Source organism: Centropristis striata, chromosome 15 (assembly GCF_030273125.1).
Source record: "Centropristis striata isolate RG_2023a ecotype Rhode Island chromosome 15, C.striata_1.0, whole genome shotgun sequence".
Taxonomy (NCBI): Eukaryota; Metazoa; Chordata; class Actinopteri; order Perciformes; family Serranidae; genus Centropristis; species Centropristis striata.
In genome coordinates, this window is record NC_081531.1 from 21,974,378 (window position 1) to 22,118,556 (window position 144,179).

General features: G+C 40.1%; 1 protein-coding gene across 1 annotated transcript; it reads left to right on the top strand.

The window, feature by feature from the left end:
• The first annotated feature begins 1,380 nt into the window (after positions 1 to 1,380).
• Positions 1,381 to 114,625, top strand: LOC131986518 (reticulon-4 receptor-like 1). The gene is made up of 3 exons (XM_059351514.1): positions 1,381 to 1,521; positions 110,261 to 110,715; positions 111,440 to 114,625. Exons 1-3 carry the CDS (start codon positions 1,509 to 1,511, stop codon positions 112,337 to 112,339), a joined length of 1,368 nt encoding a protein of 455 aa, XP_059207497.1. The 5' UTR covers positions 1,381 to 1,508; the 3' UTR covers positions 112,340 to 114,625.
• Positions 114,626 to 144,179: the final 29,554 nt, after the last annotated feature.

The following is a 144,179-nucleotide window of genomic DNA, read 5'->3' on the forward strand; positions in this document are numbered from 1 at the left end:
TCAATGAGCTGTTAACAACTTACTGTACCTACTGGAAGGTAGAGCAGGCCCTACTCACCCAAATTTATGGGGTGATAATCACTGATAAATGCTCATTCAAAATAACAATGCAAACCCTTAATATACAAAGAGAAATGAAACCACAAGATTCAAGTTGTGGATTAAAAAATGTAAAACATGGTAAAGCATGATACTAATCTCCTTAAAAATCCTAAATTTGCATCATCATCTTTATATCTAATTGCTGAACTATGTTATATGTATAATCTTTCCTCGACTTTTATTCTCCTTAATTACAGGAAATGGTCTGTGTGGAAACCATTTCTTGTCTTCTTCATTCGTAATTGTCTAGTTATTACACTTGCATTGTGAACCTTACACAGCATGCTTTGGCAGGATAATTATGCCAATAAAAGCAATTTGAATTGGAGAGACAGCGAGAAAAACGAAATGAGAGAAAGTCAGAGAAAAAAATGGGATAAGAAGAGGGGAATAATTGAATTGTAGCTGAGGCTTTGGTAATGTTGTTTATGCAACATTCACGGCCATAAAGCGTGCTGAATTGTTAGAAATGAAATTGAATTGGAGGGCAGACACTTGGTCATAAGTGGATGAGTGAGAAGGTGCGAGAATTGATACAAGGAGGACTTTAAATATAACTGCTTCATCAACACATATGGAGACAGAGAGAGAGAGAGAGAGAGACACACAGAGAGAGAGACACACAGAGAGAGAGAGACAGAGAGACAGAGACAGAGAGAGAGAGAGAGAGAGAGAGAGAGAGAGAGAGACACACACACACAGACACACACACACACACACACACACACACACACACAAAGAGAGAGAGAGAGAGAGAAGAGAGAGAGAGAGAGAGAGAGAGAGAGAGAGAGAGAGAGAGAGAGAGAGAGAGAGCTTTCATCAGTCACATCTCGCAGTGGGAGGGGGATTGGAGCGGTTGCCTCGGAGCTCTCCGGTAACGGAGACAGTAGACGGACTGACTCACACGGACGATCCGCACATTTCAGACTCCACCTGACCTGCAACCTGACAGGAGGAACACCATGCAGACATAAAGGGAACTTTCCTCTGGGTGTGTGCTTTTTTTCACAGCAGCACACTATTATTGTTATTTTTGTTATACATCCGGGCATGAAATAAAGTCATAATGAACGTAATTGGCGATGAGTTGAGATATCAGTGAAACACATCTGAGTGCGTTGGGACGGGACGAGGTGTATTTCCTCATCTGTCACAACAACTGCGGAGGAGAAAACTTGGTTTCTGCCGCTGGCGGAGCTTCTATTTTCTCATCCTCCTCTTCTTTCTCCTCCTCCTCCTCCTCCTCCACCTCCTCCGACCGCGCGGAGACAAGACTCCAGCCTGCCTGCCAGCGTTCAAAGGGAATCAAAATAACAATTTAACAACCAGCAGCAGAGGACTGGACCCGCACAAGGATGCTACTCCCGCACAGACAGCAGTAGACGGTCCAAACAGCTGCTGCCAACATGTTCAGGCGAGGTAAGACCAACACATCACTTGGTTTTGGTGCTGGTGGTGCGGAGCGCATGTGGCTGGAGCTGGTTTTTAATGTGCGCGTGTGTGAGTCGGATTTTTTGGAGTGTTTTATTATTATTATCATTATTATGTTTAAACTGTGATAAATTAGGTCTCAGAGGAGTCTGTCTTTCTGTGTTACCTCAACAATTTACCCGCCGTGCTTCAGCCGCGCTGGCGGCCGGGAATGGAAAGGGAATTAAATATTTATCCACTTCATGTAAAAATTATTCTTAAAATAGCGAACCGCTGCCGCACTGCAGTTTGTACGACTTGTGCCTGCACGAGGAGGATGGCTGGTGCTGGTGCTGCGCGCACCCAGTGTGCGTGAGAGAGAGAGTGCGTGTCAAAATGAGATTGTTGGGAAAAAGTTCACATTTTCTTGTTGTAAAGAAGATATCAACTTTCACGCGTTTAGCCACTTTGTGCGCGCGCACCTTCTGCTTGAACGCGCACACGCCTGTGTGTTGTACATTAGCGTGACAGAATGAGGCGCACAGCCCGTCAACAGCAGGATATTTTGACTTGTGTGTGTGTGCACCGGAGAGCAGAGGCTCTCCCTGGTGGACGAGGAGACAAGAGGAAAAACAGCACGCGCCCACTACACCTTGTTGTTTACTACCACACTGACACGCGCCTTTTTTGTGGTGAGAAGAGGTATTAAGTTTTAACACGATGACCTTGCCTGTTTATGTGTTTACAGGGAGGCTCCAGCCTCCTGTCCTGTGCCTGCACGCAATCACTTTGGACAAATCCTATAAAGCCCTCTCACATATTACCATGTAAAAAATACCACTTGTGTTGTCATAATTGCAAATATAATGTTCATTCGGAGCCTGGCCAAAAAAGGCCTAAGACTGTTCATTCAATTCAAGATATCTGACTTCCTTGAGGCTTTTTGGTGTGTCTGCACATGTTACATTTGCCTACCAAATTTAATTTGTCTATGTGAAACCTGCTCCAGGGGCTAATTTCTTTGAACTTCTTAGGGGGCGCTATTGAGTTATTTTGCCACGCCCATTCACATGACCTCTAAAATGCCAAAATTTCACTGGATCTTGACACTTGTGCAGAGTTCCACAACTTTTGGAGTATTGTAACCCCCCCAAAAAGCCTATTCACTGGAGAGAAAAATAATAATTCCTTCAATGCCAATAGGTCCTTGCATGGCCAGTGTTCTGGCCCTAGTAATGTAAACTAGTTTGTAAAAGTATGGAGCCTGGAAATGGCCAAAAACACCCTGAAATCGCTAATTCAATTCAAGATATTTGACTTTCTGTTGATTTTAGGATATTGGTCATTGATGCTTTTTCGTGCGTCTCTACATGCTACATCTGCCTACCAAATTTAGTATGTCTAATTGAAAACCTGCTCTGGGGGTAATTTTTTCAAACTTTGTTGGGGCTCCACTGAGGCATTTTGCGACTCCCATTCACATGACCCTTAAAATATAAAAATTTCACTGGATCTTGACTCGTGCCAAGTTTTTCAGCTTTTGTGGGTCTATTAAAGACTAAAAGGCAATTCATTTGAGAGCATAGCAATAATAATAATTCCTTCAATTTCAATAGGTTCCTGACAGGGTCAGTGAACGAGTACAGAGCCGTAAGATGGTCAAAAACGCCTAAAATTTGCTATTTCAATTCAAGATATCTGACTTTGCTTTGGTTTTATGTGTCCAAGAAGCTCTTTGGTGCATCTTCACGTTACATCTACCTACCAAATTTTGATTGTCTACATGAAATCTGCTTTAGGGGCTTTTTTTTTTTTTTTTAGTAAACTAATCTTGACTCATGCAAAGTTTTGCAACTTTTCGAGCAAGCCCCCAAAAAGCCAATTAATTTGACAGAATAATAATTTCAATTTCAATAGGGACCACCTCGCACAGTCAGTGCTGAGGCCTGAAACATGACACACACACCACCCCACACACAGTATTTTTTGAGTGGTGACTCATCTGCAAATACCCCCAACCACCACCACCACCACCACCACAGAAAAAAAGAGAGAGAGTGGGGCTCTCGTGAAAGGCACATTGTCAGGCGTTGTGATGAGTGTAGCGCACGGCTGACTGAACCCTGAGAACATAATAGAAAAACATTCTTTAATAGAGACACTGGAAGTCTGTAGTTTGTCATATCAATGCAGCCAAAAACCGAGAAGGGAAACAACACACACACACACACACATCATTATCTATTAGCTCACTTGGTTGGCCCGAGCCGGGGCACAAGCTGGGCGACCTCCTCATTAAGGGTGGGACTTAATGGGTTTGACAGAGGGCTGATTAGTGCTGTCGTATGTGTGCGTATGTATGACAGAGCAAAAGGAAGAAAGACAGAGAGAGAGAGAGAGAGAGAGAGAGAGAGAGAGAGAGAGAGAGAGCTGGCTGCAGGCAGACAAGCTTTAATTTTAATCTTCCTGTAATTTCAGATGGATAGCACCCACACACAAACATACACACACACGACACACAGCAGTGATGGCTGATGCATTGTGCTTTGTATCTCCTCCTACAAATATGTGGCTGTCAGTAACAATAATAAAATTCAGAGTAATTGTGCAGTCTGCCTGAGATACAGTTATCTACGTCTGTCACCTTTACCCACAGTATCTCTCCACACTGAGAGAGAGAGAGGAGAAGGAGGGTAAGTGTTTTTGTGTAATGAAAACTCCCTCTCTCTTTCTCTCTTTGTTTGTCTCTCGTTCTTCCTCTATCTCTCTGCTTGGCCAGTTCCCGCTGCCAGCTCCAGTCAGAGAGGAGAGAGGCCTGGCAGGCTGATTGGCTGGCTGCTAGCTGGCTGCTTTGGGTGGCTGCCGGAGCTTTGTTTCCCGGCTTGTTTGAAGCTGGATTTGTTTCCCTTACTTGACTTTGCCTTTTGCAAGTTGTCTCTCTCTTTATCTACAGCTTTTCACATCCACGTACACACTGACACTGGGCGAACAAAAAACATGCCAAACCTAAAAAATTAGTTGTGAAAAGAAAAGGCTCTTTTATTAAGAAAGACACAGATGAAAGGCTTTATTATGCTCTGTCAGGGTCTGTGAGAGTGCACACACTCACAAGCAAATTGTGTTTTCAGCTAGGCCTAAAACTAACGAACCAACTTCACTTAGAGCCGCCATCATGGGGGTCAAAGGGCACAGATGACCCCGACCAACACGTCTACAGTGCTGGATTGAGTGTGGATGAAGGGTCTCGTTTGGAAAATTTAGTTCCCTTGTCTATAATTCCTAATGGCTAGCCTGATTTTTACTCAATTTTCTGCATATTTTATCATGTTACAGTTTAAACATTTAAGTTTAATTATATCTTTCAATTATTAAAGTTCTATTTGTTTTGCTACTAAGCTCGTTAAAAACATAGATGTGTTTAAAATTATACAATTTCCATTTATTGAACATTTGATAGTAAAGTATGATTATTATACATACCGGGGAAACCCACAGAGACCACTGCACTGTGTTTACAGGTGAATAAACATTAGAGAATAAAAAAATATTTCTTAAAGTAGTGCTCGACTGGTATGGGAATTTTGAGGTTGATTTTAATACTGATTTTAGAGGTAAAAATCACAAAGAATTCACTGATTACCAATATCTGCAGCCGATATATGGTGAATATTTGCGCTTGAAAGAAAATAGAACTTTTCCATGTGGATTGTGAACCGATTTTGCAACAACATGAAGGTTGCTTTCTGAAACAAATAACTTAATAAAAGTAAATTAATCATTATTATACATACAATGTCTTACACTGTCAACTACTTCACCATGTGGTTTTCAGCCATTTTAAGGTGATAAATTATTTCTAAATCACACCAAGTTTTGTTTTCTGCATGATATGTTCTGTAAATATAGTTTTCTATATTGTTGCATATCAGGCAACATATGCTGATACCAATAGTTACTGATACGTCTATATCAGGTGATATAGGCTGACAGAGTAATAATAATAGAATTTGAAGGCCTAAAACGTAATGAAGTAATTTACGAATAGTCATAATAATTTATAATGTTATTAACATTATTGCACATGTTCGGGGACTTTTCTGCACCAGCATTGTAGGCAGGTTGTTAATAAAAAAGACTTTATTTTTTTCTGCATTTTGCATCAAAAGAGGTATAAAGTATTGTTTTTTATACCTGTATTGCATCAAACTTAATATGAAATTAACATTTGCATATTCAGAAAACACCATCATGCAGAACAATATGCAAACACAGCAGTCAGACGGTGTGGATGTTAGGAGTAAATATGACAGACAAAACATTTTTTGAGGGTTTGAAAGCATTTCAATTGACAGGAACTTCCTTTAAAGAAATCATCCTCTCTATCACACTGCTCTCCTGTCTGACTCCTGAGAGTATCTGTTAATCCTCTGCCATCTTAAGTGTTCACATCTAAGAAACATCTAAGAAAAACCTGTGCAGATAAGCATATGCAAACAATTGGAAGATCGGCTGCGGAGATACATCCGGTGATAAATATAGTGATTCTGAAAACATTGCTTGAATGCAGTTTGAGTGAAAGTGATGACAGCATAATCTGCGGTTTGGTTCACACAGAGCTGTGCAGTGTCAAGAATTTTAGAAACGACTCTGAACTGAAAACAGGATGTGAGCCATCATCAGAAACTATTATCTGTCCTTTGTTTAACTTATATGATGGTCTGTGTGATTCTGAACTCCTACTGAGTTGTTCCAGCTAAACTGTCTGTTCACTGTTCTATATTAATGTGCTTGCTATTATTAACCATACAGGGAAGCAATCAAAGCCTCCATTTTCAATATAACACAATTATTTACAACATTGAGGGGAGAATTGTCAAAGAACGGATTGCAGCCGCTGATAGCAACATCAGTTGCAACTGCTATTTGCTCTTTTAGGTTGGATTCACAAAATATCTTAAAGCAATAGCATGCCTATAGAGTTTTGCAGCTGAATACACATTGCCCTCTTTTTGCGTCTGATTGCAATTATCTATGTGGCAAAATATAAATGTGCGCGCCCACGTCATTATACATACATGTACAGTTCGCAGTTGTAAAAACAGCTGCAGTTTCAGTGAATTTAGGCTAGAAAACCACTGACCTAGTAAAAAAATGATGTAAATGCTTGTAGTGAAGTAGTTACGAAGATGATGTGACAACTGGAAGTGACATAGTTCAGTAGAAACGTGATGCCGGAAGTTAGGTGATGTTTGAATCACATGGTTTACTTTTGTTTTCACACGGAACACCAACACCATTCTCCTGGGTGAAAGTCCTGGGTTTGTTCAACGGTGCCCGAATAGAAACATTTCCAATCAGTGCTGCCACACGCCTCTGACTGTGAATAATAAGTGAATAATATCTCTCCATCATAATAATAACAATATTTGGATATTATATAGGCTATTAGGCTTTATATATCACAATGTATAAATTAAATATTCCAACCTCGCCGGGAGTTGAATGGTCCACTGCTACTCTGCTGACAGCGGCACTGATTTCCTTCCTTTTCACTTTTTATGCTGCCAAACAAAACTAGTTTGTTGTGTTGCAGCTGTTGGACGTCAGCGTTTCACTTTCTGCCTCAGAGAAATTCCTCTTCTTTTGGAATTAAAACTTACTTTAAAGCATTGTTTACCTCCTTCAACCAAAAAGCTGTGAAAACTTTAAGTCTGTGCTCCAAATGTAAAATATTCACCGAACTTGTTTAAGTACTTTTAATTCATAAACCTCCACCTGCGAATTTCTGTAAAATGTCTAATTTCGCTCCTGTGTTGTTATTTGTAAGATGCACTTTGCTAGTAAAGCAGACTTAAAAAAAGAAAAGGAAAAAAAATCCTCTTTTTGGCCGTATTGCGTCCTTCGGTGTCGTAAACTCTTGGGGCGAGTCATCTGAATCGGGTATATATTAGGCCGTGGTATTTAAATTACGCTTGTTTCGAGCCGCCAAATTTACCAACAGCCGATCATTCTTACGCTGTGATTGGAGAGATACGATCTTTTGAAAAATCACACTTCAACCCTGTCCTAAGGAGAAATATACGCTCAGATCTGTGCTCGTTTCTACGCTCATTTGATAGATGGGGGCCAGTGAGAGGGAAAGCAGCGTAACTAAAATGTATTTAAATCTCCAGAGTCAGATACACCGACAGGATGGATCAGGATCTAATATAAATTAAAGTTCTGTGTTCGTAACACAAACACACACACTGTTACGAGCGGGATAATGCCCTTCGAGCTGTCCATAATCAGGAATAAAGGGCCTCCTCTGTGTCCATTGAATCCTGATAACGGACACCTTGTCGGGCATTATTCCCTATTTGATGACTAATATATATTTTTTTCACACTCAATTCAGATACCCACATTTTAACATAATGTGTTGTTATACCTGCACTACACTACACACTCTGTAGTCAGCATTTGTTTACATTTTAACCATTAAATGTATGCTGAATTAGCTGTTAGGAGTTCCTGTTTGTGGATTTACAGAAAATTATCACTGTCTTACGTTGATACTGAAGAAAACCTTTAAATGTGATGATTCTAAGGCAAGTTCTGACAACTTATATTGGCCATTTTCTGTGATATTTCAGTGTATCCAATGTTTATTTGTAGTGGACAACAGAGAAAATTATTTCATATCATACATAAATGTTTGATTGAGTTACGACAGAATCTTTGCCTCACGACTACTGCATGAAAGCAGGTGGATCTGATGATGTTTGAGTGTCACATTAAGACACACAAGTTCAATATGTAAGATAGAGAGCTAGGTTTCAGCAGTGTGAGTTTGAGTAGACAATTTAACATTTTGCAGTGAAATGTGCCTATGTAAAGTCCTACTTCTCCTTGAGTTGGGAACTTCTAAAAGGCCTGATAGCGTCTCTTCTTCTTCTTCTTTTTATCATTACTTCCTAATGTGATTTCATCCTCTCGCCTTCGCTCTCGCTACCCGCCAATGAATATATACTGTAATCCATGAAAAATGTGCAATATCTGAAGAATGTTCTGTGATATTACCTTCAGCCATGATAATATATAACTAACTTCAGCTCGGCACTGAAATCCACTGATCAATATCAATATGTGATGGTAAAATTGCAAGTCACTGTTCATTCAGACTATAGCCTGAACCTCGCTCCGGGGCCACTGCCGCTCTGTGTGAATAAAGTTTGTCCTGATTATGAGACTTTACAGCAGTATGATGGAGTTTCTGCTCAACTGGAGCTAAAATTAATGTCCAGATCATCTTCAACTACACACACAGACCTGTTTATAGGTCATTTATGGTCTTCATGTTGAACTAATTTGTCTTTCAGGTAAATTTTATTTTATCTGATGGCATTGTGACAAAGACTACAGTGTAAAAAAATAAAGTAATCAGTAAACAACTTTAATAAATAATTTCCTTAAAATACAACATATATTTGTATTTATGATATTATTTATTTTTTTATTTATTTATATTATTATGTATGTATATATCTATGTATACTAATCCTTTTTTTTTTTTTTTTTTTACGATTTCTTTAAAAAAAATTACATTACATTTACACTGTTTTACTGTAAAATCAACAACAGGAATTTGCCTAAATTTTACATCCAGCAATGTTAAATGTTTTGTGTTGTTGTATTTTTTTTAACATATAATTCACTGTAATTAAACATTAAGCAATTGAATATTACCGTAATAAAAGTAATTCACCTTTTTTTAATGTTAATGGAACTTAATGTAGGAAAAAACAAAAAAAAACATATAAAATAATCCAGTAAATTTCTGTAAAATATAAATACTTTTTTACAGTGTTATGTCACATTTGTCTCTGTGAGCTGTCAGTTATGTGGCATACGTACGTTCTGCCTGCAGGCCACTGTCAAGTCTACAGTCAGAACAATTAGAAGCTGCTGTTGCTGTTTTTGTGTTGCCATGTGTGTTTATGATGGCGTTGGTGGATGATAATAACATATGGATTTGTGACAGAATGTTTATTCGGGTCGTGAAGCACCAAATGGCGGGGTAATTGAGTGCTGAGATTGATCCAAATCTGCTCTTGCAGCGCTGACATCCTGAGGCAGATTTTACAGATTATTCAGAGGGACACGGTACAGGGAGTGTTGTGTGGATATATCATATTAGAGAGCTAAATCATCCTGGGGATTTGATGCCTGGAATGGAATTCATATGATAATCAATTACATCTCTAATGCAAGTCACAGCAGAGAACAGGATGAAACACATCAACACACACGGCGAGCGTCCGGCGGTGGCCGTGCATACCAATGACCTCTGCAGCCGCTCCTCCCGCCTGATCTCAAGGTCACTCACAGACTTCTTCTTTCTTCTTCTTCTGCTGCTGCTGCTGCATCCGGAACTCAGTGTGGTCCGCCTGCTGAATTCTATTTCATCATTAAGTCTCACAACAATTTTCTGGAGCGTGTGCGGCGTTCACAATCGATACGCCGTGTTGAAACGTGTTAAAATAATTACTGATGTTTACAGCTCCGAGCTTCTAAACTGATGAACTCTTCACAAACACAATGCAACAAAAAAAGAAAAGAAAGAAAGAGAAACACTTAATAAGCAGGAGTTGTTTTGATGCTCAATAAACAAACACCAAGTGCTGCAAATTATGCTGTACAGAGCATGAAATGGCATTTCACAAAGGCCCTGTGGTGTTTCAGTCCAACTTTGTTGCCAAACTAAAGCTCCATTCCTCATTTATCTCTACGCACAAACACACTGCACTTTAAATATTTTCACCAGGTCACAGTGTAACAAAGGAAACGTTACTCTGCACAATTCTGCATTGTGTACACGAAAATAAGTGACAAAAACCATAAAGATACACTGCAAAAAAAGGACGCTATTTTCCAGAAATTTCCTGTATTATTTTACATAATTTTTCTTGTTTTTTCTACATTAAAGTAACTTACTTTTATTTTGAATATTGACCATAAAATAAAAGGTGAAAATATCTCCAACTCAAGTTATTCTACAGAAATATTTTTTAATTAATTACCTGTAAAATAACTTACAGTTGTTTCCTGTAATGTATTATTTTTTACAGTGTAGCACTGTGAAATGATTCATACTGCTTCTAATTTCCGCTGAAATACACACACACACAAGGACAAGAATCCTATGTGAATAGATAGCCCAATCAAATGAGACATTACTGCCGATCAGGATCCCTGCAGAGGCCTCTGATTGCAGGTTCACTTAGCAACAACTACAGCTAAATGTTTGTGTGTGTGTATGTGTGCGTGTGCGTGTGAAATTGAGAGTGAGATGCATGGGTGTGTCCGCATAAATGAGTGTGAGAAAGTTTCCAGATGAAAGGGAAACAAACCAGTGGGATCACAGTGATAGTAAGGATTTTGTCAGTGTGAGCGAGTGTGTGTTTCTTTTTTCTGTGTGTGTGTGTGTGTGTGTGTGTGTGTGTGTGTGTGTGTGTGTGTGTGTGTGTGTGAGCCTCAGGACTGGTAAGCGTAAATGTCAGAGCTGCAGGACTGGAGGAGGTATACTGTATATGGAGCAGATGCTGATGATGCAGACATGCAGAGAGAGTGGAAGAGGCAGACAGGCGTGTGAGACAGAAAGATGGAAACAAGAAAAAAATGAGTGATTATTTGGAAACAATCTTCACTTGCAGGATGAAGGAGAGAACAGAGAGAGAGCCGATGGCAAGAGAAAACTGAGCTGATGTGTGTATGTGTGTGTGTGTGTGTGTGTGTTTCAGTTTCTCCCTGTTTGGACAAGGAACTTTGGTATTTTTCTGTCTGTCTCCAGAGGGAGAGACAGTAGGACAAACTAATCGCTTGTAGCAGCAGTATCCTTGTTTGCTGACTGAAGTGCAACTATTATTCATGTTAACGCAGTGCGTCTTATCTGATAGTATAAGATAAGATAAGATAAGCCTTCATTGATTCCCAGAGGGGGATTTTGGGTTTGTTGCAGCAGCACAAGGACAGAAATAAATATGCATAAATAAAGAAAACAAATAATAGGAGTTATTTAAAACTGAAATGAGCAATAAAAGATAAAATTACAAGCCAAAAGTTATCAAATCAAATCAAACTTTATTTATATAGCACTTTTCATACATATTAATGCAACACAAAGCGCTTTACAAAAAATAAGAATAAAAACAGACAATAAAAATGACAAAACCCTCCCCTCCCTTCCCCACATACACATCTGTACGTACACATACACAAACATGCACACACACGCACGTAGACACGCACACACGCACACACACAAACACACACTCAGACTCACACACAGCACATATTGATTGAGAGTGTAGATACATGGCAAGGCACCAAGGATCCAGATGAGGAAAAAGCAACCTGTGGGAGCATCCACACTGACAGGTGGCAGAGCCCAGAGCCATAGAGGACGCCGTCACAGAGACCACCACAACCGGGGAGACCGGGGCGGAGCCACCCACTCCCCCAGGCCAAGGGAATCTCCAAGATGGCATCCCCACGGGCAGATCGAACACCTCCCAATAATCAGTTAAAAGCTAGACCAAACCGGTTGGTCTTGAGCCTCCTTTTAAAAACATCAAAATCACTTTATTCTACTTCTCATTTCAAATGTTACCAAAAATAAAGCGTATTGGAATAACCAGATCCAGTTACAGTCATCTACTCGAGTTCCAGCAAGGAAAATAACTTGCCATAAACTGTGGCCATAAACTCAAAATCCTTTTTTATACTGTTTTGAAAGTAACCCTTAGAGCAACAACAGAGAGAAGTTTGCTGGACAGGCAAGTTTTTGTTCGTTGCGAATGGCAAAGCATTATATTTGAATCAGATTAATTGAAAAAATTAATGAGATCCATTATTACTAGTTATCCTTTTCACAGTGCAAATACCTTTTTCTGTGACATCAGCTTTTGTTTTCCAACAAATACATGCAACATGTAACCCACTCCCCCATTCTAAAGCCACAAGGTGTTGTTTTTACGTTTCCCATTATGCATTAGGTGTTGTCAGAGCCCTTTTCTTAAAAATGCAACTATTTAATGAGAGTCAAGCTTTAAGCTAGCTAACAGGGTTGAGTTTCTGCAGCAGCGCCATAAACACCTTGAGCTGCAAAACTTAATTCAGAGCACAAAAGCGCCCAACTCAATTTGCATTTTCTCCCATTGTCCAATAGGATGAGTTGCGTGCAGATTGTCTCTGAATCATCCTAAAATAATCCTTGAACCAGCCATCATGCAGGCGAAGCTCCTGCACCAGCTCGTGGTGATTTCTCCTCTTTCTGAAGGTCTTAGTGCCCACTCAGATCCCCATGTTTTCCTGTTTCCAGCTTGTTATTTGGGAACAGCCTCTCATCCAATCAGAGCCATAACAAGTCCCCTCCAACTGTCCATTTTTAATGCTATCTACAAATTAAAAAGCTGCAGATCTGTGAGTTTACGCCAAGCAACAGATTGTAAAAAGCGATCTGTCTGTTTGGGCCTTGTTCTACATAGATTGATCAACATTTTCTCCTCATCTCAGTCAAGTCAAGTCAAGTCAAATTTATTTATATAGCGCATTTACAGACGGCTGAGCCGCACCAAAGTGCTTCACATAAAAGTGCAAAAAGTGCAATAAAATACAGAATTGACAAAGGTAAAAAAGAGACTAAAACTAAACAAAACAAAACAAAACAAAACAGCAACCAAACAACTTTAATTGTAGGCAAGAGAAAAGAGGTGGGTTTTTAAGTGAGACTTAAAGACATTTAGGGACTGCGCTGCACGGATGTGGAGGGGGAGGCAGTTCCAGAGTCTGGGGGCTGCTACTGAGAAGGCCCTGTCGCCCCTTGTCTTTAGTCTGGACCTGGGCACCTCCAACAGCAGCTGGTCAGCTGACCGTAGAGCTCTGGAGGGGGTGTGGTGGTGCAGAAGGTCAGACAGGTATGTAGGGGCCAGACCATGGAGGGATTTGTAGACAGTTAGAAGTAGTTTATAGTTGATGCGGTGACGGATGGGGAGCCAGTGGAGTGATGCGAGGACCGGGGTGATGTGATCATGTTTTTTAGTGCAGGTGAGGAGTCTGGCGGCTGAGTTTTGGACCAACTGCAGGCGGCGAAGCTGCAGTTGATCCATGCCGGTGTAGAGGGCGTTACAGTAGTCCAGTTGTGATGTGATGAAGGCATGGATAGTTTTCTCCAGGTCACTCTGAGGCAGGTAGGCTTTTGTCTTGGCTAGAGTTCTCAGGTGGAAAAAGCTTCTCCTCACCACTGCACTAACCTGCTGTTCAAACTTAAAAGCACTGTCAAAAATCACACCAAGATTTTTGACAGAAGGCCGGATGTTGGAGGCTAGAGGGCCTAGGGCATCAGTGGAGAAGGCCGGAGAGGTTTTTCCAAAAATAATGACCTCCGTCTTGCTCTCATTCAGGTTGAGGAAGTTTTCACCCATCCATGATCTGATGTCAGCCAGACAATCAAGCAGTGGCTGGAGTGCAGCCTGCCCATCAACCTTAAGAGGCAGATATAGCTGGACGTCGTCGGCAAAGCAGTGGAAGGAGATGTTGTGTTTGACCAGGATGTCCCCTAGGGGTAAAATATATAACAGGAAGAGGACAAATGAACTGTATTTCCAAAAACTATTCCTTTAAACTAAAGCCAGTAATACCAAATAACTGCCACCTCGCCTAAAGTCCCATATTTGTTTGTTGTTCCTGTATTAGTGAGACAGTAACATACCTGAAGGCACGTTTCTGAACACACTTACCAAAAAAAGCAAATCCTTTGTGTGTAACTCCCATGCAGAATATATATCTCCTCTCTCCCCTCAAACCTCCTCTCCTCCCTCGTCTTCTCCTCTGTAGCTGCTTCGCTCTGTACCTGTTGAATAATTGATAGCTGTTTTGGTTTCCGATAAGGCGTTTGGGGTCCACAGCTCTCAGCAGTGTGGGCTCGATTCTCTCTCCTCACGGCAGATCACACGGCTTAGTCCATCACTTCACTTTGCCTCTCCTCCTGCCTTTATCTCGTCTTATACTTCTGATATGCACCACTCACATTCTCTCCAACATGTTTGCATGCATGTACTTTATTGTACCCAACTATTCCAGATTGTGTTCTAGACAAGCTCTTGATATCCGTCTTCTTCCTCTGATTCTGCAAACATAAATAAGTATTTGTTTTTTCCGGACATTATCATGGAACAAGAAGAGACAAAAAAATAAGTAAATAGGATAAGGTATTTATCTCATACTGCAGCTTCACCCGGGTGGACACATCAACAGGAAACTCTGACTTGGATGAGTCATGATCACAAACACTTGCCAGGTCAAACAGGTTGTAAGTTAATAAGCAGCATTAACAGACTCCTTCTGTTCCGTCCATCACGTCCCTGCTGGTTATTTTCGTTCCTCTGAGATGAGGCCGTATCTTGACAGCGTCCTCCAGAGAAAACCACTCTGGTAGTTGTTTGTTCATTAGCCTCAGCTGCACTCTGGCTTCTCTTAAGGCCTTTAAACTCATGGATGTGTTTGTCCAATCAGCCATCCTGGATCATATTTCATTGTCTCACAAGTACAGAAACAAGTCCTAGTAGTTTATTTTAAAGTTCCCTTCAACCTAGAAATGTGTTTTTTTAAATTATTTTTTTATGTTCACATCCCCTAAAACAACGATTTGGACTTTACTGACTTGTATTCGTGCAACGTATATAACTAGAGAGGTGTTTTTACATTCCTCTGCAGATGTGGAGATGCATGTGCACAAGCAACGATGCAAACATTGCAGGGAAAGCTAGATTAGCTATGTACAACCTTGAAAGCCAATAGCCGTCCAATGTGGCGAAGCCGGAATAAACCTGAAGCGCGGAGTGGACTTGTTAGAGGGGAAACACTTTGTAACATCCTAGCAGAAATTATTACATGTTTCACAACCACTAAAGCTGTGTCAGCCACTGCCAGCTACAATCAAACAAGCTGACAAACAACATAAGGATGCTAACAACACTTAGCATTCTGATACGTCTGCTAGTTGCCAATTTTGGTGCAGAACCTCATCTGAATCTGGAGCCTCTTTAACAGAGAAAATAGACCAGATGCTGAAACTATCGTTGCAGATCACGACCTGTTCAAGCCAACCTAACGGGCACTACTCTTTTATCATTCAACCTAGTGTGAGCAGCTGTGATGGATCCAGCATTTCTCAAAGAGGGAGACAACACATGAATGATACAACAAAGGTTTTTTTTTACACTTAAATCATGTTTGGAGGCTGTTCTCAATCTGATCGCCTACTTACGTTGTGTATGTTCCCCTGACAAGAACCTCCAGTGGCCTCATGAATGGTTACCTTTTTTTCAGGAAAAAGAACAGTTCTTCATTACCAGGAAGAAAGGTGGTAGTAGAATGACATTTGTAAATAAACAATGTTTGTAATTTTGATTTGATTTTGATTTGATTTGAAAAACCTTTTAGAGAGGTCTGGGTCAACAAAAACTGAGTTAGACAAAGGATATTTTGTCTTATATCACGTGTTACGTCACAGAGCAAAATGCAGTGTTACTTGGATCTGAACCGACAGTACACCACAGCAGATTATTTGAGCACAGTGACGGATCCACAGCTGAGACGAACCTTGACAAAGTACAGACTGAGTGAACACAGACTGGCTGTGGAAACAGGGAGGCACAGGAAGAGCTGGCTCCCTGCAGAGCAGAGGCTGTGCTGCCACTGCAGCCTCAGTCAGCCTGAGACAGAGCTACACTTCCTCACCAAATGTAAAAAATATGAACTAATTAGAGAAACATATTTCCAAAAATTTGAATCCGTCAAAAAAGGTTTTTTAAAATGGTCAGATGAGGAAAAACTGCCGCTCCTCCTCGGGGAAGAGTCACAGAGCTGTAGATTAGCAGCAGTCTATGTTTCTGCCTGTCACACACTGAGAGACAGCGAGTGACACACAGCTGTTGGTTGTTTTGTTTTTATTTTTTATTTTATTTTTTCTTCTTTTTTTGCTGGGACAATTAGATTGTATAAATTATATGTTGATTGTAATTCAATGATTGTAAATATTGCTTTCTTTTATTGTTATTAGTTTTTCTTTTCTTTTAAAATGAATAATAGAATTATAATAATTTATTGTAAATATTGCTTTCCTTATCTTGTTATCTTTTTTTCTGATGCTTGCTTTGGCAATATATACATTGTTACGTCATGCCAATAAAGCCAATTGAATTGAATTGAATTGAATCAAAGGAGAGTGCAAAGTGGTTCCTCTTTTAACCACAACTACAGCAGTTTCTAAACTTTAACCAAGTAGTTTTTGTTAATTATAATGGTGGTGGATGTTTGTAAAAGTGATTTGGAAAGCACTGAAGCATTCATTCAACCTCTCACATGACTCTTTGTGGAAGCTAATACATTTGCACAATGTTATTCCAAATTCTGACTGGTTAAAATTATAAACTTGATCATCTTGTGATGTTATTTTTGGCCAATGAGCTTGTGTTCATGACTGCAGATGAATTAGCCTCCATGCAATCTGTTGTTGTTCTGTTTTAAAAGCTCGTATCAAAATCCTGATCCCTGGACCTCTTTTTCATGTTAACAAATTCATTCAACCTCATGTGATGATCCATTCACATTAAAGCAGACTTCATAGTTAAAAGTAATTTATTCATTTATTATTTATGTTGTTTTGTCTACCCCCTTGCAACAAATCACAAATGGAGCACTTGAGTTTCCCAAAATGTATCGCTCTATTAATATGCATGTGCAGAAAACTGCCTTACAACCTGTTTCTTTATTTGTTCGCTTGGCCTCAAGGGCTCTGCTCGCTCTGCTCCGCTGTCTCTCTCTCTCTCTCCCTCTCTCTCTCTCTCTCTCTCTCTCTACTGTTCTGCTGCTGCTGTGCAGTAAAAGTGTTTTTAGAGCCCTGTGTTGGACGTTACCCAGCATGTGGGGAATTGAAGGAGATGGGTTAAAGAGGGAGAAGAGTTCATCAAACCCCCGACAACAAGTCAATTCCTCCTGATCTACCACATCAATCCCCATCTGTCCCCCACACACAACACGTGTGTATGCACATACAGAACCAAACACACACACACACACACACACACACACACACACACACACACACACACACACACACACACTCTCACACACACACACACACACACACACACACACACACACACACACTCTCACACACACACACACACACACACACACACACACACTGTCTCTGTGCTGCAGTACAGACAGACAGGAGCGGCAGCAGTAGCAGCTCTTACATAACTACATCACTGCATTAAAGAGCCCATCTGCCTGTGACTGGTGCTTACTCTCAGAGTTAGAGCTCTGTTAAAATCATACCTCCTTAATAAACACAAGATGCTCTGTAAGACTACCTGAACAAGCAGACTGACCAGGTGAAAACACACTATTGTTTCCTTCTGGTCTTTGTCTCTACAGACACATTTTCACCATTCAAAATTACACAGTTTATCTCCTATCTGTCGTGCAATTTATCAGTGTGGGTTGTTCTGGTGTGAGTTGCAGGTTGTTGGAGATACCGGCCGCCTTTTTGAAAACATGATGCCCTAAGCGCCAAAGAAATGCATTTGAAAACTCAACATTATATCCAGGTTACTCAAGATATTCCATTCCTACATGAAAAAGCTTAAAACATGATCTGTGGATTATCTTTGAGTGAAGTTGGGTACTGTATGATTTTAGAAACATTTTTGTCCTACTGTATGGGTAAATCTGTACGACCTCACACTGTACATGTAAAATAATAAATAAAAAAATAAAAAAATATAAATAAAGATAAAATAATCTAAAAAATGGGGATGTGGGTTCTCAGAGTTCAGTTCTCTGCAGGTGAGAACGCAGTCCGAACCATATAGGAAGGAAGCCGACCAAAACACAGAGCATTCTGGGTGGAATTTGGGCAGAAATGTGAGAATCAACAGCAGCAAGGTGGTAGCAGGATGAAAGATGTCTGATGGACAGATATGGTCTAATGATGAAAATAAAGGCCCTGTTCAAATATGGTCAGACAATCACAGACTACGTACAGAAACAACAAAATCTGCACAATGATATAGCCACAGAATGGTGGCTGATGGATTCAATGGCACAGCGGACCAAAAACTGCTCAACAATACATTAAAGTCTACAAAGTGACCTACGATTAGTATAAAAACTCAGAGAAATTTGCTTACTAGCAGAGGTTTCTGTAATACTGGGCCTTTTTGTGTATTTACTTGTCTCATTTGCAGGGCTCCCTCCCTCTCTTTCTCTCGCACACACACACACACACACATAAACACACACACACACACACACACACACACACACACACACAAAAGAGTTAGCAGGACCAACAAACTAACAATCTTGTTAACTCCATATTTTCTGCCACCATGGAGCTTTCAGACGCTTTGTTTGCCACTTTGAAGAGGCGCAGTGAGAGGAAAAGGACTTCTGAAGTTGAAGAATCGACTCGTGGCTCTTCTTCAGCTGTGCCAGAGTCTGAGGACAGCCGACCCAGATTCATGAATTGTCCTTAAATTCATCCATGTGTCCATCAGCCCAGCAGGACCAGTTCCCCCCTGTATATTTTATGGCAAACGACACCTGACGAACTGGAAATACGGTCTGATTTTTTGGTTCAATAATCTGGTCAGAAACAGGCTCAAATCATAGTGTACACCCAATTTATCTGAAACAGACTTGGGTTGGTTACTGACTTTTAAACAAAAGTAAACACTATATATTTCATGAAGACAGGATTTATTGCAGGACTTTTGTATTAAACTGCATTAGTTTTACTTCACTCTACAGGCGTACACGCGTGACACGCGTTAACACGTGTGTGTTATTGTCCTAAAGCCAACGCTTCAGACGCCTTAAAGTGTGCACGTGTAGACTTGAAATAGCCTAAACTGTCTCATCGGTCTCTCTTGGTGATACATGAACTGCTTTAATTGTGAAGCGAAGCAGCTGTTAAACTCAAAATTCGTCATCATAAAGTAAATAATTATTTGTACATTGAGACGAGCGTGTGTACAGGCGTCCGCTACGTTCGCACGTGGCATGCCACTTTTCACCCATCACCCCTTAATAATATGGTGTACTCGCAATACGCGTGTCTGTATGCACGCCTATTTATCAGTCTTTATGCTGGCACAGGCGACGCGGTTAAGGCGTTTTAGTATAGTTCGCTGGCATAAAATACCCCTCATACACACACACACACAGACAAAACCCACTCGTTGCCAGGACCCACTAGTGGGTTTAATGAGGCTCATCCTGTCCCCCCCCCCCCCCCAACCACACACACACACACACACACACACACACACACAGGTGCAACCGCGGCACACGCCACACAAAGACTCTGACGCATGAAAACGGCTGAAATTAGAAGAAGCTTCTATTTTGTTGCGGTTCGGTGTTTGATGCGTGCTTCACAGTGACGACAGGAAGTAGGAAAGATGGAGTGATGTGACAGAACAGGAGATGAGGGACGTGTGAGAAAGTGTTGTTTGTCTGCTGCCACAGCTTGTTTGTGTCTTCAGACGGAGTCTCATTATAACCCAGAGACACTTGTGTGTCTGTATGTGTATGTGTATGTGTATGTGTGTGTGTGTTACATAACAACGTGCTGCTCAGCTGGGGACACTATACGGATGAATCCCAGGACGCACTTTTTATTGGATCAAGTGTGCCACTTTTTCTGGAACACGACTAAAAAAAAGTAATCAACTTTTTAGCGAGTGGGAAAATGTCATAAAAGTGTTCTCACTTTAATATTCCAGTTAATCTGCATCATCATTACACATCACTGCACAAACATGCAGTCATTTTCATCACTTTACATTTATATTTTAGGCAGAACTCAGTGAGTCAGATGCTGAATTCAAGCCTGGAAATGCTATTTTTGTAGCTAAATTATAATGAGGTACTCTATACAGTGGATTGGGCAATCCAGCCTGTATATACCACTTAAAAAATGTTACCATGCCATGTTGGTATCAATTTCTTCAGCATAACCTCACCTATATGACCTGATAACTATTGTTTCACTTTGACTTACTGGATTAACCTTTGAAGTGAAAAAACACACAAAAAAACCCATAAAGTTTGTTTTTACTTTAAAAACAAAATCATGGTCAGTGAAGAATTTTGTTGCAAATGTGAACAAAGGCTACTGTATGTAAAATTTCTAAGGTTTTTAAGTATGTTTATGAATAGTGACTATTTAATTTATACATGCAGACTCGATAGAAAAGTCACTTTACATACTTGATTAAATATTTGCTTATTTAGTGAAGCTTTGTTTTATTCACCTCCCATTCAAAGCCTCCCTTATGGCTTCTTTACATTAAACCTGCAGGAATAGGGGTATGAAATATTACTCATGATAGAATATTTCCATTTAATGTATGTTTTATGGAGGGTTTTATGATTATGATATACAGTCTTTTGCCTTTATGGCCCTTTATGATCTTGTTGAGCTTCATTTGATGGTAATTAATGTTTTTCATTCATGACCTTCTATGGCACAAAGGCTCCCTGTTTAAGACGGCTTCTCATTTAAAAGAAACCTGATGTCTGATGAAGGTCTAGTACTCAAAATGTTGCACTAAATAAATGTTTTGCAAATAGGAGAACGTCTAGTTCTATATTTTCATACTTGGCCTAACATCATCAAACAAAAACTGGCATGGAGTTTGAAGCCAGAACTTGAAGCCGACAGAAACTCCATACCAGTTAGGTGACTCCAGATTGTTAAAGCTACTGATAAACTACTGGAAGATCTAAGAAATCTATTAATACCAACAATTTCATTACAAGATATCTTCTCTTTAAAAGGGGGTGAAAAACCGCTCCAAAAAATTGCACTTCCTGCAGAAGTCTCCAAAGTTTTTTATACCAAATCACAGCATGGATTTGTATCTGGTGTCTAAATGTGCTATTATGGAGGGTTTTTTTTGACAATTCTGAACCATTCTTAAGGGGGGGAATGGTAAAATGTTGCACCAAATCTCATAATTCTGTATAAAAGAAGGCAGGGGTAAAATAAAGTCTCCTATGTTGTGACATCTTGAAGAACTCATGTGTTTTGATCACACCTCCAGAGGTTTAAAATGTGAAATATGTTATATAAAGCATATCAAAGGAATACATTAAAAAAACACTAAACTAACAATGATTCAGCTCGTTAAAAATGATTTGTACATGATGAGCTCGAGGTATTGGCAGCAATAATCCGTTCTTTTATGTTGCAAGCTTTGATTTTATGTCAGGTGAGGAATGAAACATCTTATTCATGGCATGTTAACAATTGTTCAGTGCATTTGCTTTTGAATCATGTAGAAATGGTCACAGGTTGATATCATGAGAACAGAGCTACAGTCAGTGTGCTGAGGAAGGCAACATTAAATATAGTGAGCTCTAAATAAAAGTGTCAGGGTGGTATAGGCGTTGTTGATAGAGCTGCTTTATGGGCGTGCTGCTGTCCCGGGTAAGTGGTGTTTATGGGCACCGTGTCCCTGCAGCGGCTGTGTCGGAGGGCGTGGAGGGTTAGGGTCTGTTAGAGGATGATTACTACAACGCAGAGACAAATGCTCGCAGTCTCAGTGTTAGAGCGGCGAGAGGCAGGCGGGGTGAAGGCATCCACAGTGCAGCCTCTGAACTCCCTCTCCTCCCTTTAACCAATACTGCATTAATCTTCTTAAGCTGTCAGCGTGACCTAAAACTGATGATGCTCAAGTGCACAGAGAAGAAGAAGTAGAAGAAGAGGGAGAAAAAAAACTCCCGCCAAGCAGACAACAGCTTGTGACTAATAGTGAGTTTAGTGCGAGCTCACCAAGCTCATAACTGAGTTGTAGCACCATCACCTTGGCACAATTCAATTACTGCTTTGAGAAAGGTGCTTACCTCAGATGTTTCCCCTCACTCATAAGTCAGTCCAGCACTCTGCCTGCTGAGCGTGACCTCGCTGTGAACCAGCCCAGCCCCAAGAACACTTTCAGACCATTTTTTAACTTTTTTTTTTCCACCGATGTGGAGTTTAAACAGATGGCTCAGCTGGCTCATGAGTTCACGTCAGCTCACCTGCACATCATTTGTGCAGGTGTGAGTGAATGAGAGGTGCAGACGCAGTGTGAAACAAATGCTGTAACACTGCACGGATGTGTGAGATAGCACGGAAAAGGAAAACAGGATGAGAGAGGGCCGGGCCGGAATGAAACCGTGAATTTTACACCTTTCTTGCACCTGTTGGCTGGTGATATAATGACCTGAGAGATAATCACAACACAGCAGATGCCTTCTATAATAATACAGTCAATCCCAAAAAGCCTGCATGACCCGCGCTGTTGTTATGATTACTATAGTGCCACTGCCCCAATAAGGATCTGGCTCCACTGCAGCACAGCTGTCAGGAAGATGGGCTGCCTGCCCAACTACACCAGCTGTGCCAGCCCAACCATCACTTAATCACCCTGGGAGGGACGGAGGGAGGGAGAGAGGATGAGTAGCTAGGTTGAAAAAAAGAAAGAGAAGGTGGTGAGGGAAGTTCAGAAGTACAGAGTCAAAGCAAAATAGAGGAGGGAAACATGTAGGAGGTGGGGAGGCAGATGATTAAATGAACACTTCAGCCTTTAAAAAAACATTCCTATATAAATTACTCACGCCATGTTACCTTGAAATCTTGAAGGGGAGTTTGTTTTTCAGTTGTTGTTTTTTTCAGTAAAGTACTTATACTTAACAAACAGTACTGCTGTTTCTTTAGATATTTATTTTATGTAAAAAAAATGTATTTGTTATTCAAATAGAGAACAATTAACTGCTAGTACTTGTGTTTTTTAAGATAATTATTTCATTTTTTATTTATTCTTTGTTTAAATATTAATAAATTAAAATTGTCATCAATTGACTTATGCTGATCATATAGTGCCAATGTTTATTTATTTATTTAGCAAAATAGTCAGCACTTAACTGATACCCAAAATACAGTTCTGATCTTTATTTAGCTTTTTTTCGATTATTATTATTATTATTATTATTATTATTACTATATCTGCAATTGTTTCCCCTTCAAAGTCAGTATTAGTTTCTTAAAATGTCATATTAGTCAGGCACTACAAAAGAAAAGAAAATTCTTGATGGATTGAACTAATTTTGGACTGAATTTAACAACAACAAAATACCAAAAGATGAGTTTACAAATATATGCGGTATAATCCAGGTAAAATTTGTCCAGTCTTGTGCATTTTTGAAAAAATTTTATCCTCTAAAAGTCTTTAAGGATGCAAGAAAAACAAAGTTTTCTTCAAGAATTCAAGGCAGCATGGCGTGAGGAACTGACATACTGATGTTAATTTTCGGGGTGAAATTTTCATTTAAGCAGGAAGGAAAAGGTGATGGTGGAAAAAGAGAGAAACGGATGTTTGAGAAACAAACACAGAGGTGTGAGAAGCAGAGACAGATGAGGGTGGGGAGTGTTGGGGAAAGACTGATGGTGGTGAGAGTGACAGTGTGAGCAGAGGAAAGGTGACTTAAAACAGGTAAACGGAGGTATCGAGCCCAGGTGAAGAAAAACGATGTACACTGTGGGATGATGGAGAGGATGGAGGACGCAGCGTGAGAGAGACAGAGCGGGACGCAGGAGATGATGATGTCAAACATGTTTCAGGTCGATTTCTCAGCCGACTGGATCAATGCCTCTGCAATCAGTCAGTGATAGTGGAAGCAGCATGTGCTTGTGCCTGAGGTGGAGCGTTACCAACTAGAAATAGTTGGGCTCGCCTCCACACATAGCATGGGCTCTGGAACCCAACTCTGGAGAGAGGCTGGACTCTCTCCTTTTCCGGAGTTGCCCAGGGTGAGAGCCGCCGGGCGGGTGTGGGGATACTCACAAGCCCCCGGCTGACCGCCGCTGTGTTGGAGTTCTCCCTGAGGAACGAGAGGGTCGCCTCCTTGCGGCTGCAAGTCGCGTTATGCACCGAACAGCAATTCAGAGTACCCGGCCTTCTTGGAGTCTCTGGGTGGTGTCCTGGAAGGGGTACCGCCTGGAGACTCTATAGTTTTTCTGAGAGACTTCAGCGCTCACGTGGGTAACGATGATGGTACCTGGAGGGGGGTGATTGGGAGGAACGGCCTGCCCAATCTGAACCCGAGTGGTGTTCTGTTATTGGACTTCTGTGCTAGTCACGGACTGTCCATAACAAACACAATGTTCGAACATAGAGTTGCTCATACGTGTACCTGGTATCAGAGCACTCTAGGCCAGAGATCGATGATCGATTTTATTACCGTATCGTCAGATCTGCGGCCGCATGTTCTGGGTACTCGGGTGAAGAGAGGAGCAGAGCTGTCAACTGATCACCACCTGGTGGTGAGTTGGATCAGGTGGCAGGGGAGGCTGCTGGACAGACCTGTCAAACCCAAACGTGTAGTGAGGGCCTCAAGCGAAAGAGTTCAAGTGTCTCGGGGTCTTGTTCACGAGTGAGGGTAGAACGGAGCGTGAGATGGACAGGCGGTTTGGTGCAGCGTCAGCAGTGTTGCGGGCGTTGCAGCCAACCCTCACCTATGGTCATAAGCTTTGGGTAGTGACCGGAAGAACAAGATCGCGGATACAAACGACTGAAATGAGCTTCCTCCGTAGGGTGACTGGGCTCAGCCTTAGAGATAGGGTGAGGAGCTCAGACATCCGGAGGGAGCTCGGAGTAGAGCGGCTGCTCCTTCGCATCGAAAGGAGTCAGCTGAGGTGGTTTGGGCATCTGGTAAGGATGCCTCTGGGCGCCTCCCGTTAGAGGTGTTCTGGGCACGTCCAACTGGTAGGAGGCCCCGGGGAAGACCCAGAACACGGTGGAGGGAATATATCTCTCTCCTGGCCTGGGAACGCCTCGGGGTCCCCCAAGAGGAGCTGGACGTTGTGGCTGGGGAGAGGGACGTCTGGAATGCCCTGCTTATCCTGCTACCCCGTGACCCGGCCCTGGATAAGCGGAGGAAAATGGATGGATGGATGGATGGAATAAAACAAATTAATGTGCATCTTTTTTATCTCTTTGCTGCTGACCGACATGGTGGTCAGAGCTTTGTTTCACCTGTCACAAGCAAGTTAGTTCAACTTGTGTTTACATCATCAGAAACCATCTTTGGGAAACATTTATTTGACCTTTACTTTTGATTTTTAGTTTGGTTCATGATACTGCAGCCCTCCACCAGGGGGCGGTCCAGATGTTTTAGCTAGCGGCAGGCTGTCATGTCGTTCATCTTTATATTCAGTCTGTAGTTACAACAGAACCCCCAGAAACAGCACTGGGCTTTGAAGCCAATTTTCATAGTGGCCAAATGGTGGAAGTCACTCTCCGATTTCCTGGCAGACTACAAACCAACGTTAGCGATGCATATCGCAACCTACTGTGCTGAAGTGTGTTAGCATGCTTATTTGTGATCCTGCATAGTATGCAACTATAGACTCAGCACAAATTTTGTACTTAGGAATATGTATTTCAGGAACAGACTTCATGTCTGCACTGTCAGAAGAGTAAGATGTAGCTTCTGTGTTGACAGACTAGTCATGAAAGGACACAGTCTCATAAGTTTAGGAACCCTCAATGTATATATGTGTAATACATTAAAAGTGCATTGAACGCCACATTTCCGCTTCTTCTCCTCCTTCATCAAAAAACACATCATAAACATTTTATGTTTTTGTGTTTGTTTGAGGGGGTTTGGGGGCCCAACATCAGCTCCTGAAATATCCCCTCTGGATACTAAAGTCCAGCATTGCTTCCTGACCTTCCTATCTAACTATCTATGGTCGGTCTCTTGCTCTCTCTGTCTCTCTCCCTTTCTCTCTCTTTCTCTCTGTGAATTTGTGTGACTATGATGTCAGGTGACGACTCTCAGACCTAATCATCCGTACCCGGGGCAGATCTGTACAGCAGATTCAGGACAAGAGATGAGAACATTTGTCCATATAGTGAAGACAGGCTGTGCTTTATCTGCACAGGCTGAAGGGAGCATCACTCATACATGAACATTAAACCTAACATAAACAGATTTTACTGCAGAGATAAACGCATCCCGTAAATTAAAGCGAGTCTTTTGTTAAATGGAATCAGTCGGCGGCCATCGATCCTGTAGAGCTTCAGGTTTGTACTGAACTCACATTCATCGACTCACAACTTGGATAAACTAATTGATATGGACAAACTCCCAGGAAGTGCTGCAGTTTAATTTATTTACCTGGAAAGTTACCTGAGGGCTGCAAGAATAGATATTGATTCCTGTTCCTAATAATGGGCATCAAAATATGTCTACTTTTCAGTTTTTATTCACTGTTGTGGAAAAAGGAGGGTTATGCAAAGAGGAAAAAAGGTGATCAAATTTAATAATACATGTTGTATTCTACACTGTAAAAACCCCATAGAAAATAGTAATAAGTGGGACCCTCATGCTTGCTTGTATTTTTCTTTCTCCTTCTTGGCTTTTGTTTGTTTGATTGATTAGTTTAATAACCATTATATTTATCATTTTTATAATCATATATGTTATATATTTATTATTAATTTAATTGCAGTAATAGTAATAATAATAATAATAATAAAGTGTGTTGCCAAACATTTACCGTCAAATAACAGTAAACAATCATAAAAGATAACTTATTTAATAATATGATTATTTACAGTAAAATCTGTATAAAAAATGCTGCCAGACTTTTTACCATTTTTCTACAACTTCTTTTCACATAAAATCTAAAGTTTTACTGTGAAAAACCCCCTGAAATGCACCTTTATTTTACTATCAGCAATATGTGTATTTTAGTTATTTATCTTTTTTGTGTAATTTAACATTCAAGACCATTAAGAAATTGAAGAATACTGTGAAAAAACAAAAAAACAACAACTATAATGTCCTATTATATTAATATCCAGATTTCAAATTTTATTGTTTAATGGTTAATATTTGAAATAAAAGTAATTTGTGTTTTTTATGGTATTTTTACTCAATGTAGAAAAAACAAACAAACAAACAAGAAAAACCCAGTAAAATAATCCAGTACATTTCTGGAAAATAACAAATAAATAAATAACAAAATAATAATGACATAACGATTAATAAAAAAAAAAAAGTAAAATAGTCTGTACATATATATTTTTACAGTGTATCATAAATGTAAGAATGTAGTTAACAATTTTAGATATGAGAGTATCCAGCAGAGTGTCAGGGTTCCCGCCTCTCAGCTGCTACCTGTCCCGCCTCCTCACATCTGTCTCCTCTGCTCATCTCGGGGACCTTACACGCTCCGGTCGACAACAGATGAAGACGAGCTACATCTTCTCCAAATGTCATTTCACAAGCTTTTCCCCAGACATGCTGAATGGAAGAGCTTTTTTATGTAGTCACATATTCATGTGTGCTGCTAGTTGTACAGCATGTGGGAGGTGAAGCTGCTTCTGAAAACGCCAGGTGTTTGTCTGGATGAGCATTCAAGATAAATACGGTATTGATTTATTGAGGTCAATTCTCAAGTGAAAATAGGCAACATTTAGCACCAAATCTGCATGGAATACATATACAAAAAATGGTATCAACCCCAAAACTGCTGCAACAGTCAACACACTCATAAGACATAATTGAGGATGGGAACAGACTTAATATACTTGTATCATAATGTTCTAAACCGTTTTTGTAAAAACATTTTAAACACTGTGCGTCAAAATAACTACTCTTAACATGATATGACGTACCTGTAAAAGGTGGCAGTCGTCCTACAGTAGGTTTATTGACAATAAGGGGGTTTCCAGAACAGTGCTCAAACCAAATCCCAGCATGGATTTTTCTGTGGTGTCTTAATGCAGTATTTTGGAGGAATTTTGACAATTTCTCTAAATTCTAGAATAAAAAATGTTAAATTTAGCACCAAATCTGTGAAACAACTGGTATAAACCCAAAAAATGCTACAACAACTCATGAGACATTATAAAGCATGACAATGGTCTTCATATTCTCATATTATAATGATTATTACAGAATTATGACTAGACACACCGTGGATGGTAATGGTAAATGGACCTGCACTTATATATCGCTTTTCTAGTCACATTGCGACCACTCAAATCCGTTTACACTACAGACTCCGCTCATTCACTCATTCACACACACACATTCATACTGGTGGCAGAGGCTACCCTAAACGGTGCCACCATTGGGAATTCATTCTCACACCGATGAACGCAGCATCGGGAGCAATTTTGGGGTTCAGTAACTTGCCCAAAGATACTTCAACATGTAGGCTGCTATGGTCAGGGATCGAACCACCAACCCTCCAATCGGTGGGTGACTACTCTACCAACTGAGCCACAGCTGCCCCTTAGCTGGATCTGAAATTAATCTTCAGGTTCCAGCTTTCAGATGATGTACACCACTTTTATGTAACATCTACTGTTGACCTGCTACCCCCCCCTAAAAATGGAGGAATAGAGTGGAACAGGTCTGAATGAAATTAATATTGTTTATCGCAATTATTTCTGAAAAAACACATCATCCAACAAGAGTAGTTACTGTGACAGGATGAGTTGTGTCTCATGTGCTAGTGTGCTAAATAGATTTAATATGTTTTCATGGTGAGAGGAGCAGTAGGATGTGGAGTAAATAAAGTATTGTGTTGTTGAAACGGTGGAGTCAATGATGGAGGGACTTAATTCTTCCTAAGTCACTCAGAGATGTCACCAGAAAAAGAGGGTAAGAACATGTAATCCTGCAGCTGTCAGGTGTTTGGACGCTCGTTTGCTGCTTTAATAATGACGAGGATGCTGCAGCAAAGGTACAGAAATTGGATTAAATGTGTCGAGAAGATACTAAAACTGTAAGCATACACAAACTCTCTGTCGTGTCATTTTTCCCCCACCTTGTTTACACCCCCGCCACACCCCCCAACATCCCAGTTTCCTCACTGTGTTAACCCCACAAACCCCCTGTGGTCCGTAAGCGCAGGCTTACCTTAAAGAGTTAGCATGGTAATACCTCCTGGAATAGGAATCAGTCAGCCAGGCCAGAGCAGAGTTAAGCCCTCGCTCTGCTCACATCAAAGGGGACGGGACATCCACAGCCATCTCCCCGAGAGGGGGGGGGGGGCTGTCATATATTCCCTTTATCACGGGGAATTTTATGGTTCAGACCTGTGATTCTGAGGGGAGTTTTATGGGCTCACCAAAGATGGGAAGCTTCAATTCAAAAGTTGAGCTGTCTCATCACTTCCCAGGGTGTGTGTGTGTGTGTGTGGATGTGGAAGGTGTGTGTGTACATCTGGAGGGTGTGTGTGTGTGTAAATTTGTTGGTTGTGGGTGTACATATGGAAGGTGTGTGTGTGTGTGGATGTGTAAGGTGTGTGTACATTTGCAAGGTGTGTGTGTACATGTGGAAGGTTTGTGTGTACATGTGAAAGGTGTGTGTGTGTACATGTGGAAGGTTTGTGTGTACATGTGCAAGGTGTGTGTGTGTGGTTGTGGTTGTGCCCCATTTGTGCCAACCTTACCTTTCTTTACTTTAAAGGCATATTTTATCATCCTGACAGCTTATTGTTTATCAATCCCACTTTGTACGAGCTGATTCATGCACCCCTGCCTCCACCGCTACCTTCCACTCAGAGCTGCACTTTTAATTGAATGTTTCTCCACAAGCGCCGGAAATAAATCAATTAAGTTTGGGGGACAAAGTTATGTTGCAGCTTCTGTTTCCTTGGTCATTTCAACAACAGCATCCTCTGAAAACATTTCATTACTCTCATACACACTTGTGATGTTTTTACGGCCGGATTATCAGATTATCGGTTGTTTTTACAGAGATATCATCACAGGATGACGTAGGCACTGTTACATGTCATACATGGATGTTGGAGTAAATGCTCCATTAGTGAAACATGTTCCCTAGAGATTATTCATATTCTGTTTTAATTATGAGATGGTCTCACTACACAATAAGCCTCTTATCTGACGCTAAGCATCAGTATTATTTCTAAATGAGCCACTGATATCCAAAGCATGTGTGCCCACACACACCATACAAACAGCACACTGCACCTAATGCAACCATTCCTCTCATCATGTGGAAATACTTTGCATTAATTGAAAGCCATGCAAACATATTTTCTCAATGAGCTTACCATCAATAAGTTGTATTTTCTGTCACAGTTATCACAGGACAGATTTCTGCATGTGTGATTTTGTTCTGGCTTGTCTCACTCACAAGTTTAAAGTGGGTTGAGTTGTTTGCTTATGTTGCCAGCCAAACAAATCTGATCAAACCACTTCCTCAGCCTGGTGAGGAGAAGTTCGAGAGTCTTAAACTCTTCAATTGTTCTGAACAATTGAACTGAACTCTTAAGATATTTTGAAGCAACCAAAATGTTCCAGTTAACATTGAGGAACTAAAATTTCTAAGAACAGTGCACTGCGGAAGCAACCTGTTTACTGAGGTCATAAATCAAGTCAGAAGTAGGCTCATTTTCCTATCAATTTACATACAAACTGACTTCGTTCTGCAGCCAGTGGAGTGGCCTCCTGCTGGACAATAAAAATAATGCAGAATTAAGACACTTCTGCATTGGTTGTTGCTTGATAATAACTGAGGGTACTTTTATCTTAACTCCAAGTTTGATTGTTGCAGATTTAATCCTAAATATCTAATGATATAGTGATGAATATCCAAGGGGAAGAAACATGCTTTTATTTTGATGGGCATTTTGAAATACTAATTTAGAAAAGTTGCAGAATTTACACTTGCTTTAGGTCGTTTTCTGACTTTGTCAGGAAGAGCTGATCAACAAAACGCATTAGCCGAAGAAGTTCTGACATGGCGAACATTGACTCACACTGATCAGCCGTCATCGTCTCCCTGGATAAGAATTAAAACTCGAAACAATTGAACCCAATTAATATTAATTAACACCTTTTTTTGCATTGTAATTTGTTTTGTTGCCAAAGATTTTCTTGCAAATTGAACAGAAACACAGCTACAGATAGCTTTTATCATGTTAACAGTGCAAAATGTTTACTGCCAATACAAATATTTTTGCAGAAACATTCACTCAGACGTCTTCAAAGAAACAAGAAGATGAGTTCTATTTCTACTTGCACACACGTAATCACACAGACATGCAGCACAGTGATGTAATCTCTGTGGTCAAAGAGTACTTCTGTGTCTTTTCACTTCATCTGTCATTAATGAGTCAATTGCTCATGTTTGAATATTTCTGCACATAATCTGATTAACACAGTCTTTAACAATGCACATATCATCACCACCAACAACACATAAATGACCTTTCTTAGATGAATATCAGAATGCAGCATTTTTAAAACTCAAAAAAACTTTAATAAATTAAAGTTTCAGTCAAAGTGTAAGACCTTCACTCCAGAGCTGTCACCCAGACCAACATTTAACAATTACAAAGGACAAAAATGGGTTGTAAAAGAGGCTGAGATGCAAATTTTTCCATTAACAGAAGCATCAACAGACCGTGCTGTAACATAATGCAGCCACAGCTGTGTGGTTAGCCGTCAGTGCTGAGTGGATATTGGACACCAGCCGAGCTCCACACTACGTATTATAAACACTGCAAACCAGAAAATTATATCCTGTTTGACAGGATGCCAGGTAATGTAGTATATAAAAGGCTGCAATTAACAATTATTTTCATTGTTGATTGGTCTGTAATTATTTTCTCAATTATTGAATGGTTGTTTGAGATTTATTAATTTCCTCGCCCCTTGAGGTTGAATTTCCTCGCCCCTTGAGGTTGAATTTCCACACCCCTTGAGGTTGAATTTCCTCAACCCTTGAGGTTGAATTTCCTCGCCCCTTGAGGTTGAATTTCCTCACTCCTTGAGGTTGAATTTCCTCACTCCTTGAGGTTGAATTTCCTCACTCCTTGAGGTTGAATTTCCTCGCCCCTTGAAGTTGAATTTACTCACCCCTTGAGGTTGAATTTACTCACCCCTTGAGGTTGAATTTCCTCGCCCCTTGAGGTTGAATTTTCCTCGCCCCTTTAGGTTGAATTTCCTCACTCCTTGAGGTTGAATTTCCTCGGCCCTTCAGGTTGAATTTCCTCACTCCTTGAGGTTGAATTTCCTCACCCCTTGAGGTTGAATTTCCTCGCCCCTTGAGGTTGAATTTCCTCACTCCTTGAGGTTGAATTTCCTCGCCCCTTGAGGTTGAATTTCCTCACCCCTTGAGGTTGAATTTCCTCGCCCTTTGAGGTTGAATTTCCTCGCCCATTGAGGTTGAATTTCTTCGCCCCTTGAGGTCCAATTTCTTCGCACCTTGAGGTTCAATATGTCATCGTTTAAGGTTGAATTTCCTCACCCCCCACCCCCACTCATCCCTTAATAGTCCTCACCCCTTGAGTTTCAACGTCCACACCCCTTTAGGTTGAATTTCCCTGCTCCTGGAGGACTCTGCATTGACTCAAATTAAAACTAAGAGGTTCCAGACACACAGCCAATCTGGCCCAACCCTTCGTCTGCTGTACTGCTAATTGCAAAGTACTCAGTTTAAGAGCATCATCATAGTAAATATTTAATGTAGTGAAGAATTCTCAGGAAAGAGCAGTTCTCTGTGATGGTTTCTATTATAGAACAGGCTGGTCCCAAAAAAAGGTGCAGATTATTTTTAGTCTTTCACACTCTGCTGTACTCCGTCTGTTTCAATATCTCTCACACACACAAGGGTGGTGTATTGGCCAAATTGAATGAAGTTTGTTCTGCTGAGTATGTTCATCGAGTCACCCTGGCTCCTTCATCTACGAGGAAGCTAAAGAGGCACTAAGCCCGTCTACAGAGTGGCATTATGTATTATGGACAGACCAATTAAGAACGGGAGACAGAACTCTGGATGGAGATGAGATACTGAAGGAAAACACTGAAATATGGGAAGAAGACTATGTGCATAAAGTCAGATTGATAGTGTTGAACAAAGAAGAAGAATGATTCGACGGATCAAAAAGAAAGCGACTCATTAAGCCAACACAAAGAGATGGATGCAGATGAACAAGTCGGCAGTGTTTTGGAGCAGAAAGTGTGGTTTCTTGCAGTGATATAAGCTTGGTCCAATAACCATCAGTCATCCAGCAGGAGGGGAGATGGTACAGTGGAGGAGATGCGGCTGTTTTAGAATATATAAGCACAGCTGTCGCCTACAGCTAAAGCAGAACGATTACAGCTTAACTCCGTAACATCTGCTGCTCCCTGAGCCAAGAGAGAAGACCGCTGGAAAATACAGTGGAGAGGAGAATTAAGGGTGAGGGTTGAAGCAGAGCAGGGGTCCTTTATGCTTTATGCTATTTCACTGTGTACATCTTGTCTGTGTCACCTCCACTTGTGACCTGACCCGCCATCCAAAGGTGGAAGCAAAGGGAGCAAGAGACGGGGAGGGAGGGATTGAAATGTGCAAAATAGCAACAGATGGAGAGGAGATTTTGCACCAAACCACGAGGGTCTGGAGCACCAATTCTGAGAACTGGTCTGCTGTGAGCGTGTATGCATGTCTTGTGTAAAAACAGAGCTTTGGCCTCATTAGGAGCTTGTTTGGGTAGGACAGGGCAACACTACCGTGAGAAGGAGGATCAAGAGGGAGCAAAGAGGAAGCTTGAAGTACGGCGGGGATTGAAGTCAGATTGAAGGCTGGTCTGTGCAAAGACTGCAAGAGAAGGACATCAAAGAAATGCAAGAATACAAAGTTAATAAGCTCACTCGTATGTGCAGGGTATGTCATGTAGCCTTGGCTCAACAAAACCTTTTAAGTAAGTGGGAAAGCAATACGGAGAGGAAATTATTTCATGTATTAATCATGGTTATGTTTCCCATACAGAATACATTCTGCAGGACCATAAAAAATGATAGTCATTATGCAGAATGGCTCAACAATTGAAAGAGCAAGTCATTTCACTCTAAGACAGAACGATGTAAAAATGAGCGACATCTGGATCATTCACAGCCTTTAAGAGTGGTGACAGACCACAAAATAAAAGCTAAAAAGGGTTTATGAACATGATACCATGAATGTGCTAAGCAGTTTTTCCTGGTAATGTGTCAATCAGGCGAGGAGATTTTTTTGGCTGGGGCTGGGTTGATGGAAAAAATGGAATTGATTCTATGAGGAGCAAAAATATCCAGAGTTAATTTCTATAACTCTAAAGAGTGTGTTAATAGTTGACAATTTGACCTCAGAGTTGCACAAGAGGAAAGTTTGGAGGTCTCCAAAAACTCCAGTTGTCTACAAATCAACAGCAAATTATTTTACCACTGTATTTATTGGCTTTAGTTCTGGAAAAGTAATATATAAATTGCTATTTAAAAACAGGAAAAACAGGGGAAAATGACATTAATTAAAGGATTATTAAGATATAAAGGAATATATATAAAAAAAAAATAAAAAAATATCATAAGTCATAGTAATAATTACAGCCTGATCACTTTTTGAGGAATTGCATAAAAGTGTAATCCATATAGGTTAATTTCTCCAAAGCGAGACAGGATTCCCTTTCCTGAAATATTGCAAATATAGGGCAATCAACAGCACATGTAATGGAATTAATAAAAAGTTGAGTTAACAACTTGACTAAAGGGTGGCACTATGATAGAAATCTTGAGGAGTCCCGAATGGTCACACTGCAAATGATTTGTTTCTTACCAAGATAAAAAAACTTAGATTTAGAAGTGTTAGATAATCTATCTTGTTTTAAGAGTTAATTTCTTATTTTAAGTATTCAGCATGCGTATTTCTAGATTTAACAATTTTAATTCAAGACATCTTGTCTGTCCATGCAGCAAGATAATTTCCCTCAGATTTAGTGTTTTTATCTTGTTTTAAGAAACCCCTATTTTGCAGTGCAGATTTGATCCTTTGTGTATATTGAGTAGATTTCAAGGTATCGGGGTAAAAAAAATGCAGGACTTCGACCCTAGAGGCAGCCGTGCTTGTCCCGTTTAAAACTAAAACTTGTTAATAAAGTTCGGTACAGTATGTCTCCAACATGACTTATGCAACTTTGTTGAATATTTACTTAGAGAAGAAGTTTAACCCAGACCCTGTTCTTCTATTCCTAACCTCAACCAAGTAGTTTTGTTGCATAAACTTAACCAAGAAGTTTAATGACACAATGTTACTAAACGGTGCATGTTGAAAACAGCAACCATGAGACCGTGTCACTAATAATATCATACAAACATGTCTTTTTAGATTAGATTATACAATATTGATCCCACAATGGGGAAATTCACTTGTCACAGCAGCAAAAACAGAAGCAAAAGGTGTGAAAATAAATTACAGGAGAAAAAAAGTAATAGTTTGAATGAAAAATATGAATACAGACCAAGATTTATATAAAAGCTATGATGATGAGTAGTGGTGGTGATCTAGACAGAAACTACAACATGATCAGGTGGTGCAGGTGTTGTAGAGTCTGACAGTGCCAGGGATAAAAGATATTGTGTGAAATGCTCATGACACGACAGCCCGAGAGGAAAGAAATCGTGCTAAAATTAACATCAGGATTGATCCTCTGGGGAACATGAGTGCAGTATCAGGAACACATAGTCATGGATTTTATAGGTTTAAAAAAAAATTTAAAAAAACAATTTCTATATATAACCAGTGGTTGCAGTATGCAAACTTGTAGTGTAGTGAAGGTGTACATGAACTCACTGACTGACACCTCCAGGGTAAAGGGTTGAAAATAATAATAATAATAATAATTATAATAATTATAATAATAATGATGATGATGATGATGATGATGATGATACTACTACTACTACTACTACTACTACCACTACTACTACTAATAATAATAATAATCAGTAACATGGTATAAGTGAATTTTATGAAACTTTTGGATGTACTTTAAAGTAATTTAAATGCAAAATAATACAAAAACAACAATATGTTAATGTGAGAGTTTCATTCGTGCCAAGTTTTGTTTACAATGTAAGCTTTGGTATGCTGTTGGGTCGTTACGACTTTCACACCTACACTGAAAAAACTCTCACACACACGCACATATATCCCAGCGTGCACTGTGCAGAAGAAAGAGATACACACTGAATAGGTTGCAGCTATTTGTACCAAATGATTCAGCAAAAATGTGAAGATTTGTCATTTCTGATATTTCTTTCAGTGCGACCATTGCTGCAATTGTAAGCAAACTCAAAATACAATAATATTAAATATAGGGATTGTATTTTTTCCTCAACTTATCTATTCAACCATTGTGCACATCACAGTACTTGCACTGTGAGTGCAGTGAGACCAAATTCAAGCGTAGTTGCAGAGGCTAAGTAGACGGCGAATTAAAAACCACAGCGAGAGAAGAGAGAAAGGAGGAATTTGGAGCAGAATTGATGAGGTGTAAAAAGAAAATGGGGCTGCGGTGGCTTTGATGTTTTCACACTGCATCCCTGACAGCCATGCTGCACTGGGACTGAGAGTTTTTTTCCGCCCTATTATTTAAGCCATGAATGTGGAGAGTGCAGCTAGTTAACATGGAGGGAAACAGAAAATAAGCATGTAAAAGCAGGCGGACTGCAGCGTGGAGCTCCGGCTCGTCTGGAGAGAGTCTAAGTGGCTGCAGAGGTGACTCACACACACTGTATCCCAGCTCTGTAGTCACTTCTAAAGACTTTTCAGAGTAATGGAGTACTCTTATGGCATTCAGTGTTTGTTTGCATTGTTTTAACCTGCAGTTGGCTCCAGCATCTCGGCTACAGTATCCTTTCCCCCCAGAGTGGATGTTAGTCAAACATTTTATTTCTCTCTCCCTCCTCATCACAGCCAGCCTTTACACTTCCTCTTTAAAGTGCCACACACACAGGCACGCACGCACACACGCACACATAATCTCTCTCAGACACACACAGCCCAAATAGACTGCATGTGTTACACACCAACAGGTAGACAGATGGATGAAAACAAAACTCCACACTGAGGTCAAAGAGGACACACTGCTGATTACAGGGAGGTTTCATAACACCGTCCAGTGCCAGAGTATACAGAATTAGACACTGAGTCTGTGGGGCTTATGTTCTGTAATAAGGGCTGAGGAGCAAGATAAACAAGATAGAATCACCCTCTTTCTTCCTGTGTATAGAAAATAAGTATTTGACTGCATTGCACTGGGTATTTTTAAGGGATGAAGGTTAGGATGCATATTTTTCATGCTTGGATATATCACAAGCTGATGGAAATGTGTAAGGTATTTGTCTGCACTGTTGAGAATCAATGAACATGAACAGCTTTTTTTCAAATCAATACAAAACACTTCATTCGTCACCCAATCCGAGGCAGTGTTTCAATATTGGATTTCCAGGACATTTGCATCGATGTGACCTTAAAGGCCCCATGTGGAGTTTTTGACCACTATAGTCCCACTATGGAGCGAGGTCTTTACACGCCTGCTTTTGGTTTCTATTCCTTGTGCACACACACATTATTTAACTAATCTAGCAGAATCAAGAAGTAGCCAATGTGGAAGTTCCTTAAACCTGTATTCTTTCTGTCAAGCAGGGGACAACTCCACTGGCTGCAAAAAGAAGTCTGATTTTATAGACTAGTCTTCGGTGGTTTCTTTTTGACATTTTAACCAGGATACACGGCATATTACGGTGTGTTTGTGTTGTTTGCTTCATTGCACAAGCTCAAATAAGAAAGGACATATTCTTACACCTATTTTATCTTATTAAACAAAAGCATCTCTCCCTTAAACCCTAAACAGAAACAGTTTTTTTCCAAGTATTAAAAGTACTGTAGGTTACCATGTTTCTCAGTTAAGCTGCGTCTCTATTTTTTGTAGTATTACAAATCAAACCGTCTGGATTTCTGAATACCCGGGTATACCATAATACCGGCCAAGCCTAGAATACAAGTTTATGAGAAAATGAGCCTACTTCTCCTTTGAGTTGTTACCTCAGTAAACTTTTTTCTAATGAGTTCATGGTCTCTATTGCTAATACAGAAATATGTTAATTTAGTAAATTATGGTCCTATTTAGAGGAAAATAGACATTAAAGCGGGTTATGCTTTAAGGTGGGGCTATGAGTTGCTATCTCAGGGACCTGTGAGTTATTATACAGACATAGCAATGTGCATCCATGTCACTTTGTACATTTAACTGGCGTGATCTTGTTTTTGGTTTTTACTTTCAATTTTTGGATGCTTATTTTGTTTGCAGTGACTTTGGCAGTGGTGGAATGTAATTAAGTACATTTACTCAACTGTACTTCAGTACAATTTTGGGGGACATTTATGCAACTTTACTTACTTCTACTTCACTAGATTTTAGAGGTAAATATTGTACTTTTTACTCCACTACATTTAGCTTACAGCTTTAGTTCCTTTTTCAGGTCAAGATTTAACGTGAAAAACATGATCAATTTAAAAAACGATGACACATTCTTATAAATCAAAACATTTGAAATTAGTCCTATTGACAACAGTAAAATGCTGCTTACAAAAATGCATCAATAATAATAATAATCAAATAATATATTTGGAATATATAAAACAATCTGCGTAACAAGTACTTTTACTTTTGATAATTTAGGTACAATTTCTGATACTTTTACTTTTACTTCAGTAAGTTTTGAATGCAGGACTTTTAATTTCACAGTGAGGTATTAGTACTTTTACTGCAGTAAAGTATTCTGAATACTTCTTCCACCACTGGAGTTTGGACATCCACTTCTCATATACAGTCCATGTGGTGGTAATGTACCAGTCATTATGATTTTGCAGTGTTTCAAATCACTTTAAAAAAATCGTCTTGGCAAATGTCTTATGAAGAATTAAATGTGTTCCACATGTTTGTTGGGATACACACAGTATGTTTGATTGACTCCACTGTGTGTAATGTGTGTGTGTGTGTGTGTGTTTTCTTGTACACAGATGTTTAACTCAGCTCAACTTCCAACAACTGACTGAATCTTACCTTATGTAACTCTGTTTTATATTTCATATTCTTGTACTTCAGCCTGACATTAGAGGCTTCGTAGATTTAAGGGCGCAGAAATGTGACAGACAAGTTTTTTAAAAAAGGGGTTAGAGGGAGAGAGAGGCAGACACAGGAGTGGGCTAAAGCGACTAAATTAAAATACTGAGGCGTGGACACAGACCTGGGTCAAACAGCATTTTCAGAAACTTTTCATAGTTTGCCATGACTTTCTGAAATGCCAAATTTAGAGATTTTGCCACTTGGAGGAAAAGCATTTAAAAACCACTTCTCCGTGACTGACTGCTTACCTGATTCGACCCTGACAGTTTAAACCCACACACACATTTGGTTAAGGTTAAACCGAATGCTAATATTTACATGCAAAAAGTGATTTGTTTCACGTCTTTAGGCGTTTTTTTTTAAAGTGAAACAACTTGTCGTCTATGTGACATGATGTCATGCCTGTAATCCTGTACAGACACTAGCAGGAAGAGGCGAAACATTCAAACCCTCAGTGAATATTGTTCAGCTGTCATTTCCATCAGAGTCTGATCCCATTTGCGGGGATCAACGCCCCGGGAACATAATCTCACAATAATCTCTCTGTTTATAAACACAACTAGAGTCAAATGTGTTTTATGTAAAAGAACAGAATAGACTCACATTTTATATTCACATGTCCAAATCAGAAACAGCACTTCTCCAATACAGTAATATCGGCTATTTAACGCCTTTGTGTGAGATGCTTTCTCATAATTTTTTAGCCTCCATCGCCTGGAGGTTCACATTAAATCGTTTCCCCCATATGCCTCAGACAACAGCCAAAACACACACACATACACACACACACCACACTCTCTCTCTCACACACACAGAACACAATCTAATCCTCCTTTATTGTCCCAATCCACATCTCCTTTCACAGGGCCGCAGGAGGAAGGCGTTTATGCAAAACAGGCCCAGTGCACTAATATGAAGACACACAAATGCATTCACACATATGTTCATATCCACACACACACACACACACACACACACACACACGCACAAGCTTGTTCGCTCCACTTGTCCCAGATGAGAAGGTGCCAATAATTACAGCAGTTTTGCAGCAGATTTAATTGTCAGAACTGTATGCAAATTCAGAACTTGTTTGAAATAAATGCCTTCCCATCCTAAAAAATTATTCATTTTTACCTCTTTCTATTTTTGTCACATACATGCACCCCCACTCTCGCTCTGCCGCCACACACTCAAGCACACCTGTGCATCGACACTCACAAACTGTGAGGAAATCTGTCCAAACTGGAGCTGAATCACAGCGTTGCCGCGCGTTCATTTGAAAGTCGACTGCAGAGACGGCGAGTGGAAACGACTGCACGGACAAGAAATAGTATGCATGTGTACAAGTGTATGTCGTGTGACTTTAAATTACAATAGATCAAACAAATCAATTAAAAGTCGACATGACAGCAGGTACAATCAGAGTCAATTTTAGTGTCAGTTTTTCCCCCGCTGATGAAAAACTACAAAACATTTTACTGATTTCCAGCTGCAGTCACATTTTAATTATCTTTTTCCCATCAACTTGTGTTTATCAGCCTGTTTGCATGTTCTGTTTAACTTTATGATTGATATTTAATAAGGGGACTGCATAAGAGATAATGGCTTTTGCCTAGATTCACCTCATCAGTGTACTTAATGGAAAGAGCTACCGTCCCTAATGTTCTGCACAGCTCCACACCCACTGCGACTCGTGAAATTAAACCAGCATCCCGTCAGCTGTGGCGGCTCTGTCCATTTCTGTACATCAGCGAATCAGACTCTGGAAATCCTCTCTATTACAGCTGACAAATGTAACTCATGTCGAGTTACTCCTTTGCACACACACACACAGACACACACTTCCCACAGCCTCCTCTCCTTCGTCTCCATGTCAACTTTCACCTCTCCTGCTCTCAGATCTGTGAGATCTCAGCCGCTGACCACGCCACACTGGTTTTTCGGTGGACGTGAGAGGACGGCCAATACAGTCGTGACCTCAGCAGCCTGAGTCACAGCTCAAATTGCAAAGAGAAAAATTGCATGAACTTCAAATTCAGCCCTGATGTGACCGGCCGACTCGCCGCATCCAGAACTTTTAGCCATCATGTGAAGCCTTAAGCCATTTGCATCTGAACAACACAAACACACATCTCCAAAAACATGTTTGTTCCAGACAGAAAACTTACCTTGACAACAACTAACACGCTTCAGAGTTAAACATAGCTCACACACTGATCTCATTTAGTAACAAAAGCTTCTGTTCAATGTTCTGCTCCACTGTTCATCTGATTTCATTAGATCTTATTGGAAAATCTGTTAAACTTAATCTGATTAAGCCATCTCCAACATTCAGTTTAGGATTTGAAAATGTGTCGCTGTCTCTTTAAATAATTAATTAACTTCATTGAATGATGTTTGTAACATAAAAAGTCACTCCAGACATTAAGGCTTTGACTGAAAAAGACTTATCAAGCTCAACACAGTTATTGAGGTCACGTCCACATTTCACAATGTCGTCCATTGTGAAACATGCATGTTGATTGATCAGGGCGTGTTGGCCAACATGTTGCACAATAAATGGCACAATTTTGTTTGTAACATTAAATGAACCACACACACAAAAACACAGACACACATTAGTAGTTAATTGCTCTTTGAAGTGCTGCACTTATACTGTCAACATATAAGTGGCAATAGTCTTAAAATGAAAATAATACCATTTAGTTTAATTATTTCTTGGAAAATATATCATCCAACAAAATGGCAAATATCTAGAATAAATATGTGGAAATAATATCAGCTCTGGTAATAATACTATTTCAATGGTGACCAATTGGCATATGTTGACATACTCATATAGTTGCATTAGCATTATAAAAGTACATTTTTTAATTTTTAATTTTTCAAAATAACCATTAAGCAACTTCAACAGTAACATCTACATGACAGGTCATAGACATATAAAGAGACATATAAAAAATATATTTATTCACAAACAAAGACGTCTGTTGAAAAAAAAGAGGAGTATTCTTATAATTTCCCCAAGAAAATAAAAAAAAATTAAAGAAAAAAGCTTTCTCAGACTTTTAACACATTCACTGATGTGCTCTGAGTCAAAGGTTCTCAGAATTGGAAAGGATCGTTGTTGTAAACTCCCCATCTAGGAAAAACAAAAACAAAACAATAAATGCATGAACCTTCGTCTGCTTAAGAAGAAAATTAAGTTTCCAGCACAAACAATGCAGCGTTAACTGCTCAGCAGTGGCTGTTCTAAGTGTGGAAGGTGTTTAGTCTAAACTTCTGAACAGTTCGACAGTTTCCGCTGAAAAACACTAAAACATTTAAAGCTCATAAATATCTAAAGTCTCTCTCTTACTGCTTCTTTAAATCTTCAACTGAGGTGACTTTAACCAGTTTATATTAAATGTAAAATATGTTGATAAAAGGCAATTAAAATTATGTTATTGATGCTGTAATGTGCTCACAAACAAACTGCAGCTTTATTATTTCTGTTTTCAGTATGAGGCTCTGTGACCGTGTTCTGTATTCTGCAGCTCAGAATGAGGACTGAAGAGGGTTCTGGATACAAAAAGAGCATATTGCAAACATTGTGAAGGAAAGTCTTTGATGTTGATAATGATGATGATAGATATTTCAGCACTCAAGGGTTATGCTCAAGGCCAAACCCATCTGAGGGTCTCAGACAATTTCAGAATGACCTTTACATCACACAAAGGGAATTTCATCTGCTGGGAGAAATTGAATGCTGGTGAAGCACAAAGCCTCAAGTGGACAATGTAAAGTGGGTGACTGTGGATCAGGAGCTTAACGTCTAACTAAATAATCTAAACATTTTGCAGCCCGATCAGAAGAAGTATCCACTCTCAACTGTTGTAAAGTAGTTTAAATTTCAGGGTTTTACTCTTCTCATCAACATCATATTCTCTTCATGCACTCACGTCTAACATTCATGAGCAAATGTTTTCCAGACGCTGAACTTGCAAAGTTATATTCATGTTGTGCAACAAAAACAGCTTCCCTTTCATGTTGTGGTCTGTCATCTCCCTTCAGAGGACGGGCACTCAGCGCTGCGAGGATGTCACAGAGCGATGTCATGTCTTCTAAAGGAGTTTTAAACAAAGTGACACTGTCTGAAAATATAGTTTTACAGCGCTGGAGTGTAAAAGAAAGGGAGCTTGTCTGTGCTTCACCTGGGCTTGTAGGTTTGTGATAACACAATGGAAACTATTTCTAAAGATTTCTGAAATGTCCCTTTTTAAATTGATGAGTCTGGCAGCTGTGAGCCATGTATTATGGCAGTTTTTTTTAATTAAAAGTGGAAAGTGATCAAGTTTGGAAACTGGAAGACACAAAACCCAAATGTACTGAAGCTGATGCTCCCATGTTTTGCATCTGGAGTACAAAGACAACTCGCTGAAAAACGTGCACGATCACTACTTCATGCATTTCAAAAAGTTAACACAGAAATCTATCAGTGATCGTACCCATATCTGATATTCCAATCTCTCACTCCTCATGCAACCCAAATTAATGAAGGAAACAAGGGACAGCCAGTCAGAGGCAGAGTTGGACGGGTCGTAACCATAGACTGTATAAATAATGGACATAGTCACCGTGATGTCACCCATTGGTTTGTGGACTTCCTGTTTGAGGCATCAAGTTCAGCGTTACACCCGTCGCCATCTTATGTCGCCATCTTGTTTCCGATATGGGGAGCAGACCATAATTGGACTGCTGAGGAGCGAGAGGGATCTGACAACACTGACTACATGCCTCTCTACACCGGCAACCTGACTGAGAGAAGTCACTGCTAATTCATGTTAGCATTAACTGGAGCATTAACTTGGATGTTCACATTGGCTAGCAAAAAACATAAACAAAATGTATGTTACGTACCTTACCTTAAGAAAAATGAACTGCCAACCAAACGCTGAACAAGACATTTTTAATGAACAAAATGTTCAAATAAACTGTCATTAAGTGAAAATACAGTGAAAGGGTCAAAGTTATGAGACCAAACTGATAAACGTCCTTTTTTAAAATTATATAACATTATATATAACTTTTGTGACACGTTGCCGTGGATACGCAATGTTCTGCTTCTCTCCTGATGACGGCTCACCTTGTCAGTGACCTGTCAGTCAAAGGTAGCCACGCCCCAAATCATACGATTCTTTATCTTCTTTTTTCTTCTACATAGGGCTTTTATTTACACTATTAACATCATAACATTATGTATTGAAGAAGATTTTTTACTAGCGATTGAGACTGTATTGATGTCCTAAAAAAATTTCTGAGGTAATAAATCAAGTGAGAAATGTTCTCATTTTGTATTGAAATGAATGGATCCAAATGCTTCTGCAGCTGCCGTCAGCACCCTCTGCTGTAATTTTCAGGAGAATACAGAAATTGACTTTTTTCTGAACAAATTATTCATTGCATTGAAGAATGACCTCTTAATACAGTAGTATTCATTGTTAATGGCGCAGTCCGCCATTCCAGTGCATGAATAGATGTAAATCAGTATCACTGTTTATATCATTCTCTGTGAACCATATAGAAAATAATGAAGTTATTTATTGTGAATGCAAATAGAACACTGCATACCGCTGTCATTAATATGCATCATGATCGTTCATTAAAAATGAATTTTATACCATTACAACAGTTTTAAATATTGCATGTTCTTAACAAGGTCACCAACTTAGCATCAGTCTTTTCACTGAAATCATACTGCGGATGAAATTATTTTTGACGTACTACTTCATTGAAGCAATATTGAGTTTATTTGGCTGCAAATCAACCAGGACTAAAATCTTTATAGGACTTTTAACACAAAATATGTTGCAATGTTGTTTGGGTTATAATTAAAATGCAGCCTGTGCACAGTGAAGATTTATGTCAGTTCAGATGGATGAGAGCAGCACTTTCAAACCGGAGCCACAACTTCTCCCTCATACACCACTGGATGTTTTTGCACACCACTATTTCCTTTCAAATTTCCTTCAAAGTTTTGTGTCAACCCACGGCTGAAAAATTTAACAGTTGAGGAGCATGCAGGAAGAGATTCACAGCTGGAGAAAAATACAACTCGCAGAGCAGAAACATGTCAAAGTGTCCTCATCAGCATCCTGCAGCACTCGGGAGAAGACCACTGCTGCTCATGCACATGAGTGGCACGACAGCAGGCCCCCCCAAAGTGCACGTCCCTTTGAGGCAGAGACACAGTTTCTACCTTTGTTGCAGTGCAGCCAAAACATTTCTGAAACTTCCGATAGGAGACTGGTCTCAAAAATGACAATGTAGGGCATTTTTACGGGCAGCAAAATATGACTCATACATAGTAGTAATGATTGATGTTGATGCAGAGTTTGAATGGCGAGAGGGAGGGGAGGTGGATGGGTTGAACAAATGGCGGACTTTCACCCAGGGTTTCGTGTGTGAAAACAAAAGAAACATTAGAAACATTTAACGTAACTTCCATTGTTTAAGTCACCTTGGTGGCTCCTGTCACCCTTCTAACTACTTCACTTCCCGCATTTATGTACATTTATTTACTGTTTAAACTGACTTTTATAAAGCCTAACCAGGACGTGTTTTGCCCCAAACCTAGGTCATTGGTTTTATATCCTAAATTGACAGAAACTGCAGCCTTTTTAAAAACCTATTTTTTGTATGATTATTTTTAGAACGCTCTGCTCTGTACCGTGAGCCACAAAGCGATTATATGTGTCATTTTGACAAAGGCTCATATAGATTGTTATCGTGGTATTGACAAACAGTCTATTCTGTTGCTTAGATTGGAGATCTTCTTGTCCCAGTGGTGGCCGCTCGGTTAAAGGAAGTGGAACACTGTGAGCAAGCATCCTATTAACTCTCGTAGGAACTCTTTCTCTGTTCCAAATTGGAACACCTCCACAAAACAGGCCGTAAAATACATCTTTGCATAAAAATACGCTACAGATACAGAATCCTAAAATGAGCAGGAACTCCAGCAGAGCTTTAAGTACATGATGACTGAGTGCTTCTCACAAGATGATGATTGAGAGAGCTGCTCTGATGTGGAGTGGCTGTCAGACTCCTGAGCTCTCCTGATCCCGTGTTCATGATGCAGAATGCCAAACAGTAGCACTATAGATTCTGCTTAACCCCTAAAGGGTTGATCTGCTTCCCGGAGTGCCGAAATCCTCGCTGAATACAATCCCTTTGTGACGAAGATGATTACAAAGTACAAAGCAGCGTTCCATTTTGTTTACAGCAGCTTCCTGCTGAGTCGGATGGCTGAGTCGAGGAGAAGAAGCAGTGTGGAAAACACACAGGCCGAATAATGTTCAAACATACATTTGCATGCATTTACACCCATGCATCCTCATCTGTAATAACGGGTGATTCACCGACAATCAGTTCAGTGTGAATCAGAGTTTCCTGTGAATCTGGAGTGATAATGATTTCTGTGACAGTTATAAATCTACTGAGCAGACAGAGGCCAGCAGCACTTCAGTTCAGGTGTGTGTGCTCACTCAACACGGCGAAGAGATGCATGCACCAAAATAATCCAGAATTCCTTTTGCATATTATGAAAGCAGAAGCATAATTATTCATCAGCAGGCAGCAGAATGTCGCTTATGAATCATGTGTGTTTTGTAACCAGCTCTTTGTGTCAAGACAGTCATTTACATACATTGTGACATCTTTTTATTGTTGTTTTTTTAATCAAATATGATGCATCAAGCTTTTTTTTTATCATGTTCTGGTTTGTGTACATTCAGGTCAGCAGACGGTAACTGCAGCCTTCTGCTGTTGTTGTTCTCCTTAATGTTACTTGTGTCCTCTCTTTAAAGCATCTACATACTCAGCCAACATGTTCAAGCTCATGGATGGATTACTCAACAGGACGAACAGTCATTGGCCCATCATCTGCAAAATGCCACTCAAGAGGCTCAAAATGACCACAAGACACATAAAACGACTGCAAAGACACCATTAAAAAGGTGACCAGATCAGCTCCAAAGAAACTTAAAATGACACAAATTACTACAAACAGATACTAAATTACTACAAAGCGGGGGCATAAAAAGACAGACAAAAAGACAAAAAGACCAAATCCATTAAAATGTGACACAAAGAGACACAAAGGGACTAAACAGAGAGACACAAATGACCATAAAGTGGCACAAAACAATGACCAGGAGACATTAAGGGCAGCAAAACAAGCACAGACAAAAAATAAGTACAAAAATATAATTTAAAAGGTGACACAAATGTCTGGAAAGATTACCACAGAAATAGAGATACAGAAATAGATTACATAGACCAAATAAGCTACACAGACTGAAAATTACCACAAAGAAACATAAAGGATAAAAAAAGGTTAAAAAAAACCCCACAAAACTGTAACGCAAAACCACTATAAACAGACATAAAAAGGTTACAGAAATTAAATAAACTATAAAGTGATATAGAACAACTACAAAGAGACAACTAAATTACTAAAAAAAATGCCATGAATATGTTCAAAATGACCACAAAGAAAAATTTTAAAGGTTTTTTTTAAAGTGACCAAATCAGCTACAAAGAAACTTAAAAAAATGATCACAAAGTGACACAAAACTATCAAAAAGAGGCACATAAATGTCACAAAAGAATTACAAAGAGACTACAAATGTTTAAAATTATTAAAAAAAGACCAAATCAACTACAAAGAGACTCTCTTGTGACATCCCAGCAGTTAAACTTTTTAAATATTTATATAATCATAAATTCAGGAACTGATTTCTCTCCTGTATTAATTAATTAAGAAAAAGTTTTTGCCAGGATAATCTGAGTTTCTTTATTTCTTTATCTTGGAAAGTGCTGGGGAAAAAGTTTGCCAGGATTATTTATTTAGTTATTATTTTATTGTTAGGATTATATTGTTTATTGTTGTAATACTCATTTCGGCCACAAGGGGCTGAAGTGCCCCGCTGCCTCATGTTTTAAATGTGACTTCATTTTTCCTTCCAGGTGCGTTTTAATGTCTCTGTGCACTTTAAACACGAGGTACATTCATTGTGTGTTAGCGAGTTATATAACAGCGCGATCATGTCTTTATTTTGGAGAGAAGAGTGCACAGAGAAACAGCATTAATAATTAATAAAACTCACCTGGAGGAGCCTCTTACTTTTAGTGCTTTTATGAACACAGTGTGCATTTGAGCCTCTTGTAGCCAAAATGTGTTATAACAACAAACACAGACACAAAGAAACACAACCTTTTATTTCACCTGCTTCACATATTTTAAAAAGATTTGGAACTTTAAAAGATTTGTAATAATAATAATAATAATAATAATAATAATAATATGTTTTATTTGTAAAGCACTTTTCATTGTTAAAAGCAATCCAAAGGTGCTACAGAGTACAACAACATTAAAAACTATGACTGTTCTTAAGTCAAAAAAACAGGAGAGAAAACATTTTATATCTAAATTATATTCTAAATTTCTTGTCTGCCTCTCAGTTATCAAGTATTGTTATTGACATTAATCATAAATAAAAAAAAGATGCAATGCATGCTAAATTTTTCTGATCATTAAAAAAAAAATTGGAATAAAGTGGAATGTATATGTACAACACTTTTCCTATTGCCCACAAGTGTCATGAATATTTGAGGAACATTTGGGTCTCCCCATATTATCAACCTCTCCTGTCCTCTCCTCTCTGCTCTGTGTAAACCGATTTTAAGTGAATATTTGTTACATTGCCATTCGTCTCAGCAGAATCAATCATGGCTTCACAGTGTCGCTTTGGTTAATGCAATTGGTTTATTTATGGTGAAATTTTAAAAGACACATGTAGAATAAAGTGATTTTGGCAGAAATATAACAATTTTAAGCTTCATTTTGGTTACTTTCTAATGGAAAGTATTGTAATCTATGATCCGTTCAACAACTGTCAGGAAGTTCAAATTCTGACGATAATGACGGTTATGCCAGCTTCTTTCTGGGATAAACATGTTTTTTTGGCGGTTACTTAAAGAAAACATACGATTCGATCGTGGGGTAGGTGGGTTTAGAGGGTTAAAACATATCTAGTTTATCTTATCTAGTCATATCTCATATCTTCATATCTAGAATCTATCTTATATCTAGGTTCAGATTGTCTCAATTTCTCTGCTAATGTGACACTGGACGACACATGCACTGTTTTATTAAACAGATATTTTAAGCACAATATGTGTTTAAGCTACTATAGCTACATCACTACAAGATATATAAAGGTAACACATCAGCTGGAGACCAAATTTTGTACATGTTGAAATAAAATATGCAGCAGCTGCATGAGCGTTTTTTAAGTGAGTCGATGTTTGTGTTAGCTTCATGTTGAAATGCCCCTCATTGTAAAATCTGTCACACATGGAGTCCTGTGGGCGTCCTGGGGGCTCCGTTGGCTCAGCAGTCACCATGTTCCAGTGATGTCCTGGTTTTATGTCTGTGACATTTGTCTCATGTCAACAGCCAGCTCTCTCCTCTGTGTCTCACTCTGCTGTAGACTGTCACATCTACAACGTGTAAAACTGTCTGGTCACACAGTTAACACGCTTGTCCTGCTAAACTCCATCCACCACCAGCAGCACTGCAGTCTATTCTCCCCTCCTCTCTATTACTGTCATGCTCTACAAGAACACTGCATTTTGTTCTATCAATGCTGCTGGAAACGCTGACCTTTTTAAGTCTATTTCCATCCCGTGGATCTGTATCTTCAGTGGTTAGTGCGCACGCCTCATGGAGCACAAACTCTGTTCCCCAATAAAGCAGAAACGACACCATCTCCTCATGACTGTGGCTACTGTGCACAGACAGATGGGCAGTTTGGCTGATTTATGCTGATGTATTGGCTTATTTATAAAATTCTGGGAATTTTCAAAGTTGAAAACTTCCATGGGAATTAACAGGAATTAATGGGAATTAACGACTATAAACCGTGAATTTACAAAATTGCAGGTTGGCCCTTGAAAGGGAACTAAAATATACTTGGGGAAAATATACTTTAGCACAAACTTCTCTAAAACAACCAGATTTCATGCAAGTACACTCGCTATTCTCTAATAACATGCACACAGCACAATGCTTACTGCAGGGCTGGGGAGACCACGCCCCCTACTGAGGCCACGCCTCCTACATGCACTGTGCACTCCTCCATCATATGTTCTATTCAATGGAAGGAGAGGGGCTCTTTTCATTAACATGTTGAATTGGACTTTTCGGGGACCTTTCATTTGGGGGGGTGTAAAGGCCTTTGTGAACCTAAAGCAGAAGATGATCTGCACCAAACGTCACAACAGACACATGACGGGGCCTTTACTGCATGTTGGTTAATAAAAAGGGACCCCGGTGTGCTGCTGTGGGTCGGGGGCTTAAAGATATTTTTATGTACAAAAGTTTGGGAACGACTGAACTAAATGAATAATCTATGAATCAAAATAACCAAAAGAGAAATGTATCATTAGCTGAAGAAGCACGACTTGATACGTTTCCTGCTCTTGTCTCCGCTCTGTTTTATTTCACATTTTTCTCACAATTACAGCCTCTTTTACAGACGCTTTTGTTTATGTGACGGAGCCTCTGTTTACACAAGCGATGCACCTCATTGACCCTCGTTTGTGGCGTCCTTCCTTTTTATCTTTCCCTCCTATCGCTCCTTTCTTCTCCCCGCTCTCCTCCCGTCCTGCTATTATATCCGTCTCACTGTTGCCCCTCAGCTCTTAGCACTCAGGTACACTCATTATACTGCAAGGCCAGCTGGTAATTAGTGGTATTTTAACAAGCTTGTGAATTGCTCCCAGTCCCACCCCTCTTCACCTCTCTCTTTGTCTCTCCCTCTCTCTGCAGCTCACCCCTCCTGTCTTCTCTCTCTCTTGTGTCCCAATTTCACATTACAGCAGAAATCAGATCTCAGATAAACCCTGCAGATGGAGCAGCTGTAGTGGTGGCGCCTCAGCACGCCGCATCCTCTTCTGATTGTTCGATTAGCATGCTACCTTTGTGCATCTGCAATTAAAAAACCAGAGGAGGGAATTTTCATTACGTCCGCTGTATCACGTCATGTCACATTTCAGTTTTATTTGGCCACCTTTTCTCTTTCAATCTGATCTGATCTGATCTAATCTAATCGGCCCCGCACTGTTCTAGTATTTGGCTCCATTACGCCTCCCCCTGACTAATTCCTTCCCTCCACCTCCCTGTGGCTCCTCCATCTCTCTGCTTGCTATGCCGCTCACACACACCTGTCTAATTACAGCGGGAAAGAAGAGCGGAAAAAAGAGACAGAACAAGAAAGAACAAGACACATTCCCTCTCTCCACCCCTCTGAGCCTTCTCTCTCTTCTTTTCTTTCTGCTCTCTTTCATTCAATCGCTCTCAACCTCTCTTCTTCAAACACACAAATATACGCACACACACACACACACACAGACACTCGACTGCAAATACACTTTGAGTTGTACACTCTGCACATATTGTCCAGATGGGTGAGGAAGCTGAATACGTGAGCTGTTGTCATCAGCAGATCTGAGTAACTGCATATTTAAAAAAAAAGAAAAGAAAAGAAAGAAAAAGCAATGATGTGAGCATTGTTTGTCTATGAGTGTGTGTGTGTGTGTGTGTGTGTGTGTGTATGTATGTGTTCCTCTAACACAAATCACGTACACCCTTTGTAAACTTCAGGCACACTGACAGATTCAGCAAATCATCTTAAAGACATATACAAAATTCTTCTTCTCGCATAGAACCGCATGCAAACACACAAACACACACACACACACACACACATTCACGCACGCTCACACACACACACACACACACACACACACACACACACACCTATTGAAGTGTCCTTGAGCAACACCCTGTATCTGTATGAGCTCTAGGGATCCTGCTCAGTTCTCTGACCTTTCTGTGCAGAGAAAACATGAAAAAAGTGAAGAGAGTTCCCCTGCAGGACTGAATAAACTCTCACACTTATAATAACAAAAAAAAACGTGTGTTCGCTGATTTGTATGTGATCCAGATGTCTGTCCAACCTGCCTGTGCAGTTAAACAGGCTGAGTAGCTCGATTGGTTTGGCCTTTGTCTCACATGGGAGACCTCAATTAATTGAGGCTGTTTGTCCGACTGGATGATCAAATCACACCGCTGCTTTTATAACCTCTGTTCCCCTCATTGCTACGCTACATTTGGCCCTACGGTTATTGTGTTTCTCGGCCTCTTGTTTGCTGTGAACAGACAACATGTCCTCCTTGTAACGATGCACGTTTATTCCTCACCTGGGAGGACGAGTACTGTAAGTGAAACCAGCCGCCAGTGATGAAAAAGGGGGTATTTTTTCTCTCCTATAAACCGTACTTGCGAGCCATTGATGAGCTAATTGCGGGCTCATTATTTTTGCATTTTAGTTTTCAAAAACAAATTATCAGCAGGGAAATTGGATAGGAGTTTAAATGTTTAGTGTATTATATTTTTAATGAGGCAGCCTGGCACACAATCAGCAACCTATTTGCTGTTTCTCTCCATTTCTGTCTCTTTTTGATTGTGTCCAAGTGCGTTGTGAGCCGTTAAGACAGCACAATTTACTTTTAAACGCTATACAGTGAACTGTGTTTTTCTCGCAACATAAAACACAACAACATTTTATTCATGGGTGGCCATAAAATACAGATACAAACCATTTCAAAGGGACAGGTTTTAGATAACAATTTGTGATTTTACATGATGTATTGAACAGTTTAAGGATCTGGTTTTGTGTTTGGCTTCTTTACAGACACAATGATATAAAACTGAGAGTACTATGTTCTTACTCCAGCTCCAAACTTTGATTATGTCATCAGACATTCTCCCTCACAAACCCATCTATTTAAATCTGCTTTTAATCTGTGATCCATTGGTTCCCCGTTCTGCTTTTTGTTGTTATTGTTATTTCTGTTTTACTGTTATTGCTTTTACTGTCCTCAGTTTTAGCTGTTTTTTAACACCAATTTTGTGTACTGTTTCCTGCTATTGATTTATTCTATAAAGTGTCTTTGAGTACCTTTTAAAGCCCTATACAAATGAAATGCAATATTATTATTATTGTTACAAAAGAGAATAATGAGTTTCACATCTCACTTGCAGAAACAAAGCAAATAAGCATACAAAGTACAACTTTAACCTCTCGGTGTTCCCTTTCAGAGGCTGTAGCGGGTGGTGAGGACATTAAAATGTGTTATTTCACCTATTGTAGGTAATATTTATGCTTCCTGGGTACCTAAACAGTCTGTGATTTGCATAAATCGGGTATGACTGGAAAGCTGAGACTCTTGAGGATTCAATGAGCCCAATTTTCTTCATGTGGGATGATGTAAGTCAGTGAAACATGAGCTCATTGAATAAAATGAGCTGCTGTGACCTCTAGGATAATCACAGCCTCATGAAACTGAACAACCACAAAATAGAGACTTAGAGAATTCAGATGATCACCCATAAGTTCAGGACGAGGCCCTGTGAAGCTCACAATTAGCTCCGGCTATACCAAAAATAGGCAAAAAGGTCGAGCTGCCTGGTTGCTGAAACACGCCACCACCCACAGTGTCACTCAAAGGTGCCTCATCCTTAATTATCCATACCTTTAAGCCTTGATATAATTTACATTTGTGCATTATGTAAAAATGCACCTTCTGTACAGTTCTCATGAATGATATATTAGCTTTAGAGACCAAAACCTGTTGTTTGCACCAGGCTAAACATTGTTATTCCTACTTTAAAATTGTGTATTTTGACAGAGGGGTCTATGGGGATTTACCCGATTTTGGAGCCGGCCACAAGTTGCTGTTTGAGGAACTGCAGCTTTTGTCACTTCTGTGTTAGTTTCATCTTTTAAAGTCTTTTTAGATCTTCAGTTTTTGGTCCTTGCATGGTGGCTGACAGAAAATCTATTCACAAAATGTTGGAACTATTGTTGCAAACTGTAATGCAATTTTTTCTTTAAAATATGTTTATTTTGCAGGGCAAATCAAAAAATTGATGACCCTTGGGCACCATAAGCTGCACATGAACTACTAAATGTAAAAAGGAAGGAGGTGTGTCTTCATGTGTGCATGTTTTATCTTCATGGTATTATAAAATGTTTTATTTATGGTTTGTAGTGTGTGTGTGTGTGTGTGTGTGTGTGTTTGTGTGTGTGTGTGTGCGCGCGCGCGTACGTGTGTACATGTGTGCTTGTTTTTGGATTACGGTGGGCTGGCAGAAGTGCTGAAGATGAAGGTTAGGGTTGAGCTAATGGTCGTTAAAGGCCCCAGTGTTTATCTTGTCCTTGTCAACATGAAATATAACCTGTGTGTGTGTGTTTGTGTGTGTGAGAGTGTGCGCGCGTGTGTGTGTTATTGCTGTGGGCTTCGGTCGTCTGCTCACCTCTGAAAGCCGGATTCGTGTGTAGCCACCGCTGCGGATCATTGGGAAATTTAATTACCCGTCTGAAAGCTCTTTCAATCAGACAGATTACCCGCTCCGTGTGTGCGTCTCGCTGTTTATGTGACTGTGCAGCGGGGTGTGTTTGCAGGCGTACACGGTCAGGTGCGTATGCGTGCGTTAGCACAGGCTGCCCACTGAGCACCACTCCTGGGAGCCCGGAGAGGCAGCGAGCAGGGTGAGAAACTGCTTCTTTTTTTCTGCCTTTTTTCTCACACAAGTAAGAGTAAGATTAATGGAGGGTGTATTTGATCGATTTCCGTCACGCAGAGGCAGATTTCTCACAAAGAAAATCAAAAGAAAACTGAACCTTTGATATCCTCACCCCAGACTCCCGTTTTATTTAATAACAGTGCATGATACTAAGCAGCTCACAAAAGCAGCAGATTCCGTACCTTAGGCAAATAAAATAGCCTTAGCGCCTTTGAAATGTACAGCTGGATGGAAAATCAAACACAAATCAATTTGGTATTGAGGTCTTAGCGATAATATGGTATGGCAGTGTAACACTCCTCCCTGGCTTTCTTTACCCCTTCTGCTGAGGCATAATCCCTTAGTCATGTGGACTGACTATATGATGCATTGTTTTTTTCCTCATCTGGACCAAATAATTCCTGTGAATTATGCTAAAACACAATACAGCCAGAGCCTTCAGTTCCACTGCAACAAAGACAGTACGGAGGCTGGGGAGAGGGATTTAGTTTTTAGTGCGTTTGCCTTCAGCACCAGAGATCTGGGGCCAGATGTAGGAACAATGCAACTGCACAAAGAAAAATGAATATGCCATTTCCCTACACATACACTGATATTTATAAAAGCAGAATATTCAGTGAGGACGTGCCGCACACACACTGCAGACACATACAGTATGATATACTGGCAAACACTTTTTATACACAGCGATCTGTCCAGTATAATGCCATTCACAGGACATTTATAAATGTTTATAAATCGTTTTTTTAAATGTGGTTATATGTATCCACAGTCAGCGTATTACTTACAGTAGATGGCGGTCAGGCACGCCCCCAGTTTGGAGAAGCAGGCAGGAGCACATCTGTGGACGAGGTCTGCATAAAACATATTGTAGCCACCTGAAAAAGGTTGCTAGTCTAACGTTAACTTGATTAGTGAGTTAGTTAGTTTATGTAATTGTGTGACTTTTTAAAATGGTTAATTTGAATTAAGCAATAACACACTAACCAATCGATCAAGGCAGCGATAGACCAGCAACTCCTGTGTTCTGCAAGATAAAATGACTCTTTTTGTCAATGCAGTCTGGTGGCTGGAGTTTTTTGCATCTAATCCCAAGGGTCATAACCAGTTTGATAGGTGTCAGGTGTTCTGTAGCTGAAAAAACATTCACTGCTACCCAAACAGATGACTGACAAATGAAGGTAAAAAAACCCCCATAATAACGTGTCTTAGCAAGATTTTTGAGGTCCTCCCCAAGAAAATACTACATGAGGTGTTTCAGCAAGTGCCCCAAATGATATACACTCATGTGTCAAAGAACTTTAGTTGTTGTAGTAATTATGGCAGAAGAAAAATGGCTGCAGTCATTATTATAGAGCCACAAAGTCCAAATAGGGAAGTGTTTGTGTAAGATGGCACCTGATTTGGACATTATCACACTATTAAATGGGTGTTTATCAGCGCTTATCATCCCATAAAGGCAAGTAAAGGTAAACTCTAACTTCTAATGGGTCCAGTATGTTATTTTCAGCCCATTCAGTGGCCAGTTCCACCAGCAGGTCCAGTAGGTTATCAGCCATTTTAATGGTGAGCTCCACCTTCTAGCAGGTCAAGTAGGTTGTTACCAGCTTATTCAAAAGACTGCCCCATCTTCTAGAAGATGCAGTAGGTTGTTATCACTACAATAAATTACCTGCTCCACCTTCTATTAGGCCCAGTAGGTTGTTATCAGCCTATTCGATGTCCAGTTGCTCTATCGTTACATTTCACTTTCAGTTTTGTTTGGTTTAGGCACCCAAAAAGGCTGAAATTGAGCTCACAACAACCTACTGGACCAACTAGAAGGTGAACTAGGCCCCAACACACCCATACTTATGGAATGACAATCACTGATAAAAGAAAGCCATTTCAATATTGGATAACGGCCGAATTGGCTGTAGATTGATGGTTAACGATGTCTACCTTCAACCAAGTGTTCGTTAATGAAATTATTATGACAAAGGCATGCTGAAAATTTTTGCGTCTAAACCAAACCAAACGTTTTTATATCAATTCATTGAATGAGCCCTCCTGTATGATAGCATCTATATTTGTATTATTTCCCCACTCACCTATTCAGTTTTTCCAAACTTTCTCACCTGTCTGGACACTATGAGCATCTGCATTGCTCTGTTCTCCACACACTGGTTGTCAGTAAGTTTAAAAAACAGTGTTTCTGATTGTGCTGATACCATTTAGCTGCACGGTTTAACCCCCCGCTGCTTATCAGACCTTTTAATCCCTTATGAGCCAGTATTCAGCCTCAGCTCCACAGAGAGGATGACTTTCTAAAGTCAAAGACAAAAGGTGACCAGGTTTGAGCAGTCAGAGCCCTGGAGCTTTGGAAGACATGTCTGGAGAACTAAAGGAAAAGCTTTAAAATAAGTTTCACCTTACTGTCTTTTTTTAAAGGTGCTTTCATGACCAAATCTCTTGAGTTGTCAGTTTCAGAATCTCCTCTTTTTGGATTCTATTTCCTTTGAATGACTTTTAAAAATGTATTTTTGTGCCTTTTTTTCAGTCAGTTCATTCAGTTTTAACAAAAAAATGTTTTAAAAAGGGCCACTTTAATGGAAAATTACACGTTATTATCATTTTCAAAATTACTAAGGAAGAGCAGTAGATTGAATACTACCAGTAGTGACAGCAGTCTTTTATTTTATCATTCTAAACAAGTGGTTTTCTCCAAAACTTTTAATTAGGTTTCCATTAAACTTGGTTGACTGACAGACGTTGAAACAGCTGAATCAGTTTTGTCACCTAGAAATACTGTAATGTTTGTTTGTTTGTTTGTTCAATCCACTGTATTTATAGTCAGAGTTGTCAATCAAGCACGGGGTTGCTATGTTTTTATTTGAAGATGTTTACATCCTGTTAATTTGAAGCTTCAAAATTTTAGGTTGAGCTATGTTCCTATTTTTATGTTTTATGTTCAGGCAATTAAATCACTTCTGACAGGATTCCAGGATGAACTAGAGGAGAACATTTTTGCAAGTGGAAAAATGTAAAGTACAGCTTTTTACATAAAATGTAATGGACAGGAAAGATGCTCTTTGGCATGTCAGCCATTGGAGGATTGATCAATGTGGTGTGCTCTGAGTGCATTTAATGTGATTGATTGATTGATTGACACTGGATGATTTCCAGTTATCCTAAGAGACCTGCAGGTTCCCAGCAATCAAGGTGGCCTTTACTCTTTTTAAGTGGCTGAACTGGGCTCTGTTTTACATCTAGAATGGAGATATTGGTGTCATATTGGCATCCATTGGTACCCACGTCTCCCCTTTACTGACAAGTGTTTGTGATCGGACTGATAGCATTCAGCTGCATGGTTTAACCCCCTGCTGCAGCTCAAACCTTCTAATCATGACCACTTTAAGCTGAACTCATGCAGTTTGGGGCAAATCCCATGCAGTTTTTTTTTTGTTTTTTTTTGTTTTGCTATTTTTGTATTTGATAAAAAATGTCTGCATACTGGGATCCCTAAACAGTCTGTAAATTCTATAAACTGAGACTCAAATTGATCCAGTCAGCCCAATTGTATACACGTGTGATGATGTTAGTCCCCTGTACCAAACATCAGGATGGATTTTTTAATGGGGTTCCTCAAGGCCTTGGTGTCTTAATGTGGTTGTATTTCTGGAGTGATTTTTATTGTGATTTAATATATATTATTATTTATTTATTTTTATCAGCTCTCAAGAAGTCAAAAAAATTGCTGCATCATATACTTTCATTACAAAGTTCTAAGCCCTTATACACTCCAAACTTTCAACTTTTTAATTGGCACCTAACCAAAATACAACATTTTACACAGATTTATGTCTAGAAAAAAACTTGGACAACTCACACACATCTTCAGGTTCCCAGCTTTCAGATGATGTACACCACTTCTTTGTGGCATTTATTGTTGACCTTTTACATCCCCCTAAAGATCCCCTGTCCCCACTAAAAGGAGACAAAAATTGGTCTTTGTTGTCTCTAAGGGTTATGTGATATTTGATCAATATCTTTGCAGTTAAGCAAAAGGTTCTGCTTAGCTTTGGTTTCCAGATTAAAAGAGTTATCTTAAGTCACACTGATTAGAAGTGCTGAAGCATTAGCTGATGCTTTTATGAATAACCACACTTTCATGTACAGGCAGGTAGGGGTTCCATCTTACTCCGGAGCACTTTGGCAGGACACACTGCGTTTTGGAAACAGTTTGGCAGATGCAGTATTTGTTGCCTTGAAATCCTGAGTTACTCAGTCTGGCCTTGAAGCAGACAACGTACAGAATGTCCATGTGAGAGGAGATGGAACGGACAAGCTGCATGACGATAAGAAAATAACTCTGTCAGTAGCTGGACTACAAGCAGATGAAATTCAGGAATACCAAATCTCTTCGCTGTGCCTGACTGATCTACTGTTTGCCTGCTGCTTTGCATCCTTCTGTTGCTTTGGGCACACACAAAAACAGCGCAGATCAAAGAGTAAGCTAATGTGCAATGTTGCAACAAGTTTTAAACAAGATTGTTCATGACTTCTCATTTGGACTTCATGATAGAATACCATAGTGTTACAATAGAGGGAGAGCCAGAAATGCATTCAGGACAGGTTGATATACTGAAAGAGAGCTGCAGAGTATGATTGACACAGAAGGTGTCGGACAAAAATAGAGCAGACAAACAATAAAACATGTTGGAAATACAGATGTTAAGATTTGAGACCATCAGGGAGAGAAAACACACACTTGAACAACTTATTTCATTTTAATGGAACATTTTTTCTAGGATTCTAGTAACAAGTGCTCACATTTAATGGAGGCAGTGATAAGCAGAAGGCTCTCAAAGTTAATGAGGTTCATCGTTAATAATTTGATGCCGAATTTAGAATCTCCTCTTGTGTCTCTGGAGAGCTCCAAAAGTCCTGGAGGTACACTTACCCCAGTTTGGGAATAGTGGTACTAGATACAATATGCTCTTCTGTGTGGAAGGAAAACCCTAAAAAGATCCAGGGGCCTCATTTCAGATTCTCACACACATTTTGTGCTTCCAAAACAGCTTGAGTCAAAATGGTGATTCATGCTGCTTACTACTGAATTGGAAAATTTGCCAATTTTACGACTTTACTTTCCTCAAAATGTCAAAAGTTCTCCTTTTAGATGGTTGCCTGCTGAGCTGCTGCTGCACTTTTGCTCTATTTTCCAAAGGGAAAGGTTAAAAAACTCACACTCCAAAAGACAAACAATGGTCTGGTGGCTATAGGTTGATACTTAAAGGCTTATACGGTGCCACGGTATAGCAAAAACAGCTTTCTGCAGGGTGAATGCATAAAAAGGGAGGACAGAGCACCAGCAAAACTGAATTGAAAAAATTGCCAATTATTTGACTGTACTTTTCTCAAAATGTCAAAAGTTCCACTCAAACTGTCCTCAGGGGACTCAAACTAAAAGGCATTTCCAAAAATATTTTTGTAGCAATAATCCATCGCTCCTCTATGATAAAATCAAAAATATTTCATGAAGAATGAGCCCACAATTCGTCTGTGTGACAGTGAAGTGACATGAGCTGGAGTATGTGCATTTGAAGTGAGAGCTGTAATAGAGACAGAGCAGGGAATTGTTACGAGAGGGATATTATAGAATTATTATTGTTCAGAACATGGGCTGTTGCATAATGCAAGAGTCGATGCTTTGATTCTTCCAACTGCCTGTATGACTTAACTTCCAGCAGTACAGATGCTGTCTTTCAGCTTAAAACACTATGCAAATGTTCGTCTGGGAATCAAGTGCTTATTTCCTGCATAAAAACATGCTGATTCTAGTTCAAGCATGCCTCCATTTTGCATTTTTACTGGAATTAATTTTCCTTAAAACCTCTTGAGAACCTCTGGACTGCAGAAATTTCTTTAACTTTACTCTTATACAATGACATATTTGCATTGTTTCCCCTAGTTATTTCCATATTCATATTCCCACTCTTATTTCCATAACTGTGACTTGTACAATAGCACAATCCCTTGTCAATATTCATGCCACTGGCATCAGCCTGCAGCTCTGCAACATTAAATATTGTAAGACGTAACTGGCCAGTTATGTTGGCATACTGTAACAGTATGAACATGTATTTTTGTTTGCACTGTAGGTTCATGACACCTTTCAATGAAGAAATGCCATCCATTTTCCTTATTTAACTTGATTCATTTTTAGAAGCATGAAGATGTAATAAAATACCAAGGAGTTTTTCTTTGAGAGAAACATATATTTTTTTTACTATTTCCATGTTTGTTATATTACATCACATTGGGACACTGCATTCACAGTTGTTATATGCTGCTTCTTCACATGACCTTGTGCAAGATCCACCACTTTGTTCAAAACTACCATTTCATGAGCAAATGTTTGATTGTTTGCCATGGCATTTTGTACAGATATATGTATGATCCCCAGAGGATGAATTGTAATAACTTCCAAAATTCACTTTGTGTGATATTTTATTTTAGGAGCCAATCCCTGCAAGACTAATGATGTTACAATCGGTTACAATCAGCCTAAACTCAAGCGCTAATTAACGAATGCTAGCAGGCTGACACACTTAATTAAGACAGTGACTGTCTCATAACACGTGTTTGTGGACTATGCTTTTGAAGCCTCAGGTTTGGGATTTTGAGCAGTTGATATCTTGTTTTTTGGAGCCAGAAGTGACCAAACCTGGTGGAGTTGGGGAGAAGGACGCTAAGTTACTTAAGAAGCTTGTTTAGCAAGGTGCATCCGTAATTCAAAATGAACAGCTGATTCTTGTCTTTTAGTACAACCAAACCCTAAACAAGACATTTTTAGCAGAAATCTGAAGATGAAAACATACAGAGCACTGTGGTAGCAAACTGTCAATTACAAAGATACCAGCCCTAAATCCTCCTCTGCTTTATTGATCTATTTCACTCTCAATGGGACCAACATTTACTAACTGAACATCATGCTGTATTAAAGGAGACTTGAAACTAACAATTGAGATCATAAACTCATTATGAGAATGTTTACTGATGTCACAAATCAAGTCACAAGTAGAGTAATTCTCGTCTATACTTTTATACAACTGGACTTCTTTTTGCAGTCAACCCCTGCTGGCCATTAGAAACAATGCAGGTTCAGGGAACTTCAATGTTGGCTTGAATTGTATAGTAAATATTATACCTGCTACGCAACAAAAGCTAAGAAGGGATGTACCCAAACCTGAATATATTATTCAGGAATGCATAAATTATGAAACAGAAACGGATAGTTGTTCGTTAACACATCCATGCTTCAGCCATTATGTTTGTGGAAGTGGAAATATACTTTATAATGAATATGCCAGTATTAAATCTACTTAATACTTTGAAGGCTTAAAATTTGCATTGCCAATAATAAGGTCAGAAAATACAACATTTGTCTGATTTAACAAGATTTCTGGTATGAACAACGCCCATTTCCGTCCTTCTATATAAATACAGATACAGATAATTGAGTCTCTGTATACCTTCTATATTTTGTATGTAACAAATGTATTGGATATAGAAACAGCACCTAACACATAGTAGCAGCCTCATTTCCTCAAAAAAAAAAAAAAAAAAAAAAGTAGTAGACACTGCAATTAATTCCTGTACGCAGTTTGTTCTGCATTTGTTTGTTTTTTGCACCAACATCTGGTACATGGATACAGTTAATCTCGTGTGACCTGAACATCTTCACTGTGGAGCTGAGCTGAGAGCTGAGCAGCGGCGTTAAAGAACACATGTTTCCTAAACCCCCACAGCGATGCACAATTATCATATTGTCTTTCCACGTCACTGAATGTAGGTTGAAACCTTTAATTATGCTGGTACTGTATATGTGTTCTCACAGCTCAGTGCATCTTGGGGAATGACTTTAAGGCGTACTGCAGAATGTTTCGTCAGGGCAGAATGCCACCAACATGTATATATAATGACTCTCTCTGAAGTTGTGTTCATGTGACTCCTGCTCACTGAGTTTAACCTTCTTGACATTATGTTAAAAACATGTCCTGCTCTCCATCTGATGTTTTCTTTACATTTTTTTCTATCCCTTCTTTCTCTCTCTGTCTCTCTTCACCTCTCACCTCCTTGCTGCATGACCATCCAATAACCAAAGCCACGCTTCATTAAGTGACCATTTGAGCGTGTGGAGAAACATCTCCTGTTCTTCCAGGCATCGTTAGCTTTGACCTCTACTTTCCCCAACATTTACCACTGTTTTAATCTCACCGGCTCAGAACCAGAGAGAGAGAGAGAGACCTTCTATAATTCTCACATATGCACTGCTGTTTTATAACGTTTTTAAATACTTTCTGGAGCTCTCAAAGACCCTGTGGGGGCAAACTACTGACTCAATACTGTATGGGAAAATGCTGCTAGCTATATTGAGTTTAATTGAGAATTGTCCTGCATGCTTTCAAGGAACACAATCTGTGACATTCTCTCATAATCAGTAATGCACACAGTTAACAGGACACGATGTGCCGCAGCTGCACTGTTCTGCTTCGTCATAAAGGGGGCTTTCCATGTTGGCAGGTAGACAGGCTTATTTATGAAGTATTATCTAATATTTTATCGTAGCAGTTAATCTTACTCCAATAATACCCACATGTGTCGACATATCCTACTGTATTCAAGGCTTATGGCTTGAGCACAGTGGAGCTTGTCTTTAATTTTCCCAGGTGTTTATATGCCCCAGTGGGCAGCTGGTGCAGGTCAAAGCACGGCCAACATGCTCCACTCATGATGTGGCGAGCTTTTGGTGCCATTGTGAGCATGAATGAATAAAGAGAGCTGGATAAAGCGTTGGAGGTGGGGCTCTGCTTATTCCCTATGACAGCTGCTCAGTGGAGCATGAAGCAAAAAAAGTTTGACTTTCCTTCTGCATCTATTGCAAGGAGTATAGAAGGAGGAGAAGACACAGGGTCAAATGGTGCCATATGCTAACGGTACAACACATGTGCAGTTTAACTGGAGCTGTGATGTTGGAGGGTTCCTGCAGAGTGCTCATGGGGGGCTCTCAGCCTGACAGAACCAAGGTGTTCTATGAGTGGGCACCACCTGTTGAGCCCAGATTTTACTGGGTATGTGTTGTACCCCAACGATATGATGTCATTTGACCCTGTTTCTTCTCCTCCTTCTACTCTCTAATCTACTGCAAGGACTATCCATCTCCTCTCGAGGTAACAATTTGAGGACAAAAATGTTTAAGAGTAACATTCATCCAGCATCTTTTTATTTAGCAGCAGCATCTTCCTCCACCTTTAGGCTCTGCACCAATCAAAAACATCCTAAAAACTCTGTCCACTGAGTTTGTGTACTTGGCTTGAGTATTTCAATTTTATGTAGCTTTATACTTCTACTCCACTACTTCCATTTTAGAGGCAAATGTTGTACTTTTTACTCCACTACATTTAGCTGACAGCTAAATTTAACTTCAAAAACATGATCAATTTAAAGTGATTAGACATTATTTTAAAAAATTGAACCTCATAACAATATATGAAGTAGTTAAAAATGAATGCTTACATAAATGCACAAATAATAATAATAATGATAATAATAATAACACAATATATTTGGAATATTTAAAACCATCTGCAAAATGAGTACTTTTACTTTTGATGCTTTAAGTACATTTTCTGATACTTTTGTACTTTGAATTCAGCAAGTTTTGAATGCAGGACTTGTACTACTTGTAGTGGAGTTATTTCATTGTGTGGTATTAGTACTTTTACTAAAGTAAGGGTTCCTAATACTTTTTGAAAAACTGATGTTGAGTCTAAAAGTAGTTCCTAATTCGCTGATTTTGGAATAACAATGTAGAAAAGATCCCGATTTTATGACCATTTTTCGTCTAAGCGTATTTCACAAAGCCTTTTAGTGCTAAAATCAACTCCTAAATCTTGAAAGAAAAAAAGTTAGAGGTAGTCATTGTGATATTCGAGAAAAAAAAAAGATCTACTGATTTACAGATGTTATTTTAAGATGTTAAGTCTTTATCGGCCGTCATGTGACTGACCTGGAAATTGTAATTCCACCGTTTCACCACTATGTCAAATCTACATCAAAGCTCAGCGATTTCTTTGGTTTCAGATAAGATAAAAAAAAAAACTATTGCAGATTAGACTGAGAAAAGTGTATGAAGGCTTCTTTACATTTGTTTCTGTGTTATGATGTGAAGACTCTTATCCCCACATTCGAATCCTGCTCTAAAGTCTGTCTCCACCTTCGCTAAAGGTAGAAAAACATCCTATACTAAATCCTATTTTTCTCTATCCTCAATAACCTTTGACCTTGGCTAAGCCAGAGAAAAGCCCTCTGGGAAATGAAACATGAAGCCAGTTATTTGATGCTTTTTTTTTTTTTTACAGATCCCTGCACACTAGCATCCATAAGGGCCTACACACACACACACACACACACACATACACACAGACATAAGCTCTGACCTCTACACCTGAATGGCTCTAAGACTCTTTAACATGAAGAACATCCTGTGACCCTGAAGTAACGCGTCCACTCTTTGACATCTCCAGTCAATTGTCCGTATTGATGTCTGTCTTGAGCAGATGACTTTGATAACGGAGGGTCTGCGTGAAGAAGACTTTCAGGGGGTGGAGGAGTTGGTAGGGATGTGCCTTCTTCCCTGAGGGAGCAGTTATTCTGAGAGGGAATGGATGGTGTGTCACATTGTGCTGCGTTGGGCAGAAACACAACAGTTTTAGTAATGGCAACCCACTGACCTTTCCACTAATGTCTCACACACATACACACACACTGGCTTCCCTTCACAGAATCATAACATCCAACACCTCCAAACAGCAAGGTCAAGTAAAATTTAATGACATGCAGAAATTAAGCCTCCTAAATGCAGATTGTGGAAAGAAAAAAAGAGTACTGCGTTTCTAATGCTGCAATGTGTTACAGCTTTTTTTTTTTTTTTTTTTAAAGATATTTTTTTGGGCATTTTGTAGCTTTATTGACAGTGCAGATATTGAGAGTGAAAGGGGGAGACAGAGGGGAAGACATGCGGGAAAGGGCTCCGAGCCGGATTCGAACCCGGGCCGCCCGCTTACGAGGACTGGGCCTCTGTGGTACGCGCTCTACCAGGTGTGCCACCGGGAACGCCCGTGTGTTACAGCTTTTAAATACTGAAAGAAATAATGATTTTAAGAAATTATTTTCAATTTTGTGCACACTGTGTGTGGATGTAACACAGCATGATGATAAGTAGCGACCGCTCTGTGAACTCGTCCTCAGTCTGTGCAGCAGTGTTGGCTATAAATCTGCAAAAGTGTTATCAGACAAGATGAACATTTCCTTCCCACTGTCCACCCACTTCCTCCTCTTGCCAGAGCAGCCAATAAGTGGAAAACTCCCAGACCACATGCCTCTGTTCAGACAGAGAAACAGAAAAGTCCCTCCTGGAGCTGTCTGCGGTCCTCAACACTTTAGAGTCGAGGTTGAACATTTAGTTCACTTTTTTGTGTGAAACTCCTGGATGTAGATTGACAGTTCATTGCAAATATAATTTATGTTCTTATTTTTTTAACCTATATCCATTTGTATGTATGTGCATACAAAGTACTGTGCAAAAGTTTTAGGCAGGTTTGAAAAATTCTGTAAAATAAGATTGCTTTCAAAATTAAAATGTTAATAGTTTTTTTTTTTTAACAATAACAAAATGCAATGTAAATGAACAGAAGAAAAATCTAACCTTCAAACCAGCAGCAATTCTTCTAGCCTTTTTTCACACCTGCCTAAAACTTTTGCACAGTACTGTTCATATAATTTCATCTGTTCTAGCTAAGGTTTTTAGATAAGCCTGTAGTGGGTTTCTACCTCACCTGCACATGTTTTATATTTATTTTCCTTTTTTTGAAATGTGTGAAAAAATTACGGAAGCGCATTGCATTCACTGGATAAAAAAAAAATAGACACCTTTTCTCGTAATTACGAGATCCTGATCTCGTAATTACGAGATCTTTTCTCGTAATTATGAGATCCTGATCTCATAATTACGAGATCCTCGTAAGATAAAGAAAAAGGAAACGTCTGTAAATCCTCTCTAAGTGGCAATGATGGCACTATCGCAGTTAATCTGCTACTACTACCTTCTCGGTTTGAGACACTGGGAAATACTGATGTTTCTTAAAAATGAGGATGGTATTAATATTAATATGTCAACACTGCGCAGGCATCTCAAGTCGTTAGGACTGTTCAGGCGGAAAGCCCAGCCTGGCGTGCTGGATGTCGCTCTCTTTCTTTGTGTGGTTTGGTTAAAGTGGTGAAAGTAGCAGAAGCACTAAAGTTAACATGCCCCGTTTTCGTGTTTTTGTTACATGCCCATATGATTTCGTCGGGATTGAACTATGTTTCGTTTGGGTGGCAATGCTTGGTAACGGCTTTTAGCTGAGTTTCTCTCCGTCATTTTGATATGCTACCTGTTAGGATTGGTGCTTCTTAGCAGACACTGTTTGTCTGTATTGTGCATGCATCTCACGCTGTCCCCCGTAAGGGGCACTCTCGGTTTGATCTCGTAATTATGAGAAAAGATCTCGTAATTACGAGAAAAGATCTCGTAATTATGAGATAAGGTGTCTATTTTTTATTTTTATCCAGTGAAGGCAATGCGCTTCCGTAAAAAATAAATTAAAGCTGCAATCAAAAACTGAAAGTGCATTCCTTCAAAATAAAACAACCTGTGTCATTACTTTAGCTCTAGTTGTAGAATAATCCATCAGTAAACAGGAGAAGAAGAAGAGAAAACAACATCAAAAAGAGGTTGCTAATCAGAGAGAAGTCTTCTGGAATTAGATTCAACTGGGCAACTTATAATTGTTCTTTCATGTCAGAGGAAACAGCCGATCAGTTATGTGAGTAAAATGTTCCCTACGTCACAAAAACTCCCATTTAGGACATTAAATAGTTTTCAAAAAACCTTGAGAATTGATTAAATTAATTGACGAAACACAACTAGTGACTTTATTAACTTGCAAAATTATCTTAAAGTAACAAACATCATATGTGTAATTAATGACACAATTTAAACCAAACCAAGAAATATTTTCCCACTGACACCACTGACATATTATTTCCAAAATAAGATCCCATGGGGTCCACAGGAAGGGACAGAACTTCACCTCTCTGTAACAGTTGAGTGAGAAGTTGCAAATTACTGCATTTAAAGATGTTTCTATGTTTCAGAGCTGATGGCTATGATTCTGAACAAATTATTATGATGCATTTTTAATTATTTTAGTAAGATATTCAAACAATCAGAAATGCTCAAAATTAGTCCCTGATTATCTGAAATGAGCAGCATTAAATCAGCATAACATCACACACTAAAGTCTTGATTCTCTGGTTTCCAGCTGAGACACACACACACACACACACACACACACACAAAATCACACTCCATATTAGCCTTGAAATGACACTTCACATCTGTGTGATCATTATTGTTGTTCTGTAGCCTGTAGACTTATTATTCTTCGGTCACGCTGAGGTCGGCTTTGATCATTACCGTATTATAAACCAGCTTCACTTCCCGCAAACTGAATCCCGCCGCATTAATAATCATCTGTGGTCGAGGACAGTGGCCGTCTGTGTCCACTCAAGGTAATAATATTGACAGGACTTTGAGGACGAAATGTTTAAGAGTAACACTCTTGACTTGCAGCCTCAAACTTTCAGGTCACGTTATTAATAACAGGCCCATTTTTGATGGTATCAGAAGTAGAAGCTCAGGTGTAAATAACAAAATGAATGATTCCATTTAGCTGCTTCAGCATCAGGGTCCTGGTGTTGTGCGTGCTGTCACACTGTCACAGCTTACTGGGACACTTCAATAAAATGGATTAGTAACACCTGTGCTTTTCCTACTTCACAAGTCAAAACACCTGCTGTGGGAAAGTCCCATTTTAAGTTGTAATCCCTTACACTGCCTGTTACCAAATGAAGTCACGACAATAACGACAAGGTGACATATTACTCAGAAGTGTTGTCAAAAATATATAAAAAAAATAGAAAAAGTTTTACTGCTCACTTTTCACAGTTTACACAGGTAGCAGAGAGCTTTCTGCACAGTATTCTCTTTGACAGCAAGTTGACTCTAATCCCCCTCGAGTGCCTCAGAGTCAAAAATCATCAATAGTTGTATTGAATATCTGAATTTTTTTTTCATAAGAGTTGTATCGTAGTAAGAAATTCAAGTATATAACACTATAACTCAGTAATAATGTTAACCTTTTCGCCATTAATTGCAACAATTGTAAACTATCTAGTTGGTCTGACACAAGCAGCAACCTGATAATTAAAGCCAATGCAGAGGTGCCTTAAAGCTGTTTTCTTTCCAACCTTCCCTTCCTGTCAAAAATACTTGAACGAGTCGTCGCCACCAAACTCAAAGCCCACCTCAACACCCACGATCTGTTTGAACCATTTCAATCTGGTCTGGTCAAAACACAGCACAGAAACTGTCCTTCTAAAAATCACTAACGACCTCCTCCTTTCCTCTAACTCGGGCCATATTAACATCCTCGTCCTTCTCGACCTCACTGCAGCCTTTGATACCATCAACCACAACATCCTTCTCTCCCGCCTGGAATCCAGCCTCCACATCACTGGTTCCGCCCTCTACTGGCTAACATCATATCTCACAAACAGACAACAGTTCATCAATATCAACAACTGCTCTTCCTCCACCGCTCCCCTGTCCCAAGGCATCCCCCAGGGTTCAGTGCTTGGTTCTCTCCTCTTCACCCTCTACTTGCTCACCCTTGGTAATCTCATACGTCACCATGGTCTCCATTTTCACTGCTACGCTGATAACGTCCAGCTCTACATCTCCACCAAAACCATCACTACTGCCACTCACTCCAGCGTCACCAACTGCCTTACCGATATCAAAACCTGGATGCAAACAAACTTTTTGAAACTTAACTGTGACAAATCAGACGTCATAATCATTGGTCCAAAATCCCTCATGAAAACCACAGACAACTTCAGCCTCACCATCGACAACACAACTCTGTCCCTGTCCCCCCACATCCACAACCTTGAAGTCATCTTGGACAGAAACCTCTCTTTTGAGCACCACATCACCCAAATCACCAGAACTACCTTTTTCCACCTGAAGAACATTGCCCGTCTCCGTCCATCACTCTCCTTCCCCGCCGCAGAAACACTCATCCATGCCTTTATCACTTCCAGACTGGACTACTGTAATAGCATATTGTATGGCATTCCCTCCAAATCATTCAAAAAACTCCAGTACGTCCAGAACTCTGCCGCCTGCCTCCTCACCCGCACCCCCTCCCGTTACCACATAACCCCTGTCCTCCAGTAACTCCACTGGTTACCAGTTCAATAACGCATCCACTTAAAAATCCTTCTCCTCACCCACAAAGCCCTCACCACCAGGCCCCCTCCTACCTCACTGACCTCGTCCATCACCACACCCCTTCCCGCAGCCTCCGTTCCTCCAAGGCCAATCTCCTTGCCCCTCCCACTCGGACCAAGCACCAAACCTGGGGCGACAGAGCCTTTTCTATCACTGCCCCCTCCCTCTGGAACTCTATCCCTAAAAACATCAGAGACTGCTCAGATCCATCCACATTCAAAAAACTCCTCAAAACTCACCTGTTCAGAACTGCTTTTAATGTGTGAACTTTGTATTATTATTATTATTATTATTATTATTATTATTATTATTATTATTATTATTATTATTATTATATCCAGCAGGGGGCACACTGGCTGCAAAAAGAAGTCAGTTTGTATGTAAGTCAATAGAAATATGAGCGCTGTTCTCACTTGATTTGTGAGCTCAGTAAACATTATCATAATGAGTTAGTTTCAAGTCTTATTCAATACAACATCATGTTTAATTTGTAAATGATGGTCCGGCCGAGCTACCTTATGATTCACAAGTTGCTGCTATAGTGACTTTGACTCTTTCACAGTGTGTTTTCACTTCATAAAAGTTAACTGGAACATTTTGCTTGAAAACATAAAACTTCAAAACATTTTCAGTGTTTGGTAAATTTAATAAATAAATAGACTATAAAAGATAACCACATGGTAAAGCCTATGCTGGTATACTCTTGTGAATTAAATATTTAATAAAGACGAATAAAGAGAAGTAAGTATTTTCACAGGGGTCAGAACCTTAAGTTTCATACAAACCCAGTTCAGCCACTGTTTGTTCAACATGGGGATAAAATCAGAATAAAGACATAAAAAACATATATAATAGGCATTTTATATGGTTTGGCAATATATATTGTATTATTGCCAACCCTGAACTGATGACATAGCACCAATCTGGCTACCAATACATTCATGTATTCGATAAAATGCCAAACTCAAGGCTGCAAAACCGGAGTCCACAAACCAATAGGGGACGTCACAGTCACTACTTTCACTATTATCACAAGAAGAGGCTAATCTTATATTTTACACAACTCTTGCACTTTGAATATGGATCTTCACTTTGACATTGTTTACAGTGTACGAACATGACAGCCAGCCTGCTGCCTGTTTCTTCTTAACTGCTCATTATGCACCACAATCTTTAACATTACCTTTATATTATAACCATCAGGAACTGCTCAAATCCTGTCAAAATAAAAGTAAACCCTGTTTCCAACTAATCATTATACGAGATGGAAATTACAGTCTTCGTCCATTCCTCATGTCTCCCGTGTGTCTAATTTTTCTGAACACACACAAACAGTTGCTAATCTTCTCAAAGCCTGTGCCTGATGTGTTTTATTACTGTGTGTCTGTCTCCATCCATTCGTCAAACTGACTCTCCCTCCATCCCTGTCCTGTCCTGCCCTCCCGGCTCCAGCAGCATGTCAAATAGATAATCGATCGCCTCCCGTGGCTTTGTTCCCCTGCATGCTAGATAATGGTTAGAGTTGCCAGTGTGCTGAACACACCTCATTAACCGCCGGTTGCAGTGGTTTGGCTTTTCCAGTGCGGCCCAGCTCCCTAGTCAACAGTATGACGAATGCACCTGACAGTCATGGCAATGACACGCATACTTCAGCCCCGCTGCCACTTCACGCGTGATGATTCTCATTACACTCGGATTCACGCCAAGTCCAGTCATGGAAAACAGATGACTCCCTTTCTCTTATTTTGCATCTTTATTTATTTGTTTTTTATGCTCGAGTGTGCTTCAATAAAAGCACATATGTTATACAACTTCATGCATGTGTGGTGGTATGTGTTGCAGTGTCATGACTTCAAATCAGAATCAAAAATTGAGCGGAATAAGCTTATAATTTCCACTATTGCTGTTGAGTTTATTTGACAGAAATGCCCCTTTTATTCATAATTCTGAATCACATCTGGATCTTTAAATCGGAGGCATAATCATAGATGACTTGACTGAAGTCACGCAATAACAACCAGTAATCATCACTTCCTCTCTTCAGGAAGTTAATATGGATAACGCTTCATTCACTCAGCCTCTTGTTTTATCGTCACAGCTGTAAAACACACCTCAGTGTGTTCACGACTTGCTGCAAGTTTAATGTGAAGTTTATACGAAACTTAGTCCAGTTGGAGTTGGTTGATTTGAATGAGAATGTCCCTTCAATCCATCATTTTACTACAGAGCCCCAGACATGACATGGTAAGCAGCTGAGAGTCTGACACAGATGATGCTACTTTCAGAGGAGATGATCAGTGAAAGGCACTGTTTTAGCTGATTTCAAGCTGAAACTCTTAACAACATTTGGCCTGGACCAGGTTAGGTCTGCAGCATAAGTTATTATGGTGATCTAGCCAGGTTAAAAGAGAGACACCTTCGTGACACGGAAAACTCTGGCTTTATGCTCAACATACCTCGCTTAGTAGTACACCCCTCTGGTCTACTTGAAAAGTGTCATGATGTGTGTCCAGGGCTGCAGACACAAATTAGTTTACGGCTACACATTAGCACAACAAAACAAAGTGTAGTAACAGAATGAGGATAACACGTCTGTAAGTCGGGTGAGACGTCAGCAGATATTCTACCCGTTGTAACAAAATATCAAACATAGGCCTAAATAAATTGCCTAAATAAATTGCCTAAATGCGGGATAACAAGATATTGAACAGAATAAGAAAAGACACTCACCTTAAGGACGCTCGATTTGCGTACCCAGCTGTCCAGGAATGATATTAATATTATTAATTAGTATTTGCGCACATTATACCTACTTCGTGGCCGCAAATTAGTATTTCGTGCGCACGTTATACTTATTTCGTGCCCACAAATTAGTATTTTGTGGCCACAATTTAGTATTTTGTGGACACAAATTAGTATTTTGTGGCCACGAATTAATATTTCGTGCGCATGTTATAGCTATATTGTGGCCACAATTACATTTGTTTTTTACCATGTCATGTCTGGGGCTCCGTATTTTAAAACAATGGCAGAGAAAAAAAATGTTTAAATGTAAATCTGAATCGATTACAGATCTTAAAACCCAAAACTCAAACAGAAATGTGGATTTGTAGAATCTAAAGTATAGGGAGGGTGTTATCAATTTAAGGGTATGTTATTAATATTTTAAAAAAAGACTGGCTGAAAACAAGACACTACACCTTCTATCAGACACACACAAACACACACACACACACACATTGTTAAAAAAAACATAAATGTAGGAGGCCGAATGCAAAATAAGCAGAATAGACAAAGAAAATGTAGAAATGGGTGGAGAGAGACAGAGATGGTTGTGTGAATCGTAAAGAAGGATGGAGAAGCTCAGAGATAATCCAGAGACTGTTGTCAGCAGTTCTGCCTCACTGCACACGTGTGTGTGTGTGTGTGTGTGTGTGTGTATGTGTGTGTGTGTGTGTGTGTGTGTGTGTGTGTGTGTGTATGTGTGTGTGTCACACGTGCAGAGACAAACAGCACCTGAGCAGCGTGTGCTCGGCTGAAAAAGCCGACTTCCTACCAACAAATCAATACATTTATTTATCAGGGAGGAAACGTGAAATGTCCCATGTTCGCTGCCGTGAATGTGAATCAGATAAACTTCGCAATTCTCTGCAGCGCTAATGGTTTATTTACACATTATATTGCACATCCACACATCTGAAGCTCACGGACAGTCAGGAAATAACATTAGCAGACAGCTCCATGCAAACAACAGCCAATTATAAAACAGAGTTAGCAGAATGGGGAGTTAAAATTAAAATTAAATTGCCCAGTTATTGGGCATTTTTTTCTTTATTTTAATTATAATTATTCAATGAAAACTTAAAGCTTCATATCTTAAAAGCACAAACATTTCTCTCTGTTTCTTGGTCTCTCTCGTTCCCTCCACCTCATATTCTACCTCTTCCCTGATTGGATGAGCTCCCCTGCCGGAACATCTGATTGGCTCAGAGTGTGTGTGTGTGTGTGTGTGTGTGTGTGTGTGTCATGCAGTCTGTGTCATCTGTCGACGAGGCTGCTACGGTGTCTCTATTTCAGATCCACAAAGGTGTGCACACATGCTTGCATACACACACTGGCTAATTTTCCCCCTCTTATCACCCAAACACTCCACTGTTATGATATTGAATCTAAATAATTGAAATGGAGTCATATCTGCACACTATTCCCCAAAGTAATTAAGTGAAGCAGAGACGGGGGCCGTGTGCATCGGGTCCATCATGTCATCGTGTTAGTCATCTTTTTCATTCCATTTCATTTCCTACAGGCCGTAAAATTTTAAATTCGATGCTATCCCTCAGCACGGCAAACAGAGAAGTCAAGACATTATTCAGTCGCTCAGATCATTTCACAATAATGTTGTGGTTATTTCGCTGGAATTACAATCGCTGGAAAAAGGAAAAAGTAGAGCGAAAGCTCACAGGGGCTTGAAAACTTCTGATCTTCACTTCCTGCCTCCCAAAAAATTCAGTTTCTGCTCTTTTTCTAGTTTTATTGTTCATTATTAAAAGAGACGCAGTATTGAAGTTGTTTCTCCTGTCACAGCTTTGTACAGTGACACATTAACAACATTTTGTTCATTTCTTTTACTCTAAAAGAATTGATTGGAGTTTAAGGTACTCATAGTCAGATTTTACTTTTACCATGGACAGAGCCAGGCTAGCAGTTTCCCCCGCTTCAAGTCTTTATGCTAAGCTACACTAAATTGCTGCAACTTCTCACTTTTTATCTAACTCTCAGCAAGACATCAAACAGGCATATTTCCCAAACTTTCAATCCTTTAACTGATACAACAGTTGAACATTTTTAAAACACTTCAAAAGGATGATGCAGCCGCTGTGGAGGTTTTCAGTCTCTTTCTGGTTTAAAAACTGGCACTGGTTTATAATTCTGCTTAGCAGAAGTTACAGACACAGCACAAAATAAGTGGAAGCCGAGCAGAAACCAACACAAACAGAAGTGTGTCAGAGCAAAAGCTTGCAGCCTAAAACATAATCTAAATGTGACCTTGATATGTCACCTGCAGCGATGCTGGAGGCCTCAATTCAGCTGAATCGTGACTCCTTTCAGACATAAAGAGTTGTATACAGTCGATCAGCAACTTTCTGAGAGAAATATATGAAATATGAAATGATGAATTATGTCTCCCTGCAGATAAGTTGCTCTATTGAATTTCTTCTACTTATCATCTATCACTGAAGTCCCGTGAGGCTGAGTGGAGCACGTTTCACTCTGCTATGCATCAGATCTGCTACTATACATCACATTAACTTACATAATCCCTCGCTCTGCCCTCCTTTACATTCACAGCACAATCACAGCAGATTACAGATTACCTTTGCATCAATAGATTAAAAAAAACCTTCCATGAGGAAGACAGTGGGAAGACGTGACTGAAAGAAGGATGGAGAGCACAGAAGAGTTCAAGATGAGGAAAGAAAATATGAGTTGGGTTTTAATGCAAGATGAAGCAGAGGAGAGGAGGGAGGGAGAGAGAGCAAGGCTACACCATGAGAGGATGAATATTTCATCATCATACGAGAGAGATAGACACAGAGAGAGAGAGAGATAGACAGAGAGAGAGAGAGAGAGAGTGGTGAGGAGGGCAGCAAACAGAGAAAGAGCAAGAGAAGGACATTTACATCTGGAGCCAACTGTACCAGATGTTTATGGGTCAAGTTAAAATGTCTTTCCAGTGCGGACTTATGAATCATTATCATTATTCATATGACTGATAAACAATGTTGTTAATAATGACAGGAACTATTATCCCTTTGGCATCGCCAATCATGCCGGTGTGATCAGATCACGACTTCTTTATGACATCACACTGTAAAACCTTCAGCAGTGTGTTTCCTGCCATCAAAAGTACTGACTTCAAAGTCCATGCCATCGGCCATGTTTGATGATGATAGGCCAAGTAAAACTGGAGATATGGTTAAATTATTGTTGTATAAAAATATAGAAGTAATGGATCTGCACTTATATAGCACTTTTCTAGTTGCTTTGCAACCACTCAAAGCACTTTACACTACAGGATTGAACCATGACATTCCGATCAGTAGACGACCACTCTACCAACTGAGCCTCAGCTGCCCCTAGAACTTGATGTTCTCCTCATTTTACCTCTTATATGTGCATTTATATTACTTTTAAATCTATCTTTTATAACGCCTTACCAGGAACTTTTAGCCCTTACCTTAAAGAAGTGGTTGTATAGCCGAACCGAACAAAACTGCAGCCTTTTAACTTAAAGTTTTTCAGTGACCTGTCTTTAAATGAGCTGATAACAACCTACTGTACCTACTAGAAGGCAGAGCAGGCCCTTACTATATAAATATATTATATATAAATATGACTGTGAAAGTAAACAAAACAGTAAAAGTTATTAGACTAGATATCAATTGTTTGGACAATTGACAAACAATTAGATTACTGCGGATATCACAAAGTCTGACACAAAACAATTCTGATCACGACTGTTATTACTGAAATAGTAATAATTCGTAATTAGTTTCACTATTCATTAGTGGGGAAACTAAAATTATCCCTGTACCACCACACACTAAATCTGCTGCAGTTTAAAATCAGCTCGAAGCTTAGAAACTGATATCTGGAGAAACAAAGACCTGCTCTTCCTCTTTTCTATAAATCTTCTCCATATGTTGTTTTCCAGCACTGACTCCCCCTCTGCTTACACAACCACTTACTTTACCTCCTCTCTTCTTGTTTACCTCCTCTGTCTCTCTCTCTGTCCCCCCCCCCTCTCTCTCTCAGAAGAAGTTTCCTCTTCTCACCTCTGCTCGGTCTTGCAGGTTTATTTTGGTCCTGTGCCTGTTAGAGGCGCATGGTGCTTGTCACCGTTATCCACCATCACTTTGCCTCCCACCCCTCCCTTCCTCCCTCCCTCCCCTTTTTACACTGGCCTAAATAATTTTCTTCCTGGTAATCTTCATCTCCTCCTTTCTCGTTTGATCACTTTTCCCCGCCTGCCCACCTGCCTGGCTGCTCGGTTCAGTCTGAGCCAACATGTGCTCCTTCTCCCCCTTGTTTATCTTTTCTCTGCTCTTCTCTCTGTCCATCTCTCCTCTCCTGGCCATTTAGTGGGTATATTTTCAGCAGAGGAAGCGTGCGTTTTGGAATTAGCCTCCATGCTGGGGTTCATCAGAGTTTGGTGTGAGGACTCAGCCTGAGAGGTTGTGCGGAGGTTACTGCCACTGTGGAACTATAATTACCTCGGCTGTCAGTCAAACAGCACAGTGTCCACACACAAACTCTCTCTCCCTCTCTCTCTCTCTCTCTCTCTCTCTCTCTCTCTCTCTCTATATATATATATATATATATATGTATAGAGAGAGAGAGAGAGAGAGAGAGAGAGAGAGAGAGAGGCTCTTGTGAATCAGTAGGAATGTAATTGTAAGCCTAGATCTTTTACTTTATGTTAATATACACTGAGTATCGTGCTGCTTCTGCCCAACATCCTGCTGCGTGTCCCACTTCTGGTGCCAACAAAGGCTGACTTACAGTGTGAGTAACTAAAAGGAGAATTATCTGGTGTGTAAATGCGTGTTAATATTTGTGTTCCTGCTCATCGACGTGCATGTATCTGCTTGATTTTCAGCTAGTATAACGATGCTTTAGGCCTCTGTGGGGCAGTTTTGTCTCTGCTGAGTCATGTTCCGGGTCACCAAAGGTCGTCTTTTCAGGCTCCCGTCCTGCATGTGACTGCATTGCTTGAGGAAACCTTCAGACATCAGAAAAATACTAATTGCTAATTAGGAGGTTCTGGCTGATATATTTGTGCAGGGGTAGTGGTGGGTGTACAACAGTATGAAGCAAAATATCTGTAAGCCAGGGATTTGGTTTTAACCTAATGGGGTGCAGGGTTTTACAGAGTGGGATATCTTTGGGGTTTGGCAACCGTAAATGTAAAAACATACAATGAAAATTAAAAACCCTGCAAGAGCGTTTCTAAACAGATTGCAAAAACAGCCTGTCTGTCAGCAGAAACATCCATCATGCAAAGTTGTTAAGACATCATCTCTGTGTTGTTTGGCGTGATAAGTTCTGAATGCAAACCAATAACCAATTATTTTTCTCTTCCTGCAACAGTTTTCGAATGTGACAAGAGCATTAAATCTTCTGTTTCATGAAAGGCTGCATGTGCTTTCACTGGAATGTATCTGAATGTTTCGTGTATCAAATGGGTGTTATCTTATGTTTGTTCAGCCAGTCCGCGGTGCAGTAATTGGAAAACAAAGTCAGATTTATTTTAAATCAAGTTTTGACCTCGTATACCTCGAAGCATGCCAATTAGTGACGAGTAGTGAGCGCGGTGCAGCCGAGACAACATCAGCGCTGTTTGGAGTGCCGTTAAAGCTGCTAACATGGTTGTACTCATAGTGTGGATTCAAGCAGAGACATGTTAAATATTTCAGCTGATGTCCTCGCAGGCGTTTGCAGAGAGAGAGAGAGAGAGACGCTATTGATGTGGTTAACGGCTGAAAGATGGATGAGGACGGATCAAACTAGAGGAGCAATAACAATGAGGCAATAACAGTTTATTATCTTTGTTTTCCACTGTAAAGGAACATCACTTTAGTAGCAATGAAAGTGAAAGTGTGAGCTGGAAAAAGTCAATGTTGTTGGACGGAGACGGAGTGATAGAAAAAGTAAGAATGTCCCAGAGAGCAGTGTTGTGTTACACCATCAGGGAAGTGACAATGTGGAAGAAGAAATCACCTCAGCTGTTGTTTCTCTAAAACCCTCCTCACGCACCTTTTTCTTATCATCTCCTTTATCTGATCTGTGTTTACTCTGATTGTCTCTGTCACTGAACCTGAAGGTCAAACTGTTCATGAAAACAGTTTTAAAGTCAAGCCAGATGACATAGGATTTTTGAGGATTCACCAATAGCCTTGAAATGTAATTAATTATTTTTTTAAGCTTGAATGAAGAATGACCTTTTCTTTGAAGAATCTGCACCAATATGACTCTGAAAAAGTACTCAAAGGCTGCTTTCTTAAACAAATAACTTCTCAAAAAACATTTAAAATTGTATTATGCATTGACAACATTACACATTGCATCAACCAATTCTAAAAATTATATCTGAAAAAAAGAAGAATAAATACAAATAAATAGCTAAACAAAAATAGCACTAAATGTTCAGTGTCAGTCAGTTGCTATTTAAATAAAGAATAAATAAAAAGTCAAGTAATTAGTACTAAATGTTCAGCATCAGACAATTGCTAACTATTTAAATAAAGAATAAATCAAATAAAAATAAATAGATAAATAATGAATACTAAATGTTCAGTATCAGTCAATCAATTAATGTTAAGATTCCCTTATTAGTCCCACCTTGGTGAAATTCAAACCTGCATTTAACCCATCTTTTTGAGCACACCAGTGAACACACCATGCTTAGGAGCAGTGGGCAGCACATTACTGCATGCCCGGGGAAGTGTGTGGAGGGGTAATGTGCCTTGCTCAAGGGAACTTCAGTCCTTGGCCTGTCAGTCCTGGGATTCGAACTAAAAAAGATTACTAAACGAAGGAATCTTGTCGGATGTGGCTCACTTTGATGAAATTTAAAGAATAATTGACAATTTTCATAATGTTCCTGAACGTCCCGAAACAGTGGAATGGCATAAATTGGCTAGTTTTGGTCCCAGAGCTGCAGTGGATGGATCCTGGTGGTGCAGTGAGTGTGGATGAGCGGCCCAATTTGGAAAATTTCTCCCCTGTCAATAATTCCTGCCTGCTGGCCCTCAACAGAATAACCATCTTTGTTCAACTGTGGCATTAAAAACTACTAACAAGCAACAAATCAGATCTAAAGAAAGAAAAAGCATTTTCTACCTCCGCCTGCGTCTCTCCCGTTCCCATCCAAACAACAACAAGGTGCTTTCAGCCTCAAATACGAGACACAAAGCAGGGAGAGGCTGTGGATGTTTCCCTGCTATTATCTCTAGCTCTCTCCACGTCCTAATACGCTCAGCGCTCTGTTTTGATGCGTACAATAAACTTATCAGAGGAGCGCCACAGGAGGTCTATGCAACACTGGGAGTGGCGCGGTAGGGAAGGCAGCTTAGGAGCTTATGGACAACCAACACAGCTGTTTTAGACAAAACAACACGGTAGCTGCACCATTCTACATCCTGCTTTCTGCCAAGCATGGCAAATCATGCAGTGCTGCCTTCTCATAACAGGTGCACATGTTGACAATAAGTGAATAAAGGAATAAACAAACTGCAGAGAAATGTGGTGGAAAATGTGAGTTCAAACTCCGTTAACTCTCTGCAGTCATATTGGAGGCAATAATACATTTTTTTTCTCTTTACAATTCATTTAATGATTCGCTGAACGTTTTAAATGCATCAGTTTATGGTATTGCTCTGTGTTAAGTGCAGGAGAGCATAAACAGGTGCTAAGTGTTGCACCCCAGAGTCTCCTCTTTTACATTCTTGTGAGTGTTTACTACATATTTCCAGTCATTTTTCTCTTCCCCTCACCCACCACCGCCTCCCTCTCTCCCCGTTTTACATCCCTCGTCCTCTAATCGGACTTTTTTTTGAGAAGTAGAGAGTAGAGAGAGAGAGCGTTTCCAGGAGATTTGAAGCCCATAAAGTAAAGCAGCTCTCTTCCAAAGGCAGCTAAGAGGCTCAGGGGAGGATGGCAGTCGCCGTCTTCTTCCAGAACATGTGCCTCAAAGCAGTGACATGGTGTCACAGTGAAAGAGGAGCACAGAGGAAGAGAGGAGAAAAAGCAGTAAAAGAGGAACGGAAAAAGACAAGAGAAAAAGACAGAAGAGAGAGAAAGAACTTGGTCAACTTGTCATCCATTATAGATTGCCTATTATTCATTCAGGCCCAGCTCGCCTTCTGCTGTGCTGTTCTCCCGCTTTCATCTCTGCTTTCTTACTCAATCTTTCTGTGCGTCTCGATCTGTCTCTAGGCAAAAAACACACTGTGCAGTATTTTAGGCTCTTCATAAGGGCAGCTCCGCTGCGTATGCTGCACTTCTTACAACACACACATCCCAAATATATAGAGTAGGATCTCAAAGGGGAACAGCACACAATAAAAGAACAAACGACACGTCGACACAACACGAGAGTAAGAAGGGTGGAGTTACAGCTATGTCAAGTTTGGTTGAGAATTTAAGAGGAGCAGCTGGCATGACACGTGTTAATGTTTTGGCATCTGCAATTGTGTACATTAGGAGTTGCAGCAAGAGAAAATGACGACAGAAAATCCTACCTGGCCCTAATCCTATTCTGTACCTAAATGCTGGAAATGAAGTAGTTAACAGGACAATGTGACTAAAGTAAGTAATGTAAAATATGATTCACAAACCTGGAGCCACGGAAGTTATGTAAGAAATGTAAGTTACATAAAAAGTGTTACTTTTGTTTTCACACAGGACACAACGTCCTGGGTGAAAGTCTAGCGTTTGTATCTGCTTCTTCCAAAACTTCATTGCAGTTTGATTGCTGTCTGTTTTTGTTGTTAGGCTTTTAGCTGAACATGCAATTTTTTACTTCATGTATTAGAATAAAAAAAATAGTCTTTCAGTGTCTTATAATGCATTAGAAAGTCTTAAAAAAAAAAAAAAGCAAATGTAGAGCAGCGTATGTAGACATCCTTTACATTCTTGGCCAGTGTTATTTTACCTCGAGCATAATGTCTTGCATTAAACCCACACTGCATATGTCTTGACGCCTGTGTGAGGTTATAAATCTGCAAAATGTAAAATGCTGCCATAATGTGAGAGGTTTAATTTGGACCTTAAACTCTGCAGAACGTTGATGAATTTGCATTTTTGCCCTCTTAGACGACTGTTGCACTTAACTCTCCCTCAGCAGCTGTTTCGCTCTGTAAAGCTTCTCTTCTGACCTTCTGAAGTGGTTTTATGGAGGCAACACAGCAGCGATTGTTTACTGAGCAGCTCCTTGGTATGGTAACATGAAGCATCGCTGTGATTGACCAAGTGGTGAGAGTTTCAAGTGGTAATTTCAGAACAGGCAGTCACATATGATGGTTCATGGGGAGCACACATGCTGCACACAGCTTTATTTAAATGTCTTAAGTCCAGTTTGAACCAAACACTTGCAGTGAAACAAAAAGATATTTGCAAGTACTTAAAGCTTGCTTCTGAACTCCAGGGAAATATTTGCTTTTACAACAAAACCAAAAACAGCTCAAACTTCAGGAGTTAGCTTCATGATGTTGCAAGTTTTAAATATATGCAAGTATAAAATGTGGCACTTCACTCTTCCAGTCTTAGTAGATCAGCAGAGTTCAACCTATTTTGTTATTAAAAGTGTCAAAAAATAAATGAATAAAAAAGATATTGGCATAACTTTGATTTCTGTAACATCATGAAAACTGATTTCTTCAGCAGAAATGGATGCTTTGCCATTATTTATACACCATATCGTTCTAAGAGCCAATAGTCAGAAGAAGTGATCTTTCACTAAGCCTAACCATGGTATTTTTTCCTAAACTTGACCACTCCTGAACCACAGCACTGTCACACCAGAAAAGATCAATACAACAACACAAAACACCACACAAACATTTTCAATGAGAAATAAAACCTGACTGTTGTCAAGTTTCTCTGCACATTTTGAAGATTCTCATGAGAAAAGCTTGATGGAAACACCAGAAACTGATTAAAATGTACGCTCGCTTGAGGTGATGTTTGTCTTTCTTTAAAAATGTTAATGCACTGAACTGGAGATGCAAACGATTTTTCTGAAGTAGCAAACATTTAACTCACATGACTGATCAGCTGTTTCCACTCTGCTGGAAAACCCAAAAGATGAAGAAGCTGTTTGCATCTTCTCTTCATTTTCTCTCTTAGGGTGGCCAAAGTTGTCCGATTACCTCTTTTTGTTATTATTTTTTCTCTTCTTCTCCTGTTTACTAATGGATTAGCCAACAATACATTACACTGTCATCTTCTGACTAAAGTATGTTTATGTAACTTTGTTTATTTGCTCTTCACCAGTTGATGGACACTCACTAATTCACATTTTCTTTAATGCAACATTTCAGAATTTCTCTTCAAATTCACTTTGACTTCAACGGAAACATGCTACTGGATCGTCAACTTCCCAGGTTATAATTCTTCTCAGGGAGTCCAGAACTGTTCGAAAACACCTCATGTCTGGGCAGTATTATGCGTTGACAAGGGCCAGACCTGTATGGCCGGTTCTGCATTTACACTTGTGTTCATTGTGGTCACAGTGGCCCTCATTTATCTAACGAACGTACAACAGAAACTCTCGGGAAGAGGCCTCTGAACCGAGGACGCTTGTTTCCAGCCTTCAACATCTTATCATTCTTATGCTGTGATTGGTGAGATTATGAACATTATTATTTGCATGACAAAGGCTGAAGACAGGATAAGTTTCGGTTTGGTAGTGGTGCAGCAGGTTGAAAGGGAAGAAATGACCAGATTACTCCATGTAAACTTTGCAGTAATGAGACTACTTGAGAACATGTTAACACGCTGATTTCTCACAATAATCTGGTTTCTGGTGAGCATGTATATGTAGTCAGTGAGGAGAAGTAAGTCCTGTCAACAGGCGGCTGTGACTCAGTGCTCTGCAGTGTCAGTTTGAATATATCTGCTCCAGAGTTCCCCAAATCCGCTCATTTTGGATTTCTTTCTCCTCTGTCAGCTAGTTTTCAGTCTCACAGTCTCATTAGCATCTGATTTACATCTGACCCGACAGGTGACTGCTGTTAATTACATGGTAGCACAGGAACATGCCTACATACTCAGACATATGACACACGCGTGCAGACGAGCCCACGCTCCCTCCTCACCTTCTTGTCACTGTCAAAGTCGTTACATAACGGCTGCAGGACTTCACCGCCTCTAAAACCCAAGAAACAAATAGTTTAACCTCAAGAGGCTGCATGAGGAACAAGAGAAAACACTCTCCTCTGTCTCCTAAAGTGCTGTCACACTCTGTCTGATCACAGGAGACAGAAAAGTTGCTCTTGAATCTTGAGCTGCGTGGGTGTCGTCCAAGTTTCTCTTTACACAAGCAAAAGGTTTGTTTTGTGGCAGTTTAGTCAACATTTTCAGCTCTGTTCTTTGTCATCAGTCTTTAGTTATAAGGTTGATTCAAGTTCAACTTCTACTGAATTTCAAAGTTATGCCATAATTTCTAACTGCAGAGATATGAACTAAAGAGTCAAAGTGTGACAGGGTCAGTGCTGGAAGAAGTTTTCAGATTACTTTACTGCAGTAAAAGTACTAATACCACACTATGAAATTATACCACTACAAGTAAAAGCCCTGCATTCAAAACTTGCTGAAGTAAAAGTACAAAAGTATCAGAAAATGTAGTTAAAGTATCAAAAGCAAAAAATAACTTGTTATGCAGAATGGACCCACTCAGATTGTTTTAAATATATTCCAAATAAATCATATTATATATTTTTTTATTATTATTTATGTAAGCAGCATTTTACTGGTGTCTGTGTAGGGCTAATTTTAACTACTTTATATACCGTTTTATTGTTTAATTATAATAATGCATTGTCCTTTTAAATTTAGTGAGTAAAAAGTAAAAAGTTCGCCTCTAAAATGTAGTGGAGCAGAAGAGTAAAGTTACATAAAATAGAAATTGACAGAATGTAATTAAGTACATTTACTCAAGTACTATACTTAAGTATATTTTTTAGCTATGTGTACTTTACTTGAATATTTCCATTTATGTAACTTTATATTTCTACTCCATTACATTTTAGAGGTAAATATTGTACTTTTTACTCCACTACATTTAGCTGACAGTTTTAGATACTTTTCAGGAGATTTAACATAAAAAACATACATTTAAAAGAATTTAGACACATTTTTCATAAAATAAGCCTCATAACAGTATATTAAGTAGTTAGCCCTACCTTGACAACAATAAAATGCTGCTTACATAAATGAATCAATAATAATAATCCAATATATTTGAAATATATAAAAACACTTACTTCCGTAACATTTGAAGGCAGGACTTTTACTTGTAGTGGAGTAATTTCACAGTGTGCTATTAGTACTTTTACTGCAGTAAGACATGTGAATAATTCTTCCACCAGTGTTCATCACTATGTTAGAACATTGTTTTGTCTATCAGACTGTGGCAGTCTGAAAACTATGTAATTTTTGTTTAAGACTCTGTTGTGTCTTAAACCAGAATTATCCTTAAAAAAATAGATAACATCCTTTTTTTAATATTTCAGTGAATGCACCATTTTCTCTATATTTTTGTGCATTTTTTGAGTGTGTTCGTCTCTTCCTCCCAGCTGAGAAGCATCGCTGTTAATTACAGAGTTGTTAAATGTTCAAGGGCGACCCCAAGGCCTTATGGGATGGCGTGTATCCACCAGCTGAACACACAGCAGGATGTTCCTGTGCTTGTGTGAGTGTGTGTGTGTCCTACAGTGTGTATGAGTGTTAAAGTCAGAGTGTAATCGCTGTGTTTTGTAAAGACCAACCAGAGAGAGACAGATAATGCAGTGCACTACAGGTAACAAATCCCTGTGCAGCGAGCACACTGAGCAGAGAAATCTATGGAGTTAAAGAAGTGGACAAAATGGCTTCAAAATCCAATTTCCCCCAAACCTGCTCTGCATTCAGCAGGGGACGTTTGTTCCTGAAGTTATTCTACTAGAATATTCTTCTATTCCTACTGATCTCTGAGCACGTGTCATACTGTACACCTCAGAAACTGGCAGAGGTCAGAAGGAATCAAATATTGATGTGTGTTTATGTTTTGAGACGCACACTGATAAATGTATTTATGTCCTGTCCGAGTTCTGCCCGTTTCATATGCTTACATGTCTGTGATACTGTAAGTCTATGCATCCTAATAAGTGTATTTGTGGGGAAGTGTGTGTGTGTGTGTGTGTGTGTGTGTGTGTGTGTGTGTGTCTATTCTCCGCTCTGCAAATGCTCATTTATGGTTTTCCAAACGTTTGTTTTTTTAATCTACTGCACTTCAAAGGGACACATGCAGTGCTGGGGGGCTTCTAGCATATGGGCTCTAATTGAAGGAGAGACAGACAAACAGAGAGATAAAGAGAAAGAAAGAGAAAGAGAGGGGGGAAATTGAGGCTGTGCATATGTGTGCATATTTGTCTGTGTGTGTGTGTGTGTGTGTGTGTGTGTGTGGCATGTCTATAAGGAGTGAGGGACGTGCTGGCATACAGTTTACCTCTCAATGCAGTGAGACACTTTACCATCATGCAAAACCCTGCAGCACAGAACAACTGTAATAACCCTGTGTGTGTGTGTGTGTGTGTGTGTGTGTGTGTGTGTGTGTGTGTGTGTGTGTGTGTGTGTGTGTGTGTGAGTGTGTGAGTGTGTCTCCAGGGCTGCCATAACAGTAGAAAAAAGCAGTAGAAAGTGGCATTTGTAAGATGCATAAGCACACACATAAACACACAGACTCATGTTACTGGCACTGCCTACCAGCCCTCTGCTAGTTGGAGGGAAAATATCAGCCATCTCTCTCTCTCTCTCTCTCTCTCTCTCTCTCTCTCTCTCTCTCTCTCTCTCTCACACACACACACACACACACACACACACACACACACACAAACCTTTTTTGACCTATGTCATCGGCATCGAAATAATATCCTGCTCGAATATCTGTTGAAAGTGTAACTTTATACAGCTTGGTTTCAGCTTTTCAAAAGTGACCATGTGTTGCTTCTCTTATGTCAAAGATGTTTGCTTTAAAAACGTTGATTAATCAATTATAAAAATAGCTTTAGATTAATGAGTCTTATGATATAAAATCTCTCATATTAGTTTGGACCAGGCCGCAACCTCCAGGCCTGAGCAGTGAAACAAACCCAGGAGTGCCTTCAGCCCGCAATCTTTCAAAAGTCCAGCAGGGGCTGTCAACATCGGTTGCAAAAGCACTCCAGTCCTATTTATCTCAATACAAAATGAGACGACTTCTCACTTGATTTATTACCTCAAAAAAAAAAATTCTTGTTGCAACATTATGGTCTCAATCGCTAGTTTGAAGTATATATAACACAATATGATGTGTAAATAATGGTCCATTTTGAAGAAAATAGATGACAAGGCAGGGTATGATTTTGGGCGTGGCTATCTTTGATTGACAGGTGGCTAACACAGCGGGCCATCGTCAGGATAGAAGCAGAACAAAGCGTATCCATGGTGATGTGTACAGCTAAACATCCCTGAACCTGTTTGTCGAGTTTCCGTCTCAGAACGGAAGTTTATTTAAAAATGTCTTGCTTAGTGTTTGGTTGTACTCCAAGTAGTCGCTGTTCAGTTTCTCCAGTAATTAACGTACATATTGTTTTAGCATTAACAGTTTATTTTTAGATACACCATGCTCGCGCCTCCCAAGTCCAAATATGCTTCAAACGGGAAGTCCACAAACCAATGGATTACATCACAGTGAATACAAAGTCTTGCAAAAAAGATGTGATAAAAAGTATGAAGGTGTTTCTCAGATTGTAAACAATGATTGGCAACATCATCATTGGTTCAAATTTAGCTGGCTCAGTATGAATGTCTACTCTGATCCTCACAAAGACCAGAAACCTCTGTCATTGTATTTTCACTAGTTCTCTCCCTCACACACTACCCAGTTTTGGAAAAATCTTTGAATGAAGCACTTCACAAATGCACTCCACAAGAATCAGAATTCAGCGCCACACTGCCTGGATCAATCCTCACTCAGATACAAAGACAACTTTGGGAGTAGTAGAAGAAGAAGGAGGCGGAAGAGGAATAATATAGAGGAGTGGAGTGAGGGGTCAGAGGAAGGCGGGACAAAACGGGTGAGAAATTGAGAGGAATATGTAGCCAAGGTAAAGGTGGCGTGAGTGGACACACAGAGAGAGTCAGGAGGGAGGGAGGGAGGGAGGGAGGAGAGCTATGCATAATTCATTTCCAAGCTGCTGTGTGTGTTTTTGTACGAAGTTTCAGTGTGATGTACAATGTGTATGTGGTGGGACAGCATGTGTTTGTGAGTAGCAGAGAAATGTGTGCCTTCATGCGTGCTGCTCAGCATATAAATGTGGGAACAGAGATGTGTGTGTTTGCAGGTGTTCTACTCTGGCATATCAGTGTGTGTGTGTGTGTGTGTGTGTGTGTGTGTCCATGTGCTTGTGTATGCAATCTGTGTTTTTCAATGGGTGCTCACACGTTTGTGAGGTGTGTTTGTGAGCGAGGTGTGTGGCCTTGAGGAAGAAAAATCAAAACATTTATGGAGTTGTGATGAGCGCGCCTGCCCTAGTGTTGAAAAAGATCAGGGACACACTTCACTATGGGTACGCTTCTCTCTGCCTCGCCCGCCTCAGGTGAGGGAGAGAAGGTAAGAGAGAGAGAGAGAGAGAGAGAGAGAGAGTTGGTTAAATTCTAAATCACAAATCGCCAAGATGTTGTTTGCTGAAGAACCCTTGTCCTTGTGTGAGTGTGTGTGAATGTAAAAGAAGATGGAGTCACTTGTGGAATGAAAAGAAGCAAAATAGATTCAAGGAATTTTCTTTCCTAGATTTGGCCTCTTGGGAAGCACTCAATATGTGGACAAATTGGACTTTGTAGATTCAAAACCTAGTGCTCTCACAATATAACAAGATCTCCGGACCAAACTCAGGGTCACAAGATCACAAGAAGAAGAAAAAAAGGCTTCAAGTAATAAGTTTTTACCCAACTGGTTTGGACCAATAAATGTCCTGTGAGGAGCTACTGGCGGGTTACTGGATGAGATCATCCTGCAGGGCTTAAATAAATGAATCTTTACAGCAAAAAAATACCATGTTCACAGCCTGGTACAAAATACAGTCTCTATTGCTAATTTCATCCCTAAATACAACTGTGACTTTTTATATAACTTATCTACTTGAATTATAATAAAGCTTAAAGTAATGCATTAATTAAGGACATGGCTTCTTTGAGTGGCAGATTCGTGCCATCACTGGTGAATTATTGTTGTCTTCTTAGATCACCTCAGCTCTTTGCCTATTTCTGTATTAGCTGAGAGTCAGGCAGAGTCGGACATCGGATTCTGCCATAAAATCAGAACTGGAAAGTATTTCCTCATTGAAAGAAGAGCAAAGAATCCCTCCCAAGCCTAGAAGGAAGCAATGATTAGTTGTATTAGGTATTTATTATTTTATAAGTATTATTAGTTCTCAGGGAGGCTTCTCTTCGGGCGTGTTATGTCACATTCAATCATCAACCCGAACCCTTAACCTTAGATAAAATGTTTCACCCAATTCAAGCAAAAGTATTTTTTCATTTGGCCCTTGTGGATATCTCACCATGCACCATAGTTTCACTTGTATTTGCCTGGGCTTTGATATATCCGTCTCCGAAACCTCTGCCGCCACCCTAATACAACAGAGGTGAATCAAATTCCATTTCATGATGTTCAAAGCTCTGAAAAACTGACATCTGAAAACCTCAACAGTGACATGTCTTCCCAGAAACAGTGTCCCAGTTACAAACCTCTGTGTGAACTGTTCCCATTCAAACTGCTCTCTGCCGATGAAACAAATAGTGACAACGAACTGAGAGCGACCGCAATCAACGAGAGAAAATAAATAAAATGTAAAGAGAAGGAGAAAGGAGAAAAAAGGGAGAACACAAATGGTGACACAAGGCCAGAAAACGTAAAACAAAAAGGAAACAGGAAGTGGAACTGAATGTACAGGGGGAATAAGAGGAATGGAGTGATTGAATTATGGTGTCTGAGTGTTGGAATATTCACTGTCAAGACATCTCAATCAGAGCCTGAATCATTCATGCTGACACCATGCCACAACCAAGCAATTTGCCCCTCTTTATTTTTTTGAGGGATAAAGGGGTCTTAATTCATTATGATATGAGGATATGAAGTCCATAAGTTGATGCAGCAATTTATAGGTTGATACCATTTGTCACACAGACGTGGTGCTAAATTTAAGCATTTTTTTTTACAACTCGAGAATTGATTAAAAATGATCAAAATCCTTCCAAAATATCATATTGAGACACCACGACCTTGAGGAACACCAGAGAAAAATCCATCCTGTGATTTAGTTTCAAGAACTTTCTCAGGCGATTGTCTGTTGAGCACTTGTGTTGTGTTGCCTGCTGAGAAACCCCATTATTGTCAATATAGTGTGGAAAGGCATTGATCCTCTGAATGCTCCAGGTCTCTAGTTTGTGGTTGTAAAGTTTCATGAGGCTGTGATTATCCTGGAGGTCACAGCAGCTCATTTTATACACTGAACTCAAGTTTCACTGACTAACATCATCACACATGAGGAAAATTGGGCTCATTGAATCCACAAGAGTCTCAGCTTTCCAGTCATACCAATTTATGTAACTAACAGACTGTTTAGGGACCCAGTATGCACAAATATTCACATACGTTTTGGGAAAATACCACCTTTTTATGGCATGTTATCAGCATAATGATGGCATGTCTGAAAAAGAGGAGACTTGTGGGTATCCAAATAACCCATTTTCATTCAGATATATTTAGGTCACAGGTCAAGGGACCTTGCTGAACTTTGAAGCTTTATTTTTTCCTCTAATTGACAAGATATCACAACATGGTTGGTGTCAATCCTCTTCTAGTTTTTGATTCTGACACCAGAATCTTCACTGTAGCATTAAAAATGAGTCAAGTACATCTTTTGAAAGAAAAAAACTAAAAATCCTAATTTTTCATTTACCAGTTTGGGCTTCATCATCTTATTCCATCACCTGAAAAACCAACTAAATTAGGAAACCTCTCTCTGGATAGTGCTTCTTTAAACGTATATATTACAGAAAAAGGGTTTGATGTATGTAAAGCACTACTGTCATTTACCGTGTTTCTTCCTTTAATCCCTCTTTAATACTGCATGACAGAAAAGTTATTTATAGAGCGAATCTCAAGTTCATTTATTTTTAGAAATATCAGATTTCCAAACACATCAATGCCAGAGTGGCTTTGGTTATTTTTATCTGTCTTCAGATTGTGGAATAAAACACAGAGAGTGACTCGCAGACAGAGTGAGAACGGTGAGCATATAGCTCATGAAAGGTTCCTGCATGTGGATGTTTAGAGACATTATCATGGCGTGACTGAGTCATCACTGGGGTCCATTGTAACGGCTGTGAATGCAAACTGCACAGCTGCTGAGGAGGAGCAGCCACTTTCCAATCCTATAGGCACTGAATACATTTTCACTGGAGCATGTATTTAAATAGAAACAGGACCTCCGGAACGGGATGATCAAAAAAATCCAAAAAGCTAGTAAACAGAGCACAAAGCAGAAGAAGAAGAGCCAGCCGGACGAGACATTTCCAGATGATTCTAACCTTCACAGAAGCCAAACACGATGACGGATGGCGGAGTTTAACCAGCAACCTTCAGATTAGCCGGCATTGATGACAGATCGGGGGAGTTTTACAGACATGCTCTTCTTGCTTCATCCATCTCTCTTTAGCTGATGGAGCAAAGCTGTGACACCTTCTCCTGTTCGCCTGTCGCACATCCGTCCTCTCCCTTCCTCTGCCCTCCTCATATCTCCTGACTGATGTCTTCTCTACGCTATCCCTCTGTCACGACAAACCTGAATCTATTTTCCTCTACGGTGTGAAAAATGTCAGCAGCAAAAAGCAGAGCAAGCAGGGAGGGAAGTGTCACTAATATCATTTACCCAAGTACTGCACTCAAGTACACTTTCAATTGATGTAACTTTATACTTCTACTCCACTGCATTTAAGTGGATAATCGACCATCGTATGAAAAAAAAAAGCTTTAGTCACTTTTTAGGTCAAGTTGTAACATTAAAACACATGTTAATATTTTATTAATGAAATGACAGAACAATTTATTAACTTACAGAACTGAACATTTAAGTGTTGCTTACATAAATGCATCAATAATAATGAAATAATAGTATATAGAACAATCATATTGACTACTCAATTAGGCTACATTTTGATGCTGATATTTTTGTACTTTTACTTCAGTATGCTTTGAATTCAGGACTTTTACTCGTAGTGGAGTAATATCACAGTGAAGTATTAGTACTTTTACTGCAGTAAAGGACCTGAATACTTCTTCCAGAGCTGATAATGTTAATGTGAGATTGCTTAAAACTGCTGTCAGCTGTGTGCTATTAGAAACATTTCAGCGTGCCACTCTGGATTTAGATCGGGAGGATTGATCCTTACTGTATATGTAGCTGTGCTCTCATTAATCATGTTGTTGCTGTGCGTCTCACATTTGTCAGCTGCTAGATAACTCATTCTGGAATGAAACTGATCGCATCAAGCGCTGACAGTTCTATAGTGCTTAAAATCATTCTCCACAGGAAGCCTGTTTAATGAGCGGCCTGATGCCGATCTCCCCCCACCCCTCTCCCGCTTGTTTTGTCCAATCAGCCTGAAAAATGGTCAGCGTCTGTGTGTGATTGGCTCAGTCGAAGGCAAGTGAGCAGTAACAGTGTGCTATCCGATAAAACCGCCCGGTGACAGATGATCCCTCGGACATGTCACCACGCTGAAATGACTCACTTGTCACTCTGGATGTGTGGATTTGTAACCCGTCATCTTGTTCTGCCTCCTTCTTTTTTCTTTACTTGAATGTGTCTGATTTACAAGTGTAATCCCCGGAGCATGACGGGAAAATTTCTCGCCTCAAAAAAACAAACAAATACTATGTGGAAACAAGGTGCAAGAGCGCAGACAGTGGTTGCCATGAAAGATTTATGCAATAATAAGTCCTGATGTACTTTTAGCAGTCTTTGTAATAGAGACAGATGGGAAACTAAACGAACAACAGGGAGGAGAGCGGAGGAGGGTGACAAAGGGTGATTCATACCTGCAGTGTGGAAGAGGAGAGAGCGGGGAATGATGTAGCCACAAGAAGAGGAAGAGAGATTTTCCTCATGCTGGGGGAATTAGACAACAAGCTATTAAGAGAAGAAGCAGCTCGCCCCCATGGTGCACTCTCCTCTTCTCATGTTGGACAGCCTCATTTCTCCCCGCTCTCCACTGAGGATTTCTGCCAAAGAGCATTCCAGATCCAGTCATGGCAAGACACAGGAGGGCAACCAGCACCTCTCAAACACACACTCACACACACACACACTCCACAGATGTTAAAACTGCACGTTCATCTCAGCAGACACAGATGCCTTCTGCCAGATCAGGGTCAGTCAGCTGTGAAATTCCTGTGAATTAGCTCCACTGGGGGTGTACATCTGTGTGTTGGTGTGTCGGTGAGCATCACTTTGCATCAGCAAGCTTGTGTATTATTGTTTGCAATAGTGTCTTTCAGTATGCCTATCTTTTTTTATTTGTGTGTGTGTGTGTGTGTGTGTGTGTGTGCTAATACTTTTCACCCAGATTTTTATGTGCCCACGCACCCAAACATTGTGTTTTGTGCTCTGAGAGGACTCTGATCACATCAGTTTACTATAAACAAGGTTTCTCTTTCAATACGAGCAGCTCAGATACTAGATAGATAATACCCCCGGGGAAAGAAAGTGCGAAAAAAATGGTGCAAATGAGCATTTCATTGTAAACAGTGAGACTCTGAGGGATGAACAAATAAGCTGAGAAAATCTGGTTTTCTTAAAGTCCCTCGACACTGAAAAATTTGTTTTTTACCAATGTTTATGTACCCTGAAAAGACCTTGTCTGTATTAATCTGTATCTGTGCAAAGTTTGTCACTACATAAATGTTTTTTCTGCAATTCTACAATGTCATTTAGCAATGGCAAAAGACAACATGAATTTCATGGGTTCAGTTTCAGTCCAATAGGACGTGTGTGCTATTAGCTAGTGCATAAGACAAATAGTCATACAAATAGTCCTTTTCTTTTTTTCTTCGTGTAGATTATGTGTGAGGGTCATAAGTAAAGTGCTGGGTCTTTAGTCTCTTCTGAAAGACTCAGCAGATCAGAGTTTAGTTTGAGATGTCAGGAGGAGCCAGATGCCTTTCACTAGAAGTAGTAGTGAGCTGGAGGGTTTCAGGGACCTGAAAAAAGGAGCTCAGGTAGGCGGGAGCTGTGCCAGTCGCTGGTTTGTAAGCAAGCACGAACGTCCCAAAACCTCTCCAAAACCAATAAAAGGCATAAAAAGTCCCCATTTAGTCGTTGTTTTAGTTTTCTGTAAAAAAAAATGGTTTTGTGGTCATTTTGTGTCTTTTTTGGTCATTTTGTCTCATTTTTGTCATTTTTTCCTTTGTTTTTTTGTTGTTTTGTGTCTCTCTATAGGGTCTTATTTGGTCGTTTTTCTAGTTATTTTGTGATACCTACATATGGTGGAGACAGAGCTTTCAGAGAAGGACTTCCTCAGCAGTTTCAGAACACCTTCATGAATCTGATATAGGACACATATGAGAGAAAATATAGGTAGATATCGATGGTCCTGGTCATTATTGTTTCTTATTTGGTCATTTTTTCTCCCCTGTGTCTGTCTGTAGCTTCAATACATTTTTTTTTTGTTTTGAAAGAAGCTCAATCGTGTCTCGTGGGGGACCATAGATTCAATATTCTCCTCACTGATTTTTTAACAGCGTAGATTGTTTTTCTAATCAGTTGCTCCCCAGGTACGGGTGTGTTCCTGTGATGAGTAAGGAGGGTGTGGGTCTCAGCTTCCTGTGTCCTTGTGTGCCTAAATGTATTAGTGTTTGATGCCTGAGGAGAGGAGGAGGTGCCACGCCTCCTCATCGAAGTCTCAACATTTCCCCCGTTTCCCATTGACACATGTCACCCTGTCGGCCTGCATTATCTCTGAGGTTTCAGTGATGCGGGACGAGACGGCGAGCTGCAGCAGCTACTGTACTCCTGCTCACATCTTCCCTCACTAATAGGCAGGAGTTAAATAGAGGAAGCTGTGACCTGCATCATCTGATTATGCATGTACAGTGTGTGTGTGTATGTGTAAGGGAGGGAGGGTGGGCAAAGTTTTTCTGAGAATAATTAGAGCTTGATTAGTGTTGAGATAAGCTTAGCCTTTCAAATGACCCAATTACTGCATGCAAAGAGGGTAGAGGTTATTTTTGCATTTTCTCTCTCCCTCTCAATGTTTCGTCTTTGTCCCACACACACACACAAAAATACGCAAACACACATGTATAAGTGCTGATCAGAGCAGAGTGTGTGTATTTCAGATGTCACAGTGCAGGCCGTGTCAGGCAGACCACACAGGACCGGAGCTCATTATAAGATACCTACATATGGTGGAGACAGAGCTCTCAGAGAAGGATTCCTCTGGTCTGGTTCCACTTAAGCTGCCTTATGATATTAATTTTTCTTTCAACGTTAAGCACTTTTCTTCCCTGCTGCAGAGGGAGGTTAACAAATCTGCAATTTGTTATTATAGCTTAAAATTAAAAGCAGTACTTATAAGAGCTAGTTTTGTTTTTGGTGAGGTGTTTGTGTCACTTTAGGACCTTGTTTTGATCATTTTGGTTGTTTTTGTTGTTATTTTGTATTGTTTTCACACCATGTTGTCTTATTTGGTCGTATTGTTTTTGTTATCATTGGTAATTTTAATTTCTTTGTACAATATTTTCTTTCTTTTTTGTCGTTTTGTGTCTCTTTGTAGGCATTTCGTATCTTATTTTGTCATTCTGTGTCTCTTTTACAACATTTTGTGTCTTATTTGATTGTTTTGTGTCTCTTTGTAGTGATTTTAGGTCTTTTTTCGTAATTTTTTGCTTCTTTATATCTTTTGTGTGTCTTTTTGGGTTCTCTTTGTGGTCATTTTACCTATATTTTTAATTCTTTGTAGCCATAATTCATCTTTTCGTTGTGTGCAATTGTGTCGTGAGGGCACGGATGTTTGGCCTTTTTTTCCCCATTTACTTTGTTATTTTATTACTTCATGGTTTTATGACTGCCCCTTAGTGTTTTTGCTTCAGCTTTTCACGTGAGCAACTTATGGTATATAGGTCAAGACAAACTGTGTGTTTGGCAGAGAACACACTCTTCTTCTGCATGTAGTAAAGTTTTTTAATTCAGCACACCAGATCTGTGTCTCTTCAGAAAACTAGCAAATGTTAGAAGAAAATTCCTCTCATATTTTTACTGCTGGATTGGCATGTTTAAGTGCATTATCAATAGTTATCTTCCAAAGTACTGGAAGTTTTAGATCTCCTCCCCAGGCGTACATGTTATAGACATCAGCTTGCTTGAGATGGGTCGCCCATCACACTGAGCACTTCATTGCCATTTATCTGATACTGAATATTCACATGCAAGGACAATTTTGAAAGACGTCACTGCTGATGTGTTCAAGGGCTCCTGCACTTCCAAAAGTTAGAGGAATCTATTGAATATCCTTGATGTTTTCACAAGACAGAAGCTAGAGGACAGATGACGAGTCAGCTGAACATTTTGTTTTGTGTCCTGACTTGACTTGTCCAAGACAGAATGACTTGGGACTCACTTGGTCTTGAGACTTGGACATAATGTTTTGGGTCATATGTCTGACGTGCAAAAGGCCGCCCACAGTTGTTTTGCTTCTCTTTGTAGTAATAATTTATGTTTTCATGTTTGTATGTCTCTTTCGTGTGTGATTGTTTGGTTCTTACTCATTTTGTGTCACTTTTGGTCCCTGTCATTTTGTGTCTTTGTAGCCACTTTTTTGATAATTTAATTGTTCTTTGTACAACATTTTGTGTCTCATTTGGTTATTTTGTGTCTCTAGTAAATTTTGTTAATTTTCTGGTCATTTCTTTGGTCGTTTTGTGTCTTATTTAATTGTTTTGTGTCTCTGTAGTCATTTTTCTTTCTTTATTGGTTGTTTTGTGTCTCTTTTTTTGTGACTTATTTGGTCATTTTGTGTCATTTTTGTTTTTGATCATTTTGTTTCCCTTTGTAGTCAATTTGTATCTTATTTGGTCGGTTTTTGTCTCTTTATAGTCATTTTGTGTCGTTTACGGTTGATTTGTGAATCTTTATAGTCATTTTGTGTTTCTTTATATGTATTATGTGGGTATTTTTGGGCAGTTTTGTGTCTCTTTGTAATCATAATGTATCTTTTTGTCATTTTGTATCTATCTTTTTGTAATTATGTGGCTTCATTTAACATATTGTGTCACATTGTTGTCATTTCCCCTCTTTCTTGTTGTTTTGCACCTCTCTGTAGCTATAATTCATCTGTTTGTGTTTTTGTGCCTGTAGGCCTCGGGGCTTGTGCCCGCACGACCAGTTCAGTATGATTCTCACAGACTTGTGCATTAGTGTAAACTGTTGTGGGTCTGCAGTATTTTAGTTCTGTGGGCCATGTTCCACATGCTTTACTACCCCAACAAACAAACAATGTAAAGAAATCAATTGTTACTCCTACTCTCCATGGCCAGCCTGTGATTTGCCTGAAAGCTTCATTTTGTTTTGTGGTCACAGAAGTGCGATGTTAAATGAAAGAAAGTTTTAAGCAGTAATTCCTGGGCCACAGAGGATCAGCGGTGCAGAGCCGACAATATTGACCTGATTTGTCTCCAATATGAAGATGGATGTAATGGTTCTGTACTATATTACATGAGGGGAGGATTATATAGTGCAGAGATATATTTCAGCTGTGTCTTTGAGGCAATGACGCCATTTAAATCTCTCATTAACTCTGCCAGAGATTTATCACCATTTGAATGAGCAACGCTAAATGATCTTTGGGATTATGCTAAGCTAAATCAACCACCAACAAGAGAGGAGTAGCTTCTATATTGAGTGTCTGAGCTAGCCGTCCTGCACCCTTTCTCCCTCTTACATCTCTCTTCTTTTTCACTCTGTTTTTCTATTGCTTTAAAAAAAAAAAATCTGGTTCAATCCTGCCACTGCAGCTTAATTAGGGTTGATTATCTGTGTGGGTGTTTGTGCCTTCAGCCTGTGTGCACCTGGATCTAAAAGAAGAATAGATGTGTTTCAGTGCGGCTAAATTGAGATGTGCAAGGTCATAAAAATTAGTTGGCAGTTAGTTGGAAGTCACTGTGCTTGATAATTAAGTTTTTCTTTGTACGACATTTTGTGTCTTATTTGGTAATTTTGTCTCTCTGCATTCAATTTTGTTTCTTTTTGGTTGTTCTTATGTCCATTTGTAGTTATTGTGGGTCTTATTTGGTCTTTTTCTTTCTCTTTGTAGTCATTTTTGTGGCTTTGTAGTCATTTTTGTTTCTATTTTGATCATTTTTTTTGTATAACATTTTGTGTCTCTGTAGTCATTTTAGTTTCTTTTTGGGTCGTTTTATGTCTCTTTGTAGTTATTCCGTGTCTTGTTTCGTGATTTTCCTTCCCTTGTAGTCACTTTTGTTTCTTTTTTGATAATTTAATTTTTCTTTGTACAACATTTTGTGTCTTATTTGGTTGTTTTGTGTCATAGTTATTATTTTGTGGTCATTTTCTTTCTTTGTAGTCATTTTTTGTTTCTTTGTAGTCATTTGAGTTTCTTTTTTGATAATTACTTTTTTCTTTGTACAACATTTTCTGTCTCTGTAGTCATTTGAGTTTCTTTGTGGGACATTTTTTGTCTCTTTGTAGTTATTTCTTGACTTGTTTTGTAATTTTCCTTCCCTTTGTAGTCATTTTCGTTACTTTTTTGATAATTTAGTTTTTCTTTGGACAACTAGTGTGTCTTATTTGGTTGTTTTGTCCCATAGTAATTATTTTTTGGTTATTGTCTTTCTCTTTATAGTCATTTTTGGAATTTCCTATTCCTATTTTTTTGTTGCTTTTTAAAAAAAAAATTCTGGTTCAATCCTGTCACTGCAGCTTAATTAAGGTTAATTATGCGTGTCTGTTTGTGGGTGTATGTGCCTGCAGCCTGTGTGCACCTGGATGCAGAAAAAAGAGAAATGAATAGATGTGTTTCAGTACGGCTAAATTGAGTATGCATGTGCACTAATCAATTTGCAAGTGTTTATCTGACCCATCTCGCAGAAGGTCATAGAATTAGTTGGCAATTCATCGGAAGTCACTGTGCAGAGCAGACATTTACACACCTACCGATATAATGGTCTACGCTTCACAGTAGATTCCTGTCACCCCCATCATCCTTTTTTAGCTCCAGTCTCACTCGGGCTGCTCTCTTTCCCTCCCACACCGCCATGCTGCGCCTCTCTCCCCTTGCCTCGGCTTTCATGTTTTAAGAGCTCCTCATTCCCTTTGAGTGTGATATTGCCCATATCTCCCCTCTCCCCGGCTCCCCTCTTCTCCTTTCTCCCCTCCCTCTCTCTCTCACATCCCCCGCTCTGTTACTTTCCCTCCTTGTGTTTGCCAGAATGAGTGGCAGGTGTCTCCTCCAGATGTCAAGTTGTAGTTGGGAGGCAGTTGTGATGATGACGGCCTGACACGCAGCATGTGTATGTGCTGATGTGGGGTTGCTTTTTCTTTTTCTGTGTGTGCATGATGGCTAGTGCAGAGTGATGGTGGGGGGAGAGGAGGAGACGGAGGAGGGAGATGGCTCTTGTAATTGAACCCTGGCTGTGCCTGATGAAGCTTTCAGCAAATATCTAACCAGGGAGGCTAAGATGAGAATTTAGACAAACAACCAGCAGGAAACGGATGCAGAGACAGAGAGAGAGAGCAAGGGGAGAAAATGGTTAAGAGAGATGAGGGAGAGTTGTGATTAAAAAGGCATTACTTGCTGAAATGGACGATTACTGGAATAAAGTGAAAACCACAAGTATAAACCGACCCAGAGGACAAAAGGACAGCAGCAGCAGAGTGACTGGGATCCAATCAGTCCGGAGTTTCATCAGAAAAACATCTCTGACTGTGTGAACTCCATCACTATCGCAGCAGTAGAATAACACAATGTGGACAAAAGTATGTGGACGTCTTGCCATATACGGTTGTTTTCTTTTAGCTTTGCTACAGCATAGTGATGTTTTAAATTGAACTGAATTTTTTTTTTTTTGAAGATATTTGTTTTTGCCATTTTTCATGCTTTATTTGTAGATAGTGACAGAAACCGAAAGGGGAATGGGAGAGAGAGGGAAAGCAAAGGGCTGTGGGCTGGATTTGAACCCAGACCGCTGTGATAAGGACTCGCCTTAGTGGTACGGTAGTGCTCTACCAGTAAACCACCAGGGTACTGCTTCCTCACACTTGTCGTAAAACGGAATAGAAACTTTAGTGACAAGTTTTAATGCTCTGTCCTTGTAGTGTTTCTGTTCTTTTTGGCATGTTACATGCATAGTGACTTTTCAAAAATACATTTCTGTGTTCACAGGAAATGTTAAGGCAACAAATGGTTAAAGGGCTTCCCTACTTAACCACTGGAAGCAGTTACATTGATGGCATAGGGAATGTATAACATGACGTAATTACACACAGAGGTTAATTTACAGGAACACAGAAAACAGCATGGACTCTTGGGTTTACTCAGGACATTAACAGGTCTCGAGGGTCAAAGTCTAGGATTTGTTTGATGGAATTTAGCACTTTTTATATTGCTCTGACTGTCTAATAATGATAAGTTCATCGAAAGCCCTTTGCATTTCATACAGATGGTAAAGTGCTGCGTTTTTCATACAAAATGAATTTGGAGGAGCACTGACCAAATGTTAGTATCTAATGAGTTTGGAGCTGAAAATGATACTTGGGCATAAATTTTCACTTTTCAAAATAGGACAAAAAATGTTTTTGGTCACAACTGTGAAATGTCCAATGCATAATTGGATATGTTATGATATTCACCACATTAAGGAGGAACAATTGTGCTAATACGTTTTTAGTGGAAGCCAGTGAGCCTTATCGTAAAATCAAAGCTAGTTTAAAAAGCTTTCTAGCACTGATTTCTACTTGACTTTAGTTATTGTGATATCAACAACAGCTTACATTGCAGGTTAGGTTCCTGATAATACATGGTGATATTATTAACAATTATTAGTTCTCACACAAATATATGAGCATAATTTGTGGTGAACACTAATGAAGAGAGTGCAATCACAACATTCTTTTATTTCTTTGTTGGAGAATTACAATTTTGACCACTAAAAAACACTTGACGTCAAAATAAAATAGAGAATATTTATACTGAAAAGAATGCTTTACTGTATCAACATGATAGAACCCTTCATGCACAAACCCCGGACCAGTCTGCTGTGAGGTCCAGGCCTGACCTTTGACCTCAGCCTGACACTTCTGGGATTAACCGGAACGCCAACTACGAGCCTGGCCTTATCACTCATCAGCCGTGTCTGATCTCACTAATACAAATCCCTGCAGCCAGGTTCACAAACCCTGTGAAGATCTTTTTCCAGAACAGTGTAGGCTGTAATACTGTGATAGAAGATTCTTTTTTATGGATTTTTTCAGCATTTTAAGGATTTTATTACAGACGGTCAAGATGAGAATGAGTAGAAATTAATGTATGTGTGCTAGTATGCTTGTTCAGGGTTTTTATGCATATTAGATATGTTTTCTTTAATTGTTTCCTTTCCTGCTTTACCCATGATCAAGTAACCAAGTTTGCAAATGATTAAGCACAAGTGAACATAAGACAGTCCACATGCTGTGCTCACAGAGTGCCTGGTTGACAAAAAAAATCACTAAAAATATTTCATCCTTAAGAAGGTAGTATCAGATGAGCTTTAAAACATTACACCCCTTCACCAGAGATTTTCACCGGGCACAAATCACTTTTATGGAAACTTGCCCTGAATCATTTTCCTATTTAACAGCAGCACACGGGGAAATGCGTCATGAGGAATTAGCAGTGAAACAGATTTTTATGTACCTTGACGCTTCTTACTGGGAGTAGTTACAGGTCTGAGGCTGGGCTTAATGCCAGCATGATGTCTGCACTAATTGCTGATTTGCAATTAGTTTTGCTATTTATGTTTTTTGCAAACTGCTGCGGAAGCTGAAGGCAGCTGGAAATCCACAGCAGTGAATTCAAGGATGTGCTGACGTGATGTTAACATGATTTTTAACAAGTTGTTGTTGATGTTAAGAGGAATACATTAAATAAAAACACAGTTATTGTCTGGAGCTCCTGGACTTCTGCAGGAATGTACAAAAATACATTAACCCTTTGGAGTTTTGACCTATTTTGTCCGGGTTTTTTTTGTCCGTCTTTTCATTCTGCCTGTATATACCACTTTAAAAAATGTTTACCATACCATGTTGGTATCATTTATATCCAGTACCGGAACTGACCTACTTCCATTGGTAACATGAAAAAGTGACAAACAGAAGTTAAGTGACTTTACTTCATACAAAATTGCAGATTTTTGTTTTAACATGGGACATAAACACAGCTCTCCTGCCTGAAGGAAGTAAAGATTAGCGCTGATGTCGCCCATTCAACAATGGAATCAGCTGTAAAATCTGTAGTGGTCTCAAAAAATCTCATATCGGTGATCGGACTCCTGATTAACTTGTCGCAATAGTTGGACCTTGCTGCTAAAACCTTTATACTACATATACTGTTTTTGGATCAACATTTTGAATCCAGATAAAACTCAAGAAAACCTATATATATAACCTATATATATATATATATATATATATATATATATATATATATATATATATATATATATATATATATATATATATATATATATACATATATTTGTTACAAACATAATCTGGTAAACCAGTGTTGGGTATCAACTTTAACCTAGATCCAACACTTTTTATTTTGGGCATACTTCTTGAAAATAAGACAGATAAAGATTTATGGGGTTTTTTTTATGGAGAATTTAGCTTTTAATAGCAGGTTTGTCGGATGATTTCATTTAGATATTTAGTTTTATATGATTATTTTTGTTTATTATTATTATTATTATTATTATTATTATTATTATTGTATTTGATTCATATTACACCAGTCTGTTTTTTATTTTTTTTATTTATCTACCTATTTATTTTGTGTGTTGCTTGGTGCAGCAAATGCTGCACATTTAATTTAATTCACATTAAAGAGGGGATGCAGTTTTTATACGTTACTAATGTCTTTGTATGTAAACCTCCAAGCCTCCATGGACTGTGTAGAACCTTATCTGTTATGTCGAACAAACATGGAAGAAATATAATTTAAAACAAGTGTTATCATGTATGCATCCCCGAGGTGTATTGTATGTGTTGAAATAAATAAAAAGTTTTAAAAAAATACATAGCTTATGCTTTATCTAAATACTATTAAAACCTTGAACTGCAAACCTTTTTCCCCCTCTTTTGCCAGCTTGCTATCAGCAGCAGGCCAATACTACAGCAGAGCGGAGATAATTTCCCGTGTTACGAGGCAAATGATAAATAAAATGTTTGAATGACTGGATGCTGGTGGGAGATTTTTTTTTGCCCCCAGTGTCACAGCCATATGGCACTCAGCAGCTTCTCCATCAAATATCATTACTTCCATCTTTTAATCTAAAAAATTTAAAACACCCACAAGCAGCAAGTACATCTGCACACTTCCCCTCAGATCGGCTCAAATGTATGCATGCACAACCGGGGACGCTCTGTTATATTGCACAATGAACAGCGGAGAGATATAGGGGAAAATATACAAAAATGTGAGACTGCAGGGGTAAACAGACGGCGACGAAGACGCAAGAGCAATTGGAAATGCAAACTAACGCCAGAAGCACAATCACAAGTATGTGTTAGAGCAGACTCATACTAAAAACAATCTGAATTTAAAAAAATAATCAAAACAACAGGACGAGTGGGAAAATCCCCATTGATGAGTTAAATATTGTAACCTTATATTAACAACTGAAGGAATCACAATCAACATTTGCTTAAACCTCTGAACCCCAACAAGACAATTCAGGGTGTTTTTTGCTCCTTTTACATTTTGCTCACAGTGGTCTTGTATTTTCACTGCAATATATGTAAGTCCTACAGCTCTATGGAATCAGCACAATCATGGCTAGAAGTGGGAACTACTAAAACATGTCTTTTGTGCACAATAACACAATTATAATGACATAAATCATGTAAAAAGGTGAATTTCTCTGATAAATTATTTTTAAAAATTGGAATTAAATGCAATTCTATATAAACACTTTTCTGCCCACAAGTTTCAGAAATAGTGGAAAAAATAATTGTGTCTCCACATATTGTACATATTGAAGTATTGTTATATTTCAAGCCTCTCCTGTCCTCTCCTCTCAGCTCCGTGTAAACAAATTCTTTTCAGTGAATATTTGTCGTGTGACCATTCGTCTCAGCAGAATCAACCATGGCTTCACAGTGTCGCTGAGGAGCAAGATTTAATGTTTTTAACAGGATCTGGTTAGTGCAAACTCTTTATTTGTGATTTTTCAAGGTAGAATAAAATGATTTTGACAAAAATATCACAAGTTTAAGCTTCAGAAAGTTCAAACTCTGATGATAATGCCTGTTTTTACAGGTCCTTTCTACGATAAACAATGTATTTTTCGTAACCTTTTGAAGAAAACCTGTAAACTTGCATTAACAGCTGAGAAATCACAATCATCTGCTTAACTCTCATATGGAAAATATTTCCTGCACTTATACAAAATATTTTACCAAGAACCTCAAAAAGTATATGAAGTGCTAAATCTCAGCGTCATGTCAGTTTTACATTCAACAGTATAAACACAAAGGATCCAATATAACTGGAGGCGAAAGGTTAGAACGGAATTCTATTCAAACCAAGAAAATCTGTCTCAGTCAAGTGCTGTCAAGTGTTTCTCCCGCCGAAACAAGGACACCTATGGTGCAGTCACTTATATAATATATATATATATATATATATATATATATATATAATGTGCAAATTCATTCTTTGTTGTTTTTTTTTACAGTAGTATTTAACTGCTTAGAAGTATTGAATGTTAAATTACAGTTAAAAAAAATTTAACATCTTATTGCTGAATGTTTTGTTACAGTAAAACTTTGAATTTAATTTAATGTTTTAACAAAATTAGTAAAAAATAAATAAATAGACGTTAAAAAAGTATATCAATATCATATCATTAATATTATCATATCAAAGTAAATAATACACATTATATTGCTGAATGTAAATTTAAGGCAACTTTCAGTTTTATTTATTTTTTACAGTAAAACAATTTAATGCAAAAATAAATGAATAATTATACTGTGAAAAAAACGTTGAAAAAAACGTTAAAAAACACCACTTAGCCATTAAATAAATTTAAAAAGCAACCTTATTCTACGGATAAATATATTTTTAAAAACAGATATTAACTGTATATTATCCCTATTTGTAAATTAATTGATGATTTGTTGCCAGATGCTTTACGTTTTTTTTTTTCCATGCACAAACACCAGGTTTGTAGCTGATTAACAGCTGCAGCGGGCGGGGCAGAGCGGTAAAGATAACAGCGTGGAGGAAGAAAAAGTGTAAATGCTGTGGAGGAACGTGAAGCAAAGGGCAACACAGATGAACAGATAGAGCAGAGCAGGACAGAACAGAGAGATAAAATCATTGTGATTACCAGAGGGACTGAATACACGCTGTATGTTACAGCTTATAACAATGAGGCTGGACCAATCAAAGCTCCGGGCTGCACACTGAGAGGAAAAGCACCAGAGTGAAACAGATAACATTTAGAGGAGGAGAGAGAGAGAGGGAGGAGGAGAGATGGAGAGAGGGAGGACACGTGCAGTAAAGAACCCTTCAGCAAAAGCATCAATAATAAATGTGAATTGATTTTATTTATTATTTATTGAATATTTATTTTACAACCTTCTCTGTAGCAAGCAGCAAGTCCATCAGTATGAACACACATCACATGAACTAACTGTTTAAAGCAAAAGATCCTGTCAGGATGAAATGATGCTCTGTTTGATTTCCATGTGATACTAATATGCATAAATATTTCACCTCGTATGATATAGCTGCAAACACTTGATTGCAGAAGTTAGAGAAGATGGAGAATACATTCATAGTGTTGTTATGCATCTAAACAATGTTACTCCAACTGTTTATTGCCAACGAGTTGATGACTTAAAGCTCAAAGGACACAAACTTTAAAATCTACAACTGTCAGTCTCATGGTGGCTCAAGAGTGAAGGGAGCACCAGAGGCTGTAGGGTTCATACGATGTGGGCCGTAAATGTGTATATTAAAATTCATGCCAATATATACAGTAATTATCAAGATATTTTCGTCTCCATTACTGATGGCTGACAGTCATCGAGTCCAACATTGTGATTTAAAAACCCCTCTCTTTGCAAGAGAGTATTTATAAATGTTAAATATTAATTATTTCATATTAAACTGCACAGTATTGATTTGTTGTTGGACAGAAGATGAGCTGCTGTGATGACAGCTGTGCTTATTTTATTTATTTTGATGGAAAGGTCAGCCCTGTCAAGCACAGCGCAGACGCTGCTCGCACAATATGTTTGAGATAAAACGTCACATATACAGACAGACATACATACCTGTGTGTGCATCTCTGTACACTTGTGTAACAGTTAACACATGCACACACACACGCACACACACACACACACACACACACACACACACACACACACACACACACACACACGTGGACCACACAGGATAATACTGCTCTGTCCTCTACTGACATGTCAGAACATGTTGTTCTTTCCTGAGCAGCAGTGTCCTGGACAAACTGACATCTGCCCGTCACATCTGTCCATGCCACACACACACACACACACACACACACACACACACACGCACACCGGACACATGTCAGCACATGATGTATCTCTTTCCCAAAATTACCCTTTAGATCAGTATGTCTCCATCTTCATCTCTTTCTCCTTTACCCCATTTTTACTCTCCACAATACATCAAACACTGAGGCAAGAGGGGGAAAATCAGATAAATAAATAAATAAATAAATAAAGAGTGAGACAAGGAAAATATGAAAACAAAAAGTAATATCCACTTCACAGGCATGCTGCAGATGATTTCCGCTTCATCCTCCACCTCCTCTCTCTCTCTTCCTGTCTTCCCCTTATTGTGGGAATGTATTATAGGAGATGTGCGTGTTCGCTTGTAAGCAGGAGATACATCGATTTTCTGTCGCCTTTAGAGGATAACCAAAGGATATAACACTGTGCAGTGCATGATAGGATGCTGTGTGTGTGTGTGTGTGTGTGTGTGTGTGTGTGTGTGTGTGTGTGTGTGTGTGTGTCTGTGTGTCTGTGTGTGTGTGCTGTAATGTCAAGATTGGTTCAAGGAACACACAAAAAATGTTGCAATCATACCAGCACACAATGAAAAGAAACAAGACCGCACACGCTCTGATCCAGAAATAGTTGCAGTATATGTGTGTGCATGTGTATAAAATATGGACTCTGTGACGTCAGCGAGGCTTTCTGAAGCAGATGTGAAGGCCAGAGTGGGCGGCTCTGCTGGTCACTGTCTTGGCAGTGAGTGACGGACTCCACGTAACTGTCGGCTAATCCAAAAAGTGAGCAGCGAGGAGGAGCAGGGAGATCTGAGGCCAGTAGCATGTAGCTGTAACATGCCATCCACCTGCCATCCACCTGTCATTTATATCAGCTACTACGCTCATATTATACACAACTTAAAGCATTAATATCATTTAAACAGGGGCAATATTTGAAAACAAACCCCAGACCAAAACTGTTTTATGTACCAGGCTGTCAACTACGGATGATCCAATCTCAAAGCAAGGGCATCGGGCCGATCACGGCATTTTTAAGTGATCAGTATGAGCTATTTAGCCATATTGTAAAATAAAAATGAAAAGTCTTTCAACTGTCCTCCGCCTTCTGTAGCCATGTTTCCATTATAGTTGAAGCGAATTTTGCCATTTTGAAAATGTGAATAAGTGAGTTTCCATCAACTGGTTTGGAGCAAATAAACAAAGCTGCATTAACGTACTTTGGTCAGAAGATGGCAGTGTAATGTATTGCTGTAGGCTAATCCGTCAGTAAACAAAACAGAAAATAACAACAAAAAGAGGTTGCTGATTGGAGTGAAAATAAAGAGAAGTTCAGGAATTAGATTCAACTTGACAATTTATAATTGTTCTTTCATGTCAGAGGAAACAGCTGATCAGTCATGAGAGTTTAATGTCAGAACTTATCGTGAAAAGTGTCCCAATCTCCTCTTTAGTGCATTAACTATTTAAAAAAAAAAGACAAAAACCACCTCAAACAAATGTAAAAACTTTTATGTGCATTTAGCAAATTTTGGTGTTTTCATCAAGCTTTTCTCATGCGAATCTTCAAAGTGTGCATCGAAATTTGTTGATGGAAACACAACTTGTGTCTCCTCCCCTCTACTGAGCTCCACAAGGGCTGTAGCACTGGAACACCACATGTAATTAACAACAGCTAAATGTGATTTAATGTCCACATATGTGAAGTTTACTGCAATTTATTTGTATGGTTTTTTTATACAGCAGTAGATCTTTCTTTATTGCTGCCATTTTTGCTTTACCAATGGTCCAGTAATCAAGTTCACAAATGATTTAGCAGAAGAAAGAAATAACATATAAGCTGAGCTCGCATATTGCGCTCAAATTGTAATAATTTATGTTATTTACCTAATGTTTGTACACTCTTATTTTTTCTTTAGGCTCAGTGTCTCTTGCATTTGTTGTCATCTCTGCTGCATGGAGTTTAATGCTGGCAAGCAAAATGCCAATAAGAGTAACTTGTAATCCATGTAAAATATGATAAAAATGTAGTTTACTCTGGTAAATATGCCAAAGCAATAAACACTGGAGGGCAGGAGAGAAAACCAAGACAGTGACAACTTCAAAGAGAGAGTTTGTTATTTTGTAAAAAAAATATAAAAAATAGAATGAAATAGGAAAATGACAAACAGCTTGGATGCAAAGCTATTAAGTTGTCAAGCATATACACTAAATTCATTTTAAATAACCTTGTACTGGACGTGTGCACTATGCAGCTGTACTTTCTAGGAAAATAGTAATAAGTAGGTCTGTAGGGATTGATTGAATTTTTGAGCCAGCCTCAAGTGGCCAATCAAGGAAATGCACTTCCATAACGGCTTCAGTTTTCAGCCCCAAAGGTTGCCATTTATTTTTCATTTGTGTGTGTGTTTGTGTTTGTGAAGGGGCCTCTTGGTACAAACGATTTTCAAGGTTTAGTAAAAATTGAAAAAAAAAACAACAACTGTCCCCTGAGTTTGGATTTCAAGATAAGGTTAAGGTTGAGGGTAAACTGTTTGAGAAGGAAAGTCTGCGAAGAATGGACTCATGAAACATTACATGAAGAGAGGGAAAAGTGTGTGTGTGTGTGTGTGTGCGTGCGTGCGTGCGTGCGTGCGTGTGTGTGTGTTTGTGTGTGTATGTGTGTGTGTGTGTGTGTGTGTGTGTGTAGGAGATTTGTGTCAGTGTTGTAATTTGTCTGCACTGAACCATGCCTACTGTTGTCCTTGTAAACTGAGAGCAATGAGTGTTTCATTTAAGATGTGTCTGATAACAGGAGCTCTGCTGGATGAATTCAATTAATTCTGCTTGTCTTTCTCTCTCTTCCTGCTCTATCTCTCCGCTTCTCCTCTCCTCTCTCAGGTTATGGCGGGGTGGAGTTACTGTTGGTGCTGTGTGGCCTGGATCTCTCTCTGCCCTGCCCTCGCCACTGCATCTGCTACACTTCACCTAGCACCGTCTCCTGCCAGGCCCACAATTTCCATGCCGTGCCCGAGGGCATCCCAGCCCAGAGCGAGCGCGTCTTCTTGCAGAACAACAAGATCCAGCGCCTGCTCCGCGGCCACTTCTCGCCCACCACCACCATGTTGTGGCTTTACTCCAACAACATCTCCTACATACAGCCCTCCACATTCCACGGCTTCGATCGCCTGGAGGAGCTCGACCTCGGGGACAACCGCCACCTGCAGGCGGTTGCTGCGGACACCTTCCTGGGGCTGGGTCGGCTGCACGCCCTGCACCTCTATCACTGTGGGCTGATCACCCTGCCTCCGGGGATTTTTGCGGGCCTCAATAATCTCCAGTATCTCTACCTACAGGTACACGGATAACACCCTGCTTTTATCTCTACTGTACATTACATCTGCCACCACAATCGCATTAGGGTCTAATCTGGCCATCAGCCCAGCTCACCACTTGCTGCCTATTCTGATTTATTTAATTAGATGTTTATGAAATGCTAGCTGTTATCCTGAGTGCAGGGAAACACCACAAAGCAGACCTCACATTAGTGATCGGCCCAGGAAATGAATCCAAGATTGAAGATATGATTTCACTATTTGCATGGTGGCTTAATGAGGAGAAAAGCTTCTCCTGTCCGTATTATTGACAGGAAAATTATGGGGATTATTATGGGAATTATTAGGATGGATGGATGGATGGATGAATAGATGGATGGATGGATGGATGGATGGATGGATGGATGGATGGATAAACTTTAAGAAACTTTAATAATATAATTATAATAATACAAAATTGTATTATTTTATTCTATATTCTTAGATTTTAAAGTGCTTTCTTGCATTGCACAAAAATGTTTTGGACTTTGAAAAGGACATGTTTGTTATCTTGGTAATAGTGCTCTCATCCACTCAAAAAAGAACAAATTGTGTATATCGCTTACTGCATAAAACCCAATGTTGCGACAGGATGATATAAATATATCATTGTACAGTGAAAGAATTGAAAACTACTCATACAATATCACAGTGATTTGATTCCATTTTAAACTTGTGTTTGTCATCCCTCCCTACCCCCCGGCAGGACAACCAGTTGGAGTTCCTGGAGGACGATCTGTTCATCGACCTTCTGAACCTCAGTCATCTGTTCCTGCATGGCAACAAACTGTGGAGCCTTCGCCAGAACACGTTCCGAGGTCTGGGGGTCTTAGACCGCCTGCTTCTCCACCAGAACCGAATCCAGTGGGTAGACCGTCAGGCGTTCCACGACCTGCGGCGCCTCACCACCCTGTACCTGTTTAATAACTCTCTGACGGAGCTGTCCGGATCCAGCTTGACTCTGCTGCCGGCCCTGGAGTATCTGCGACTTAACGACAACCCGTGGGAGTGTGACTGCAAGGCACTGTCGCTTTGGGATTGGCTGCGGAGGTTCAGAGGCTCCACTTCCTCTCTGATGTGCGTTTTGCCACCGGAGCTGACAGGAAAGGACCTGAAAACGTTGAAGAAAGAGGAGCTGCCCAGCTGCTTGTCCGGCGAGGGTCAAGCACATGGCGGCCCGGGCCGGGAGATGGATCATGGAGAGTCTTTAAACCACCTGAACCGTCACAGAAACCACCACAACCACCATCAGCGGCCGTACTTGCCCCACGGGGATCAGTACAGCTTGCCTTCGCCCTCGCCCCTGCCACGGCCGCCTAAGGGAGGCCGGAGAAACTGCACCCGTCGAGGCCGCAAGGCAAAAGGTGGGCTCAATGATGTGCAGGTACTACGGGACGGGGGTGAGAAAGACTACACTGCAGATGGGGGTAAATATGACCTGTCTGGAACTGCGAGGAGGAAGAACAAGTGCATCCCCAGAACTTCTGTGGGCCCACCGAGTGGGGTCCAGAGAGCCAATAATAAAGCAGGGTCACACTTTGCAGATTTTACTTTTTGTTTATCGTCAGCTCTGCTGCTGTCACTCATCTCCATCATCCTTCGCTGAGACGGGAGAGGAGAGACTTTGATGCAACCTTATGATTCATCCTCCTGAACCACCCAGCCTTGGCTCTGTCAACGAGGCATAACTCTGTGTGTGTACATGACTGTGTATAAAGTATCAGATATCTACTGTCGAACTATCCCTGCAGGAATCTTTACGAGTCATAATCGAACACGGAAGTCAGGGAAAATTATTTAGCCCATTGCTTTGATGATGTCACCAAGGGAAACATCAGGAAAACTTTACATCGACTGCTTCACTGAATTCATAAAAACTGTACAGACACATACAATAACAAGCCAATGATTCATTTAAGTAATCGCGAGCACAATAAGGAGTTCAGTCTCTATGTTTAGCCCTCTTGACACAAAAGGGCTCTCTCAGTGCGCCCGCCATCTGTCATTCAAACTGAGACCCAGACAGCCATACACACTGCAGCACCTTAAGATCTAGAAACAAAACGCTGCAGACACAAGAGGCAGTGAAAGGAGTCATTGACAAGTCACAGCAGTAATAACTAGAATCACGACATATCTTCAAATAAAGTGGTTGTACGTGCATGTCTCACGGGAACCCACGTCTGTATCTTTGGCTGTTTAGTCTCAACTGATTCTTCAAAGTAGTCCTGTCAAAAAGGTGTGTTCCTTTTGTCCATCGCATTGTCCACACACACACATCAACTTAAAAGCCATTCAGATCGAACCTTTCATCATGAAGAGCCACAGTCAGTTTCAGCGAGTGAATGAATGTCTGAGTGAGTGTGTGTGTGTGTGTGTGTGTCCACTGAAAGAAAAAGCCATGCGGGTAGAACGACACTAGATAAGAGTGCCTAACGAGAGCCAGCGGGATGGTTTCATTCACTCAACACAAAGGCCTAGAAAAGGCAGAGACTCCTGGGAACTGTTACATACTTTCCTCTGGATGATGGAGAAATCCTTCCAGCAGAGATGGTTCAGTCCAAATAATCACAGGAGGGTTAAAAATGCTGGAAACAAGGCCCTAAAATTAGGGAGGACGACCACAATATATCTCTGGCAAAGGACTGCTGAAACTGAAATCACAAAGCAGTTCCAAGTCTTTTTTTCGTTGATCACCACGGGGCAAACAGGATAAACTTTTACTAAAATTTCTGTCCCTGTCCTCTCTGATGTGTTCACTGTCACCCCAAAAACGGACGGACTTGATTGGATATAAATGCTGCTACGTCCAAGAAGATTCTTCAGGACAGAGAGGACTGTGGGACACGGCGTCCTGTCTGAACCGGAGCGGTTCAAGCACACACACGCCCCTGACGAAGCCCGATCACCTTCACAGCCTTGCTGTCCCACTGGACCCTGCTAACCCCTGTCAGTCCCAGAGCAGAGCACCACAGGTTCTGACTTTAGACCTGAACTAAACCTGTACAGACACACATCCGGGTACCTTAAACTAGCCAGTTAATGCAGAGAGTCTTTATTTCTTTTAGCATTATAAATTCTATTTTAAAAAGGGGCTGCACCTGTATGCAATGGATGACCCGAGGTAAAAAAAAAAAAGGGGGGCATGAAAAATCATGACATGCAACAAAAAGCACAAGAAATTATTATTCGTATGGTTTGCTGGCAAGCTGAGGACGTGAGGTCTGGATGTGTTTCCTGCCAAGCCCCGCCTTTTCCTGTCTATCTATCTAAGCGTTGGGGGACGGACATGTTCCTGACATGTAGGATTTAGAGACCCCCTTCTGGTGAACTTGTTTGTGCTGCTGTGAACCCAGAGGTGATGTAAATTGTGTCTGTTTATTCCTGTGAGGATGACTTCTTTTGTAAAAAAATCAAACAAACAAAAAACAAAAAAGGAAAGAATAATAAAAAGGAGAAACTCTCCATTGTGTCTCGGTAGTTCCCTCAAAAAATAAACAGGGGGCTAGAGGCTGGAACTTATTTTTTATTTCATATGATTATAATCATTATTTCAGTTTTTTTTTTTTGTTATTTTGCTGACTCATTCAAGATAAACGGTACACTGCCCCCCTCCTTCTCCATTCTTTTCTATCCTCCTATTCATCCCTCTGTCTTCCCCTTCTCACCTCCCTCTCCACCTCCTCTGCTTTCTCTTTCCCCCCTCCTCTATCTCCTTATTCTTTTCCTCTCCTCTCTTCCTTTGTGCAACCCAAATGTTTTGTATGTGGTTATCAAACAATGCCAGACTCAAAAGCTGTTTATAAATAACATTAAACAGAAAGTGTCCTCAAATGGCTGAGGTGGTCCGTGTTTGTTTGCCTCCGCTTTTGTAAGTGCATATGTCTGTGTGTGTGTGTGTGTGTGTGTGTCAAATAGACAGACCTCCAAAATGAGCCCTGAGGCTGAATGATAAGGCAATGAAAGGAAAAGAAAAATTGTGAAAAAGTAAAAAAAAAAAAAAAAAAAAGGTAATGGAATAAGTACGCACATTCATCTAGTGTGGGGAGAGAAACACGCCCACATTTAACCAGGATACATTTTGGCCTCCTTCATGCCCTAGTTTCACTCACATACAATATACATCACAATGACTGTACGCACACACACTCACACAAAAGCTCCTGAATACACACACCTGTCGAGCTGTATTAGTGAGCGTGCAGGGCGGTGTCTTATGTCAGGTCAAGGTGAGGTCGCTCGCATGTTCAGTTTGATCGTTTGCACGCTGCTCATGCATGTGTGTTTGCACATCTACATGTGTGTTATATGTGCGTGTGCACTGGTGCAACGAGTATGCTGGCTGTCACGGCAGATCGAGGCTGACAGGCGGCGAGGGCAGGGGGGAGAGGTGTGCCTCTGAGAGACCGTATCACTGCTTTGTTTGTAAAACAAAGCTGACAATTGGGAGAGAGACAGAAAGAGAGGAGTGGAGGATTTAAAAGCAGAGGGGTCAGATATACCTGCGGAGAAGAAATTCATGAAGTCCCAGTTATCTGTACCGAACAGACCAGCAGCCGGGGCAGAGGCAGGGGGCAGGATGTGGGTGTCTGCAGCATCAGCTCCAACTTCGGTCAATAAGTGCATGTGTCCCAAACGGAGCTGTGGTTTACATGTTTTAACCTGTGTAGAGATGCTGCGTCTGAACTCTCAGCAAGTTCAGGGAGAATATGAAATATTAATCTGTTGCTAAAACAGAAACTCAAACTGGTAAATAAAAAAAGCACATGAATAATAAAGGGACTTCAAAAAGATTAGGTGAAAAAAAATCAAGATTGACTGATGACAGGGAGGGGGAAAAAATGAGAAAGAAACGGAAAAAACAAACAAACGAGGAAAATTACGAGGAAAGGAAAAAGTATTAAAAAGGGATGAAATATGAAAGATGCAAGGAAAACGAGAATGGTGAAGCAAGAGTGGATCTCATTAAGGAATAAAGATGGCAGAAACACCAGACTAATCACAAATGAGATTAGTCTGGAAACCATCCGTTCATTTCTCCATAGAGGAGGCGTGGTTTACGATCCTCCGGAGCCGTTCATTGGGCGCTTAGAATGTCTATCAAAATTGCCTGTAGGTAGCTCTTAGCCAATTGTATCAGTTATACCAGATGACGTATGTAGAGCGACAGAAATTGATGTTTGTTGTGTGTGTGTGTGTCTGTGAGAGAGTGTTTTTCTTTCTGCAAGAATATTTATTTTCACGCTTTATTCCCCCTCATGTCATTCAGCCACACACATCCACTGATTTTATGGGCAATAAACAAGCTGCTGCGGGTCTCTCGGCGGCTCCGCTGTCCCCCGGCTCGTAGCGAGATCACCGGCGTTATGGTAGCGGGGGTATTAGCGGAGCTAGTAGCGGCGCTAGTTGGTAGATTAGTAGATTAGACTAGAAGCAAGGCTAAAACATCCTTTTTCGTGGTGAAACAGGAGTGTAAAGTCAAACGTTGTTCTTCTTTTAAAATCAACTTTGGCTCTAAACTATTTAAAACACCATCTACAGCTAAAGAGAGTTTCGCGTCTGCTGCAGCCATGTTGGATCCGTAAGAAAACTACAAAACTACAAGCTAGTATGCGTCATCGTCTTGCCGTCCCTCCCCGTTCTGTGATTGGATCCCTAAAACAGGGCTAAGAAACCTCTCTGGTTTCCAGACTGCCTGGAGGTTCGAAATGAAATTCGAGCGTGCAAGGCAGTATGGGTATACCCAGGCTAGTAAAATTGTACAACAGTGAAGAAAAAGTTAACCCTTGGGATTCTTTTCATTCTGTCTGTATATAAACTTAAAAATGTTTATCATGCCATGTTGGTATCTTTTTTTTTTTATTTGATTTCAGGTTGAGTTTCAATAATTTGCAAATTAATGTAACCTTACGGATTGATCTAACACACAGGGGCTTCAATTAAGGAGGCCACAACAGTCAGTGTGGGTCAAACACATGCCATTTATTTTACAATAACTAAAACTCTAAAAAACACAGTCAAGGAACAGACAGTCATATCACGGCTGGAAAACCAACCACCCACTGTCTAGGACACTGGGAGTACACTTAATATTCAAAAGAAATATAAACGCAACACACTTCAAATAAAAACACCACACTAATTCAATGTGCAACCACAAACCTTATCACCATCTGAAGTGAACTCCCAGCATTTCCACCACACCGGTGAATGGAGGTCCCCACCAGCCGTAATACTAGAAACAGAAGAAGATAGAATGTTAAAATCCTAAAACTAGGCAAACTCAAATCTTAAATAATAGAAACAATAAAATCAATATGGCTAAAATATAAAATATAAAATTAAAATAAACGGCAGTCAGTGCTATGCCTAAGAACAAACAAAGCACTGTTAGTTTGTAGGACATATAGTATGAGGTTTAAAAGCTGATATTTTGCATACCTCTGTACTTTATGACAGTCAATGTTTCAGTCATACAAACAAATGAAAGACCCACAATTAAAAATCATTAAAATACAAATACCTCAGGGTGGATGCACCCCTACATTACCCTAACAATTAAAATGCTACCCTGATTCTAAAACAATGCTAAAAACTCCAAAAGTCCACCTTACCACAGAACAGAGAGTCACCAGTCACAACCATGAGTGCAAACAAAGGATTTCAAGAGAGTGAATCTGATAGTCACACCTGCTGTTAATCAGCCTCTCCTGGCTGTGTCCTAATGTCAAGGAAGGATGCTCAAACGGCTGGATTTGAAGGATACTACATCATCGACATCCGCCGAAGGACTGTCCCAATGTCCAGGATCCTCCGGAGGACAGAGTCCTTCTTCTGCCCAAATTCCAAGGATGCATGTGTGTATCCTCCGTGTGCTCCGACTACCCATAATGCCTTGCGCACACCGGTCTACATGGAGATTTAAAAAATGGCGAGCGTAGAAACAGCGACGCCGGCGGCGCAATATGCATTTAAATATATCAGTATTTTCAGTTTACACTGAATGTTGTCACATAACTTACAAAACGTGTGTTCAAATTCAAGCAAAACATATACATAAACAAATGCCAGAATATTTAGCTAAAGATAATAAACGTCATCTTGATACACTGCCGGTTAAGTTAATTAATGCCATCTCAGTCGCTAAAGTTATTGTTAATTAATTTATATGCGTCAGATGATGATGTAGTATGTGCAAAGTATATATAGCTATGCCATTCAGAAAGTCTGCGGCCACGAGATTTCTAGGGGTCCCAAAACGTCTCATAAGTACTGATTGATAAAGATTTCTTCGATTTAAAGCAATTATCATTGTTTTACCCTTAATTTGCGTGCTTAAAAATACTTTAAAATGCTTAGTCCATCATGATCGTTTTTACTGACCCCCCTTCACTTCTCATGCAATGGACTATTCTATGTTACTGTGCATGTGCAGGATTGATTCTGGAAGATGGTACCAAAACAAACATTTTGCACAGTTTTGAGTTGAGAAAATGAAGTAGAGTTATCCCAGTGGAGCAGAGAAGTTTTTATCAAAACTACAAAAGGTGTCAACCTTTTTCACAGTGACACTGAATATGGGTACTTGACAAGCCAGTAGTAGCCCTGCTGTCAGACAAGAAGGAAATGAAGTGGAGAGTGACACAAGAGGAGATGAAGATGTGAGTAAAATAGTAAGCTATATTAAATGCTGATTAATGTTCTTATCAATTACAGTAAATGCGTTGACATGATTCACTTGTTAGATAATAATCCTCAAGAAAGATTTGAAGGACTTTATTTAGCTCAGAAAATAGGAGAATTTTCTCAAGTTCAGTAGTTAATTCAACCTCTTTGTTTGTTGATAAATATGGACAGGGGGACATAAAAAAATGGTTATGTAACTAGTAACTTAAGCTGTGCGATAATTGCAACAGATTTCAAAAGCAGGACAGTGGCTTAAATTATTTACTCACCTTTGGTCAAAAGTTAATTAAAATACAGTACTTGTAGAAATGCATTTAGTTACGTTTTGTTACTGGGTACAAGATTAACACTGTTTTATGTGTTGATTCTCAGAATGTGACAGCGATGGACCCAGGGGAAAGGCAGTCTAGCTCTGAGGATGATGAAAAGTTGGATAGAGGGACTCCATCACTCAATCAGCAGTTCAGTAGTCATCTTGATCAATGTTCCCCACTTGAAGATGATCCTGCACTCTGGCCAAAACGGCTATCAGACAATGGTCCATAGTGCAGAAAGGTCCTGTTCAGATCAAGGACAGAATATTTCCAAGGAATCAAGAGGGCCGCAGATTTACTAATAATTACTACTATGTGCAAATGAGGAATGGAGAAAAGATAGGCAGGTCCTGGCTGGTGTATAGTGAAAATAAGAACAGTGTTATCTGCTTTTGTTGTCGCCTGTTTGGCAACAAAGACAAGAGCACTCAGTTAAGTGGGGATGGGGTTAGTAACTGGAAGAATCTTTCAGTAACCCTTTGACAACACGAGAAGTCTGCTGAACACAAGATGCAACAATATCCAGGCTGAACCTACTTGCTGTTGCCCACGCAGAACGAGAATGTGGAGGGCCCCAATGACTGGGTTTGCCTTGGGCCCCCAAATGACTAAATACGCCCCTGCCCTTGACCAATGAGGTAGCCTGTAGGTGTTATAAACGCAAGGCATCCTGGGAGGAAGTTCCTTGCCAGATAATCAAAATGGAGGTGAAATGCCATTTTGTGAGTTGAATCAGAATGCTGTTGCATTTAAGTCCACATCAGTTAAAGTCTACAAATGAACCCAAGATTCACCTGTGGTAGGATCACAACACTGGCCATACTCATGTTCTGGTGTTCACCAAACACATTTATAAAGAAATGCTCAGAACGAGCTCTTGTTGATGCTCCAGGTCGTCAATAATATGTTGATCCATTATTTCTGATGTGCTGTGATCAGACACCTGTATAACCAGAGCTGGCAGGCCTTGATGCTTCTACCACGAAGGTAAATTATTCATTATTTTGAGCAATATGTTGATAATTCTGCAATGATGAATTTGCTTTAACTCAGTGTTTGCGTACAGAGTGAAACAGAAGGACATGAGTTTCAGATTTATGCTATGATGGAACTTCAGGATCTGATTTTCAGCTGCTGCATTTTGGTTTATTTCCTTAAATTGGATTGGATTACATTCGCAGTGCAATCAAACCTCACTCAGGTTTATTTGGAAAGGGATCAACCCCTCTCACTGATCTGGCTGGTACCAATCGTAGAATAGAAGCTCTGGCAAGCTGGCAGGGACACAAAACTACAAGGTTTTACTTACTATGTGTACACTAAAAGGTCGCCCATTCCACCACAAAAATTAACACTATTTTGTTTCTTGCAGAAGCTAGTTAATACAATGACAGCGCTGTCGTAGTATTAACTGCACGAGGACCGTTGTTTTGTGGTGGAATGGGGGACCTTTTAATGAACAAATAGTTTTGTGGCGCAAAAACCTTGTAGTTTCCAGCTTGCCAGAACTTTTCTTCTACCATCACAACTGGCCAGAACTCTGGAGCTCAGCGAGTAAGCTGATAGCTTTATATCCACTACACTACTGACAACTATTTGATATAACTTAATGTCTGAAATCCAGAACTATCCCTTTAAGGTCAAAGAGGATAAGTTGTTAAGTTAGAAGAAAGTACAAAACAGTGAGAGAAGAATGAAGAGAACCAAGCAAAGCAAAAGGAAGAAAGTGAAGGAGGAAGAAAAAGAAAAGGAAATCCAAAGATGAGGTTAAGGACGACCAGAGGAATATTAAGGAAGGAAGGGTTTTAAGGAGAAAACAAGGTAGTAAGAAGAGAGTTTTGGAAAGAGAAGAGCGCACAGGGAAAGACAGAGAAAGCATCCATAGAGACGCATGTATACAGGCTTCATGATCAAACAGAAGAACAGCTCATCCACTAGTTCATTCCCTAAGCTGAGGATCTGAAATAGCCGCATGTGAATATTTATATATGCCTATGTTCCCTTCCAAAGGCAAAGAGGCCAAGCAAAATTGATTTCTCTGTGTGAATCCCCCAAGAGTTGAGACTCAGCAAAAGAAAGCAGAAAAAAAAGAGCGAGAGGAGAGTGGAGAGAAAGAAATAAAGCACTGCGAGAAAGAACAGTGGGAGATTTTGTGAAACAAGCGGAAAACCAAGAACTGGGAGACACCTTCAGTGAAATGCAAATGTGTGATGTTTCCAAACGGATGCGTTTGTCCTGCATTCACTCTCTCTCTGAGGCTGAATGTTCCCGCTATGTGATTTGATTTCCATCGCCATCCGAGCGCACTGCGTCCATCACGCACCAGCTCACATGCCTTACAGTAGCTTCCTGAAAGCACCATTTAACACCAGTCATCTTTTCACCACCATCACCCCACCAGGCTTCATTACCTTCAATACAGGCCGCTATCTGACCCTTATTAAGGGAGAAGGTCGAAGTGTGGCGCCATGATGGAGGCAGCAAAGACATCTGACCATGAGTAAACGCCCTGGATGATCAGACATGATCCGTCACGAGTCAAACATTCACACAATTACTCCCACACCCGCCATACTGTTCAATATGTCATAATACATCTTTTTAATCGTGCGAACCGTATGTTTTATTGAACAGATTGCCAAAGATACACCATTAATCGTAGGTGAAAATGTAAAAACAGGCATTATTGTCGGAGCTTGAACTTCCCGTCAGTCCTTGAACCAGATCATAAGTTTAAAAAGTTTCAGTTGGAAAAAGTAACCAAACGAAGCTTAAAATTGTGATATTTATGTCAGAATCACTGTATTCTACATTGAAAATGTCAGCAAAATAAGCATTTGCACCAACCAGATCCTGTTAAAAACAATAAATTCTGCTCGTCATTGACACTGTGAAGCCATGATGATGTGACAAATATTCACTGAAAATCTACTTACACAGAGCAGAGGGGAGAGGACAGGAGAGGCTGTAAAATAGTTCAGCATGTGGAATATGTGGACACCCAATTCATTTTCACAAGTGTCATGTATATGGAAAAGTGTTGTACATATAAATTCCATTTTACTCCAATTTTCAACCTATAATACTTCAATATTTAGAAAATGTGGAGAATTACATTTTTTCCAATATTCATGAAACTCCATTTATTCCAATTTTTTTTTTAATTCTGAGAAATTCAACTTGGTTTTTTTTCCTTTTTTATGATTTAAGTCATATTAACTGTAATTCTGCACAATGACATGTTTGAGTTGTTTCCTCTTCTAATTCCATAGAGCTGCAGGACTTTGGATTTTATATATTTCAGTGAGTAAAATGTAAAAAGCCCTGAAATTGCTTGTTGGGGTTCAGAGGGTTAAAGGAGAACATAAGTTCACTTGCACAGTTGGAGACATTTATTTGGAGAGTCTGACACACCGTAACCAGTGGAATGACATTAGACTATGCAGCCGATGTCTTCATCTTGTGTTGTGTAGCATGCTGAATCAAACGTGTGTTTTCATCAGTTTTAGAGTCTTGCTGCAGCTTTATTAAATGTTTCATCATCCTGGATTAATGTTTTAAATAAGCCAAAGTCTCACTGTAACACGGCGCCCCGTGTTGTGTCAGAAACAATATTTGTGTTCCTAACTGCATTTTTAATGCACTGTGCACTTATCCAAACAAATCTCCAAAAACAGATCAAACAAATCAATTGAAGCACATCTGGAGGGAAGTAGCAGTAATCAGGCGTTATTGTCAGCATGCTGCTTCCCTTCCGAGAGCTCAACAGCTCTGACAGAGCAGAAGGAATCTGTGGGCCTACAGAACAAATACTTACTAAATAATTGTTGGACCAACAGCTACACAAGCAGCTCAGTGAGACTGAAGCACTACTGAGCAAAATGACCAATTTCTTTCTTTATATTCTTATATTCTCACAATACAGCAAATGTTTAGCAGGTGATGTTTACCATCTTAGTTTGAAAATTTGAATAAAATGTAATTTATTTGTACAACACTTCATGACACTTGCGAGCACTTGGAAAATAAATTGGGTGTCCACATATTTTACATGTTGAACTATTTTACAGCCTCTACTGTCCTCTCCCTTCTGCTCTGTGTAAACAGATTTTCAGTGAATATTTGTCACGCCATCATCATGGCTTCACAGTGTCCCTGAGGAGCAGAATTGATAAATATCACAATTTTAAGCTGCGATTTGGTAACATTTTCTAACTGAAACCTTTTTAACTTATGATCTGGTTCAAGGACTGAAGGGAAGTTCAAACTCAGACAATAATGCCTGTTTTTGCAGTTTCTTTCTACGATAGATGGTGTATCTTTGGCAATCTGTTCAAGAAAACATACACTTCAGAGGATTAAAAAGATGTATTATGAACAATTTTGTTTAACTATTTTTCCATCCTCTCCTGTACTCTCCTCTCTGCTCTGTGTAAACAGATTTTCAGTGAATATTTGTCACATGACTGTTTGTCTCAGCAGAATCAATAATGGCTTCACAGTGTCACTGAGGACCAGAATATAATGTTTTTAACAGGATCTAGTTATTAGGTTGCTGATTGGAGAGAAAATGGAGATAAGTCTCCAGGAATTAGATTCAACTGGGCAATTTATAATTGTTCTTTCATGTCAGAGGAAACAGCTGATCAGTCATGTGAGGCAAATGTTTGCATCATCAAAACGTATTTGATAAAAAACATTTCCATCTCCAGTTTAGTACAATAACTATTTTTGGCCAATAACAAGTCAAGCGAGCTTAAAAAACTTTTCTGAGCATTTCCGAAAGTTTTATTGAATTTTGCTGTTTCCATCAAGATTTCTCACAATAATCTTCAAACAGGCATGAAAACTCATTTGACTGATCAGCTGTTTACTCTGACATAAAGAATAATTATAAGTTGTCCAGTTGAATCTAATTCCTGAATACTTCTCTACATTTTCTCTCCGATTAGCAATGGCCTCTTGTTGTCGTTTTCTCTCTTCATCTTCTTCTTCTCCTGTTTACTGACAGATTAGCCTACAGCAATACATTACACTGCCATCTTATGACCAAAGCACATTTGTACAGCTTTGTTTATTCGCTCTAAACATGCTCATGGAAACTCTTATTACATTTTCTTTAATGAGACATTTCAAATTTTTGCTTTGACTTAAATGGAAACGTCTTGTGTGTCTGCCTGAACAATAACCTCAGTGCTTCTCTCTTCTGCATCACAAGCAGGAAGGTGTTTCAGCTTTTTGGGCTGATTAGGCGCCCACAGAAAACACTCCACTGTCCTACATTTGATCTGAAATCAGGTCAGACAGCAGTCAGACCAGTGACCTGTGAAAACAACTCCTTTGCTTCAAGTTTCAGGCGTGAAAAGAAAATCGTCATCACGCCAAGTATCACCACAGCTGTAGAGTGCGCTTCACTGTGATGCTATAAATAAATTCCCACTAAAAACCTTCCCTGAGAAATATGAAAAGGGTATTTCTTTCCTCAAATAAAAAGAAAGTTGGGAGCATCAGCCAGTGCTTCCCCACTAATGGGGTCCTATCTATTATTTCTCAGCGCTGTGCTGTGCTGGTGGTTTCCTGGAGGAGACAGCAGCTCACTTCCAGCCCTCCACCTGTCATCTGCATGCTGTCCCGACTTAATTCCTACACCAAAAGTCCTTCTAGATTATTAATTATTTGCAGCTTTTTTAGCAGTGAGTCATCAGTTTTAGTGTTGTCCTCTCCCAGGCTTATTCCAAGAAAACTTTTTTTCAATTTATATGTCTCACATGTGAACAGCTTTCTCAGTATTTGTGCAGCATCGAGATATCTGTTTTTCAAATTCAAATTCACAATAAAAAAACGAAACCAAACGTATCTTCAAAATAGTTTGGGGAGATCTGCGTTTCTTCTGAGCAGTTTTTTGGGGGTTTTTTTACACTGGGGTTGGGTCATCCGTGTGCGAAGCTCCTTTTCTTTTCAGTTAGTTTTGTTATAGAAGCCAGCACACAGAGAAGAGATGATGTCGTACATCTTCACATTATGTATAAAATGGCTGTCAAAATTCTCCCAAACTGTCGTTAGAATATTTGTTCTAAAAACCGACATAGGTTAGAACCATTTCAATGTAAATTTTTGTGCATTATGTCCATATGAGTCCAAAAGAATACAACAAATTACATATAAATTATTGTATAGGTATCTAGTTTAACATAAACGTTTTACATTTTCACTCGCCAGAAAATTATCAAATTCACTAATAAACTATTTGTTCTAACCTCAGTTTAAGCAACAGCTAAAGTTTTCAGGGAGGAACTTCCTGTTTGTGAACTTCAGGTCCAGGTAAGAACACATGAGGCACAGAACTTTTTTGTCACATTTGTCAAATTTTTGCCCCAAAAAAGCAGCAGAGTTTACTAATTAATTCACTGATAGGGATAAATCTCCACCAACCATCCACCTGACTTGCAGCAGCAGCAGCTGAGACACATCTACTGCACATACAGTCATTATTCACTCACTGACATTAAAAATTAAAAGTAATTCAGGATTAAGATCAGACGATGGTGAGCAGCAGACCGTCACTGCATCCAAACAAGTTCATTATAGTCAAACATCAGATTTCAGCACTTGTAAATCAGCAGTATGATGCAGCATAATGCCAAAACAACAATATGAAAAAAAGAGCCACAGCAAGAAAGAAATCCGTAATGAATACCAATAAACAGATAATGCTTATATAGAGATAGACGGCAGCAGGAATCAGACACAAAGATATATAATATATAACTTATTACAGATCAACACTATGGCATTTTTAAGAACTAGAACATTTCCTCAGGGGAAATTCTGAAAGGGCCACGGGGGCTACTGCCGATGAGATGCCGAATGTTCCGGGACAGAGGTGGACAGACTGGAATTTCTAGCCTCAAACAGAAAACATTTTTGGCAAAACCATAATATCATTGATCCGACTTCACTTTGAGCGTCCTGGGGTTTTCCTGAACGTCTACATATGTTTGTTTCTTTTAAGAAAAATGAAAAAATAGCTTTGTTAGAGCGATCTAAAAAAAACTGTTACATCTCCCTTTTTCAGAAATCTTCCTGCATTTTTAATATGGGAGCCAATCAAGCTGTTGGTGTGTGTTGGTGGCGCGTCTGTAGAAGACAAATTTTCCTACGTTTCTATGTATAAATTATTTCTGTAGAGTGGAATTTGCACCCTTGAGCGCAGTTTTCAAATTTATTTTTTGACAATTTTTTCTCTCCCTCTACACTTGCGATGATGTCACACACTGTGACACGAACATATGAGGAAAAACTAGAAAATTTCTAAAGAAATTTTGATTGTGTGCTTGCCTCTGGACCGTGACTCAAAAGGGGCAGGGATTAAACAGGGACTTTCTGCTGAGTCCACTGACACCTCATACAAGTCTCTAGGACAGACCTGGGCATTGGACGGCCCGCGGGCCACATCCGGCCCGTTGGCTGTCCTTGTCCGGCCCGCGTGAGGTTACCCAGAAATTAGAAATCAATACAACCGCAGTGCTTTTATTTTGAAGGCTGTTTACGTATATCTGCCGGCATGCATACCTACCTGCAAAGACTCGCCTCTTTAACTGATAACTCACTGGATTTATTTAAAATCGCTCCATGAACATAAAAATAAAACATTCCTTGGTCACTTTGTGAATCCACCGTAAGGAAACAACAACAAACATTAGCATTAGCACTTGAGCAAACAAGCACTTTTACTGTAGTTAAGACAACAAATATATATATATAATATATAACAGAAATATATAACAAACCTTGTGCCACTGTCAGCCAGCCACTATAGAAGCCTTTTTAATACTTTATATTAACTTTATATGAATTATGATGCAGTCGTTATTATGTACCGTTTGTTTTTCATTTAACCGTTCTACCTGTTATTTCCGGCCACTACCTTTCAAAATAAAAGCACCCGTTTCACACTGGACGGCGCCTTTTCAAAATAAAAGCATCACAACATTGTAAAACACCTAGAAAATTTACAAACATGAAAAACAAGCTAAATAATACAAAAACTCCAATAGGAACCTTGCTAAAGGTAATTTACAATTATAAATGGAAAAGTGATATAGTGATTGGAATATTTACTACTTTTTTACTGCTATATTTGTTTACTCCACATTCTGACAACAGTTTTGTCATAACATGTATTATCATCAGTAGCAGCTCAAAACCAGATAATTAACTGTATTTCATGAAGTGATTAAATTAATATTAAGCATAGCTTTGGTAGCTATGCAACCAGGTGGCCAGGTGGATTCGACCAATCGTGGATCAGCATTTTTTAACCTTTTTATTACCAGTGATGAAGCATAGAGTTGTGGTCGTGAACGTCATGAAACAACCGTTGTTGTTTAAACTTTAGATGATGCCGCCGCTACCTAGCCTGGGTATACCCAGACTGCCTTGCGCGCTCGAATTTGATTTCGAACCTCCAGCCAGTCTGGAAACGAGGCGATTATCTTAGCCCTGTTTTAGGGATCCAATCACAGAGCGGGGAGGGACGGTGAGACGATGACGCGTACTACTCGGCACTTGGAAGCTTTCCGGATCCAACATGGCTGCTGCAGACGCGAAACTCTCTTTAGCTGTAGATGGTGTTTTAAATAGTTTAGAGCGAAAGTTGAAAGGCGAAAGGTCTCTCGGCAGCTCCGCTGTCCCCCGGCTCGTAGCGAGATCACCGGTAGCGGGGCTATTAGCGCCGCACGGGCGGTTTCTGCGGCTCGTTGCGCCGAGCCGGTGAGACCGCCGGTCACCGCCGGTGATCTCGCTCCGAATCGGGGGACAGCGGAGCCCCCAGAGGCCCCCAGCAGCTTGTTTATTGCCCATAAAATCAGTGGATGTGTGGCTGAATGACATGAGGGGGAATAAAGCGTGAAAATAAATAATCTTGCAGAAAGCGAGAACTGGAGAAGCAAAGCAGCAAACAACACTCTCTCACAGACACACACACAACAAACATCCATCTCTGTTGCTCTACTACGTCATCTGGTATAACTGATCTGATTGGCTAAGAGCTACCTACAGACGCTTTGATAGACATTCTAAGCGTCCAATAAACGGCTCCGGAGGATCGTAAACCACACCTCCTCTACGGAGAAATGCATTGTAGGTGTCCAGACCTAATCTCCAATGAGATTTGGTCTGGTGTTAGCCAGGCTAGCCGCTACCAGCTGTCAGCAGTAAACTGAAAAGGCACCCACGTGGCGGGCTGGAAAATGAACAATCATAAGAGGCCCGGGGTCAGCCTTGGCCCCGCCCCCAATGTGTCAAAAGTCCTCGCACCGCGCGAACAGAGCTTCACCGCGAGCGAGCACGGGGGAGAATCTGCTTCACTCGGTTGCTGAATATGTCCGCTGGTGGTACCCGGCCTCTCTGGCTCTTCGTCTGAGGGTCTGAGGTAAGAAGACATGTTTTTATTTACTGTATATTTCACTAGCATACTACCGTTACAATTGTGCCTTATAATGTTAGCATTTTCATATTTGAACTTTTCAACTACTGTCGGCTACTGGTCTTAGGTCTGAGCTAGCCCTCTCTAGCGAGCTAGCTTTAGCATCATGTCGATTTATAAATGGTCCGTAGAGGCAGAATATCTTCACAGTTACTCCATGTTACAATTATAATGATGCTAACAGTTGTTATAACAGTAGATGTGTCTGGTGTTAGCAAACACGTGTAAACACGTGTGTACACATGTAGGCTGCAACAGTTTATGATTGCTGTGTTTTGTCTTGTGTCTATCTGGGAAGGTGTCATTATGCTAATAATAATATGATAATGCAAAAATATTGCTAGCTTATGCCATTTTCCTTGATTAATGTTGTCTAAATGCCATTTTTAATGTAGGGTTTGCGTACAATGTTGGCCTGACTAATTATTTTTAACTGATATGTAGCTAATTGTATGTGGATTTTGATGGTAGCTTCTTGATAATAGTCCTGTTTTTGTGAGGATGTTTTGGTATTCTTATGTAATAAGGTGTAATAGTAATACCAATGTCATACTCATCAATGGCTAAATTTGAACATTCGGTGTATTGGGATAATATTAAACTGAAACTCATGTCACTTGGTAGTGAGAGGTTAAAAAGACAAGATAATCATGGGGATATACATTTAACCATGGAGTCAGGGCTGATTTACTGTTATGATGAACTGGTAGTTTACTTCACCGTTTAAGATTTACATTGTGTCAATGTCAATGTTACTCAGTACTGTTTGCAGACTATTACCCAAACTATTGCCATTTCTTTTTTCCAATTTGTCATGTCAACTGGTACCTGAAGTATGTGCTCCTGTGACTAATATTAATGTACTGTGTGTGTGTGTGTGTGTGTGTGTGTGTGTGTGTGTGAGAGAGAGAGAGAGAGATTTATTGGAAGTTGAAAATGTAGGCTTAAACAGTTTTGGATTAATTCATGTATGTGTGTGTGTGTGTGTGTGTGTGTGTGTGTGTGTGTGAGTGTGTGTGTGTGTGTGTGTGTCCTGAAGTGGTGCTGTGAAGCATTTTCATTGTAGGCTTTAATCCTGTTTTCTTCTGATATTAATACTGCAGTACTATTTTGATAATAGAGGTTATTATGTAATAAGGTGTATTTGTAATACCAGAGTCATAGTCATTAATGGCTTAAATTTAGTATAGGTTGCATTTGGGTACTATTACACTGAAAGCTTTTGAAAGTATTCGCCACTATTATCAGATTATTACCTAACTATTACCGTGGTGTTACCGAGCTGAGGTGTCAATAGAATTATCAACCTGTCCATTCATATTCATCTTCTTTGCAAGCTTTAATCCTGTTTTTCACCTCACAGATTTACAGCTTGACCATTTATTTAATGGTGAGTGTTTGTCAAAGACTGTTATTAACATAAACTACTTTCATAAATTATGTATTTTTTTTTTTTAACCCTTGTGTGGTCCTCCCGTCGACTATATACGCACGGTCCTCAGGGGTCAAAAAGGATCCCATGACACAAACTTGTTTGTTGTATTTCACATTATGCAGATTTTTCAGCATGTGGTCCTCAATATATAGTACAGAAGTCACTGCATTTTCTGACTTTTCCAGGTTTCCTGTGTCCAGCATCTTCAAGACAGACTAAGCTAACTTTTCATATTTTTCGCACATTTATATTTAGGTTAGGTTAGGAGTAGGTTAGGTTTATAGTAGAGTATTTAGCTTGTATAGTTTAGCTTTTTATGCTGGTCTAGGGACAGTTAAGTTAGCAAATTAATTTAGTTCAGGTAACTTACAGTTGCATATTATTGTTACAACTGTGTTATTTTGTGAGTTATTGTTGTACAGGCTATTGTATATTGCAGGACCAAGTGAGACGAGGAAGACCACTGCTTCCAAGATGCCTCTCAGAAAGTGCGTTGGACAAGTCTCGACCTTGCAGATCCTGCCCCACTTAGCCCAACCACTTCCGACCATGGGGTACCTCAAAGACCTCCGTCAACCAGCCGGCTGTGGATGATGGATAACGCACCCACAACTCCTTCTCCAGTCTACAAGGTATGGGTTTGTTTTTTTCCCCATCACAGTTGACACAGACATGGCCTGATAATACAATCTGCTGTCTTAACTACTTCCTTTGAATAATAAAATATTAATTCACAATTGAGTATTTATAATGTATGAATACATTTGGTATTGTGTGTCATCAGGTTCTGAAAATACAGACACCCCCACAGTCCAAGAACAGATGGATGACCTCTGGACCCACTTCCTCCGGTTCATCAGCTGAAAAGATAGGCTTTTTAAAAAATTCTTCAATTGTTAATTCTGCACAAAGTGATACACAAAACATTGTATGTATTCAATTTCAACAAACACAAACATGACATGTATATTTAAATACATGACTTAATGCAAATCAATCATACTAAACATCATCTTTTTTTTTTTAAACCAACCATTGTACACACTTCCATCCAAGGAGAGGTTACATCTTGATGGTCTCCGGTTTGCATGGTCTCAGTAGCAGTCGCAGGTTCGCATGGTCTCAGTGGCAGTCGCAGGTTCGCATGGTCTCAGTGGCAGTCGCCGGTTCGCATGGTCTCAGTGGCAGTCGCCGGTTCGCATGGTCTCAGTGACAGTCGCCGGTTCGCATGGTCTCAGCGGCAGTCGCAGGTTCGCATGATCTCAGCAGCAGTCGCAGGTTCGCATGGTCTCAGTGGCAGTCGCCGGTTCGCATTGTCTCAGTGGCAGTCGCCGGTTCGCATGGTCTCAGCGGCAGAGTTACTGGTTCGCGTGTTCTCAGAGGCAGAGTTACTGGTTCACATGGTCTCAGCGACAAAGTTACTGGTTCACATGGTTCTCAGCGGCAGAGTTACTGGTTCACATGGTCTCAGCGACAGAGTCACCGGTTCACATGGTCTCTCAGCGACAGAGTCGCCGGTTCGCATGGTCTCGGTGGTAGTCGCCGGTTCGCATGGTCTCAGTAGCAGTCGCAGGTTTGCATGGTCTCAGTGGCAGAGTTACTGGTTCACATGGTCCCAGTGGCAGAGTTACTGGTTCACATGGTCTCAGCGACAGAGTCATTGGTTCACATGGTCTCTCAGCGGCAGAGTTACTGGTTCACATGGTCTCAGTAGCAGTCGCCGGTTCGCATGGTCTCAGTGGCAGTCGCCGGTTCGCATTGTTTCAGTGGCAGTCACCGGTTTGTATGATCTCAGTGGCAGTAGCCGGTTCGTATGGTCTCAGCGGCAGAGTTACTGGTTCGCGTGTTCTCAGAGGCAGAGTTACTGGTTCACATGGTCTCAGCGACAGAGTCACCGGTTCACATGGTCTCTCAGCGACAGAGTCGCCGGTTCGCATGGTATCGGTGGCAGTCGCCGGTTCACTTGGTCTCAGTAGCAGTAGCAGGTTCGCGTGGTCTCAGTGGCAGTCGCCGGTTCGCATTGTTTCAGTGGCAGTCGCCGGTTTGTATGGTCTCAGTGGCAGTCGCTGGTTCGCATGGTCTCAGCGGCAGAGTTACTGGTTCGCGTATTCTCAGCGACAGAGTCATTGGTTCACATGGTCTCTCAGCGGCAGAGTTACTGGTTCGAATGGTCTCAGCGACAGAGTCACCGGTTCACATAGTCTCTCAGCGACAGAGTCGCCTGTTCGCATGGTCTCGGTGGCAGTCGCCGGTTCGCATGGTCACAGTAGCAGTCGCCGGTTCACATGGTCTCAGTAGCAGTCGCCGGTTCGCATGGTCTCAGTGGCAGTCGCCGGTTCGCATTATTTCAGTGGCAGTCGCCGGTTCGCATGGTCTGAGTGGCAGTCGCCCGTTTGTATGGTCTCAGTGGCAGTCGCCCGTTTGTATGGTCTCAGTGGCAGTCGCCGGTTCGCATGGTCTCAGCGGCAGAGTTACTGGTTCGCGTGTTCTCAGAGCCAGAGTTACTGGCTCACATGGTCTCAGCGACAAAGTTACTGGTTCACATGGTTCTCAGCGGCAGAGTTACTGGTTCACATGGTCTCAGCGACAGAGTCACCGGTTCGCATGGTCTCGGTGGCAGTCGCCGGTTCACTTGGTCTCAGTAGCAGTCGCCGGTTCGCATGGTCTCAGTGGCAGTCGCCGGTTCGCATTGTTTCAGTGGCAGAGTTACTGGTTTGCGTGTTCTCAGAGGTAGAGTTACTGGTTCACATGGTCTCAGCGACAGAGTCATTGCTTCACATGGTCTCTCAGCGGCAGAGTTACTGGTTCACATGGTCTCAGCGACAGAGTCATTGGTTCACATGGTCTCTCAGCGGCAGAGTTACTGGTTCACATGGTCTCAGCGACAGAGTCACCGGTTCACATGGTCTCGGTGGCAGTCACCGGTTCGCATGGTCTCAGTAGCAGTCGCAGGTTCGCATGATCTCAGTGGCAGTTGCAGGTTCGCATGGTCTCAGTGGCAGTCACCGGTTGGCATTGTTTCAGTGGCAGTTGCCGGTTTGTATGGTCTCAGTGGCAGTCGCCGGTTCGCATGGTCTCAGCGGCAGAGTTTCTGGTTCGCGTGTTCTCAGAGGCAGAGTTACTGGTTCACATGGTCTCAGCGACAGAGTTACCGGTTCACATGGTCTCTCAGCGACAGAGTCACCGGTTCACATGGTCTCTCAGCGACAGAGTCGCCGGTTCGCATGGTCTCGGTGGCAGTCGCCGGTTCGCATGGTCTCAGTAGCAGTCGCAGGTTTGCATGGTCTCAGTGGCAGAGTTACTGGTTCACATGGTCCCAGTGGCAGAGTTACTGGTTCACATGGTCTCAGCGACAGAGTCATTGGTTCACATGGTCTCTCAGCGGCAGAGTTACTGGTTCACATGGTCTCAGCGACAGAGTCACCGGTTCACATGGTCTCGGTGGCAGTCACCGGTTCGCATGGTCTCAGTAGCAGTCGCAGGTTCGCATGATCTCAGTGGCAGTTGCAGGTTCGCATGGTCTCAGTGGCAGTCACCGGTTGGCATTGTTTCAGTGGCAGTTGCCGGTTTGTATGGTCTCAGTGGCAGTCGCCGGTTCGCATGGTCTCAGCGGCAGAGTTTCTGGTTCGCGTGTTCTCAGAGGCAGAGTTACTGGTTCACATGGTCTCAGCGACAGAGTTACCGGTTCACATGGTCTCTCAGCGACAGAGTCACCGGTTCACATGGTCTCTCAGCGACAGAGTCGCCGGTTCGCATGGTCTCGGTGGCAGTCGCCGGTTCGCATGGTCTGAGTGGCAGTCGCCGGTTCGTATTGTTTCAGTGGCAGTCGTCCGTTTGTATGGTCTCAGTGGCAGTCGCCGGTTCGCATGGTCTCAGCGGCAGAGTTACTGGTTCGCGTGTTCTCAGAGGCAGAGTTACTGGTTTACATGGTCTCAGCGACAAAGATACTGGTTCACATGGTTCTCAGCGGCAGAGTTACTGGTTCACATGGTCTCAGCGACAGAGTTACCGGTTCACATGGTCTCTCAGCGACAGAGTCTCCGGTTCGCATGGTCTCGGTGGCAGTCGCCGGTTCACTTGGTCTCAGTAGCAGTCGCCGGTTCGCATGGTCTCAGTGGCAGTCGCCGGTTCGCATTGTTTCAGTGGCAGAGTTACTGGTTTGCGTGTTCTCAGAGGCAGAGTTACTGGTTCACATGGTCTCAGCGACAGAGTCATTGCTTCACATGGTCTCTCAGCGGCAGAGTTACTGGTTCACATGGTCTCAGCGACAGAGTCATTGCTTCACATGGTCTCTCAGCGGCAGAGTTACTGGTTCACATGGTCTCAGCGACAGAGTCACCGGTTCACATGGTCTCTCAGCGACGGAGTCGCCGGTTCGCATGGTCTCGTTGGCAGTCGCCGGTTCGCATGGTCTCAGTAGCAGTCGCAGGTTCGCATGGTCTCAGTGGCAGTTGCAGGTTTGTATGGTCTCAGTGGCAGTCACCAATTGGCATGGTCTCAGCGGCAGAGTTACTGGTTTGCGTGTTCTCAGAGGCAGAGTTACTGGTTCGCATGGGCTCAGCGATAAAGTTACTGGTTCACATGGTTCTCAGCGGCAGAGTTACTGGTTCACATGGTCTCAGCGACAGAGTCACCGGTTCACATGGTCTCTCAGCGACAGTGTCGCCGGTTCGCATGGTCTCGGTGGCAGTCACCGGTTCGCATGGTCTCAGTAGCAGTCGCCGGTTCGCATGGTCTCAGTGGCAGTCCCCGGTTCGCATTGTTTCAGTGGCAGTCACCGGTTCGCATGGTCTCAGTGGCAGTCGCCGGTTCGCATTGTTTCAGTGGCAGTCGCCCGTTTGTATGGTCTCAGTGGCAGTAGCCGGTTCGCATGGTCTCAGCGGCAGAGTTACTGGTTCGCGTGTTCTCAGAGGCAGAGTTACTGGTTCACATGGTCTCAGCGACAAAGTTACTGGCTCACCTGGTTCTCAGCGGCAGAGTTACTGGTTCACATGGTCTCAGCGACAGAGTCACCGGTTCACATGGTCTCGGTGGCAGTCCCCGGTTTGCATGGTCTCAGTAGCAGTCGCAGGTTCGCATGGTCTCAGTGGCAGAGTTACTGGTTCACATGGTCTCAGCGACAGAGTCATTGGTTGACATTGTCTCTCAGCGGCAGAGTTACTGGTTCACATGGTCTCAGCGACAGAGTCACCGGTTCACATGGTCTCTCAGTGACCATGTGAACCGCATGGTCTCGGTGGCAGTCACCGATTCGCATGGTCTCAGTGGCAGTCGCAGGTTCACATGGTCTCGGTGGCAGTAGCCGGTTCGCATCGTCTCAGTAGCAGTCGCAGGTTCGCATCGTCTCAGTAGCAGTCGCAGGTTCGCATGGTCTCAGTGGCAGAGTTACTGGTTCACATGGTTCTCAGCGGCAGAGTTACTGGTTCACATGGTGTCAGCGGTGGAGTTACTGGAGCTGAGCCCAATCAACACCTATTTACCAAAGCACTGTTTTATAGGTCTTGTATTTTTCGAAGATATCCTGATATTGAATTCTCATTAAACATTCCAAGAAGGAGTTCTCAGAGACATCCTGATATGTAGACTTGGTAGATGGTTTCATCTCAAGGAGTTCCAAGATGGCACAGCGGATGGCAGCTTCAAAACATGGATCACCTCGTTCCACGACGCTGGACTGCACTTTGAGAGGGCACGAATATCAAGCCTTTGTGGGATCACTATGAACACCGTAAGGTGAAAAGCTGGGAAAGATCTTTCCGGCAATATAGCGGGACATTTGCAGGATGGCACTATGAAAGAGGCTTCTTTGCCTTCTGTGATTTCTGACTTCCAGCGCCGACAAAGTGACCGATATCTGTAAGTAAATACCCCAATCCTCGCGTCTTTGCACTGGCTCCCTGTTCATTTTCGTATTGATCTTAAGATCCAGCGCTCAAATTGAGGTCCGAGGGCCAGCTCTAGCCCGTGGTGCCTAGAGCGAGATTTAAAACCAGGGGGGACAGGGCTTTCTCTGTGGTGGGCCCCAGACTTTGGAATGCCCTCCCCCTCCATGTCCCAACAGCCCCCACGGTGGAGTGCTTTAAGTCTCGTCTTAACACCGGGATTCCACTGGATGCATAACGACTCCGACAGGGGTCTGTCCGCAACGGCTGCGTATCTACGCAGTCCGTCAACACCAACCGGATCCGTCTGTGTCGGAGCTGTTGCGGACAGCAGAGTCCCGAGGACGCACGAGATCTCGCGAATTCACGCCTAATCAATTGATATAACTGGAAGATAATCAACATCTCCTCGTTAATGACTGGAGACAAATCCAGCGACTCCGTCTTAACGAGCGCTAACGAGGTCGGCCGGCTTGTTAACGAGCCGGCCGACCTCGTTAGCGAACCCGAGGTATTTTATTTTGAAAATATACCGATGTTTTATTTTGTGTCTGTGCAAGATTTCCTGTCCCGAACGATCTGTTCTGTGCTGAATTTATGCGTTGTGCTCCGTCGTCCGACAAAAATAGAAGCTCTGCGCAAGTGTTGCGAGGGCTGTCGGATGGCCATGCGTCGTCGGACTCATTACACAGTGGATCTGCAGTCGGTGGAATCTCACACATTGATTATAATGGGTGCGTAATGGCTCTGACGACGGATCTGCAGCCGTTACGCATCCAGTGGAATCCAGGCGTTAGACCCATTTTTATTCCCTGGCTTTTTAACTTTGCGTGGGTTTTGTGGTCCTCTGTGTCTTTTATTTCTTTGACTACGTCAAACTACGTCTTTATTTATTTTACAATCTGTTTGATTTTATTGTTTTATTTATAGCATCATTTTAGAGTAATACACTTATTATTTATTGCTGATTGTTATATGGAAATGTTTGTTTTATTGTTGATTCTATGTACAGCACTTTGGAGATGTTTTTGTTGTTTAAATGTGCTATACAAATAAAGTGGATTGGATTGGATTGAAGTAAAATCATGTAGAGTGGTTGTCTTACTGCAGTAACCTCCTCATAGACACTGTGTAGCTTAAGGCTACAAGAAGTTATTTCTTCCTGCAGCCGGCGGATTATATCAACCATGGGGGACAGAACCCAATGTATATCTTTAAGAGTTTTGAGTGATGCTGTTGTAGCCATTTCATAGTGTCTCTGAGCTGATCTCTAAGGTACTCTGTATTTTGGACCAAAAACTCCTTTGTATTCCGGTATCCATCTTCCTGACTGTCATTAATGTCATGTCTGATTTCCATCAGAGGTTGATTTAACTATGGTATATGTTCCTTTTCAATTTTCATTTCACACCATTACTTCATTTTCATTTCACACCATTACTTCTAGTTTGTGAACTGAATGTTGCAATTCTTCCAAGGGACAGGAGGTTACAACTGAGCAGTTAGAGAGTCACCATCACATTAATAAATATCAATTAGAGCCATTGTGTTTGAGCGAACCTCTCGTTTCCCGGGGTCTGAAGAATTCAACAAGTTCTTGTGGCTACCACCACAGGGAGCCTGTTGTCCAGGGCAGCTATTCTCAAACTTTGGGTCCCGACCCTAATTGGGGTCGCGAGATGATTTCTGGGGGTCGCCAAATCATTTTGGAAGTCAGCTCTGTCTCCACTGTGTGAAAGTGTTCATGTGTTTTAGTCTTTTTGGTGATTTTGTGTCTTTTTTGGGGGGGTAATTTTGTGTCTTTTCTGGTAATTTTGTGTCTTTTTGTGGTCATTTTTTGTCATTTTGTAGTCAATTTGAGTCCCTTTTTGCTCAATTTTATGTAATTTTTTGGTCATTTTATGTCTTTTTTATGTCTTTTTTTTTATCATTTTGTGTCATTTTGAGGTGAATTAGATTCTTTTTTGGGTAATTTTGTGACAAATCCCAAAGTAGAAATGCTTTCCAAGGAGTCTCTGGCTTGAAGCTGACTGTTACACACTCAGGAGGTCAGCATGGACCTTTAAACTTATAGCAAAGGACTTAGATTAAAACTAACAATAAAATATAAAAAAATATGTCAATGCACAGACAGAGCGATGTTTTAGTTGTTCTCTGCTTCATTATTTGTCCAAAATTTGTCGCATCAACTGAGTTTGTATGATCTGAACTGTGAGATTCTGTTCAGTGAGGGGGGGTCACAGACAACATGCATGTTAAATTTGTGCTCGCGACTCAAAAAGGTTACACAGCCAATTACACAGTCAATGAATGCCAGATTCCTATTGGCTTAACAAGGGAGTGTTGACTGGGGTGTGGATTTTGAACATTAAAATATAGACTCAAATAAAGCAGACAATTTTTATGGCAGATTGCCACTCAACATGGGCTACTGCAAGCAAAAGTGGCCCAAATCTGTTTTTTTTTTTTTGCTTACATGTATTTGTTTTTGTTTTGTTTTATACAGTATGCAGCACAGATCAGATGGAATCAAATTTTTTTTTCAAATCAGAATCGGGTCTCTTTGTGGTCCTAAATCAGATATAGATCTGATATTTTCCAATGCGACCTCAGGCTGAACAGTCATGTCGCATTTCACAGTGGTCACAATTCAGGACTGTAAGTTCACACGCAGTCTGATATGAACCACATTTATAAAACAATGTGAACACGGCTGTGAACGGCTGGCAGCTCAATCTTAAACAGTACAAGTTAACACTGGCGTGAGACAACAGAAAGTCTAAAGGTCGGTGTTGTGTCCTTACTGGTTTTCACACTAACTGGTTGCTGTAGGCAATGATCTGCGCATTTTGTGTTACGCATGAGCTGTCCGTGGTACTGAAACCACTTGCTGTTAATGTGAGAATTCTGTCTGATGCAGGCCTATGTTATGCTGTGCGTTGACACCTTATCTACCGTTTAATACTGTAAGAAATAAAGCACGAAAATCATAAAAATCTAAGTGCAATCAGCACTTGTAGGCATTGCATTGCATTTCTGTGTCATGTGCTATAGTTGAGCTTCAAATATAAGGACCACCCATGTCCGACTGGTCGCTCCTCCGCCCTACATCATCATAAACAACACAACGCAGAGTTCCAGGGTGTGGAGAGCCTCATCCCACATGGGCTGGGCTACAAATACCATTTATTTCCTTTCTTACATACATGTTTATATTTTTTTGTATCAAAATATGTTTTTATCATACTTGGCTGGGTGGGCCAGTGAGTAAAATGGGCGGGCCCTTTGCTGGCTACGTGCCTGGACTACAGATCTCCAGAAAATTATCTCGTTATCTCGAGAAAACAAATGAAATTAACTCGTTATCATGAGAAAAAAATATATGAATGCATGGCCGTTCACCTAATAAGGTAAGATATATCTACCCACCCTAGAAGAAGCAGCAAAAACTATGTAAGACAACCTGTTACTGTCTAGGGCAGGGATTCCCAAAGTGTGGTGCATGCACCCCTGGGGGTGCGCGAGCTGCCACTAGGGGGTGTGCGAGATGAAAAATGTAATGGCGGTCTGATAATAACACAATTAAATTTTTTTCCCCCACACAATAAAGAAGTGAATGATTTCCTTTGTAAAATGTCAAATCAAAAACTGTAATATAAATCAATAAATAAATGCAGGCTATTCAAAATGCACTTCATCTTCAAATGAAGCGTAGAAGAAGTTATGTTCTTCCATTTTTCCAACCTGTGTTATGATTGATGATTATGATGATGATACGATTATGACGGGATGTTTAGCTCCACGCTCATTTAAACTTGCTGCAATTTTTATTCAACGCGGCTCAAAATATAACATTTTCCCAACTTATCTGCTTTCTGCCTCTGATCCTGAGCCTGTCATCATCCTCTTTGCTCTTAAAAGTGTGAGCTTGCGCATAACTTTGTTGCATTATATTGAAACTGTGTTCAGGTTAATTCAAATGCGAGACCGCATTGTTGTGATGGTGATTATTTTATTATATGTGTTCTCATTTAAGCATGATTAAACATGCCGCCTTTAATATGGCTATAAAAAAGGTAAAGGTGTGGGGGATTGGGGGTGCGTCAACACGGTTGGGACATAGAAGGGGATGCGCAGCTAAAAACGTTTGGGAACCGCTGAGTTAGAGTAAACTGTTTTCAGTTAAGATGTCTGTGTTGGAGGGGGGGGGCATTGGTAGCTAAGCAACCAGGTGGCCAGGTGGAGTCGACCAATCAGAGCAGAGCAATCAACTGAAATTAACTGATGGTGGAGACAGTTCCGCCACACTGAGCAGCCAGAGGTCGACAAACTGGAAATTCTGGCCTCGAACAGAAAGCATTTTTGGCAAAACCATAATACCTATCATTGATCCGACTTCACTTTGAGCATCCTGAGTTCTTCCTGAACATCTACATATGTTTTTTTTTATGAAAGATGAAAAAGTAGCTTTGTTAGAGCGATCTAAAAAAACTGTTAGATCTCCTTTTTTCAGAAATCTTCCTGCGTTTTTAATATGGGAGCCAATGAGGCAGTTGGTGCGTGTTGGTGGCGCTTTTGTGTGTCCCACGCCCAAACTATAACTCTGACAGCTTTACCGGAGGATTGTGAGTGAGAGGACAAATTTTCCTACGTTTCTATGTATAAATTATTTCTGTAGAGTGAAATTTGCGGCCTGGAGCGCAGTTTTCAAATTAATTTTTTGACAAATCTTCCTCTCCCTGTACACTCTGCTTGATGACATCACCACTCTAGACTCCAAAGGGTTACATTGGGGGGATTTTTTGACGTGTTTTTGCCCAATAATTTGCAAACCGTTTGTCAAAACCCTTAGAACAGTCATAGCACACTTGTCATGGGTGAGCCGGTCGATTTGATACCTTTTATGTGTATTTGCAGCCAAAACTCTGGGAGGAGTAGTCGACCAAAAAAATGACGGAAGAAACGGTATTTTATGTGCTTTTGCAAGCACACAAAACTAGGAAGCAAACTGAGAAAAAAGTCTACAAATATCTAGAAAAGCTTTAGAAAATTTTAAAGAAGGATCTAGAAGAACCTAGAAGGTGATATTGAAAAAAAATCTAGAGATCTAGAGCTTTTCTAGATTTTTCTTGATTATTTTCTAGATTTTTCTTAATCCTCTAGATTTTTCCAAAGCATTTCTAGATATTTCTAGATCTTTTTCTGGATTTTCTAGATATTTGTTTTCTAGATCATATTCTAGATTTTTTTTACATCTTTTTCTGGATTTTTTTCTAGTTTTTACAAGAGCATTTCTAGATCATTTTCTAGATGTTTTAGATCCTTTTAATTTTTCGAAATCTTTCTAGATTATTTTCTAGATTTTTCTTGATCTTTCTCTTGATTTTTCTAAAGCATTTCTAGATTCTAGAAAAAAAATCTAGAAAATCCAGAAAAAGATCTAGAAATATCGAGAAATGCTTTCAAAAAATCTAGAGAAGGATCAAGAAAAATCTAGAAAATAATCAAGAAAAATCTAGAAAAGCTCTAGGAAAAACTAGGAAACAAATTGAAAAAAATTCTAGAAATACCTAGAAAAGCTTGAGAAAAATTTAGAGAAGGATCTTGAAAACTCTAGAAAGTGATATTGAAAAAAACCTCGAGATCTAGAGCTTTTCTAGATTTTTCTTGATTATTTCTCTAGATTTTTCGAAAGCATTTCTAGATATTTCTAGATCTTCTGGATTTTCTAGATATTTGTTTTCTAGATCATATTCTAGATTTTTTTACATCTTTTTCTGGATTTTTTTCTAGTTTTTACAAGAGCATTTCTAGATCATTTTCTAGATGTTTTAGATCCTTTTAATTTTTCGAAATCTTTCTAGATTATTTTCTAGATTTTTCTTGATCTTTCTCTTGATTTTTCTAAAGCATTTCTAGATTCTAGAAAAAAAATCTAGAAAATCCAGAAAAAGATCTAGAAATATCGAGAAATGCTTTCAAAAAATCTAGAGAAGGATCAAGAAAAATCTAGAAAATAATCAAGAAAAATCTAGAAAAGCTCTAGGAAAAACTAGGAAACAAATTGAAAAAAATTCTAGAAATACCTAGAAAAGCTTGAGAAAAATTTAGAGAAGGATCTTGAAAACTCTAGAAAGTGATATTGAAAAAAACCTCGAAATCTAGAGCTTTTCTAGATTTTTCTTGATTATTTCTCTAGATTTTTCGAAAGCATTTCTAGATATTTCTAGATCTTTTTCTGGATTCTCTAGATATTTGTTTTCTAGATCATATTCTAGATTTTTTTAACATCTTTTTCTGGATTTTTTTCTAGTTTTTACAGAGCATTTCTAGATCATTTTTTTGGATCCTTTTAATTTTTCGAAATCTTTCTAGATATTTCTAGATTATTTTCTAGATTTTTCTTGATCTTTCTCTTGATTTTTCTAAAGCATTTCTAGATTCTAGAAAAAAAATCTAGAAAATCCAGAAAAAGATCTAGAAATATCGAGAAATGCTTTCAAAAAATCTAGAGAAGGATCAAGAAAAATCTAGAAAATAATCAAGAAAAATCTAGAAAAGCTCTAGGAAAAACTAGGAAACAAATTGAAAAAAAGTCTAGAAATACCTAGAAAAGCTTTAGAAAAATTTAGAGAAGGATCTTGAAAACTCTAGAAAGTGATATTGAAAAAAACCTCGAGATCTAGAGCTTTTCTAGATTTTTCTTGATTATTTCTCTAGATTTTTCGAAAGCATTTCTAGATATTTCTAGATCTTCTGGATTTTCTAGATATTTGTTTTCTAGATCATATTCTAGATTTTTTTAAATCTTTTTCTGGGATTTTTTTCTAGTTTTTACAAGAGCATTTCTAGATCTTTTTCTAGATCCTTTTAATTTTCTACTTCTACATGTTTCTAGATTTTTCTTGATCATTCTCTAGATTTTTCTAAAGCATTTCTACATTCTAGAAAAATAATCTAGAAAATCTAGAAAAATATCTAGAAATACTTTAGAAAAATCTAGAGAAGGACCAAGAAAAACCAAAAAAATATCAATCTACAATCTAGAAAAGCTCTCTGAACAACTAGGAAATTTTTTTACATTTTTTTAACACTATAACAATAGCGCTCGGGGCTTTGCCAGTGTTCGGTGCGATTGCCCCGTGGCCCTAATTAAAATATTCAATATACGTTATTTTAAATTTGTTTTAGCCTTTTTTTATGTCAACGCATAAAAAGTCTTTTTGTTAAAGATCTTTAAAATTGGGTTATGAATATACCGAGCAAACTGAGCAGGACACAAAGGGTTAACTTTGTCAGACTGTTTTGCTGTATGTGCATAAATTTAAGTTGTTATTCTCACATAAATCATGTTATAACAGAAACGTGTGGTGACTAATAAAAAGCAGTGTCGAAATCCTAAAATTGTATTGACTTATGATTATGTAAATGTTGTGTACTGTAATGTACTTTATGTGGAAATGCGGGTTTTTCCATTAAATAATTGTGACAATGTGATTTATTCTTGACAGATCAAGTGTATATCTTCTCAAAACTTTATTAATCAATCACTCCCAAACATATCAAAATGAAAATCAAACCACAATTAACAGAGGATTGTGTCTGAAAAAAAACAAAAAACGTTGTCATTTTATCGGCGACCATGTAAATTAAAGCATTTTTTCCCCCAAAACTTGCACACAAAAGAAGCCTCATTATGTGCATTCTTTTATAAATGTTGCATAATTATGTGTAATTCTATGCAGATGATATGTTATGCGTGATTCAGCTTTATTTTTGAAATAATTATCCAGTATTATATTACTTCTCGTAACCACTTAGTCAACCTGTCATACCGTTCAGTGGACACATTGACAGCCATCTGGACCACGCCCTGGTGGCGGGCTGCAGTACTAGTTATAAGCCCCGCCCCCTCCATGTTGAGGATGAGTCATGAGCCAAACTAAAAACTCTAAGTAGAGGTCAGATAAATGTTTCCCAAAGATGGTTTCTGTCATTATAGGTTGTTCTTATGATGCTGATGTTTGTTCACGTATTTGTTTTTCTGATCAGTTTGGTTTTAACTAGTTACTCGATTCTATAAAACAGGCTGTAATGTCATGATTGATGGCTTTAACTAACTCCTGATTGGTTGGGCGGGAATTTGATCATGTTGCAGAGGGCAAATGCACCGTTGCAATGCATGTACCACTCTAAAAGCTAAAAATGATGATGAATCTTTAGTCAGCATGTTCAACACAAACTGTCATGATTTTGGCAAATCTTATTCATATTACACGTCTGATAAAATGGGCACACAGTCACAGAAATCCATGGATAATACACAGTATGTCCTGTGTGTGAGAGAGGAATACAAACAGCAGGACAGCTGTGGCCCAGCTGTGATCAGTGGAGAGCTGAGAGTATCTCAAAGTGCAGTAGGCCAGTGTACAATAGGGCCAATCAGGCCTCGGAGCACACAATACTGAGACTGTCCTTCTTAAAGTCAAGAGAGACTTTCGTCTGGCGGCCGCTGGATGATGCTCAGCTGTAATCCTCTTAGCTCAGAGAGCAGGTTTTAATTCTCCACCACTCTGTTCTGAAACTGTCCCTAAGGTTACTTAAATGGCTTCTCATTTTATGTTTTTAAAATGTATATAATA

Excerpts from the sequence above, each read along its gene's own strand:
- LOC131986518 (XM_059351514.1), top strand. Across the intron at positions 110,716-111,439 it reads TCCAGTATCTCTACCTACAG|GACAACCAGTTGGAGTTCCT; the intron begins GTACACGGATAA and ends ACCCCCCGGCAG.